The sequence below is a fragment of the Xiphophorus couchianus genome, chromosome 6, assembly GCF_001444195.1.
Source record: "Xiphophorus couchianus chromosome 6, X_couchianus-1.0, whole genome shotgun sequence".
NCBI classification, from domain to species: domain Eukaryota; kingdom Metazoa; phylum Chordata; class Actinopteri; order Cyprinodontiformes; family Poeciliidae; genus Xiphophorus; species Xiphophorus couchianus.
This window is the reverse complement of record NC_040233.1, coordinates 20,119,733-20,222,324: the sequence shown is the minus strand read 5'-3', so window position 1 is coordinate 20,222,324 and position 102,592 is coordinate 20,119,733. Positions and strand designations below refer to the sequence as shown.

At 39.3% G+C, this 102,592-nt stretch overlaps 7 protein-coding genes across 11 annotated transcripts; 4 read left to right on the top strand and 3 right to left on the bottom strand.

The window, feature by feature from the left end:
• Positions 1 to 4,841: 4,841 nt before the first annotated feature.
• Positions 4,842 to 38,430, top strand: skila (SKI-like proto-oncogene a). Its single transcript, XM_028020744.1, has 7 exons — positions 4,842 to 5,997; positions 27,264 to 27,359; positions 27,821 to 27,909; positions 29,574 to 29,716; positions 31,647 to 32,026; positions 33,038 to 33,268; positions 34,219 to 38,430. Exons 1-7 carry the CDS (start codon positions 4,876 to 4,878, stop codon positions 34,471 to 34,473), a joined length of 2,316 nt encoding a protein of 771 aa, XP_027876545.1. The 5' UTR covers positions 4,842 to 4,875; the 3' UTR covers positions 34,474 to 38,430.
• A 3,061-nt stretch (positions 38,431 to 41,491) lies between these two features.
• On the top strand, positions 41,492 to 57,287 carry nadkb (NAD kinase b). 3 transcript variants are annotated; one of them, XM_028020085.1, is made up of 12 exons: positions 41,492 to 41,609; positions 43,439 to 43,732; positions 43,816 to 43,899; positions 44,437 to 44,566; positions 46,223 to 46,331; positions 46,985 to 47,070; positions 48,044 to 48,146; positions 48,242 to 48,411; positions 55,320 to 55,419; positions 55,500 to 55,657; positions 56,366 to 56,448; positions 56,537 to 57,287. In XM_028020085.1, coding segments are annotated over exons 1-12 (1,479 nt in total). In that variant the 5' UTR covers positions 41,492 to 41,607; the 3' UTR covers positions 56,697 to 57,287. The 3 variants fall into 3 exon arrangements, with proteins under 3 accessions (XP_027875886.1, XP_027875887.1, XP_027875888.1); XM_028020086.1 differs by having other exon boundaries at positions 41,596 to 41,727; XM_028020087.1 differs by lacking the exon at positions 41,492 to 41,609 and adding an exon at positions 41,616 to 41,792.
• An 866-nt stretch (positions 57,288 to 58,153) lies between these two features.
• On the bottom strand, positions 58,154 to 70,974 carry sec62 (SEC62 homolog, preprotein translocation factor). The gene is made up of 8 exons (XM_028020088.1): positions 70,865 to 70,974; positions 66,264 to 66,372; positions 64,235 to 64,340; positions 63,861 to 64,050; positions 63,110 to 63,205; positions 62,975 to 63,035; positions 62,771 to 62,890; positions 58,154 to 61,134 (listed from the first exon to the last, which is right to left on the bottom strand). Exons 1-8 carry the CDS (start codon positions 70,898 to 70,900, stop codon positions 60,599 to 60,601), a joined length of 1,254 nt encoding a protein of 417 aa, XP_027875889.1. The 5' UTR covers positions 70,901 to 70,974; the 3' UTR covers positions 58,154 to 60,598.
• Positions 70,975 to 71,958: 984 nt separating this feature from the next.
• Positions 71,959 to 86,255, bottom strand: samd7 (sterile alpha motif domain containing 7). Of its 2 annotated transcripts, none has more exons than XM_028019764.1 (9): positions 86,118 to 86,255; positions 77,093 to 77,229; positions 76,800 to 76,923; positions 75,729 to 75,853; positions 75,555 to 75,636; positions 74,016 to 74,692; positions 73,815 to 73,930; positions 73,069 to 73,179; positions 71,959 to 72,540 (listed from the first exon to the last, which is right to left on the bottom strand). In XM_028019764.1, the coding sequence occupies exons 1-9, from the start codon at positions 86,129 to 86,131 to the stop codon at positions 72,304 to 72,306; spliced, it is 1,623 nt and encodes a 540-aa protein (XP_027875565.1). In that variant the 5' UTR covers positions 86,132 to 86,255; the 3' UTR covers positions 71,959 to 72,303. The 2 variants fall into 2 exon arrangements, with proteins under 2 accessions (XP_027875565.1, XP_027875566.1); XM_028019765.1 differs by lacking the exon at positions 86,118 to 86,255 and adding an exon at positions 81,840 to 82,052 and having other exon boundaries at positions 72,304 to 72,540.
• A 2,586-nt stretch (positions 86,256 to 88,841) lies between these two features.
• LOC114146967 (apolipoprotein D-like) lies at positions 88,842 to 89,873 on the top strand. Of its 2 annotated transcripts, XM_028021437.1 has the most exons (5): positions 88,842 to 88,861; positions 88,959 to 89,091; positions 89,166 to 89,287; positions 89,359 to 89,444; positions 89,552 to 89,873. In XM_028021437.1, exons 2-5 carry the CDS (start codon positions 88,972 to 88,974, stop codon positions 89,791 to 89,793), a joined length of 570 nt encoding a protein of 189 aa, XP_027877238.1. In that variant the 5' UTR covers positions 88,842 to 88,861; positions 88,959 to 88,971; the 3' UTR covers positions 89,794 to 89,873. The 2 variants fall into 2 exon arrangements, with proteins under 2 accessions (XP_027877238.1, XP_027877237.1); XM_028021436.1 differs by lacking the exon at positions 88,842 to 88,861 and having other exon boundaries at positions 88,869 to 89,091.
• A 1,684-nt stretch (positions 89,874 to 91,557) lies between these two features.
• On the bottom strand, positions 91,558 to 93,230 carry apoda.2 (apolipoprotein Da, duplicate 2). The gene is made up of 5 exons (XM_028021232.1): positions 93,109 to 93,230; positions 92,896 to 93,029; positions 92,152 to 92,273; positions 91,962 to 92,050; positions 91,558 to 91,885 (listed from the first exon to the last, which is right to left on the bottom strand). Exons 2-5 carry the CDS (start codon positions 93,013 to 93,015, stop codon positions 91,644 to 91,646), a joined length of 573 nt encoding a protein of 190 aa, XP_027877033.1. The 5' UTR covers positions 93,016 to 93,029; positions 93,109 to 93,230; the 3' UTR covers positions 91,558 to 91,643.
• Positions 93,231 to 98,336: 5,106 nt separating this feature from the next.
• apoda.1 (apolipoprotein Da, duplicate 1) lies at positions 98,337 to 101,297 on the top strand. The gene is made up of 5 exons (XM_028019504.1): positions 98,337 to 98,447; positions 98,558 to 98,695; positions 99,511 to 99,632; positions 99,733 to 99,818; positions 99,907 to 101,297. The coding sequence occupies exons 2-5, from the start codon at positions 98,579 to 98,581 to the stop codon at positions 100,140 to 100,142; spliced, it is 561 nt and encodes a 186-aa protein (XP_027875305.1). The 5' UTR covers positions 98,337 to 98,447; positions 98,558 to 98,578; the 3' UTR covers positions 100,143 to 101,297.
• Positions 101,298 to 102,592: the final 1,295 nt, after the last annotated feature.

The window sequence follows — 102,592 nt, the reverse complement described above, 5'->3', positions numbered from 1 at the left end:
TGAGATTAATTTACTCCCTGCAGAACATAGAGTGATGTTATTACAGGAAAATCAATGTCCCTCTTGTTGTTCTCTGGGGCAGCGGGGGGTGTATGCACATCTGCTCTCATAATACAACTGCTGACCTTGCTGTCAGAGAGCGAGGCATAGAGAGGTTGCAGCGAAAAGGTTGCGGCCGGCCGCTTTGTTTATCGAAGCTTTATCAAGCCGCTCGGACCTCTCGCAGACGTGTGACATCAGACTGCGGGTCAGCTGGCCGGCCTCAGCTGAGAAAACGCCGGAAAATGTCGACGGAGGATGATAACCTTCTGAGTTTACAGCGTTCATTCAGTCTCAAGAGTATAATGTTGTACTTAGCCACTCTTCTAAGAAAATTTCTGATATAATCACTAAAAAGGATTTCTGTCCTCTTTGAACACTAATTTTTATTAATTCCTTTCTTCTTTGAAATTTCAATATACCTCCTAGGTGACCTTTTGACCTCTTGTGGAGGACATGTCCATACGACGAGCGGGGGAGGGGGAGCTCTGGGACAGAAAGACTCCCTTTAACCTAGTGAGCGTGTCCTCTTTTGTCCTCTCGTTTTTCTGTGAACTCGATGGGAAGTCAACAAAACAGAGAGCAAATGCTAACCAAGGACATGCAGAGGGAGGAAAAGGTTTAACATCCTGTCAAAAAAATCATTTCTAATCTGTAAGATTTGTAGATTTTAGAACAAATAACATTTCATTTTGGCTTAATGTAAAACGATATCTGAAGTATATATAGTAGAAAAGCATGTTTTTGACACAGTTTATATTTTTGTATGATTGATACTCGTGTTTGATTTGTTTTATTTTCTTTTTCAGGGGACAATGCAAATTAATAAACATGAATAAGTCATGTAAATACGCCAGATTTATCCAAAGAGAAGCTTGTTCAAGCTTGAAGTCGGAAAATCAGTTGGATTATCAGCAATATAATTGAGTAATTAGAATAATAATTGTTATTATTAGCTGCAACACCAATATTACTACTACTATTAATAATAATAATCATTAGTGAGTAATCACAAGCAATACAACTATCTGACATTTAAACTACACATTTATGCTTAATGTGGTCATGTAATGCAAACCTTGAATCTATTATAATATATATAGAAAGAGAGGGGAATAGAATAGAATAGAAACAGCATTTATTCTATGAAATTCTAGTGTAACAGCAGTATCATGTATAAAGGTTCACATAAAAAAGTTCTTAAAGTGTTAAAAACAAGATGTAAAAATCAAGATTAACAGTGAGAAGAATAATAGTAATAATAAAAATATTCGGTACAAGGCTAAAAATACTGTGCGGTTATTACAAATAAAAATGAAAATTATATATATACATATATATATATAAACAAATGTTTGACAAATAAATAACACAACATAGTATTTAGGTTTTGAGTTGCTTTAAAAAATTTGAATTCCTATCTTTTAACCTAAATAGCTCAATGAAACTCTTTAGTTTCTGTTTTAAATGTTTTTGTTTGTGTGCCCTCGCCCCCTTTACAAAAGTTTCTGGAAGCGCCCCTGGTGCCTCTCCGCTCTGCTGGAGGGGGAAAACTCCAGCGTCTCAGACCGTGCTAGACAGACAGACAGACAGACAGACAGGAGGACAGACAGACGAGAGACACCCCCGCATAGTTTCCGTCAGCCGGGTGACGTCTCCGCCTCTCAGCCCGTGTGCAGTGTGACGTTACGGGGCTGTAGTGGAGCCTCTATCTGCATCTTGTTGACGGTCCGCCAGGCTTTTCCAGTACTGAGAAGACCCCGGAGTGGAGAGGACGACGCGGACGTCGTTCAGGCAAGTGATCGCTACTACGAATAATAGTAATAATAGTAATAATAATAATAATGATAATAGAAGAACATTGCGTTATTAAAACGGGTCGGTTAAAGCGGGGGTTGTTGAAGCGGAATACGGTTTGTGATTAACGGTTGGTTTTGGAGGGTGAAGCTAATCTCCTTTAGCCTCCCGTATCGCTCCCTATCAGGGAGGAGGTGAACATTACCGCTGGGTTATCCTGCTTATCGGTCACTATGCCGGGGTAGCTCGTCCTAGTAAGCGCCCCGGTGTGAGTCGGTCGAAGCGGACACCGTGGTGTGTGTCAGTCAGCCGGTGTGTGGACGGAGCCCGGTGGGTCAGTTTAATTTAGCCTGTCCGAGCTCCATGTAACTGAGAATAACCTGGACATTTACTCCTTCCCAATCAGTTTTCATTTCTGCTTATTTCTCTTTAAATAAGCCAACAGGCAATTTATTCGAGGATCTTCTTCTTCTTTTTAAATCTTTTGTGAGAACCTTTGGACATTTGTAGTTCACAGGTCCAAATGTGGAATATTCTTAGTCTTATTTCCGACCGCAGCGCCCGTCCGATAAACGCCGCGGTCGGAAACCCAACCGTGCCCTCAGCAGATCGGCGTGCGCCAGACCAGACTGTAGCGTAGACAGTGAATGTCATTATCAGCACTGTCTGCATACCAGAGCCGAGCCAGAGGAGAGCAGCTACAGACTGAGGAGGAGGGGGGAGAGCAGGGGCATTACGCGGTGTCCTTGCAGCAAAAATGATACTAGAAGTGGAGGGAGTGATATTAAGGAGATCAAGTTTACGGATTTTTGCGAGGCTTCTCAGACGGATGCACATGCTGTTGGAGTGAAGCTCTGCGGGCGATGCGCTTTCTGTAGTAAATTAATGGATCATAATGAACCAAGGCTGAAGTTAGTATCCGATTCGCAGCTTGAATAAAGGACTATTTCGCCGCATTAAACGAATCTGGTCAAGCTTGAACTTGAAAGGGGCGATTTTGAAAGGCGTCATGTTTAAAATATTATCCCTGATAAATGATTATGAAAATGCAGGCAGTCCTCAAAGGCCAATGTCCTGGATGGTTTAGATGTCACTTTGGTTCAAATTAAAGGTTCATAACCAGAGGACACCTTCCCCTAAGGACCGGAGCTGCGCACCCTTACTTTTATTCAACTAACAAAAAACAACCCAGAATTAGCTTCTATCACACTTTTTTTTTTTTTTTTAGTTTCAGTCAACACCTTAGGTGATGCCCGTCTTGAAAACAATAACACCCAGACAGCTCAAACCTGGATAGAATAAGCTAATGAGTTATTCTATAAAATACAGTTTGTGATTTCCAAAACTTCTATTTTGTTTGTTAAAGTGAAAATATCTGCAATTTGAAGTCATTTTTTGCTTCTTCAATGTTCATGATGGGGATAAACTTGAAAATAGTACCTAGATAGGTCAAATAGACAGAGATAATAGCCAAAGATAGGACAAAATTATGCTGCCTAATAACTAATAAAATACAGTTTTTGGTTTGCAAAACCTTTATTTTGTTTGGGAAAATATTTATACTTTTTACTTCTTCATTGCCTGGACAAAGCTGACCACATTGAAAAGCTAGGCAACAAAGAAGAAAACAAGCTTTAAAATGGTGCTTTTCCAATTTGGGTTTCATCAGGTTAATTTTACGCATTGTAATCGTCCTTCAGTCAAGTACCTACTTGAAAACTTTAGATCGGGCTCCAACTTCAGCGTCATCAAAGGAGTCCTGAGAAGGTGGCTCCTTGTAGCCCACAAATATTTCAGATTAAACCGCCCACACTCATCAACATGCATAGACTTGGAGAGGAAAAAAAAAAAAAAAGAAGAGGTATTTCCGTTTTCCAGAACGAATCAAACTCATAACCCGTGGGAAAATAATTAGTTGATCATTAAGTCATAGTGCCTTGTTTTCCGCTCTGTTGCTGCATTTTCTATCATTTCTGCATTTCAAATTGTGAACACCAGATTGTAATTATTTATCTTGATATAGCGGGACTTTTGACTCTTAAGAAAACTGCCAGCCTTGGTTAGTTGTACCACTTTTATCAGTTGTTTTTCACTGGTTTGGAAAGGACACTTTTCATTTGCAAAGTTATTTTTCACAAAAAAAAAGACAAGGTTGTAGAGGATTTCGCACTGTCGAGTCTTGGTAAACTAGTTTGTTAAAATTCTCACTTTGCGCTTGAGAATTTGGTTTGAAACCCTTTGGTTTGACTGATGTAAATTTTCTCCTGTGTTTGTGTGAAGTGGGTTAATGGCCATTTGGTTCAGTGGACCATGCTGGAAGCCTCTGACCTCTGCCGTCCAAAGCAGAGGCAGCATAAAACATTACACTCTTTGTGAACCTTTACTGCTCTGAAATAATTTTCAATTATCTTTTATGTCAGGAACAGGATAGTACCTTTGCATGAGTAAAAACTTCCTAAAATGTATATATATTGGCACCTACAAACTTAAAACTTTTATGTTAGAAAACAAAGTAGTGCCACCATGAGGTGAATATGTGGTTTTCAAATCCTTTTACAAATTAAAGTTTGAAGAGTGCAACTTCAGACTGAGGTAGAAGTTCATGTCTCTAAATATGCAGCCAGAGCTACAATGAAGTGGATTAGATCAAGTGTCGTAAAATGGTCCAGTCAAAGATTTGCAAAGTAATGACTGAGAGGGATTCAGTGTAAATACCTACAACCCTTTTAACATAATTTTTTACATCTCTTTACTTTGTTAGTGTATCACATTAAGTCCCTAATAAACTCCAGTGAAGTTTGTGTAAAGGATGTAAAGACGCTGCAATGTGTAGAGTCGTCTTTTCTAAACTACCTTCTTTGTTTTATTGTGTTTAGACAGCGGATCAGAACCTAGAGACCTTCCGGAACCATCATGCATGTGTGCAGCTACCAGAAGACTTTCTTTTAGTAAAGACTTGAGGGGGTAAAACGTACACCAGGAAAACAAGGAACAGACGACAGAAGTAAAAGCGAAGGACAATAATTCCCATACTCGGACATGGCCAGCACCCAGACCAGTTTGAAAACCCCTTTTAAAGACTTGACCTCATTTAAGGGCAACATGAAGAGGCTGTACAGGGAGCGCATGGAGGATGCGCCCATCAAGAAACGAGTGATGGCAGAGATCAATCTGAAGAGGCGTGGCTTGGACTCCCTCCCGAAACTTCCCAAGGTGAAGAAGGAGCTGATGGAAGATCTGGCCCACGAGGCTGAGATGGACACCGAGGCCCGCAGCGAACTGCACATTGTGGGCTCTGTGAAAGCCCTGGACCTGAGTCCTGGTCTCAAACACACGCTGGCCCAGTTCACCCTCAGCAGCCAGAGCTCCCTCGGTGGCCCAGCCGCGTTCTCGGCCCGAACGGGCCACGAGAGTTCCCCCGCGGGACTGCCGCCCCTGCCCTCCCCGCCTGTTCTGGGCGGAGGCCCTCTTCTGGTTCCCTGCGACAGCTCCACCGAACTCACCCACTCTCTGCTGGAAGGAGAATCCATCTCCTGCTTTGTGGTCGGTGGCGAGAAGCGGCTCTGCCTGCCTCAGGTGCTGAACTCGGTACTGCGGGACTTCTCGCTCCAGCAGATCAACACCGTGTGTGACGAGCTTTATGTCTACTGCTCCCGCTGTGATGCCGAGCAGCTGCACATCCTCAAGGTGCTGGGCATCCTGCCGTTCAACGCTCCGTCTTGCGGCCTCATCACGCTGACTGATGCGCAGCGGCTGTGCAACGCTCTGCTGCGTCCCGGTGCCGCCTTCCCCACTGACCCCAGCGGCAAACTGTTATCCCAGGGCCTGCTGAAGGAGAGCGAGGCCAGCTTCCAGGTGGAGCACCAGTGTCTGGGCAAGTGTCAGGGCCTCTTCGTGCCCCAGTTCTACACCCAACCCGAGGCCCCCTGCATCCAGTGCGTTGAGTGCCAGCTGCTCTTTTCGCCACAGAAGTTTGTCATGCATTCACACAAGTCACCTGATAAGAGGACCTGCCACTGGGGCTTTGATTCGGCCAAGTGGCCCTGCTACCTGCAGCTAGCCAGGAAGTACCAAGGGACTCCGGAGGAGCCCAGACTCAAGCAGCTGCTGGACGAGGTCAAAGAGAAGTTCCACTATCAGCTCAAGAGCTCCCTTGACAAAGTAAGTCAAGCATCGTTTGTGTTGTGTGTTATGTTAACTCTTCCTGTTATCTGCTAAAAATCTTGCTCTTTCATCTCACTCTGTCACAGCCTGAATGAGGCCAACTTGTCATTGAATAGTTTCCACATCAGTGTGCCTCATTGATTCTTGAAATAGCTAGCTTCCAGTCTTCTTCCATCAGTTGCACCTTCCACACTGAAGGGTGTGCTCGTTACTGCAACCTGGTTAGATGAGATCAGATTGCTGGTTGGATCTTAGAGTTTATGACCAATTGTTCAAGGTGAAAATTGTCATGCTCTGGTGGCTAATCTAATAATAAAAAAAATTATATTTTTTTGTGTTGGGAAGTATATGTGTTTTTTCCGCAGTGTGTCCTGTTTGCAGTCCCTACAGGAAGTTGTGATGTTGCGATCATGACTATTAAAGCAAATTCACTCATCTGCAAGTTTTGCTCTTACTTGCATTTTCACCATTCATCTTCTGCACATCTGACAAATCACCTTAACGTTTTCAGAATGCCCTTCTTTTCTGACCAATCACTGCAACTCTGCTGAATTTCGACCAATCCCCAAAAGCCACCCTTCTAATTTCATTTCCTGTTTCACAACATCTCTTGAAAGATTAACCTGGACGATAAAAGCATGTGTGTAACATTTACCCCTTTTTGTTTGGTTGTTTTGCCTCAAAAACCATTTTGAGATGTTCTGTAGGATTTATTGATTCTTCTTCTGCACTTTAGCAATTCCTCAGGACATAATTGTATTTTTATCAAAGGTGCTATTTCAAGAGTGTTCTTGAAAATGTGATTTGTACTTTAAATATGTTAAAATCCTGTCTTTTTTTGGGAGATTATGTGCCGCAATTTCAACTTTTAGGCCTCAATTACCCCCCCGCCCCCCAAAAACAAAACAAAAAAACTAACAAAACATGGCTGCCTCCTGGAGGGACTGTATATGTGGCTGATTTATTAGGCTGAAGCAGACTGCCTTATGGCCAGTGTTTTCTTAAACCAGTGTTGACCCAGAGTGTGTCTGAGTCCCGGGACAGGTGGTGACATCTGCTTCATCAGGTCTGATCAGACCTAAGTTAGTCCAGCTGGCTACAGCTGAGGAAGAAGTGCATCATTTGTCCCCTCAGGGGTCACCTGCAGGTCAGTGGGAATGGCGCTCAACAAAAGGTTCGGCGTAGGAGGTTCAGGGACGCCTGAATAGAAATGCTGCTCCAGTTTGCCTTCAGTAAATTGGAACCTCTTTTTCCATACGTGCCTTTGCAGTTAAAAAATAACATAATGCTCCCTAAACAAGCTTATTTTGAGATTTTTTTTTTTTTCCAATCTACATTTTTTGTCGGGAGTAAGTGTTTCTTAGAAAAAGGAAAATATCTGCACGCAAAAGCTATTTTTCAGAGTCCCTTCACCTGGAGGCTAACCTGAAATTGAAATTCCATCCATCCATCCATCTTCTTCCGCTTATCCGAGGTCGGGTCGCGGGGGTAGCAGCTTCAGAAGGGAGGCCCAGACTTCCCTCTCCCCAGCCACTTCTTCCAGCTCCTCCGGGGGAATCCCGAGGCGTTCCCAGGCCAGCCGAGAGACATAGTCCCTCCAGCGTGTCCTGGGTCTTCCCCGGGGCCTCCTCCCGGTGGGACGTGCCCGGAACACCTCACCAGGGAGGCGTCCAGGAGGCATCCTGACCAGAAATTGAAATTGCTTCATTGAATTTCTTCAGCTCATCTCTGAGGCTCTGAATTGCTTGATAGTTTTACTTATTTTCTCTCTTCTTGCTGCGGGTGGGGGGGAAAACACGTCAATATATGATCAAAGCCACAAGGCCAGCAAGTCTATAAAAAAGTCAACAGTCGCTGAGGGAAAAGCTGTAGATTTTCTCCCCCTGCCATGCAGTGGTTTATGTCTCCTGACCTGCCTTTGACCACAATGGGACCCCCCTCATTCCCTCTGCTTCACTCTTGTATTGTTTCTGGATGTTTTTGTCTGTTCGCTGTGGTTTGTTCACGCTTTGATGCACAAATGGAGATAATTTTTTCCCTTACAGTCAAAGCAAAACCAACAACCCTCACTAACACGGTTTGTCACCTTTCCTAACAAAGCAGCTGCTTATGTGCGCAGAGATGGACTCCAAAACAAACACACAAATGTTTGTGTTTTTGGGAAATAGACAAATGATTTCCCTCTTTCGTGTCTGGTTCACTTGGAGCGTGTGGATGTGGCGGAAACGCCGTCTGCTGTCTCGTCTCGCATCCTGACCGCATTCCTGTTCCGCCTCTTTCCCATCTCTCCGACTCGGAGGTTTATTCTCAGAGGTTGGAAAAAAAAGATGTTTTATTACCGCAACGGAAATGCACTCAGTGAACAACAATGGACCCGGGCGACACAAGCACCAAAGCATCTGTAATGTCATGTTGGATTATAAGTCCTAACATCTCGGTGTGCTTTTTTTATGTGTCAGACGCTGTCGCTCCATGTACGTGCTGGTGGGCGTGTGTGTGTGTGTGTGTGTGTGTGTAAAGAGTAGATAATTGGAGGCCAGTGTGACACATTTTTTGTCTCTCTGTCTCACACTTTGTCAGGCTCTCTGGAGCCTGCGTCTCACCACAGTTCGTGGTGCTGTCTCTTCTCCGAGGTGATTTCCACACTTTCTCTTTAACGTCAGTACTAGTGACGACGTTTTACCCCACTGTGCCCTTTTCAAACTTTAGTTTTATTAGAAACCTCCAGAATCACTTATAGGCTTTCTTGGTTCCTCTGCTTCTGTTGGGAAAATCCAACTTTCAATTTAAGTAAATTTATTAATTTATCAAAATCGTATGTGGTACCGTAACAATCTCTTTAAAAATAATTGTAAATTAAAAAAAAAAGTAGTTATGCATTAAAAATTGCTTTAAGTTGACAAGTTTTAGAGGCTCTTATTGGTAATCTTTGACATTCTGTATCCCTTTGATTATAAATAGGACATCAGACAGGCGCCCAGTTCTTCCAGCCACTAGGCTGGATGAGGAGCCATGTTTATCTTTCCCTCACACACAGCGAGCAGCACGGTAAACGAGGTAAAGAGTGGCCTCACCATAAGAAATATTAGATGCCTTGCTTTGGAGTAAAGCCATAAAAAAGCTGTTTCTATCCTACCACCACAAACGTAACTCTGTGTGGTTTGCTAAAGACTACTGGGATTTTAAATTAGCGTGCTTTGGTCAAATGAGATTATAGCTGAAGCGATAATTGGATTAAATGGATTAATCGTGATGAATCAGTTATTGAAATAATCGTCATCTAATCTCTTAATAGATTAATTAACTGGAGTGTACAGGCTAAAAGAATGATGTTTGCTGGAAGAACAACAGATTCAGAGCAGGAGTTAAACCCTGAACTTCGTAGGTGGCAGTTTTAGCTTCCTCTAGTTCAAATCTCCTATTAAGCAACTTTTGCTATTCCAATGATTACTCAAAAAATAGTCAACAGATTAGTCCTACACTCTAGAAAAAGCTGAGTTTTTCACATATTGCTGATAGAAATATTTTTTTAGATGGAGATGCATCCAGCTTGTGCTACAAGAATTCTATGTTATTGCCTTTCAGGCAATAACATCTCTATTTTATTAATAAATTAGTTGAATCATTTACTTAATTGCATTTTTAATATGTTTCTGATACTAAATATGTGCCAATTTTTGTGTGATTAATGGTACGATTAATTACTGAATTGATAGAATAATTGATTACTTAAATAAAATATTAGTTGCAGCAGTGTTTATTTTTTCTCATCTTTACTGGAGGTGCCAGTCCATGTATCCGTACTCAGGGAAGTAGGAAGTGACAAGGGGCCATGTTCCTGGAGAGATCCCGGCATGGAAGTCCTCCAGGAAGCAGGTGATTTTCGACATTAAAGGATGATGACACTCAACCCGCCTCCGCCCCTCCCCTCCTCTTGAGAGCGGATGTATGAGTGTTTATAAGGTCAATAGTTAGAGAACACGGTGACCCGGCAGCGTCCCGCTTCACTCAGTCACAATATGGCTCTTCCCCTCCCATTGCAGCACAATCTGCGTCTGCACATGTGCGTAAATGAGAGGAAGCGAGGAGGACATGTCGCTCAACCCCGAACATCCTCCAGACTCTTGGTGTCCAGCCGCCTCCACTCCACTGGCTGCGTGACTCATTTTTTCCACATCCCAGTGGATGTGAACAGAAGGCCAGCCATGCATGCATCCCTGCGTTCTGGTTCATGCCTCGAACATGAACCCCCTTTTCCCATGAGCCCTTATTGACACACTGCGTCAATGTGCACATTTACTAGCGAGACGAGCTGAGACGCACACGAGAGGAGATTTTTTTTTCTTCTCTCTTCAGTGGCTAGAAAGTCCCATATCCTGTTGGGAGTGTTTGGTTTAAGTAGGTGCATTTAAAAACTCCAGGACCTGTGCTCTGTAAATGGCGCCTTGTGCCTGGAGGAGGCCCGGCTGGCCTGTCTGCAGATCCCTACTGTGTAAATAAAATTTGCTTGACGGACGCCACGAACAGACAGCAACAGCAAGGCGAAGCCTTATTAAACAGATTATTTTGGTACTCCACAAACAATGGGCTCATTTTGCCCGCATGAGCCTGTGAAAGTGGCTTAGTCTCTACAGTCAGACATCAGGTGGCGTCATATTTTTTTTTATTCTTTCCTTTATTTGGTTTCCAAAGAAGACAGGAAGTAACAGAGCAAATTCAGATTTGAGGTTTGCTTTTTTTTTCCACCTTGCTGCATCGGTTTTAGCTAAGCAACGGGTAACAACAAAACCACAACAAAGATTTTGTTTCACTTTTTTTCCCCCTCTTAAAGTCCTTGCATTCAGTTTCATACCTGATACGGGAGGCGTATCTTTAAGGCGTCTGCGAGCTCAACCCCTGACATGTGTTGCTTATTTGCCCCGGCCTTGTTTTGCATCGTCTAGCTGGCCCAGAGTCAGAGGAGTCAGACGGAGGGAACAGCTTTCCCTCTGTCTGTCTCCCCCAGCCGGGCTGACACAGAGGCTGCGGCACAGACGGCAGACAGCTGCATCTCTCTCTCTGGCTTTCTCTGTTTGCTATTTGGAAACCAGTGACTTCATTACCACAGAGCAGCGCAGCTGTAGTCTCTGGCAGGCTCCTGGGCAGTCTGCTGCGTCTGCCTCTCTGTCATGCTCGTATCTAATTGGATTTTTGCAAACATGCTAATTAGGCGAGGGTCGCGTTGAGCTTCTCACAGTATGATAACCTTGACTAGAAATATCACAGTATTTGCACAAAAATTGAAAAATAAAACCAAGTTAATTTGACTTGCAGCGTGAAAAGCAGGGCTGTTCTCTAAAAAGCATAAGAATTAGCTTTTTATTGTAGCATAAACAAGATATTTGAGTTTGGTTTCAATAGTCAGGTTATGTGTTTGATTACCCAGCCTGGTGTTAGCAGCTTAACACAAGCCACTAATAGCTCACCACCTTTAGGTCAGAGTGACGGGTTGGCACATGTTATCACTGGTTGGGGCTAAGCAGGCTTCAGATTAGCTTGTTATGGTCATCCGTTGATTTCTGATTGAAAGGACTTTGAATCATTAAAACTTGTGAGGTTTAACTTTTTGCAATTATCAAAACCCCAGTTTTTTAAAAACACAAAGTGTCTTGACAGCCATAAACATGATGGTAACCATTCACCATGTCGTTGTTGCTACTTTTCCCTTCCCTTTAATCACAATTTTTCTTTGAGTTCATACTTTCAAAAGTTTTATCTTCCAACATTCGGTTTGCAATCCTTCGCTCATCTCCTTCCTCCCTGGTGCACATGGTATCTCTGAATGCCCCCAAAGACTCCAGTCGGCTAACAGTAACAAAATAAGCGGTCAAATGACCTGATAAGTCGATCATTACATAAGCAATAAGACCACTTGTGTGCGTCTGCGAGGCGGATGGGCGGAAAGGCCAGCAGTTATTGATCAGATCTGCAGCCTTGATGGATGTGACGAGATGCAGATGACACGAAACAGAGAAGGAAGAAGAGAGGAGGAGTGAAACGAGAACATTGGAGAGAATGTAGGGAGAAGGGAGGGAAAGAGTTGGGGAGGTTAAGTCACCGCAGGCCAGTTTAAATGTTATTCAGTCACAAACAACTCCTCACTGGCCTCGTCCATATCTATTCGGTTCTTACTGGGGGAGTTGGGGCCCAGCTCTCCTCTCCCCTCCAGTTGAAAATTAACCTCTGCAGGCCCTGAGCTGAATCTCCAATCTGTCCAGTAGCAGCCCTCCTGGGTGACCAATCACATGCACGCCACCTAACAGCAGGACACAGACCATTTTGGTGTTTCTCCTACTAAACACAGAGCTGCTGGTGTTGAACAGAGAAATCTATAATCTGAACCGACTGTAGTTTGCTGATGGTTGTTGTGTGTGACCATGCTGCCTGTTGCAAAGGACTGAGCGGGGCCCCTCGAGGTGGGAGGAGCCGCGCCGAGGGGCCCTCTGTTGTGTCACCAGCAGGTCAGTGACAGTATTACAGAGCTGTAAGCGTACTGCAGCTTGCTGGAGGAGTGCCAAAGTCATTATTTCTGAGTCTTTGTCTTAAATAGACAAGAATATTCTGGGGTTTTAGGTTTCACATGCTCAGGGGCCTCAGAACAGTTCAGGTCTTTACATGGTTTAGTCCAGGAGCCGCTCACAGTCTCTACATTATGGTAAAACATGGAGCATTGCTATACTGGTTGGTCATTTCATACCTCGGTCCGGTCACTGGAACCGGACAGTTTTTTGCTTGATCAACTAGTTGAAAGACAGAAAAATCCAATTGTTTTCTGACCAATGAACACAGGATAAGTACTACTTTTATATTCTTTAGAAAATATTAATAAAAAAACTGCTTCATTTATTATTTATATGCACCAATTGTCTTGGCTGAAACTACTCTTCAAGATTTGTATTTTTTTTGTTGATGTCAGAGCTTTTTCTCTAGGGGAATGTACCACACATAATCGAAGGAAAATGTACTGGAGGATTGATGATAGATGTTGTATTTTTGTATGCAGCAGAAAATGCACAAATTGCAAGAGAATCCTCAATTATGCATCAAAGTGCATGCTTTTTGTTGGAGCAGTTCTTAGTTTTGATGCATTTACTGAAGGGTAAAAAAGAATCTGAATGTTCTAATTCTTATTTCTGGCTGATTTGTTAAATCCTCACTTAAATCTATGTATCAAAGGCAGAATATGAATAAACAAATTAAGCAGATAACATTATTATAAAAGCAGTTAGTTCATGTAATGCATCTTTGTTTTAAACATTTTTCGGTGTGGTGTATTTACTGAAGATTACACCGTCAGAATCTTATACCAGCCCACGCTCACCCTGAAGTGGATTTACTTTTGAGCAGCAGAGACGGCTCTGTGTGTACTCAGGAGCCTCTACCAGGTCTGCCAACAGTCACACAGACTAAACAAACCTGCCAAGCCCCTCCCAGTCGTCCTTCAGGCTTTAAAAGTGGCCCAGACTGACGGCTTGTTTGCATGTTCGCCTGGCCCCGTCTCTCCCCTCCTCCCCTTGGGGCACCAGGCCAGTTTGCTGCTTCTAAGGAAAACCAGCCTGATAACGAGTGAAATCAGCAGCAGTTCCATGTAATGAGCTGCGAGTCCAAACAAGACTGATTGGTGGAGAAGAGATGCATCCGAGTGGCTCGCCTTGGTTGTTTTCCATGAGACCAGAGTGATGAGTCTCCGTATTAATTAATCTACGTGTTGATGAGAAGATTAGCCGTCCGCTGTCTGGTCTCCATGGGAGACAGCCATAGGAGCAGGTTGGTGTCCAGGCAGCGTGGGGAAATGTGCGTTTGCATTTGAAAGGCTCCTCCCCCTGGGAACGGTGATTAATGAAGACATAAACTGAGAAAACCAGAGACGAAGCTATCCACAGGAGAACCAACATATGCAGCTCACTCCAACTCCCTGTCGCTTATTTACCCCCCTCAAGCCCTCTATCTCCCAGACAAGCAGATAAACAGGATATCAAAGGCGTGTCATAAGTCCCTCTGGGCCGCCGCGCTGCACATCCACAACACATGAAGCCCAGCCACCACACAGATCAATTATGTATGTTGCAAACACGGGGAAACCAGGGGAAAAAAGAAGGGCCGCTCTATTAAAACGAATGCCCATCCATCCACTTTGCTGCTAATTTATCACCCCGTGCGGTACTGCCTGGCCATCTCAACATGGAAGTAATTCTGCTCGCAATGTTTGAGATTAGCCGGCCGCAGTCTTCCAGTCCAATGGCCACACATGTTTTAATAACCCACAGTGGCAGCCGAGTTAAGTGTTTCCATGATCTGTTGTTAGTTTCTCCCTCAAGTCTAGACGGCGAATGAAAACAGAAAGCCCAGCACAGCTCCAACCTGCTCAACTCGGTCTGCTTGGCCCCAGTTAGGCTCACCTTTGCTCCACTAACTGAATCTTCAAACACCTCCCAACTGTTTTCTTCCCGTTCCACTGTCAGCAGTCTCTTTACCCCCATAAATCCTGATCCCACAAGTAGCTCTGAGTGATTTTGCTCGAGGCGAAACTGTAAAGTTAGCAACCAGGAAGCATAAAGAAGCAAGGGACATTTTGCACTTCGGCCTGCTCCTCTATTACTTTCAATCCCTCCGTTGCCAAATGGTGTTTATCTCACTGTTAATCCCACCTGCATCGACATTGCTCTTGGGAATTATCCGTCTCACTGATATTTCTTCAGGATATACACTGTTTTCTTTTGCCTCATTTCCCTCTGGAGATTGTAGCAGCTCAATTAGTTGCTGTAAATAGAGGCTTGGTTCTGCTTCTCCCTCTAGATCAACTCTATAACTAAAAAGTTTCTGACCTCAATATGCAGCTATGAGCTGTGAATGGTAACAGCTTGTTTGAAACTAGCAGTGGTGGTTCTGCAGTTGTAGTGGTGACGATGTGCCAAAAAGTGTCACCGCAATGACAGTAAGTCTTATAAAGAGCAGTAGGGCTGAAACAATTAATCAGATTAATCATGACAAATCGATTATTGAAATAATCAACTAATCTCTTAAATTGATTAATCGTTACCTGAAGTTTACAGACTCATGAAAAGGCCATTTCTGTCCAATTACTAATTCGGTAATCCAAAAAATGATAAACAGATTAGCCCTACACTTCACTGATGAGTCAAGCAGAAAGGGCAGAGCTTTTTACATGAAAATACTTAAGTGGTTAAATGTGGTTAATCATCAGACTAATCAAGAGAATAATTGATTACTAAAATAATTCATTGTATTCATTGCATTCATTATTTGTTGCCTGTTCCTTCGCTGCAGCCTTGCTGCTGGAGAGACTTGGCTCTAAACAGGGTCTTATTACCCTTGACTTTATCCTTCGCAGAGCGCAGTTTGCCTTTTTTTTTTTTACAATCTGGCTACAGTTTAACCAGTTCCTGTGACATGTGTGCGTTGTAATGCCAGACATCTGATTTGTCATCGCTATCAAAATGAACTGGCTGAGACACATCCTGATCCCTGATGAGGCAGTCCGTGCTGTATTTCTTCGTAAGACTGACTCATGTTGAAGGGGATCTAGCAGTCAGTCTAACGATGCAGATTTTTTGGCAGGGTTGCCTTTTTTTCTTCCTTTTTTATTTGTCAGCTGCTCTGGCAGACAGCCATCCCCGCCTCGTTTTCTGTTCAGCAAGGCTGTGCACCTTATGGGAGACGGAACGTCCTTGTTACCGTGACGTTGGAACGCCATGATGACTCGCCAGTCGTCACGGTCTCGCAGGAACCCTTCAGAAGTCGCAGACCGCATCTCTTCCTAAAGGCAGTCAAGGGGTCAAACAAACAAATAGAGAATAAAATGCAGCCACCAGAAGATACTTCCTCCCCCCACATCTCCCACCGCCGTCCTGCAGCATGAGTCACGGCGCTCCATCCGTGCTGCGGTCTGCTCTCCACTCATCAGCGTCACGGTGGAGCCAGGACGAAGATTTATTACGCCGCAGGTCTCTCACTCAGTCAGTTTGATCTTCGCCCAGGTGCGTTCACTTAGTGCTCTGACTCAGGCCGTAACCAGGTTTTTCCAGAGGCGAAGGGGCTTCTCCTGCTCACTGTTGTGCCTTCCAGACCGCTAATGGAGGATCGACTCGACTGAGGGTGCTTCATTTTTCGATTAGATTGAGATTTCCTCTGAAGGAAAAAAAAAAGACTCTTTCAGAAATATTAATGTTTCTTGGAAAAAGAAATAGCTCATGTGTGAGTCTGAAGGAAAGACTGTTGAGCCCCAGAGATGTGTAGGCCGGAGCCAAGCTGTCCATTCAAGTAGCAGCAGTGGAGACTTCAAACAAGCGGCTACATGTAATATGAATGAGACCTGAGCTCCTTGCAGAACAGCCACCGTACCCAGAGCCAGTTTGAATTCAACAGCCTCTCTTTCCATGTGGCTCTCATAGATTTGACCCTGCGGGGCATTTTAGCCAGGTGAAAACGTCTCTTTGTAACACTGTGACTGTATCTTGGGTCTGGATCTCCTGAAGCTCTACAGTTTTATAACCTTCCCTCCTCCGACCTCATTGCTGGCTGTGACAGCTCGGACGTTAATGCAGCTTTCCACGCTTCAACAGAACGAAACCAAACTGAGGATTGATTGATTGATTGATTGATTGATTGATTGATTGATTGCTAGTAAAGAAGCACCTAAAATCTCAGTTTAGGATAGTTCTATTTACAGATTTATCTAGGACTGTCATGCTAACATATAAACAAAAATATTATCTTGAGACCATTTTCACGTAATGCAAAGGTAATGACATATTAATGCAAGTACACCTTCTCAAAGACCAATAAACTTTAATTTCTAATAAACATTTAACTGGAAGACATTTTAAATATCCAAAATAAATAAACAAAACACCCAAATCAACAAATAAAATAGAAAATAAACAAAATTGTCCTTCTAGTTGAGACAAATGCACCAGACCGTCATTCAGTCTTTGGTAAAAAGAGAGATACGAGAAAAACAAACCATCATGCAAATGGAAATTATCAAGCTTGTTTTAATTTATCGTGTGACTAATTGATTTATTGCTACAGACAGAGATGCACCAACTAGAATCTTGTTGTCAGCTTCTAGTTTTTGATTTTTATCAATATAGATGTTTAACCAGTTCAGTACTGTAACAAAGGTTTTTCATCCACAAACTTGACAACTGAAGCTGTTTTTACCATTTTATATTAGCAGTTAGCTTAGTTAAACTAAAACATTGATGAGATTTCTGAAAAGCTGCAAACATTTCCAAATCCACGATGTTTTGTTACAGACAGAGCTTAAAAGCACTGTCTATAACAATACTGTATTGTATTGACTCCTGTTCTCCCAACTCAGAAATGGAATTAGACCAGATGATACTTAGTAACCCTGAACAGGAGCACCTAGCTTACATACTTTAGATCAACATTAGATTATTTTTCTTCTTTTGCTCTTTCCTTTGGTTTGTTATTCTGTTTGTATTTCCTTTTAAATCATGTAAAGCCCTTTGTATTGCATTGTTGCTGAAAATGTGCTATATAAATAAAATTACCTTTATCTTTTACCTTTATTGAGCCTCCCTGTAAACTCCTCTGAGTCTTGCTCTCTCTTGCTCTCCCGCAGCCTGAACAAACTGCAATGTATTTTGGCATGTTCTAGTGAATTGCTTCTTACATCTTCCTTTCACTTCATTTTAAATAGTTCATTGACACTTTGAATATTCTTCTTTCAGTAACAGCTTCCACCCTGAAGACCTCTGTTAGTGCGACCTGGATACTCTTAGTATTTGTTCATTGATTGGAAAACGATTAGATGTTTGATTTTCCAACCAGTCAGTCACCAATTGGAGGAAATGAAGCTGAAAATTGTTGGATTTTGATCAGCGTCTGATTTCTCTGCACTGATTAAGCATTAATTAGTCCTTATTAGATGTGCACATAGTGATTTAAAACACGTTTAACAGCTGAGCAACTCTTTATTGCTGTGTAACTTTAGTTTTGCCTTGAAAACGGGTCAGGCTACGTCTCCATTTTGTGTTTTTCTCTTTCTGTAGTGATAGCAGTGCATTGCTGGCCTGCTGACAGCCTCTCTCAGCTTTCAGTCTGCTTAGCAACGCTCGTCCTCTCCACGGCTCTCTCACTCGCCTCTTGTCTCCAAGCGCTCCGAGTTGTTTCATCCGTTTCGAATAGTAAGCCAAGCTCCCTTGTGCAGAAAACCAGGCGACCGATTCAAACACGATTTGTTAAACCGGTACCCTGCCTTCTGACGAGCAAAAACTACAAGCAATTGTGGAGAATTTCTTCCTTTTTGGTTTGTAAAGACCTTGCAGTTCTCTCACAGACGCAGAAGCTGTGTGAACGGTGTCCCAGTTAGAGCTCAGATGATGAGTACAGTCATCGGCAGACAAGACAAGGGCCCACTGGCCTCATTCTGAGTCGATGTGTCCTCCTGGGAGCATGAAGTGTGTCTGCTCGTGTCTGTATTTGTTTGCTTGCAGTAAACTGCGTCATCCTCCTACATCACTGTTTGATGGAGCCATTGTTTGATAGGATGTCTGTTTACTCATCTGTGTGCACGCATCGCCGTCTCTGTCTCCGGGCCCGGCTTGCTAACGCAGGTGAGCCCTGACGGCTTTGGTAATTAATGATCTCTGCACAGGGGCGCCAAGGAGGGGAACGTGGCTCTCGCACATTTCTGCACATGAGCAGTGCAGTCTAAGACTATCCTCTATGCTGCATGGTTGATATTTCTTTAATGACTCAGATACAGTCATGTTCAATAAATTAGAATTTGCACTCAGATGAGGCGTGTTTGAAAATAACAACCTTTAGGCAGGTATTAAACATACTTTTCTGTATTTAGCGTATTTTTATGTAATATTTTAATTTTGAATGTCATATTTTCATTATCCGGAGGAGGAAAATAATCAAAATTAACAGAAATAAAGGTTTTCACATTTTCACCTGTGGAATTAAGCAACATAATATGTTTTACATAGTGATAAAGTTCCTGAAATAAATGGGTTTTTCAATAATATTCTAATTCATTGGATGGATACACTCTGATTTTTATGTTGAGTACAGATGTGACCCAGCTGATTTAATGCTAGTTCTTAGTTTATATCATCCTATACTTCCCTCCATGGTTTCTGTCACCCCTGGTAAAGATATATTTTAAAAAAGCATTTCTACACCACCACTTTGTCGACGTTCTTGAAATAAAACTTTAAAAATTCCTCCGAGATTATATAATTTCTTATTTTAAGGTTCATCAACGGGTGCTAATAATAGTGGAGGGTGAATAAAAGGGCCTGAGTAGAGAAACTATACTAATTATTTCTAATAATGCAACTAAAATATTTCAGTTATCAAAACTAACTTTGGACACCATTTCACAGCTGTGAATCATTCTTCCTTTCTTTCTGAGGCTATAACTGTATTATGAGGCAATATGTGCTGTCTGCATAGGACTATTAGTCACAGTTCTACAGACACATGATGAGAAGTGTGACATAATTCAGTTGTACTTTTTGCTTATGAAGCAATGTCTGCAGGGGATGTACATGGCCCACAATATCTTTGCGTACCGTTTCATCACTGTTCAGAACACAGAGACACAGAACGGGACAATACTGATAATTTTTTATGTGTCAAGTTTATGCTGAATTCTCTATTTAAAGCACTGTCGAACTGTTTTAACAAAATCTTGACTTTGTAATTAATTTTGCCTGAGTGTAGAAAGTATAGCTTCTTTTTTGGATCTGGATCTGGATCTCACTTCTCTAAATTTCTCAAGTTAACCAATTTTTCCCTGCAGATCTATAACTAAACTAAACTAAGAACTCACACAATAAACTATTGTTTTTAAACTTGCACTGGGTCATGAGCCCAGATGCCAAAATTAGAAATAAGCAAGAAAATATGATGTTTCTCCTTAAATTGGAAACAGTTTAAGGAGAAACGTAATAAATCCTTCACAAACAATCCGCTGTTTGTGAAGGATGCACAGTGTGAGGTCTGTCTGATGTACAACTATTTTTAGGGTAAAATGTTTGTTCTCAAATGTCTGTAAAGTTTCATAAAACATTTGGCAGGTCATATACTGAAAATGTAGAACTTTATTTCCTGTTGAATAAATGCATCAAAACCAATACTTGCCACCAATTTTAGTTTTTAAAAGTGTCATCCAGCAGCATGTACTTTAATTTGCTTGTTTTGAGGTTTTAAAACAATCGGATAAAGATTAGGGACGTATGTTTCCGGAAACATTAAAACTATTAAAAAAAAAGTGCTCACAAACAACAACAAACAAAAACTCTGTTTGAGTTTCTAAATTAAACTTGTGTACGCCATGTCACGGCACCAGGCGGATCGGGCGAACTATTAGCGCGTAGATTGATCATTTTCCAGCACAGACTTCCACGATTGTACCCCGCCGCTTTTAGCCGTCAAACCCTGATTGTGCAAATTGTAAAATGGCCGACTGGAACTCTGGCCCTGCAGGAAGGAGGAAAGGAAAGTAAAAGAGGGGAGGGAAAAAAACCACATGTTCCACCGTCTAGACGGAGGAGCCATGTGTTGCAAAAAAACCCGTCCTCACTGCCTGGAGCCAAAGCAAGTTGGGAATGTACCTGTCCTCGTCTGCCCTCTTTGTGAATGTGTGTGAGAGGAAAGCTTGTTCATGACTAACCCAGCTGATGCTTATCAGTGTGTTTGTCTGACTCTGATCTTTCACTTTACGTGTAGAAATAAAAGGTGGGACAGATGTGTGTGTCTGAGTGAAAGGACACAGAGAAAGACCGTTTGTTTCCTGGTTTGTCTTGGCTTTCTGCCTCAGTTTTTTTTTGTAATATTAATTTTTTTACTTCCAGTTTCTGTCACCACCTGTCAGAAAACTCCTTTTGTTTCTGCGCCTCTTATCTGTCTTTGCAAAGCTAAATAAAAAGAAAAACACGTTGAGCAATCCAGTCCCTTGCACGTACATCAAACAGAGACCACCATCAACGAATGACCTGCTTTACACATTCTTACAGGAATGAGCCAAGATCTGGTCTGCTTGTATAATTCTGCAGTACAAAAACAATCAGCAAACGGCAACAAAAAAACAAAAAGAAGAAGAAAAAAAGGAAAGTATATTGGTTTAATTGCCCCACTTTACTGCCCACTTCCCCTGTGGCTTTTTATCGATTTGGCTGCTGAAACAAAGTGTTTCTCCCAGTCTGTGGATAAATGGCTTATTGGATTAAGACCATCGTATTAAGGTCTCCGGTGTCCTCCTCGTGCGATTTGCCAGGTGGGACCCCTCCGGAGCAAACCATGCCCAGAATCTCGGGCTTAAAAGATCGCATCACCCTTCGGCACATCCTCTGTTTGTGTGTTCTGCGAGGTTCAAGCAGGAAGTAGATGTGTGTCTCTCCAGTTTGATCTTTGACACAGCTGATGACTGCAGCAGTACAGGATGTGGTTTAGAAACAGACAGACAGGGTGTGACTGAGTGTCTCAGTACTTGTGTGTTCCCCGCCCCCCCCGGCTGACTGTCTGAAGCAGATAGGAAAGGCACCCAAATAAAGGCTGTTTACTTCCTCTTCTCGGGGTAATGGCTGCCGCTTAAAAGTGGTCAGATGGGGGTTAAAGTGTCACGGTTTGGGTTTGTGGTGCCTTCTAAGAGTTTCAGTTTTAGTACCCCGACCGCTGATGTGTTGGTTTGACTAGAGATGAAAATGATTCTGTCTAGGTTTGAGGGATTTAAATTGCAAAAATAAAATGGTTATACTGGTTTGAGGATGAAAGGTCAGACCTAACCCTTATTGCACCCTTGATCAGGTTTGCCTCTCGGCTTGTCAAGACTTGTTGTGCTTGTCTGTGTGTTTTTACGTACTGTATATGGTTTTATTGTTTTACTGTAAGGTCAGTAGCCTGATTGCTGGTGGTAAAAGGAGGTTAATGAGGGCAGAAAATAGTTTCTTCTCTGGTTGTTTCTGCCTCTTTGTATAGGCAAGTATTCATGCCACTGAAGTTTTTCATATTTTGCACATTAAAGCAAACTTCAATATGTTTTTATTGAGATTTTATGTGATTAGACCAACACAAAGTAGCACATAATTGTGAGCTAGGAGGAAATTAAACAGTTTTTAATGCTTATTCATATAAAATACTCCAAAACCTCAAAATAAAATTATGTTACATTCGTAGACGTTATAAAACCACATCTCAAACTTTGGATGGGAGAACCTTAAAATTAATAGTCACAGATTCTCTCCTTCCAGTCGGATTGCGTTTGAGCGTTTTTGAAAAGAAGATTTGGCAAAAAAATTGAGCAAATCTTGTCTATTTGTAACCAATTCTTAAAAACATGCAGTTTTTTTTCCTTCCGCTTCAGATATGTGTTACTTTGTTTTGGTATGTCAAGGAAAATCCCAATAAAATACACTGAAGATTGTAGCTGTGGCATGATAAAATTAGAAAAGCTTTTGCATACCTATACATGGATGGTACTTTAAATGAGTTGGGAAACTTTCTCTCACATTACTGATGTCTGAAACGAATGCCTGTTTATTCTTCAACTATCATTTTAAATAATTTAAACAGCACATGCAGCACTTTGCTGATGCATGTTTGTTCATTATGCATGTAAGGAGACAGCACGCGTATTTATAGCCGAGGGTCAACTTTGAGCATGTCTGTTGCGTTTAGACGGCAGACATCTGGAGGCTCCGCGTGACTCCGAGGAGGAGAGCCTGACCTCTGACCCGGCTACGTCTCTGTGTTTTATCATGTCGGTCTGCGTTCATGGCACCTTCGCCTTTAACCGATGAACACGTTGCTAAGAATAGAATAATGACGGAGTAGAAACTCGTCCCTCTGCAGCAGATTTGAGGCTGGATTTGAGCCTTCACTTTCCTTTCTTAAATCCAAAATTCTTCATCTGGTGCAGAAATCAGCTGAAATAGATTAAAATGTTTGTGCACAAGCAGAACAATCACTCACTCAATCCTGTCCTTGTGGCAGAATTTCATTTCTATCTTTAAAACTGAGCTAGAAATAGTTTAAAAGACACAAAAATGCTCCTTTGATTTAAGATGCTTTTAGCAACAAAGTTCGGGTAGAAAAGGAAGAAGAGAAAAGCCCAGATGCTGTTAATGCTGCTGGTGGGAGTTAAATGTCTGCACAGATGTCATTCCGTGCAGAAAAATGAAGTGCTTTTACTCTGAGCACAGTGATGGAGAGTCATGGATGTGTGTAGTACCCTGGCATCTTATAGTGCTCCCAAAACAGCACTTTTTTTGTGTGCTACATCAGTGCATCTGCTGCAGAAATGTCACGTGCCGAAGCCCAACAGTCGGGAGACTGAACCGAGGCTTTGGAAGTGGGTCACTGTGGGGAGTTCACATGGCTGTTTGTGTCTAGAGCAGAGCGCTCAGCATCGCTGCGTGAGTGTAGCTGCAGCAGCAGGCAGACTGCTGGTGATTAGGAACAACAGGGCAGAGTTCAGTTGAGCGAGTGCGTGGAATGCTAATCCACATTGTCATAAGGCGAGCCACGGCCTGACAAAAGGACTGGAGACATCCGGGGGGTTAGAAGGGCTGTTTGTGAGCACGTCTGCCTGTGTGTGTGTTGGTCACAGGAGCGTCTCCAATGAGAGAGGTGCTTCATTAGTGGAGATTAAGACCAAGCAGCAGCCTGGTATCCGTGCTACTTAAGTAAGGTGGGGGGTTGAGGGAACGAGACGGGGGGAAGTGGTTGTTGATATGTGTGAACATTTGCACGCGGCCAGGTTCATTAAGGAGCAGAGAGCAGCAGTGATAATGAGCCTGGGTGTGTTTTCTTGTGTGGGTGGTGGGTGTAAAGCTGTCAGGTGCGCAGGAAATACTGAGAGACAAGCGACCAGTAGTGGAAAGGAATGAGCAAATGTAGAGAGCTGTGAATGTATGTTATGAAATCATCGAATTAATTTTAATGTAGATAAAGATAACAAGAGAATAAAAGTTGTCCAAGTAAATAATGGATTAATGGCGTTTCTTGAGTTCGGTTTTGCTAGCAGAGATCAGGCCTGTTTACTACCAGATCGGTGCAATCAATTAAATAGAACCTGTCCAACAACATGAAGTAGGCCAAAGGATCTCTGAAAGCAACAAGCCTTGACCCTGTCGAAAGAAATTCAATAACAGATGAGATCCATCATTGTGGAAATGGTTATAAAATCATTTTAAACACTTTTTTTGATGACTTGTAATAATTAATGCAACCATTAATTCAGGTCGGTGACAGGAAATTCTGAAGGAGAATGAGTAGCATCAGATTTTAGTAATTGTAGGATTTCTTTTTTGTCTGGCAAAAGACCACAAGTCGTTTCTCCCACTAGTATTTGTCTTGTGCGTTTGTTTTGGTTGTATTTACATACAATGCACTGCGCAGTAGTTTGTTTCCTGCTTTTGGAGCGGTCTTTGAGCTGCTTGGCATTCACATATGCATTCGAATCGCTGCAGAGTTCAATTAATCTGAACCAATATCTAGGTTTTTATGTGAACTAGAGTTCACTTTTTTTGGTCAGCGTTATATTGCGCATTCACACCTTCCTAAATGACCTAGACTTCCCAGGAAAACAAACTAGAATTTGATTTTTAAAAAGTGGACTAAACAAGATTTAGTTTAGGGTGTGAATGCACCGTAAACAGGCCTTTAACACTTAGAAGCCCCTGCAAATTCTGCAAAGACGAGTGGGTCAGAATTCCTCATTAGTGATGTGGAAGATTTGTCAGTTGTTGCCACAAAGGGTGAAAAAAAAAATCTTTTAACATTTTCTTTCTGGCAATGTTTGTCCTAAGCATGAAACCTAATCCCAAACAGCCCTGTCCTTCTAATTGGTCTGCACAGATATAGAGCAAAGTAGATAAGTGGTCTCAGTAATGGAGCTTCTTCTGTTGTGGGGGTCAAACAGATGAAAGACCCCTGAGAGACCTGAAGTTAATGTCTGTTCAGTTCAGTGCTCTCCATCTGTCTTCCCCTTCCACACACCACACACACACATACACACACCACACACGCAACCTTCACAGTGAAGGAAGCTGACGAGGAGAAGGCGCCACCACTGCAGTGTTTTTTTTCTTGTTTTTTTCTCCCAACTCATTCTTATTACTCAACCCTTCCCTCCATCTTTTCTCTGTCCCATCATCCCACCCTCTCTCTCCCCCTCCTTCACTCGCCCCCTCCTTTCAGCGCTGCAGTGCTTCCTTCTGAGCAGAAAAAAAAAAGAAGAAAAAAACCACCAACCAAATGCGCTCTGGAGTGGACGAGCCTCCTGCTTTCCACACTACACCTGGCTACACATCCAGCTCCATCCTCCATTTGCATGCTCGTTCAGTCATGGCCTTGTAAATAAGGGACAGTCCCCTGCTCAGCTGGCAGGATGGACCACACAAATTAGCACTAGGTAGAGCGTCTTCAATTTACAATGAAATAAAACAAGAGAAACGGCTTCCCTTTTTATGAGGCAGGGTTTGTGTTTGATAGATGTTGAACAAGGCTTGAGGTCCTGGGGGTGTGCATCAGGCAGTAAAAGATGATGTTTTCCAAATTGGATAAAAGTGATGAGAGAATTATTATGATGTCTAGAGGAATGCAGGCAGATGCTGGACTGCAGCTCGTATAACTGGGACTTGGGTGTCACATTCATTTGCACACATTCTTCTTAGCGTCTGTAATGCATCAGTGTGGAGGAAAATCCTTTACTCCAGCTGTTGAAAAGCTGTCTGCTCACCATAGATGGCTTTAAAAGGCAAGGGAGTCAATTATTGATGCTTTCTACAACCTTGTTTCATTTATTTTCTCCTCTTCTGGTCTTCATCCCCCCTCTGCGCCTGTCCCTACCTCACCAGAGCTTCTCTTTCCTCTGGTGCTATCCGCGCTACCTGCCGATTTGCTTCAAAGTGCATGAGCGCTGTGAGGCCACAGATAAGCATCAACTGTGTCAGTTCATGGGCTCTCGCTGAGCACGGCCCCGTGTTTGTTCAGAACACACACACAGAGCCAGAAAAGCAGAGACGGGAGCAGTGGTATTTAACGAACACATCTGCAGACGCTCTAATGTACATCTGTGCTTTGAAGCGAGAGCTTGACTCCAGCTGCGCTGCATTTCTGCACAGAAGCACCTGACAACAAGACATGTTGACTGTCGGCAAGGCGTTTCCTTGTGGTTTATTTATAGGCCTTCTCTTACTTTCCACAGTGTTGTATCACAGCGAGGCACAGACCAGTTAGAAACTCTCACAGTATGAAGTTTTTAGTGAAAACAATGGTTTTGTTGTAGTTACCATGAAACAATAATGCTCAATACTGTCTAGTTGGTTATATGTAAGAGAGAAAAGCAATTACCTGTTTTCCTACTGACATGGTATATAATTTATTTATAGTTATTTTGATTCATTTTGGCCAACCAATCAAATGTTTTGACCAAGATTCACCCAGAAACACTCTAGTCACTATGATGCCATCTCTGGCATCTCCTAAAACTAAAGGGATTTAAGTTGTAGAACAACCTGACTGATAATTTTAGCAGATTTGAAACTGCTACGTTAAAAAAAATTGGTATATCTTTGCACTGGTAACTGGCCCGTTGCTATTCTAGACCGATTTATCTTCCGGGAGGTGTAAAACTCTATTTGTGAGCTGACCTGTGAAGACACTGTTGCACTCATCAATGTGACTAAATATAAATGAGTGAGTGAGTTTCTCTAGATCTTGCTTGGACATTAGCAAGATGTCAGGATAACATCCTGGAAATGTTATTCAGGTGATAGAAGACCAACTTTGTAATTGTTTTTATGTGTCTTTGAAGGTTCAGGTCTGAGTTGATCACTACACCCTGAATTTTTGCCTGATCACTAGTTTCTAGCTGTAATAAGTGAAGCTGAGTGCTGATTAGATCGTTCCTCTTCATTAAGATAACTTTAGTTTTGTTTCTGTTCAGCTGAAGAAAGTTATGGCAGCTCCTCACATTGATTTGGTCAATGATTGAATGGGTTCATGTAATGTAAAGATGTGCATCATCTGCGTTTCAGAGTATTGACATCATGCTGCATTTATACCAATCACTTCCATGGATTCGTTGGACCGACTCTTTGTTTTCTGAGTATTCTGTTCGTCTCCATCCTTCCGTCTCTGTGGTTTTGGTATGTCTGGATGGTATTTGTGTGTTAACTCACCTGCCATCTCTCTCTCTCTCTCTTCATGTGTTTTAGAAGTCAGGAGAGGAAGAGGAGAGCCAGCTGAGGAAGTCCTCGGTGGAAATTTGCTCCGCTTCAGACAAGTTAGCCGACACAGAGCCTACGAGAAAGGTCAGTATCCACCCCTAAGGGTCTTGACCCTCACCTCTATCCCTTTTCACACCTTGCGTTCGCTAATTCGTAGTGGACGCAAGGTGCTCTGTTCTGTTGGACGAGACTCTTAATTCACTTCCCCCCCACACTCACTGAGTTAAAATGAAGGCTATTCAGTGGGACTATTTTCTCCTCTGATGTGCATCGTCTCAGCTGGTGCCTTATGGATAATCCCTAACTCACATCTCGCATGTATGTGTGCATATTGGACTATGGCTCCAATGAGAGCGATGTGCAGCATATTCCCATCTCACTTTGCTGTTTCACTGTTCATCCAGTCTGCACTAGTTTCCTACACACATCAGTAAACTGGTATAGAACATCTCTAACCATAGCAGTATGTTAGAAAGACTGTGTCTTGGTGGTTTTGTGTCATAGTTATGCTGTTCTTATCCTTTTTTTTCCTTTCTTTTCCACAGGGGAAACCATCCCCACCGGCTCTGATGTTCAACCGTCTTTTTACGGACATCAAGGAGGAGCCAGGACACCCCACCCTGGTCCATCCCAGGTACTGCACCTCACCTGCTGTGACGCAATCTGAAGTCTAAAAATTGCCCATTTTTGAACCGTTATGTCTCATATTGCTTAGTTCAGATACAATCGTATGTTTGTAGTAGACCTCTGCCATTTTACTCCAATAATACGGCCGTTCATCCATTGTTCTCTATTTCTTCTTTGCTGCTTCTTCTGCTATCCCTTCCCCAGTTGCTCCAGTCTGTTTAGTTCTAGCTCCATTTTAGGTAACACAGTAATCTCTCCCAGATTAAAGCCTGGAATTAAAGGGTTTACGGAGCCACTGCAGCGTCTGACTGCTTCCCGCGGAGGCTCTTGCAGACATCAGGCTAGACAAATTAGAGGATGGGAGGGAGAGATTAGAGCCACAATCACCTGGTGGCATCATGAGATTTCACGTTTACATGCACAGACCAGATTAGAGCACCAGTTCAGAGCCAGACGAGGTTCAATTTCGGTTGTCGCAGGGCTCCACTAGAGGGGCACGCGACTAATGCAAGCCTGATTGCATTATTCAATCAGGTCTCAGTTGTTTTAAGTGAAGGAGCTTCATATCCCCACGCAGGCAGACAGGCAGCGCCTCGTTCCCATCCAGAGGGAGAGCAGGAATGTCTTGGTTGGTGGAGTTTTGAACAGAGCCCAGCTGAGCTGTCAGGCTTAACCTAGTTCACTGCTCCAGCCTCGGTGCGCTCTGAAGCCGGGGCTGCTGGTGGGGGGAGGGGCTCGGAGCGCCACATAGATGAGTGTTGACTCAGTGACTTCAGAGCATCTCCAGGCAGTATTTGTCTCCCGGTTGTGTGCCACTACCTGGAAGTTTGTGATAAGCTGAAGGTCTGTTTAGGCTGAGATCCTGGCAACACACGATAAGGAATATCCATATTCCACACGGCGTTTTGTTTAGCTCCTGCTCTGAGATTTATCGCGCTGCTTTGAGCTAAAGGAGATAGCAAACAGAGATTGTTCTTTGTTTCAGACGTGTTTGTTGTAAAGGCCAACACAGCATTCTGGAGCCCATAACTCTTTGCTATTTATAGTTTTGGTGAAATCGCTGAAAGGAAACTAAACCACCTTTATGAGACCTAAAGCAGAAATGGGGGAAATTTTTGAACACATTACAGAGTCCTGAAAATACTCCTGATTCTTGGACCTTTTTTTTCTACATTTTGAAATCACAAACTTACATGTATTTTTACATTTTACATAATAGAACAACATGATTGCAAACTTTTGTTTTTACAAATAAAAATGTTAAAAGTGTGACATGTATGTGTTCACCCCATTTTACTTTAATGCCCCTAAAAAAAAGCATTTTGTCTTTTGAAGTCACCTCGGTAGTAAATAGCATCCATTATCAGTGTTAACTTCAATATGATATAATTCTACGTTTTTTTAAGGTCTGACATAGTTAAATGTTTTTAAATAAAACTTTTAAATTCACCAAAAAGGATTGTAAAACCTGTTAGTGGGACCATCATTCTGTGGGAATATTCCAGGTCTGCTGCTTTGTGTAATCCTGATAAAATCTTAGTTGTAGTTGTAGCATGTCACAGTTAGAAAAAGTTCAGTGTGTACAAAATCTGCGATTACACTGTAAACAAAAGTATTGTATCTTCATGCATTTAAATGCTTCATTTTTAACTCTTCACCTCTGTTTTCCAGTTACTACCTGTACACATACGATAAGATGGTGGCTCCCAACGTTTCTCTGAGGAGGGAGGCGGAGATGAGCCCCGACGTGTTCGGCGCGCTGCTCAAGCATCACTACAGCCGCAGGATACTGGGCCACGAAGAGCCACCAATGGGTCAGTAGGAAACACAGCGAACTGTGAACTTACCTGTGCAAAAATTCACTTTTTGTTTGAAAATATTTTACTGGGGATAAGAAGAATATCTACACACTTTATGTTGCTTTCTTCTGCAGAAACATGCTGAAATAAACCCAAGGTTTGCAAAAAAAATTAAATAAATGTTAGCGGTAAAATTAATGTAGTCAGAAATCTGAAAAATGCAGACTAATCAGAGTAAAATATTAATTAATGCCCAAAATAGTTGTAGTTTTAAACCTTTAAAACAATCATTTACTAATATTTAATTTTGAATGCAACCCTTTATTATATATGCTTTTTCTTCAAGGTAAAAATATAGTTATTGTGAGTAAAACTTTCATTTAGTAAAGTTAGGGGAAATTAAAGGTTGATTCTTTTTGTTGCTGCAATGAAAGATTAAAGTTTATTTTAAGCCTGTTTACACATCTCTATCACAGGTGTTTGTATGGAGGGTGTTTTAGTTGATAACGCCCCAACATTTCTTTTTAGATAAGAAAAAAATAACTTACAGATATGAAACTCATAAATAAATGTTGGATGAATGTACCATATGTTCAAATCTATAAGCAGTTGGCTCAAATGATAATTATGAAGCTAATAAGCTGATGAAAACTCTTAATGCAGAGTACATTTATTTTAATAGCACTTAGCAAATACAAGAGTGAAACACAGAAGGTTCATTAATATTAATTTGATCCAATTTAATGATAAATAATTTCCAAACGCAGCTTTTTTTTTACCTCATTAAATAAATCCTTCATATTTAATTAGAACTCCTTTTCTTGCTTATTGGACACAGTCTGATGTGTGTCTGCTATAAATACGTGACATCAATACAGCGAAGCAGCAGCTGTTTGCATGCAGCATAAGCATAAATGACAGGCGTATCAAGTTCACGCAGCTCACTCTGAGCTGACACATGCTCAGCAGCAACTTCCAGCACTGAAAGCTCTGCAGCCCGCTCCCATGTACAGAGTCACTCGTTGACCTTCGGATAACAGCACTGCGGGCTGCCGCACGTCTGACTCGCTGGTGACCTCCGCTTTCACGCCGTGCGTTCACATATACATAAAAAAAAGGATGAATCAGAGGAACGGTTTCAGTCTGTCGTTATTAATGCGCCGTCTGATTGCCAGCCTGCGTGTTTCTCTCTTTCCGCTTTCCAACCAATCTGTCCTCCTTCCCTCCGTTCTCCATCTCTCTGTCTCTCTCTGTTTTCCTGGCAGCCAGCAATGCAACCTCTCTGAGCCGACTCTCCGTCTGTTCCCGTACTTCTCTTCTTCCGTCCATCCATCCATCATTGTCTCTTCCCTCTCTGGCTCCCTTCATCTCTCAGTCTGCTGTCAAATCCTCCGCCCACTCCTCTCAGAGTGAGCTTTTCCTCCTTCCTCCCTGCCTTTTTCCAGACCAATCTGGATTTTCTCCTTTAAGACGCTGTAGAAAGTAGGCCGTGAACTGCCGTAGTGCAGCGTTTCCCTTCCTCTGCTGATTTGAATAGAGGATCTAATATTAGCTCTGTGGCTTTGAATCAATTTGAATAATGATTTGTGCCAGAGATTAGCATCTAGCCGAACGTTTCCCATGATGCACACACCTTAAAGACCACAGTCAGGGAAACAAGCCGGAGTTTAGAAAAACAAGGAGATGCAGCGGAGCATCTCACCTACACAGCTCACCTTTATTCCTGTTTCTGTGTCTGAGGGCAAACACAAACAGAAATTGTGGGCGAGTGTTTGGTTCCTCGGAAGAAGTGTGATGTTTTATGAGGTTGTGTGAGGGTGTTACTAAGCGGGCGCACACCAACACGACTTGTACTTCTTGTCTTTCAACCACTTCCTCTGCTTTTCTTTTTATCTTATCTTCTCCCTTCCCGTCCTCACTCTCTTCTCTTTCTTGCCTTCCTCAGATCTCCACGCGTCGCCTCCTGTCACGGCCGGCGCCGGGGAGGCCAAATCCCAGAGCGTGGCGGCTGCTGCCTTGGCCACTGAGCGGGAAAGCCAAACCCAGGCAGTTTCCATGGAGACGAGCAGCCCGTACTGCAAGAAAGCCACCCACATCCCCTCCCACACTCCTCCTCCGGCATCTCTTCCTCGGTCTGCGTCGATGCTATCGTCGGAAACGGAAGCAGCGTCTAAGGACATGAGCGCCGCTGACGCCGTGGCGACGGCGGCGGTGGGGGGTGTGGAGGACGACAAGGACAGGATTGTTGTGGAGATCATGCAGATGTACAGCAGGCAGCAGGAGAAGCTCAACTCCACCCTGCAGAAACAGCTGCAGCTGGAAATGGTGAGTTGGTGGATGGAAACAGAAACGAGCTGCAGATAAACCCAACTGGAACTGTTGTTGCCATCATTAAAGGCGTCGTTGACGTGGAGATGACACCAACCCAACCTCCACCCTGCCTTCTCTCCATCCAAACACTTGCATTAGGAAATATTTTTCTATTTATACCCACTAATTTCCCATTCTTTTTTTTTTTTTTTTTTTTACAAAATTTTACGTACATTGCAAAATTATTGATATTCCCTGAACTTTTTAAAGTTATAGCAATAAACTTCAATGTGTTTTCTAGGTATAGATTAGTGGTCTGAAACCTTTACATGTCCAGCTAAATAAAACTCATTCAGAGCCACAAATGTTACTTAACCTATTGTGAAGAGACAAATTTAAAATTCTAAAATAAAAATCTACTATAGGAAACTTGTGGTCACATTTAAAGAACCACCATTTTATTTCTGCTTTTAGATTTTAAAATAAAGACAAACATTTATATGAAGAGGATTGATACATTTTATTTTAAAGGAGGTTTGCGGAAAAGGATGTAAATAAAAAAAGTTTACAACACAATGATGAGAAAATCTAAATAATATTACTAGTAATTCTGTCATTTTGTTGTGGAAATTTAATGCAAGATTAATTCCAACAGCTAAAATCTGCACTAGATATAATTCTCCTAGAATGTAATTGTCACTAATGATTAACCTCTGAGGGTTACACAAAGCAGCTGCATTTACTCTGAGATGTCAGACTTGAATTATTTTGGCACATCAGAGTAAAAGTGGACAAAATAATCCCATTTTCTCTGCAGAAATGATTGAAAGCTATGTCCAAATACAAGTCATAGGTTACAAACACAGTTTTGGATTCTGTCAGGTTTTGGGCAGTGGTGGAAGCACAAAGTCTAACTTCCCTGAGGAGAAGCTGTATTGCAAAGTGTCTCTCCTGCAGGCTTAGTGTACGGGATCGTTATTATCACCGTTACTCAGATCGTTCTTGTCTTGGATTCTGTGCGTCCAGGAGCTGGAGGCGTTGCGTGGGGGCGAGGCGGCGAGGCTACAGGAGCTGAGCGCGGAGCAGCGGGAGCTCCGCAGCGAGCTGGAGGCGGTGCACAGCGAGCAGGCGCGGCGGCTCGGACAGGCCCGCCAGGAGCAGCTGGAGCTGGAGAGCCGTCTGGAGCAGCTCCGGCAGCAGGCCTGCGCCTGCGAACCCGGGGCCCAGCGGCAGCAGGAGGCCCACTACACCGCTCAGGTAGGAGCTCTAAATGCATCACCAGTTCTAAATAAGTCACACTGAATTACAGCAACATAAAACTTTGTTTTATGGGCCATTTTTACATTGAAAACCTTTTTTTTTGTATGTGAAACATGTTTCACTCTTTCTTCTGTAGATATGCCAGATATTGGAATTGTTTGTCCAGTAATATTTGAACTCTGAGTTTTGTGTAAGAATATAAAAACACACTTGGGAGACGTTGTTTGGGTTTCCAGGAGATTAAACCTGGAGACAGACTGAGTTATGTTGGCCTGAGCTCAGCGCCTCACCAACACAGCTTTTAACTCCACTTCTCAGCAGATTCTTGAAAAGCTCCCAACATTTTCTCCTCATCTTAGCTGCTCTAGAAAGAAATGAAGTCTGTGGACAGACATGCAGCATTAGTCTTGTTTACCACACAGAGATACTTTCTAAACAGAATTACATCACTCTCCATTTCTGAGCTGTGAAATATGAGCGCTAATGGTAAACAGTCCCAGTTGCTTCACCCTGAATATGAATGTGGCTTAACAGTGAAAGTGCAGCTAAAAGCTGGATATCTGCTATGTTATGTTACAGCTTTCTTATTATAAGGCTCTAAAGCCATTTTTTGTGGATGTTTTACCTCATTTGGTTTTAATTAAGTTCTGCAGAAGTCTTGAAAAAAAATAAAAGAAATGTGTATCATGTCTTTCCATTATTAATTTGATGTCTTTAATCAATTTGCATGCTGGATGTTGAGGGGATGAATCGGCTCTATTAGATACCTGTCACCTCCTTTTCTGTAACAGTGATTGATTTATTGGTTAGTTAGTTTTGTCTTCATACAATATATTTGAATTTGAAACCAGACCAAAAATGTTTGGTAACATTTTGTGTAAATGTTGAGTAGGGGGTTTTCTGCCGTGTTTGATCCTAACCCGACCTCTATCTCCGCCTCCTCCCAGTTGTCGGAGCTGCGGCAGAGGTTGGAGCGGGCCGAGGCCGACCGGCAGGAGCTGCAGGAGGAACTTCACCGGGAGCGGGAGGCACGGGAGAAGCTGGAGCACACCATCGCCCAGCTCAAGCAACAGATGGCCCAGTCTGGCATGATGGGAGGCAGTCCCTCTCCCCCTCTCACTCCCTCCACTGGACCCCTGAACGCCCACTCCCCACCCTGCTCCTCCTCCATGGCTGAGGCTCTTGTGGCCGACCTGAAGTAACGGCGACATTTTCTTCCCGTCACTTGCCAACTCTACAGACACAAACAATTCAGCCTGACCCTACGCAGGCTCCCCTTCTGATCCCCGTTTTTAAAAGATACAACATTACAAGATTTATGTTTTCTTTTTTTTGCATATATATATTCCCAGTTCTCTCTTTAAACAGTATTTAAAGACTTTTTGGGCATGTATGTTTGATTTAATTTATAGTTTTTAATAAACTAACAGCTGCTTTAGAGACAGGAAGTTCCATCACTATCCTTTCCCACTTGGATCATCGTCCTTCTTGCTCCCTGGTTCCTGGAGCTGAACACTCTGGATTTTGGACTCCACTGTTCCTCGCTGGTGACACTTTATGTTACTACCTGGCGTGGCCGCCGGTACCTACAGACTTTGTAAACATGAAGCTCAGATCCTCAACAATCAGCGAGTGGAGGAGTTTAAAATGACGTCTCTCTCTCTATACATATATATAAAAATATATATTTTCTTTTGGACTCCTTATAAACACAAATAAATATAATAATGTTAAGTCTTTATGGAGGAAAAAAGACCTTTACTGTACAAAAGCAGACATTTGTCATTCGCAGATGTTGTAGGACCTCATGAAAATATGCCAGTAATGACGCTGATGTTGAAGTGACTGAGTGTGACCTCTCCCCAAAACCCCTCTACACTTCTTGTACTTAGCTATGAAATACTACAGCCTGGAGGGAAGATTGGTTTCCTCTTCACTCAACCGGCCAGCTGCTGGTCCTCCTCGGTCTGGGCACGGGTCATTCAGACATCGAGCTATGATAGGTTTTTAAAACATTCCCTTTTCAAAACTGCTAAAATTTCTCCGTCATTTGGTTCCTATGGTTCAAATCCCTTCATGACACCAAAAAAAGTTGTAGAGTGATCAGAGTGAACAAAAACATTACCTCTCCACACTGGTAGCCAACTAACTGAAAGTAGGTTACAACTTTTCAACCGACTAGCCTGGGCTTTCCAAAAGGGCCAATCAGCGAACAGAAAGAGACGATGACGTTTTCTGCGCAGGTTTAGTAGTCTACCTTTACCTTTAGCTTCAGCAGGGGAGGAAGTGAACGGAGCCGTTCTGTCCACACTTTCAAATATTGAATCAACTTCTCTCTTTGCAGTGGAGGATGGTTGTTTGCTGTAAACAAGGTAATTTCCGGTAAGCGTCATGGCATCAAACTTTACGAATTGGGTACAATTTAAAACTTCAACATAATCTACCCCTCCAGCTAGCAATCGTTTGAAAATAACCAAAGGTCCAGACGCTGTGTACTGGTTTTTGGTTTTACAGAACTTGAAAAGTCATCCTCTGACTAATTAACTAGATATTTTTAAAGCTTTTTATTCACCAGTGAGTCTAAGAAGAGCAGAATGACAGCAGCTACTAACTTAGCAAGTGTTTAATTTAGATTTGTCCTCTAATCTATGCAATAAAACCAATATAACAGTAAATACATCTTATAAATGATAAAGCTTCACGGGAGTTTGCCAGTTTTCTGTTAAATATTGATAAAAAAATCCTCAAATCTCACCACACCCAACCAGGAAATTCGTTGAAACCGAGTAAATAAAACGAATTAAAGTTGCATTTCTCGTTTAATTTAACACTTTTTTTTTAAATGATAACTATTATTAAACCCTTCAACCTGAGGTATTTTTACTCACCCTTTATCACACTCTGATCTCACTCCGGCCCATGATGCAGTTTGAGCACAGATGTTGTTTTCTTTTCTTTCTTCGTTACCATGACGACGCATGAAAGAACCCGCAACGTGTCTGCACACGCTGGAGTGTGTCGGTGCGTCGCAGCCATCCGTGCGGAACGGTGGCCCCTGCGTTCCCAACAGACGGATCAAAGCTGCAGGCTGTCACGGCTCTCTGAGCCTCTCTCTTCGTCGTTAGACATTCTTGTCGTCTAAGAATGCGGGTCGCAGGTGAAAGCTGTCGGTTCGCTGGAGTTTCGGGTTCCGTTTGCACTTATTCACGAGCAGCGTGAAGCGGTGGACATTTAGCACCGAGGCTCGCTAATGGCAGGCTGGGTGGCCCCGACTTCGATGGAGCTTTCCCCCCCACTTGTTTGAAGCAGATGTCGGGGGACCCCTGTGGTGGATGACCCACATCCAGATCAGATGCCCGGGAGGAATCCCATCATGCCCAGGCTGAAGCGCTTTTTATCACCACTATAAAAAGATCCCTGTGAGCGTCTGTGCGAGTGCGTGCGTGTGTAAATAACTGTAACGGGATCGTCCTCGGTATATAAAAAAACAAAAGCAAAAAAAAAAAAAAAAAAAAACTGAGCTTCTTTTTTATGCATCTGCTATTAATGCAAATTGATAAGACATTCCACTGTGCTCCATCCTGTTCGATGCAGATTTTATTACACAGCCTCCCTTTACAGAGACGGACCGGAAGGAGCGGACAGAGAGCAGGCGGAACAAATGTACACTCTACTGTTGTTACATTGAAAACATTTATTAAGATGATGAAAGAAAAATGTTTAACATATAAACGGAAGATTTATATTCACTTTGTAAATAAGGTAGTCATTAATATATTAACTGTTCTTATATAAATGATCTATAAAAGGTTATATGATTTGGACCACAGCTGAGGCTCCACTGGGCCTAAATGTTTTGCTTTCGTTTATTTAAAAAAAGAAAAAGGACTCTTCTGGAGTGGATGTGGGGGAATGAAGTGCATGGTTTACTCAGACATCAACTATAAAACTAAAAAAAAAAAATACTTTGTTACACACTTTTACTCCACTTTCAGAACCGACGCTGTTGTTTTTATGGATTTTATCATGACAGATTTTTTTTTTTTTTTTTTTTTGCTTTTTGAACCTTCTCCCTTAATCTAAATCAGAAATTTGTTCAAGAAGACCTTTTGGAGAAAAAAACAAAAAGAAGAAAAAAAAAGTTTGCATGTTTTGCTGCCCTCCCAGTTTATGTCGCCAAGTTACAATCTGTTTATTGTTAGGAAAAAAAAAAGACTGAAGATTTCCCTCCTCAGATTTTTTAAAAAGGCTCATCTGCATGAATTATTGAACATGTGCAAAGTTTTATCTCCCTTGTGGTTGAGAGGCTGGCCAGGATATGAAGTCACAGTATGATCATAAAGATTGTAAACTGTAGAATAATTTGGTCTGACTATTTTTTTCCCCACATTGAAATCATGTATTAACCAATCAGATGCTAATCAGTATTACTTTTATTCTCCTGTTTGATTCTGCAGCAGAAAATTCACCCAAGATGTGGGTTTTTTTCTACTGTCAGAGGAGTTTGCATTGTAACCACAAGTGGGCGCTGTTTAGTCTTTTTAAGTGTGCATCTATTACTAACCAGTAGGACGGGAAAAACTCCATTTAAGATGACATGCCAGGCCTTTCTTTGGCTTCTTGCAGCGCTTTGAGAGCTTAGACGTGTTTTGTACAGTTGTGAATTTTGCCAAACTGATAAAAACGAAAAGAAGGAGCCTGGAAAATGACTGCAGAAGGCTCAGATTGACAGTCGAAGCTGGAATTTACGCAAAAATAAGCCTATATCTGTTGCTTTCCCATCAGTGCTGTTTGCAAACATGAAACGCAGTGTCTGTGTGTGTGACCATTGAATACTACGTTGCCAATACTACAGTGTGATGAGACTTTTGTTCTTGCATGAATTAGAGACACTGTTCTCCTACCTCATGTTGTGATATAAGATGTTTTTTTAAAGCAGAGGACACTGCATCTCTAACTGTTGAGCATCATTAATAAATGACATACCTGTAAATGCTTTTAGCCGATATCTCGGTTGTATTTAGTGGGTTTTTTTTTTTTTTTGTTTATTTCTGGATTTTCCCCCCTCTTTCTTCCCTGATTTCAGAACCTGTAAATAAATCCTGTATAGACGATGAACTTGGATCAAATTCAAGTAAAGTTCTGTAGTGTCAAAACAAGTGTTGTCTTTGGCTTCTTTCATTTTCATTTTAATCAAACAGGATGCCAGACCGGGTGTAGCTTGTATAGAGAAAAAAGCAGAGAAAACAATTGAAATAGAAAATAATTCAAATCGGAGAGTAGTAGAAGAAGAAAGTAAGTAAAAATGGTCAGCCTAGTGCAGCATAACTACACAGATAGTTCGAGAAAACCTAATTCCTTATATGTGTCAAACTCAAGGCCCTCCATAGCAGAGCCTTTTAAATTAGTTGTTTAAATATTATTTTATAAATCTAATCAAAGCAGTTTTTTTAATCTTTATACTATCAAATTACATTAATGTGAAAAGATGTTCTATATAATTTTATTTAAAGAGGTAGGTATCTATTTTGTAGGACAATTTTTCCATTTAAATTTAAGCATTCCTTCTGAAGTCCTGCGTTTTGTCTTGTGCATCCAGGCTAAATTTAACTAAAACCTCGTCTCACAGAAGCTGTCTGCAGAAACGCTGCCAAGCCCTGCAGTAGCTGCAAAGCCTGACAGACTGCACATAAAACAATCTCTACCAGGACGCTGCTGACAAGCAGAGCCAGGCAACGTTCAGGTCCAGGTATTCACTCCGGGAGAAGAAGTGGGGCCAAGAAAACCAGGAAAAATGTCATTGGAAAACATGTACTGAGTATGTTGAGCTGAACTTCCTTTAGGCTATAATGGGTTTTTTTTCTTGTTCAGTCGCTGCTTTTCTATTGCAAATGTGTGCAGACCTTTTTCAGTGTCCTGCTAATGTCAAAAATAACATTAAATAAGAAACACAATTAAAATCACGAGTTAATAAGTCTGTTTATGCGATACATCCTTAAAAAAACCATGCTACGCCACAGTCCTCCAATTACTTCCTGTCATATTCTTCTTCGTGATTTGCGCTTGTGTTAACATCCGGTTGTTGATCACATGACTCATGTGATGCGAAAAGAATAGTTTCCGTTGCAATTTTGTGAAATAAACTAAGATTCAGCCAAAACGAAAAAACAAAAACAACAAAAAAACACCACATCCTTTAACCGGAAACACATTTTTTGGAAATTGGCGCGTTTCCATTAAGCTAATTTGTTTTCAAAATGTCAAATTACGCAGTTATATGGCTAATGAAAGCACAGCTCCTGACAACCCAATGTAGAATGATGCTTCTTAAACTTAGCGCTATACTTTGAACATCATATAGCAAAAGGACTTGTGTTTCAGCAGCTCTCGTATCCTGGGAGCTGCATTCAATACAGTTTCCTTCACTGCCAACATTGTGGTTTGTGAAAAACACTTATTAGATAACAGTTTTATACATCTTGAACATACATCTTTCTGATTATTAAAAATTAAGGTAAGCTTTAGGTCACAGCTTAGCTTAAAGTATTAGAAGTTGAGTTTCTGATCATGAATATTTAAGAATGACCTAAGTTGGACTCCAAGCTAATACCTTGGGTCAAATCGAGACAATCTTAATGATAAGTTTTTATTAATTAGATAAATATAGGTTAACCATGCACTGGCTTCAGCCTATTGAGTGTCCTTTCTTCATATGTGTGTTTAAGTAGAAAACTCCATGTGTCTGGTTATTTTCAATGTTGTTAAGTATTTTGTAATTGTTAATACTTTTCCTATATATTATTTATTGCATGTCTATGGATGCTATTTGTTTGTTTGTTTTTCTTTATTGTTGAAAAATAATGTAATAAAATTAAATCCAACCCAGCATAAATCCAGAAACTCCTGTTTATCATTTAAGATTAAATAAGCGTTAACCTATAACCTGCAATACCCTTAATGGCCACTAGGTGCTGGTGGGTTGTTGAGTAGAAAACTAAGTTCATTAATTACAAGTCAGTAAAGTAAAGTCTACCTCTGCCAATGATGTTATAACGTAAAATAAGTAATATAATATATTAAATTGGCAGGAAACTCTTTCTGAATGTTTTTTATATATTTTTAATTTGTAAAATAGAGCTGATCAGACCTTTCTAGATGAAATACTTGCACTTTTTCAAACAAATAGCAAACTCACTACAGTGTGCCAGTGAACTTATAGCTATATCATGTGGTTTCCTTGCTATTTAAAATACCTCTAAGCTGACAGCAAAACCAGGCTGAAATCTGGCAACACACTCATCATTTTCCTCCAGGATCCCATTTAACCTTATTTATTTTTCTGACTAAAACGCAAAACTTAAACTCATGTGCAAACCAGTCACTCACTCAGAAACCATGACACATAGTCAATCACAAACATTTAAATGTAGTGGGAGTGTAGGGAAAAAATTAAGTGTATTTTTTTTAAAAAGGCCCCTGATAAGAATAGGTAATTTACTAATTTAAATAATATTTTTTGTATGTAGTTATTAGAAATGTACTTATTTTAAATCTCGATTGAATTTGCTTCAGCACTGTAGTAAATGTTTACAGCTGCTTGTTGAACACTAACAATTAATATCAAACAACAAGGGTTTCCTATTAGTTTTATCTTATTGAAACTTGAAATTTGAACTGCTAAAGTTACAAATAAAATGTTTTTCAGAAATACTTGGAAATGTGGATTTCCAGCATAAATTTTAAACCCTTTAGAGCTTTTAAGATGTCTTTTTAAAAAAATATCTATATATATACGTAGTGAGGAATAAATTATAACTACCACACATTATTCCCACTTCGAATGACTAAAATCAAACACATGCGTTACACATGATGAGAACATCACAGCTTGGCATTTTGTGGGAGTTTTGCCCTTTTCAAGCCTCAAACATTCAGCTTGGTGTGTTACTGACTGCTGACATGAGAGTAAACACCAGGGGAATATCAAAAGAAGATTGTTATTACATTTTATTTATGCATTACACTGAATCAAGTTAGTCATTGTGTGCAAAATACGAGTGATGCACTTGCTTTCCAATAATTACTCTGTTAGCTGTAGGTGTAACACAGTTAACCTTAACAAAACGGATCTACTCCTTTTTACAATCCGCTGCATTGCTATTTTTTATATTTTCTTTTCTTTTTTTGGCAAAAGAACATGCAGTATCTTCTGGTACTGATTCCAGTTTCTGTAACACTGCGTGTAGTTCTGAGCGTGGCCAGCTGGGGCAAACATGGCGCTGTAACGCGTAGTGGTCACCCGCAACAGCTTCCTGTGACGTCATATCGCTCCTGCTATGTAAATCTTTCTTTTTTTAATGTCTCTTCTTTAAATATACTGTCGTTATTTTCTGCATGCATCCTTGCCTGTCGTGTCCCCGGGTCGACATGAGCTTTGTTTAGTAGTCTGTGGAAAAGTAAGGCGTCACTTCGTTCAGTTTTGCTGCGTTTCCTGACGGCTAGCTAGCTGAGCTATTGCTAGGTAACGGTATCTGTCAGTGATTTGTGAGTGACAGCAGATAATCCGGGCGGTACAGTCATTACTGGAGCGCAGTACTTTACACAACAAGGTTGTCTGACTCAAACTGGGACAAAAGTAGCTCCAGTTTGTCCGGTTAGACTATAAATACACCTGTCTAGTATTTGGTCTGAAACGCCTACGTTGATAATAATACGTAAAATGATTGGTGTGTTGCTTCTTTTTCGATGAATGGGACGCATATTTCATGTTTGTCAGATTTCTCTCTTTTAGTTTTTATGCTCTTTTTGGTCACGCTTTAAGGTTAATTAAACTCATTTTAATAGGAAATGTAGAACGCAGATTTAAAATGTTCATTTCTTTTCTCAAGAGCAAAAATCTATCCAAACCCTCCCTATCCTAAGTAATAAAGTAGTTTCTCACTAAACCTAAAATCTGCTACCTGTTTTCTAACCGACCGTAGAGGAATATGGTGCACATATTTTTATTGCAGAATTGTTTTAATTAAACTCAAAAATACTTTATTTGGTCCAAAGGGAAATTAAATGTCTTCCTAACTCATAACTTCCAAGTATCTTCAAAGAGTTGTTGTGGAAGGTGATGGTGTGTGCAGAAGAATCTCCAGTAGCAGGCTGTCTTGCAACTCTTGCAAACTGCCTCTAACTGAAGACTGTTAATGTAGAGTTCAATACTGATTCAGCAGAAATGGTACTTCACAGTAACATGTCCTGGATGACACCATCAGGCGTCTGCAAGCACTGTTAACCCATTTCATTTGCTTTTGTTTGTTTTTACTTCAGATTTAATGAGCTGCAGAGCCGTCTGGTTGGCTAAATTACAAAAAAGTAATTTTTGGGAAGAATGAATTCCCAAAAAAGTCTTGGGGATACTATTTATATGTTTTTTGTTTTTTAGTTTGGTCCGCAGTGTTTTTAACCTTTATATATATATATTTGACCCTGTTTCTTTTTTGTTGTTGAGTCAGGGTTCATGATCTGATCTTATTGAAGGAAAGTGAGGTCTGCAGTGCTTTATATGTTGTTGAGGGTTCTTTGGGATAAATTAAGGCGAATATTTGGTAGAGTGGTCAAAAATTCTTTAGTGTTTTCTCTATTTGGTTATTAGTGGGTCTTACTGTAGTTCATTTAAGTCACAAAGACATAAAATGGTTTCATAACCCTTTCCAGACAGTTCATTAGGACCATTATACATAGGGAAAAAACAGAAGGAGTTAGTGTCTGCCAAAAAAGAGAAATTTTGAGAATAATCTCAGAAAATTTCTGGAAAAAACTTGGAAATTTTTGAGTTTGAAAAGTCAGTTGGAATAAAAAAATAATTAATTTTTAAATTAATCTTGAAACTTTTCTAGAAAAAAACGTTGAAATTTCTGCATTTTCTCACTCAGAAATTTCCCCCAAAAAATCTCTAGAAAATGTCTGAAATTAATCAGAAAAATTTTATGGAGTTTTATGGCAAAAATTTACACCCCCCCCCTTTTTTTTGTTTGCAATGCTCCTAATGTGGCGTTGCAGATATATGTCAATAAGCCTCTCATTATGTCATTATTATTTTTTCTGCATAGGACCTGGTGTCTGTAGCTTTTCTCCCTTAATCTTAATAGATTAAATAAAGCGCTCTTTGTTTTTCAGGATGGAGAACTCAGAGGCCGGTCTGTCATCGAGGTCTCTTCCAGCGTTGGACCGGAGCGTGTCGAGATCCTCCGGCTGTCCTGATCAGCAGCCGGACTCGACCAGGTCCTCAAAGCACAGGGACCAACCGTCCAGGTCACCTAGGAGACGGAGGGAGGGGAAGAGGTCACAGCAGCGGGGGGATGATCACGAGCACCGGCTGTGGGAGATGGAGCGGCGGAGGTTGCCAGGCCAACACGAGCACTTGGAGCCCGCCGGTTCATCGTGCGGCGCAGCGGAAAGCTCTCCTAAGAGGTCTGTGCTCCAGGTGGCTCAGTGTCTGCTGCTCCAAACATGAGGTGATGTTAACTCCTCCTTTTTTATCCTCTTCCTCACAGGAGAGCTCACTTTCTGCATGGACCGTATCCAGCCACTCACTTTGGACCCAAAGCCTGCATTCTCCCCAACCCAACTTCAGTCATGTAAGCATGAGGCTGCGAAATAAGCTGAACTTTGTGTACACTGACTGCTTGTTAGATCAATGGCACAGAGATGTTTGTGCAACTGAGTTAGATAAGAGAAAGTAAGAACGTGTTTGGCTCGTTTTAAAGCAGTCTGGTTAACTTTACTGTCAGCTGTTCTGAAATGATTTGGGTCTGAACACATACCGCTGGAATAATCATTACAATGCCTACTGTTTACCACACAAACAAGAGGAAAGACAAATGGTAAAAGGAGGAGAGGACATTTTTATTGTTGTATTTGGAATTTGACCTGGATCCTCTGCTGCAGCTAAGAGTCACAGCAGTTAATGAACGACTATACTTCTCAGAAATGTGGAATAATCTTTATTTTATTCAGAAAATATGGTATGTGTGGAACATTTGCTCTGGTAGTTAAAATTTTCCTCTTTGTATCTTGTTGCTGACAAAGGGTCATGGTGTTGCACTGTAGATTTCTGTGTTTGTTTCCTTGTGTGTGTGTGTGTGTGTGTGTAATATTTTTCCTATGTGTCCCAGGCACATCCAGGACCCGGTCAGTCAGAGGCTCACCTGGAACAAAGCTCCGGTCAACGTGCTCGTCATCAGGAAGATCAGGGACGAGAGTCTGGTCGAGCCTTTCAAAGAGCTCTGCAGGTTTCTAGTAGAAGTACGAGACGGATGTGTTGATCAAACACGCAGTGGTTAATTCAAGTACTGTGTAAACATGCAGAACTCTGAAGAGTAGTCACACACTTTGCACTTTTTCACCTCTTATTACGTTGCAATTACAGATTTTAATGTTTTTAATGGGGGATTTAATGCCATAGGCCAAATAGAGTGACATAATTGTGAATTGGAAGTAAAAAAAATGTAATGTGCTTTGCATTTTTATTTCTTTGTTTTTCTTCTATTTCACAATTATGCACCTCTTTGTGTTGGATTACCATAGGAGTCAGCAATATTTTCCATTCAAACAGCCACGTTTCACTCAGCTGCAACAAAATAAAACCTTCCTAAAACCACAAAAAATGATTTTCTAAATATATACTACATAAAATGTTTTATTTATGAAAGCTAACAAAAATTAAACTAAAATGTATTTCTATTTACAGATATTAAAACAAAATGAATCCTCTCTTACAAGAGGGAAAAAAACAATTTCCTATATGGAAAAAGAAGATTTTTTTTTTACTTTTAAAAGCTCGTTGTAGATATTGTTTGCAGATTTTGCATAAAAACATCTCAAATTACCATCTCTAATTGCATCCATAATCAAAAACATTTCGTTTTTGGTTTTGTAAGTGCCACAGTTGACTCCCGAGTTACCACATAAAGTCCAGCAAGAAACAAAATGCAGTGCATGCAGTAGTGTTTTCTGGTTTTGTATTCTATGTAAACCATACAGTTAAGTTTATGTCAGCTTGGTGTTTGCACATTAACATAACATTTCCAGTTAAAATCTGGTGCAATTTAATAAAAGAAGTAAATCTAAGATATATACTCAAACACCAGTATATGCTTTATAAAAAGACAGAATGGATTTCCTAAACCTTTACATGCATGTTGCATACATAACAAAGACACAACAAGTACTCCTGAAATGAGACAAGATACAGGAGCTTGTATTAAGTAAAAAAAATTAAAAATCCTTAAATTAGATTTGTTAAAAAGTGGTAGATCCACTGGCAGATTATTTCACTCATAATATGGTAAAAATGTTTTGTTAAGAGTGAAACTGCAACTTTTTTGTCAATATTAAGGAATTATTGACTTAAAACAAGCTCCTATATCTCTCAAATTTACTTGCAAGTTAGTTTTGTCTTATTTCAAGTGTACAAAGACATTTGCAGTAGAAACTAGACAAAATACTTCTTTGTGCACCATGGTGGGGTACTTTGTACAAGCTTTTTGAAGCGCCACCTTAATATTTGGAGGTGGTTACTTTATCGCTTTTTTGCTTTTTATTTTAATATCTGGACAGAATCTTCTGTTCATTCTTTGAGAAGAGTCCCTCTGCCAAGCGCAGAAGGTTAAACCTCTTCGCCTCCACTGAACATGAGTTCCTGCTGAGGAATTTGTGGTGCCAAAGAGCAGCAGGATCTAACCACCATCAATCCAGGAAATGTTTCAGACAAGCAGAGGAACGCTCCAGTCTGGTCTCCTGCAGCTGCGGCGCATTTTAACCACATGTTTCTAAAACCAGACGTTCAGAGCCGACCTGCAAGTCGACATGTTTGTATTTCATCCAAACACCACCACGCTGAGCCGCAAGCTAACAGTGTGCGATTCGGTGTTGTGGCTAAAGTGTGTACTTGTGCTTCAGGAGAAGCAGATGATGGTGTATGTGGAGCGCAGGGTAGCAGACGACGCCACGCTGTCGAAGGACGAGGCCTTCGGCTCCATCCGCAATCAGCTCTGCACCTTCAGAGAGGGTGAGACATCTGGGCGTCTCATAGCAAAGCCATGCAAGCTGTCTGTGACGCAACACTGCCATGCAAAAATATTCACTTCAAAGAGTTCTGCTGATTATATCTCTGTACAAATGTAAATATAAATGATGCTGTGACATTCAAATCAGAAAACTGTTATAATAATACTGCTCTTATTTAAATATTTTACAGAATTAGCACATTTAGAAGCACCACTAAATTAACTTTATGGATGTTTTGTCTCTTTGTTTGACCTGGATCTGACGCCAAATAAAACCGTGGCTCCTCTTTTTATTTAACGTTTTAAAAGCGAAACAAAGTTATCAAAGATCGGAAACTGATATTAACATTTTGCATCTGATTTGGGGAAAATATAGATCAGTACTGCACTCTACGTAGTGCAGTTTTTTTAAGGTGTCAAAACAAGAAAATAAATCATCTTTTTTCCCACTGCCTGACTGGAAGCCATTTTCACCATTGTGTTGTTTCGTGATTTGTGGGAGAATTTGAAATGTTCAAGTTTTTGGTCGGAAAAATTAATTGCTAATTTTTCCAACTTGGAGATTGAACGCAGTGAAGATGAGTTTGATGTCGTTCCCAAATCCAAAATTCAACATCACAATGACAAGTTTTATTTGTAATGTTTGTGACTTCAGGTTATGACGATATCTCTGACTGCATCGACCTGATCATTTGTCTGGGTGGCGATGGGACGCTGCTTTATGCCTCTTCTCTCTTTCAGGTATTGATACTTTGATCAAATGAGATGGATGCAAGATATTATCTGCATGTTCTTCTGTAAGAAAAACATGCAGTGTTGATGTATATTTATCTCATTAGTTGACAAGATTAATAATGTTAAACAAGATTAAGGAGCTTTTATCTCAGTTTTTGTGAATAAGAAAGTTTTTCTTCAGTCTGCTTAGATTTCTGGATTTAGTTTTTCATTTTTACCATAATTTTCCTTTAGCCTAAAATAACATTCAGGAGATGTTATTGCAAAAGCAAAGCAATCTGAAGAAAAGCCAAATAATTTGCAATGTAGGAGATCTTTTCAGAAACATAATTACTGAGTAATTATGCTATAAAATCACTTTTTCTACATTTTTCTCCTGATCAAATTACGTTTAGGAAACTTCTGTTGTTTAAAACTTAGTTTAGCACATCACAGAATCCACTAATTTTACTTTCTGTATTTTAACGATGTCTCTCAGGAGTTTTGCATGTTTCTTGTGCATCACTTATCACAGTGGTTCTCAAATGGGGGTACGCGTACCCCTGGGGGTACGTGGCGGTACTGCAGGGGGTACGTGAAGCTTTTCAAAATATCTTTAAAAAATCAGTAGGCTCCTCATAATAAGTCTTGGGAAAAATTATTTTGTAAAAAGTTCAATAAAATATAAATGTGTGTTCATGCACTGAATTTTATATTCAGTATTTACAGGGTATTTACAGCACTGTACCTCTTTTTTATTCCAAAAATGTTTTGCCCGTGTCAGGGGGTACTTGACTAAAAATATATTTTTAAGGGGGTACATCACTGAAAAAAGTTTGAGAACCACTGACTTATCATCACAGATGTGACAGAAGGGTTTTAGTTTAAAATATTTTCACAGCAACTGAATTTGAACAGATTTTGCTGATATTTTGTACTGCAGACTCTCTTGTTCAGAAAAGTTTTGACGCCAACAGATTTCCTGTTTCTTCCTCTCCAGGGCAGCGTCCCGCCAGTGATGGCGTTCCACCTCGGCTCGCTGGGTTTCCTGACGCCCTTCAAGTTTGAGTCGTACAGAACCGAAGTGGCCAAAGTGTTGGAAGGTAAAGCGAAACTATCCGTGAAACTTGTAAGCAATCCGTTCAATCAAGACGCACAAAATCTAAGGAGCTGGGTGTGTTGTGCTGTGGGGTCAAAGGCAACGCGGCCATCACTCTGCGCAGCCGTCTGAAGGTGAAGGTGGTGAAGGATATGCTTCAGAGGACGGGGCAGCAGCCGGAGAGCAGAGAGCCGCAGATGGAGCATAACGGCCTGCTTCCTCATGGACACACCAACAGCGAGGCTGGGAAGGTCACCCTGCAGCTGCAGGTGAGAGGTCGCTGTTTACATACTGAGCTTGTTTAATGCAATGTTTTTGTTTTATTTTTAATGAGAAAATTAGGATAACATCAATGTTTCTTGGATTCATATCTCAAAAAGGGAGAATAAATTGTTTTATTTTTAGATATATTGGCCCCAACATTGGTGTCGGCAGATATTAGTCACTTTTTAACATATCAGTATCAGTCTGGTAAATAAAAGCAGGCCGATATTAACAACCAATATTTGTTAATATCATCTTGTTACCATTTGTTTCTGACCATTTTCTTTCCACGGCAGAGAAATATATGTAATATTGGTAAATATTGGTTATTGGCCATAGCAGCAGTATTAAAATATAATTATTATTCTTATTTCTATTACTAAAACTTCATACAAGCTTTCTAAAAAAAATTAAGTAAAATACTTTTTTTTATGAGTTTACGAGTAGCTAATAAACTACGGTTGTTACTTTAGTAAATGATTATTTAGATGATTGATTATTTGAAAACATTTTTTTGGCACATTCTGCATATTTTTTATTTAAGCTTTATGATACAGACATTTTTTCTTCATTTAAATCCAAAATGTATACTTTGTAAATAGTTTTAGTTTAATTTCTGCTCTGAGTGTGTTGTTTTTTAACCAAATGACCTTTTTGAGACTGATTACTCCAGTTAACGATTAATCAATTACTAAATTAATTGACAAATATCTCAATAAGTGATTCATCACGATTAATCCGATTAATCGTTTCAGCGCTTCTGACATCCAGGCTAAAAGACAGGGATATTAATGTGTAATTGCAAACATGTAACTGTGTTCAATATTTTTCTCTTTATTAACAATTTCCATATAATTTAAATGGCTGTTTTTACCATCAACCCCATGATGGTTAAAACAGCCATGAAGTTGCAGTTTGTTGTTGGGATTAACCCACATTTGCAATACTCTTCTATTTATGTTCTATATTCATTATTTAGCATCTTAGTTACTAAGTTATTTATCAGGCTTGGGCACTAAAGATGGTGAAAGTCCATCCAACTGGCCAAATATTTTATCTTCAAGCAGAATCTGAATGTATTGGAGCTGTAACATAACAGCTTTGCCTTCTCTAATCTGATCTCTGGCTTGAAAAAGGAAGTATGGCGTATTTCTATTCAAAGGCACGTTTTGTACATGAGCCACCTGCTGTGGGAGTGAGTGTTTCCTCCACCCAAATTGATAAATCCGGGAATGAATGTCAGATGTTTGATTAAAAAGGCCCATTGTTATTCCTTGTAATTGTGAAAACGTATTCCTGATTTTTCCTCTTGTTTTTTCCTGTGCCTTCACTTGATCTGGACGAACCACATTCCTGAAGAGCCGTAGCTCCTTATTTCACAGGTGCTTTGTGTATTTATTTGTAATTACAATGACTCACCGACCACAGCTGCGAGCGGTCCTCCTCCTGTTGCTGTGTTGACCTTCACTCTCTCCACATTTTAAGTCTCTTTAACTGCTGGAACATCGTCCACGGATCGTCTGCAGCTTTTTGTGATTTATCTCAGACTGTAAGCTGATCTATCTCTGCTGCTGCCTAGCAACTAGCAAAACTTTTCCTCCTTATGTTGCTGACTCTTATGGCAACTTTTTCTAATTAAGGTTGCGTTCACACTGTAGCCTGAAGTGACTCAATTCCTTTCCTTTTGACGTAATGCGACCTGTATCTGACCTTTTCATGACAGTCTGAACAACTCAAGCCGGATTCCTTTCGAATGCGACCCAGGCCACAGGATATCTGAAACGTATCCGATTCAAATGTGATTTAACGTTCAGCTCACATTCATCCGACCTGAACGTCATTGATACTCGACAAACGTCACTCTGCGCCCTGATACACGCAGGCGGGAAGGAAAACAACAACCATAGCGGAGTGTAATGTGGATTAAGTTGTTACTGTACTGGCTCCGGTCGGACAACAACCTTAAAATCGTAAGTTATGCTCCGCAGTTAGCATCCATGTTTACTTCCGCTAACACTGAGCACTACTTCTTCTTCATGGCGTTTGGCAAAACACGCCAAACGCCATGTGTGTTTGGCGCGCCCTCTATGTGTGACGTTATGGCGCTCTCTACTGCGCATGGGGGACACTTTCAGTTCACACTGGAGATCACGTAAACAAGTCGCATATTTTGGAAGTGGGAACGACCACAGCAAAAAAACAGAAAATCCGATTTGACAAAAAAAATCGGAATTGGGTCACTTCAGGCTGCAGTGTGAACGTGGTTTTGATTTCAGAGTCACAAAATGTATTTTAGGCTGGATGATGTAAGCAACACCACAGGTAGTTTGAGTAAAAATGAAAGATTATAAAATAATATGTTAAAATACTGCATAGAATAAGTAAAATAAATGTCTAAAACCAACAAAACAAAAAGGTTTCTTACTTTGTTGCCTGACTCATAGTCCAACAGTGTGTAAATTTATAGTTTATTGTTATTATCTACACGCTTCTGATTTAAAATGGTATTACACAACATACTCCAATTACCTTGACAGGATGAAATTAATTATTAATCTATGACTCTGACCAATGCCGACTTGTTATATTCTCTATCTTTAAAGCTCAAAAGGGAAGAAACAGAACCACTATGCTGTTCTCTGTTTAGCCTTTCTGTTATCCGCTAAAAGTCTTGCTCTCATTCAGCCTGAAATGTCCTGACATGTTGCTAAAACAGCTTTTAAGATGGCTTTTCAGTCCTTTGTGTTTTCAATAACTTAACACTGAAAATCACTACATTTGAGCTGATCAGATGGAGATCTTCGGTTTGAGCTTCAGACCAATCTGTTCCCAGTCACTTGTCGTTTTCTCTGTGCATCTCTAACAATTGAGAGTTAATGTAGTGTTTGTGCAGCAGCCTACTTTATTGTCAAAGTTCTTTTTACTGCAGAATAAATGCAGAACATTTCTTTGAATCCAATAAAGTCTTGGTTTAGCTCCTCTGACCCTGCGGTTTCGTGACAAAGAGCTCATGCGACCACAGGCTGACGGAGCGAGCTGTTGGGATTTCAGTGTTAACCTCAGAAGCGTTCGTGTGCGCACAGAGAACATGTGTATGGGTCAGCGAGGGAACATCCACCCGGTCTCCATGATGACCGTCATAACAAAGCTCTCGCCGCACACACGGGAGAGAACGCTGGATGTTGTGAAGTTCTGTTGAGCCTGTTTCCATGGAGACAGTGGCGTCAAAAGCGGAGTCGTCACCAAATGGGTATTTAATGATTCCTGATGCTCTCAGTCTGGCACAGAGTGTAACTAAACAACACGCCTGACTGCACGCGCTCGCGCACCTGTCTGTGTTTTGTCAGTTTCTGCTCGGCTCCCTCCGCCCCGTCGCCTCGCTCCAGAGGGGTTTTTCTTACCTTTTTTTTTTGTTCTCATCAGTGAAGTACAGTGATAAATTGTTTTTACTGCTCTCTGAACCCCACTTATACCCTCACATTACATCACGTCTGCCGTCTCCAGCAGGCAGGATGTTTGAGTTGAGCTCTGCTGACGTCAGCACATCTGCCAGACATCACAGCTCAGCGGTGCAGAATGCCGTGTGATGGAGGTGCAGAGCGTGATTTGTTATGCGGTGGGTCCTCTGCTGGTTTCCCCCCGGGCTGTGGGACTGCAAGTCTCAGTCTGCTGGTGGAGGATTTGTTGTTTTTATTGACAGCACGAATTAAACGTAACGTCTGTGAGAGGGGATTACACTCCGCAGACTCCAGAGAACCAGGATGTGCATCAGTATCTAATTATTCATGCAGCTTTTGTTTTCAGTTTAATAAATGAAATTCATGTAGGTTTAGCTGGGTTGTTTTCCAGCTGTGACACAGATGTTGCATTTAGCAACATTTAAATGGCCCTTGTAACAGAGGGCCAAGAAAGTCTTTAGAAACCTGGGAAAGTACTGACTTTAATCATTTTCCCCCCCAGTCTGAATAAGTTTGATAAACGCAGCAAAAATACAAAATCTTACCAAGTATTTTCTTTTGTATACTTTCTAGTGCAAATGTATAGTTGAAATAAAAAAACAACAACTTAGAAGTAACTTTAAAACTTATTTTAAGTCAATAATTCCTTAATATTGATTAAAAAAAGAACTAGTTCTCCTAGCAGATTATTTTGGGGAAATGTCTTGTTGTAAGTAAAATAATCTACCAGTTGAACTAGTAGTTTGTTGTAATCAATATTAAAGACTTCTTGACTTAAAATAAGCTCCTACCTCTGGCTGAAAGGTTACTTGTAAGTTAGTTTTTTCTTAATTCAAGTGCACTGAGAAATTTGCACTAGAAACTAGACAAAAATACTTGATAAAATGTTGTGTTTTTGCAGTGGCATTAAAAAACATAGAAAACAGATTAAGATTTTGCTTCTTACTTCATGGAACAAGAGAACAAAATCACGTTTATTGTGGGATGATAATCAAAACGTAAGTTTTTGCTTCACTTTTTAATTCATTTTGCTTTAAGTGACACACATTTAAAGCAAAATGCGTGTGCATTTTAATGCGTGTGCACTTAAAGCACACGCGTGTGCATGTGGGCGCACACACGCCCACATGCACATGCCGACACGCACACGCCCACCCACTCGCACACACACACACATATGCACACGTTAAAAGATGCAAAAGATTTAGATTTACTGTTTTAATTTGGACTTTAGATGTTTTCCTTTCTGTTTTAAATTGGATCCACTGTTACTGAACTTGCTTTGAATTTTTGTTTGTTTTGGACTTTAGAAACGTTATTTACACTTTAGAATCTAATCCAGACTATTCTGGTTTTTATCTGACCCAGGTTTGGTAAATAAAAGACTATTTTAGTGCTGTGTTGTTTCTTAAATTGTGTGGCAAAAATAATACTAAAACTAATCTATTTTGTAATCAAATATAAATAATATAATAAAAACTGATTAAATGAGTCTGGAAAAGTAAGAGATAACTAAATAGTCATTTTCTTTTATCTCTCTAGAATATTTATTAGCATAACAAGCCTATTTTGTTCCAGTTTTACTCTGAGTCAAATTAATGAGCAAATTTAATAACGGTGAAATCAAACCATAAGCACCAGTTGAAATCAGCCCATCGACCTAATTTGCAGAGCGATTGCTAACAGATCATGTCTCATGACATGAGACATGATCTCATGTCTCATGTGTATGGGTCGGCGAGGGAACGTCCACCCGGTCTCCATGGTAAAAGGTTAGTAACCATCGCTAACCTTTTGTTAGCGATGGTTACCTCCAGAGAAAAGCATGCAGCATCATTGCTTTGTGTCAAAATGACCTCAGATGGGAGGAGATTGCAGTCAGGAATATTTATTGTGGAAGAACATCAAAAACTTAAATGTGAGGGTAAGAAGGGGTCAGTATGAGATCCACAGTGTTTACACAAACATTTTAAAAGAAAACGCATTACAAGGCCTGACTGATTGTATTTGAAACAGAAAAGTATCATTTACTTCTCTTAATGTGAAAAATTACATAGCTGATTTTTAAAGATATAATACTGTTAGACATTTATTAAATGCATAGAACTAGATCTGCAACTATCGATTATTTTAACAATTGATTAATCTGTTGATTATTCTGGTGATTAATCATATAAAAATCTTTGCATTTTGTGCTAATTTTTTATTTAACCACTTAAGCCTTTTTTGTATAATATTAGACGTACATTAAAAGATGTAAATAAACAAACGATTCAATTCATTTTTCAATTGAGAAAATAAACATTTTATTGCCTACATTACCAAAACAGCATTCCTTAGTGAATTAAAAGCTGGTCAAACTAAAACTATGCAATCGACAAAGGTGCTTTTAATCTTCTGGAAAAGTATGAAATGGTTCTTTTCTATTTTTATCTCTTTACAAGGAGATTTATTAGCACAACAAGCCTATTTTGTTCCAGTTTTGAGTCAAAACTGGAACAAATCTACTATATATATATGTATATATACTGCTCAAAAAAATAAAGGGAACACTCAAATAACACATCCTACATCTGAATGAAAGAAATATTCTCATTGAATACTTTGTTCTGTACAAAGTTCCATTTGCACAACAGCAGGTGAAATTGATTGTCAATCAGTGTTGCTTCCTACGTGGACAGTTTGATTTCACAGAAGTTTGATTTACTTGGAGTTATATTGTGTTGTTTAAGTGTTCCCTTTATTTTTTTGAGCAGTATATATATATATATACTGTATATATATGTAAAGAAAAAAGATATGCCCTGCTTATTAATAGTGGAAGAACAGATGGTGCTGTAGAAAACCTGGGACAAAATGCAGTTTAAAAAGAAATCCCAAAGTCAACGTCTTCGTTAACTTTGGGATATATATATATATCAATTATTGCTCTGAGTATGTTCTGTCAGCAATTAATTACTAAATTAGTTGATGATTATTTCAATAATCTGATTAATCCAGGGGTCTCAAACTCCAGTCCTCGAGGGCCGGTGCCCTGCAGTTTTTAGATGTGCCACAAGTACAAAACACTGGAATGAAATGGCTTAATTACCTCCTCCTTGTGTAGATCAGTTCTCCCAGCCTTGCTAATGACCTAATTATTCTATTCAGGTGTGGTGCAGCAGAGGCACATCTAAAAGTTGCAGGAAAGCGGCCCTCCAGGACTGGAGCTTGAGACCCCTGGATTAATCATTTCCTCTCTAGCGTCTATCAAACCATTGGTCTCTGAATATTAACACATTCTGGCTTCTGGCCTGTAGATGTCACTGCAGTAACATATTTAACTATAAACAGACTATTACACACACTGTACAAAATTAGCATTTTCATCAGTTTTTCTGCATATGTTTGTTAAACTTCCAGACTTAAAGGTTTTGTGGTGTTTGTGTTCCTAAAGTCCTTCTGATTTGACCCAGGTGTTAAATGAAGTGGTGGTGGATCGAGGGCCGTCTTCCTATCTGTCCAACGTTGATTTGTACCTCGATGGGCGGCTCATTACTTCAGTCCAGGGAGACGGTGAGACGAGAAAACACTTTTTTTTTCTTTTTGTTCAGCTTCATCTCAAAAGCAGAGTGAAAATGTCCCGTGTCCTCCAGGGGTGATCGTGTCCACGCCCACTGGCAGCACGGCGTACGCAGCTGCAGCAGGAGCCTCGATGATCCACCCAAACGTCCCCGCCATCATGGTCACACCCATCTGTCCACACTCCCTGTCCTTCAGGCCCATCGTGGTTCCTGCTGGAGTGGAGCTCATGGTGAGACTCTGTGTGAAGAAGCAAAGCAGAGCGAAAAGCAGGGCTTTTTATTTATGTACGTATGGAAAAAGGAGAGATTTGGGAGAAAGGTTTGTGCTATCAGATGGTATTCCATATTCCATTTATCTAAAGTTTTAATTTCATCCAGGGCCGGTACGCAACTATACCACTTAAAAATGGAGAACTCAGCAAAGAAACAGGGCATGAAGACAGAAACTCCAGCTCTGAACAGCGACAAATCAAGAGCTTACATGATTGGCAGATCAGCTGAAACACATAACATGAGAACATGTGGAGAAAACATAACAAAATGCAAGAGTAAACTAAGAAACTGAGTACGAAGGAACATATGGCAAGACCTTTCAAGCAATAATTAGTACAGAGGGCTGAACAGAATATGGCAAGACCTTATCAGAAGTAAAAAAAAAAACACAGTAGATCATGACAGGAAAAACAATAATGCAACAAAAAAATATGAAAATAGATCTAACAAAAATAACTAATATGGCAGAAACTATGAAGTATACAATCAAACCAAAAGCCAACAAACCCAAAACTCAACTGTCAGTTACTGAGCTATGGTTTGATACACAGGTGTATATAAAACATTACATGTTTTGGTCCCATATTTGTTTGACATTGAGACGAGCGCTGCCACATCTTTGTTTTTTCACTTCATCCATCTGTCTGTTTTTTGTTTGCCAACAGATCACTCTGTCCCCCGAAGCGAGGAACAACGTCTGGGTGTCGTTTGACGGCAGGAGGAGGCAGGAGATTCAGCATGGAGACTGGTACATTTTATACATTCCATCAACGCTCCTGGTCTGTTTCAGCTGCTCTCCTTACCCTCCTTCTGTTTTTTTTTTTTTCTCCTGACAGCATCAAGATCACCACGTCTTGTTACCCCGTGCCGTCCATCTGCTGCCATGACCTGGTGTACGACTGGTTCGAAAGCCTGGCGCAGTGCTTGCACTGGAACGTTCGCAAGAGGCAGGCCCGACTCGCTGACGTCTCAGACTCTTCGGACACGGAGAACTAAAAGAACGACGGCAGAGGAGATCAGGTTCGCTCCGAGATATGATCAGAAAGCACCAGACTGTGACAGAGGCAGATCAGTGTAACACTGCTGCACTGTACAGGCTGTTATAGTGAGTTTACCCCTGAGTCATAGTATCTTATTGTTTAATTTGTCGTTTTTATGAGAGCATGCAGACACCTAATGCAACATGAGCATTGAGGAGATCATAGCACTCCCCATACATAAAAAAACAGCATGCTATAGGAAAAACTTAGCATAAAAACAGCCTGAATAAATAAAACCTAAGTAGACTGAACTTCCTATTACATGTAAATTTGTACATATCGATGTCTAGTTTAAATGTATCTGTTATATTTATGTTCGTATACGTCAACAAGTTGAAAATATTACTAACGCTTACCTGAAGTTTGTGTTTGCCTGCAGCATCTAGAGCCGTCATTTTGTTTGCACTGTAGTTACGTTTGAAGCTAAAGCTGCACTCGGACTGTACAGGACTGCAGCACAGCTATGTGAATTTCATGTTTATGAAACTGACAAATAATGATGCAGAAAAAAAGCCATAATGTGAAAATAAAAAGCCTGACAACTGTTCTCTTTGTTAGCTTGATCTTTGCTTGCTAAGTCTTTAAAAGAAGGATGAAAGTTATTAGCAAAGCTATTTTGCAACCCTCTACAATGATTATGTAGCAAACCACAGAGTGCAGCATGTGATGATATATTTGTGTAATGTTTTATCACAATGATATGCACATTCTACATTTTCATAAATGGCAATATCACCAAAAACGTAAAATATTTTATATAGATTCATTACACAGTGAGTTATTCCTGTTACATTTTCTTGTTTCACAGCTAAACAAAATTCTGAATGTTTTTAAAGAAATATGCAAGACAGCTAGCTGTGTTTACATTTGTCTGGCTAATGGTGACTAATACCTGAAGAAACTGGCTGTTCACAGAAAGTTAAGTGGAAGGAAAATGTTTGCAAGAATAAGTAACGAAGATCCAGTTTTCTGTAGATTCAGAAACAGCTGGAGGCAGAAGTACCTGAACTGCCGCCACATAAATGCATCCACAGGTTACAGCTGTGGAAATTCAACTTCTGAACAGGAGTCATCAGAAATGATAAAAAACTGTGGTATTTGATATTCTCACTTTTCAGATTTTCTGGCTTGTCAGGACTTCAACAGAGAAGTACATGAATTTAAAGTTAAGTGGAAGTAAAAAGTAATCATAACTGAAAGCAAGAATAGAAACTCATTGAGTAAATATTTGTTATATTACTCATAAATAATGAAAATGAACAAAAATAAACTGATGAATGGATCTAAGTTTCACTTTCAAACTAAATTAAAAATAACATTTTCCAAGATATATTTGTATTACATCCTAAACAGAGTTTTGTTATAACTCTGACATTTTCCCCACAGAAACAGAAACTACACATATTCTCTTGATGCTTTCTAGGTTTTTATTGCAATGATAACATACAGATATAATCCAGACATCCAATTTCAGTAAATTACACTTCGATATCTTAGAAGACAGTCTTGAGAGTGATATCGACATGGTGGTAAAAAAAAGAAAAGACACCAGAGATAAAATGTGGAAGTTTTTTTTTTTTTTTTAAACATTTTTCGTTGAGTTTTCTCCGGAAATGTGCGACGAGAAGCAGCAGCAGCAGCAGCAGCATAGGGTAATACTACGATACACAACAGACCGATAGTTTGCAACAGTCAAGAATAGCTGGGAGAATCGTTTTGGTTTTGTGTGAAGAATCAGAGTTGAGCTGCTGGCATCGCCGCATACAGATGCACTTTTGCCCGTTTTAAAACAAAAAAAAAAGGAAAAATTATAAAAAAGGATGGAAACAGAATGATAAACAGGACGACATGCAAATTAGAAAATCAGAAAGCGGCACCTCGTTAGGACTACGTTAAGGAAAAAAAAACTAAACAGACTAGACAACATACAGAAAGCTCTGTTGATGTTAAACCTTTTAATCAGTTTGTGTTACAGGAAACTTCAGGTTTCTTTGTTAGAGGGAGAAAAATAGACCTGGTAACTCACAACCAACCACATCACACACTTTGACATAGCGGCAAATCTAATAAAAAATAATAATGGTAATAATGCTGCAATCCAATGATTCCCAGATTCTACCTTTTAAAAGTTATTCTCTATGATTTAGATAAAAACGATGACAGAACAAATGAAAAGAAGTTGTTTTATAGGTTTAGACTTTGAGTACTATATGCATATATCTGATACATTAATAGAATCCATATATAAATGATACATTTCTGTTTTATACTTAAATATAATCCTTGCTATGCCTAAAGAGAGCATCTAACCCAAAGAAAAGTGAAAGAACAGCTTGGACCTCAGTGACTGAACCTCAGCCAATCAGTGAGCGGATCTGGACTCAAAAAATAAGCCCACTGATTGGTTGTGCAAGTCTAGAAACGACTCCTATGGGTGAGTCTGGTGTGAACGCAGTTTTAACGGTTTCATTGAGACCAGAATCCTCTCTGTATACCTGCATGCTAACAACTTTGTGCTGTGCTTTTTGACACTGCAGTTACAAAATAAATGGTTTAATAAAACAGAACTGGAGTTTAATCGTGCATCACTTTAGTTATTTGGTGTGTTTGGCACTAGAGTTCACTTTAGATCTGGTTTTGATCCCAACTTTAGCTCTCAAAGAATTTATTTACCAGCAAATTCTGCAGTATTAACAAAATGTAAAAAAAATATTTAGCATGCCAGCTTTCTCCAGTAGCTTAAATGTACTTGTAAAGATAAATTACATAAAGAAATATTTTACACTGAGAGGGCAACTGCACTATGATGATTAAAAAAAAAAAAAAAAAAAAGAAAACAGGTGCATCTCAATCGATTAGAGTTACAAAGTATTTCAGTTCAAAAAGGGAAACTTAAGATTTATTACACGGTGAAATGTTTCAAAAGTTTATTTTTGTTCACATGGTGACTAAGACTTACAGCTAATGAAAAAAATGTAATAAAATAAAAAGGAACTGATTTGAATGAAATGAATTCATTGAAAGTTGAGTGGAAATAAAATGTAGCAAAAAAATGAGATGTGGAGAAGCAAGAATTAGTGCTTCAAGAGAAAGTTAAGTGGAAGAAAAAAGTACCCTGATGACAAAAACTGCACAAGCCACAAGGATAGAAGAAGGAAAAGGACTGGCCTGCTGATGTGGCTATTAGCTGTAAGATATAATCATCAAAATAAACAAGTACAATATCTGAACATGTGCAATGAATCTATGTAACACAGAAGTTTTCCTCTCTGAATTGAATTAGTGAATAAATTAATGAATTGAGATGAATCTGCAGAGACCCGCACTAATCTGCAAACCTGTAATCTGCCTCTGTGGTTTTGTGGATTTGGTCCGACTGGCTGAGCTCAGGATGAACAGCTGGCACAACGATCGTCCTTCTGCCTGAGGAATCTACCGGACTCACCAGATGACCGGTCAGGAAGTGCCAAACTTCCTGACCGGTCAAACACGACTTCCCACCATCATCCAGATCGGACCTCTTGTTCTCCAAATGATGCCCAGACCCTGGCAGGCGGTGTTTTGGACTGGTAGGTTCCTCAGGCAAACAGCAGTTTCATTTTAACATAAATAACATTTAATTGGAAAGGAATCATTTCCACTGTAAGGCTTCTTCTTCTTTTTTTTTTTTTTTTAAACATTTTTCCCATCATCATGGCCGTAAACTGTGAGCGATGTGTCTATCCCGGTTCTGTTTAGTGGAAGGAAGATCTCAACAACATGAGACGGAGCCTCTGTGCTGCCAGAGAGGCCGGACGAGCAGGTCCTGGGATCACAGCAGGGAGGGAGGGAGGAAACGAGAGTGATGGAACAGGAAGTTTATGTCTCAGCAGTCTGGACTTTACTCTCGCTACCCTCTTTCCTCTCGTGCGTCTCCTCGTCTTCCTCCTCTCCTTCTTCCTCGTTTTCTTCCTCCTCCTCCTCCTCTTCCTCCTCTGTGTGCTGCTCCAGCTCCTCCCTGGTGATCATTTCAAAGTCGTTTCCGTTGCTGTGCTGCGAGCCTTCGTCCTCCCGGCGGTCGCTGTCCGTATCCGAGTGGCGGTCTTCCGTTGCGTCTCCCTTCGCCTCTTTGCTCTCCTCGTCTTCGTCATCTTCCTCGTCGTCGGCGTCCTTCTTCTCGCTGTCCGACTTCTCCTCGCTGTCGGACTTCTGCGCCTTGAGGGAGGCGGCGCCGTCCTTCTCGTCAGTCTTATCGGAGCCCTTCTTGTCGCTGCTTCGCGGCCCTTTGTATTCGTGCGTGTAGAGCGGCCTGAACGAGTCGATGAAGCCCACGTCTGCGGTCAGGTTGGGCAGGAACCAGAAGTGATGGCGTCCGCCGGTCACCAGCCAGATAATCAGGAAGAGGATGCAGCGAGCTGAGGAGAGAAGGAACGACTGGATAGGTAGCCATTTTCTCACAGCGCACCATAAAACTTTGATAAATGTCGTTTTTTTCTTTTTTAAATAGCATGAGTACATTCTTTCTCAATATTCTTAATAAAAAAAGATCTGAAAAGTGTGGCATGCATTCATATTCCACCACCTTTACTAAATAAAGAATCAGTTGCGTAAACCTCCTTAGAGCAGGACGTCAAACTCATCGTCATTTTGGGGAGTATCAAGATTATAAATGTTGTCAAAGGGACAGTTGTGCCAGAATGTATCGATAAAACCCATTAACAAACTGTTAAAATGTTAATAAATACCTGTCTCTGCATTTAATATGTACTGCTTAAAATTAAACACTATTATTAATTAAAATTTGCACTTATGTATGACGGTAGATGTGATTTTTTTTGTTACTTGCCTCATCGATAACTTGGCATTAAGTAAGGCTGTAGTACAAGTAAGAAATACTGCCGCCTGCTGGTGGGAGTTAGCATCACTTAAATGGGTTAGGACATTTTTGAAGAACATTTACAAAGATGCATTAGTGTGAAAAAACTGCAGGGATCTGTTAAGTTTATGTGAAATTCCTCAACTGTGGAAAAACTGGATGGACTGATGGATGTAATGTGGCAGGAAAAAGATAAAAACTGATTTGATTTGATTTAGAAAATAACACTCAAGCAGCCAACTGTTAACTCTAAGGTTCTATTTATGGTAGCTACATAAATAGTCTGGAGGGCCACATAAAAAGCTGTGGTAGGTCGGATTTGGCCCCCGGGTCTTGAGTTTGACACGTTTTTTAGACGTTTATTGGAGTTTATTAGTAAACAAAACCAGGAGATCTATGGAGAGCCCATTAATTCAAATTTAAACAAATGAATACCATTATTAATAAATAATTAATAAATGCTATATCAACTAAATAAATGTTTCCATGGGGGAAAAAATATATATATATCGTTTTTTTGAATTTATTTCAAGATTTATTTAATGTTTGTATTTATTCACTTATTTCATAATTAATAATAATTCTGTCACTTTTGTTTTGTAAGCTACTTTACATATTTCAGATACTTTTATTTCTCTAACTCTGTTTTTATTCCAAGCTCTTTTTATTTCATATTCTTATATTCAAATAAGATATTTTTGGTGTAAATAAATAAATAATATATAAATCCCAAAATAAATATTGAAGTGCATAAATAAATCTTAAAATAAGTAAAAAATACATATTTTTTTACTTACTAATAGTTAATAATAGAATAATACTAACTAATAGTTAATAATAGAAATAATTAACTATTATTAACAAAATAAGCTCTTGATAATTTTTTTATCATAATTTTATTTTTATTTTATTGAGCTATTAATTTGTCTAATTACATATTTAGTAGTTATTTATTACAAACAGTATTTATTCTTTTAATTTGGAATGAAATGGTTCTCCATGAGGAACACACGAGAACAGTTAGCGATAAGGTTTTAGTTACATTTTAGTATTTAGTGCGTCTCAAGCTGTTTTTGAGTCAAACATCACATGAACGTATTTTTAAAACATTATTGTGACTGAATGGAGAAACACAGTGAAACTGTAACATATTTTACTTTAACAGTTCTACTCACCAACTGCTAGAAGCAGGATGCTGGCCACAAAGCAGCCAGCTGCAACACTCAGATAGTAAACTCCAACACGCATTTCTGCAGGCCACAGCGGGAACAGAGTGGCTGCAATCACTGCAATAACTGAGAAGAAGAAGAAGAAGAAGAAGAAAAAGGTGAGGCGATCCCTCCATTTGCAGTAACCTTTCGGTTCCAGGCCTGACTTACCGAGGATCAAACCCATCGCAAACGTTTTGAAATGAACCGGGTCGTAAATCCACACGTACACCTGCAGCAAAGAGACGTGTGTTACGTTTTTCACTCCCTGAAGGAACAACTTTTTAAAAATGCAGAGGTTCCCACCTCATTCCCATCCAGGAACAGTTGATCCTCATGAGGCTCCAGTTTAAACTTTTTCTTCACTTCTTTCTTCTTCTTTGGGGTTCCTGGGCTTTCATCCTAACGTTAACAAAAAATCTGTTTTATAATCACAACCCTCATTGTGGAGGTTTCTTTTTGAAATTAAAATAAATTGTAAGTCATAGTAACATAATTCTTAAATGGAAATTCTGTTTTAGACAAGTTATCAAAATTGTTTAAACTGAATCAAATATGATTCACACAAAGCTTCCGTACATCATGTTTTCTTTCGTTAAGAGCGAGAACTTTATGTAAGGAAATACTGATAAAACTGATACATTTTCATCACATCGCTCACTCCTAATTAGTTGTGGGGTTTGTAGTTTTTCCAGTCACAGATGCCACCGTGTCTTTCTTAGGGAAAATGCAGGATTGTAATAAATGATCCAACCTGCATATTTAGGACGTCACTAAATGTTTCTTTACAAAGCCGAAGAGGTAAAAAAGTTTTCCCCTCGAAGATTTAAAGTTTGAACTCACAGCTGGGTAAATATCCACTCACTGACTGTTTTGAGGTCGATCAGCTCAGAGTAAAGGTAACTGAGAACAAATATTATTTTGTGCCAGTGGATCTATAAGGGGAAGCGTTTGCTTTAGACAGACTCAAAATGATGCTTGGCTGTAAGTAATGAAGATGCAGCTGCAGAAAACCTATAATTACTGTCCATTTCTAGAGTTTTTCTAAGTCACTTACACTTTTCTCTTTCTTGGTTTCAGCAACTTCAGACTCTTTCTTCTTCTCTTTCTCCTTCTTCCCTTTTTTCTCCTCCTCTTTGCTGCTGTCACTTTTGATTTTCTCTTTCTCCTTCTCTTTCTTAGCATCTTTCTCTGGCTTCTTCTTCATCACCTTAAGAGCTCGGTGGAAGAATTGCTTCTTTAAGAGTCTGCAAACAAGCAGTATATTTACAGTAGTAAATATACGTGATATTTACTGCTTAAAGTCTTCCATTTTCAAAATAAAATAAACATATTTGTAAATGTAAAGAAACAGTGTAAGAAATTGTGGCTTTGGAAACTAAAAACTGCTAAACTCAGTGATCCACCCAGAAGTTGGAAGTGCTTACGGACCTGTTGCAGTAATCTACCACCGACTCTCTGGTGGTGAACAGCGCCTCTTCTCCCTTCTTGGCTTTGGCCCATTTGGAGTCCAGCAGGCAGTCCACGGCCTTGGAGGCTAAACGCAGAGAAACAGTAAATGTCACATCTGTAGGGCTGCAGCTAATGATTATTTCAGTTAATGATTAATCTATTGATTATTTTAATTTTAAAAATGGCCACATTCTGCAGATTTTTTTTACTTAAGTCTATTTTACACAGTAGCAGAAATACATTAAAAGATGCAAATAAACAATTTAATTTATGCTCAAAATAAGAAAATAAACATTTTATTGCCTAAAGTGCAGTAATAGCATTCCTTTAGTGATTGCTTGATTATTTGTTGCAAAACATAAATCTGCAGCTAGACAAATACTTCTAACATGTAAAAAGCTCAGCTCTTATTACTTTATTAATTAACATTAATACAGTTTAGGGTTGATCTGTTGATTATTTTGGGGATTAACAGATTAATAATTGCACAGTAAAAGCTGCTTAATATGGGATTTTTTTCGTTTACACAATTTGAACTAGATGAATCTAAACCTGCGCCACTTGAGGAGTTTTGAGTAGAACATATTTAAGTACAAAAGGGGGTTTTTTTTGCCTTAAATGCAAAATTTTTTTTGTATAGTTTGTCTTAATTACTGCTCTGAAAATGTTGTTCTTTCAGGAAATGATTTTTCTTTCAAATCTGATTACTAAATCAGTGGATAATTATCTCAATAATACATTCATGGTGATTAACAGTTTCAGCCCTAATACAGTGATGTTGATCAGACAGCTCAACATCAATCAGATTATCTGGAAAAAACCTTCATGTCAATTTAACAGATTCTTAATTGGATTTAGATCTGGACTTTGACTGTGCCATTTTAACGCATGAATTTGCTCTAAGTTACGCCGTTGAAGTTCTGGATAAATGTGTTTAAGGTTGCTGTTCCTCCTCCGTCTCCACGCTGGTGTCAGGTATCGTCTTTATCTCTTCTTGGCTTCAGTTAACAAACCTGCAGTGAGTTTATGAGTCTGGTCTGTGCAGACAGTTGCCTGCTGCCACAGACAATTAAACCCTGAACAATAACTGAGCTGGAAGGAATGGCTGCTATTATCACCTCACTGTCTTATGCTGCAACCAACTAGAGAACATCCTGATTTTATCCACGTTTGTCCACATTTAGATTGAAATACAGAACAAAGATTTATTAGCTGCACACTGAGATGAAACTATGAGCATACAAATCTATTTAAAACATATTTCTACTGGGATGAATCATTTATTCCCTGCTTTACTGGAGTTAAATATTTCTTTGTACATTTCTGAGCAGTAGGAGTGGGTGATACGGACTTACAGTTTTATCATAATATTTTGTAGCAACTATAAAACTGACAATAACGGCTACTTAGTACCTCTTTTTTAGATAACTGTATGACTGTGACTGTGTGTCACAGCAATTACAGCTCTTGAAAAATGTTCCTATTTGCAACCCGCTTCTTTTGGACACCAGTCACACAAACAAGTGTGATTTGTTTCATTAGACTGGACAGATTCACTTTATTTTCAAATGCATAAATATTTATTGATGGATTTATCTAACGAACATAAGAGAAAACAGTCAAACTATCAATCCAGACAGTAAAGACGGTTATGGGGACCTTTAAACATCACTAATTGGAATTTATTGACAACAATAAATTAAAATTCTTATTGTGATAAAAAATTTATAACAATAAATAGGATAAATGCTCACCCCTACTGCACCAAAAACTTTGATGTGAAGGTTTTTGGTGCAGATCTACATCTACAAATAAATGCCAACGGCAATGCTTCAGCATTCACAAGTTATTCTGGCAGCTTAATAGTTCACAGCATTTCTAAGAACTGGCAAATGGGATCAGCTGTGCCACAAAATACAGAAAATACAAACCCTGTGAGGCAGAAAAATGTCAAACAAAAACTACCAAGCATTATGTCTTCCTCATGTTTGTTAAGCTGAGCACTAACCAATGAAGTAGTCGACTCGGTGACCCATCATGTTGGTGGACTTGGTGGGGCAATTAAACCGAAGGTACTTGGCCACCGCCTTCTCCTCCTTGGTGGGCTCGCTCACCTCCTGCAGAGACAAACGGCACCAAGAGTCAGACACAATGATGTTTATTATGGTCCTATTATTAAAATAAAAGAAATCTCACTGGGTACAACTAGACAATGTATGAAACATAAAATTAACCTGCAAAAATTACAGTTAACATGAAATCTGGTATTTTAAAGAGAGATGGAAGAGTCCAACATCTTGCAGCATTACGATCAGAAATAAATCACACAAAACCTTTAATATAACCATAATAAAAATCAGTCGTATTTGTACTTCTTCCGAAAGAAAAAAGAAAATCTCCACAAATTTGGTCAGTATATTCATTAATGTAATGAATTGCTATGAGGAAACTAAAAAAAATGACAAGGCCAAAAGTATTACCCCTCCTATTACCCTAGCATGTTTTCCTCCTATGCTTTTTTTTCTATGCAAAATGTTGGAATTTGGAAGAATAATGTAAAGAAACTGGATAGATGGATAGCTGAAAGTTGGTCTAAAAACCTTTTGAAAGTTCTGGAGCGGCCCTCACAGAGCCCAGTTTTCTTATTAAAATTCAGAACATTAATGGAGATTTTGTTTAGGTTCTCTTGGAACCGTTTTTATTATGATCATTTCCGTGGAAATATTAAGAGTCTACCTGATTCCTGGTGAACAGACATTAGAAATCAATCAAAATGTTGGTGCACATCTGGAGGTCTGTATGAAATGCTGCCTGCGTGGCTGAACTGACTGCCTACAACCAAACATTTACGCATCTATTCATTTTTAGACCTGTTCTGCACCAGTATATAAAGTTTCTAACAGCTTATTACTCATCTCCCATGAGATGGTAAGTGATGAGGGAAAACCAGCATCTTCTAACATCCGTTGAGAGAAAATAAAACACCTGCTTTGCTAATTCTGCATTGCTGTGTCATAAGTTTGTTCTTAAGCAAATGTAATTTTTTGAGATGGAAAGGGAAATTGGCTGCATAGTGTTGCTGAGATTACTTTGGGTGCTAATGGTGCAAGAAGAAAACTAAAAGTTGCCATTTTTAATTTGAGGTCAGAGAAAGTGCGAAGGTCTGAGAAGCTACCTAAAAGAAAACAGTATTTAGAAACATCTGTATTTCAATTCAGCTGTGAGAGAGACAGACTTTCAGTAGCTAACAGGAAGGATAAACAAAGCAGGAAAGTTCCTCTTTTTTCCTATAAAGCTAGAAACATCCATGTGGCATGGAGGAGTTGGAAATGTTGGAAACTAATAGAAGATGCAGAAGACACTTTAAATGTTACATCCAATAACATTTTATCTTTTGTATCTAATTTATCTTTTTTTCAGACATATTGTTTTCTCTACACACAGTGTGACATTTGTTAAGCTCCTAAAATAAATAATACTTGACAAATGCTGATCTTACATCTTCATTATGATTTCCCTTCACAAGGTAATCTGTACAAATTGGTATTGAAGGTTCAATTTGTTCATCTCTGTAATTTTCAGAAACCAGTTTTTTGATCAACAGACAAGAAGTTGTAAATACTAAACATAAAAATATGATTTATTATAAAAATCTGACAGTAATTAGTCAACGCAGCAATTTCTGACTACTGGGGTTGCATGATTTCTCTCGTTTCCGTCATCACAGCGTCCGCAATGTTCCCCTTTAGGATCTTGGTCATTAATATATACTAACTAGGGACATTGAAAGTCCGTCTAAATGAACAAATGTTATTGGAAAACATTTTTTTAATGAATGACAATTAAAATAGTAGAGGAGTCAACCAAATATCACATCCAAATAATCCTTTTCAATTGCAATTCCACACATATTGATGATGTAGCGACAACAGCAACACAATATACTGGCCTCCTACGACACACACTCCTCATTCAACATCTGTGTCGTCTGTTCTGCTGGTAGCAGCGCTGAGCAACATGGCAGCGAAGGCAAAAAAAAAAGGCAGAATCAATCTAGAGATTCTGTGCTGCTTCGTTCAGTCCAGCTGGCTTTGATCCCCACCAGGAGGAACAACCGCGCTTATAAACACCCCTTTGTTTGGAGAAGTAGCCAACTGAGACAGATCAGTTGCACCTGGCAGGAATAGGGAATCTCTTTGTTGGTTGTGTGACCGAGGACCTACCTGGGTTGATCACAGGAGAATAAGCTCCTCTCAAATAAGCAGGTCTGAATGATACAGCTGTTCTAAGGAAATGCTGATTCAACGTCATAGTCGCTTTGTGGTCTCAGTCTGCACATTTACAATGTTAACTGCATGCTCAGTGCTGCATTATAGTTATTATGGAGTACCACACTGTAACCTACAGTGCTTTCCTAAGTTTTTATGACATTTTTCACATCGTACCTTACAACCCCATCCTTTAATCCAGTGTTTTTCAACCCTTGTCCTCAAGTCACACTGCCCTGCATGTTTTAGGAATTCCCCTGCTTCAGCACACATGATTTCAATTGATGGCTGATTTAGCAGGGTTTTGCTGAATTGAAATCATATGAATGTGGCGTGTTGAAGCAGAGGAACATATAAAACATGCAGGTCATCGTGCCTTGAGGACAAGCAGAGTTGGGAAACGCTGCTTAATTATATTGTATTGGGATCTTTTGTGATAGACCAACAAAGTAGTAGTTAAGTGGAAGGAAAACAATACATGGTTTTTACAACAGTTCAGCGTGGCCAGAAAGTTTATTTTTCCTCTTTTACTGTAATACCTCTAAATAAAATCTACCACATTTAGGTGTGACCTAGTTAGTAAAGAAAGCCCACCTGTATTTAAAGCAACCTCAGTATTAGTCCAGCCATTCTGTGAAGTTTCTTAGAGAATATTAGTAAACAAAAAGCATCATAAAAACCAAGAGGATGGTTCTTGCTAAAGAAAGCCAAAAATAATTTAATTTTACAATAACCAAAGTGACATTTAGTAATATATTATATATGAATGTACTTTAAATCTAACTTGTGTCTGAGCACGTGGAATACAATGATGTTTTCGCTTTGTACTTATTTTAAATCCCTAATCAATTCTAGAGTACTTGTTTTAATTTACCTATTGAAATAAGTAATGCACCTTATTTAAATAATGTTCATTTTAGACATGGTTTCAACATGTGGCTCGTAGAAAACATGTACTGTAAGGAATGTTTTTTAATTATAAAGACAATAATAACGGGTGTTTTGTGCAGTTTTTCTTTTGTGTTTTTGTGCAATATCTGCACCGAATATCTACAATGGAAGCACAGCAATGACACAAGGCGTTTAAAACAGCAATAATTTTACTTTTTTTTTTTTTAGTTTCAAAATAAGCTGTTTATATTATTAAGTGGGTTGCCTATTATATTTTTGATATTCATGAGGAAGGCTCAGTCAAATGGCCTTATTTTGCTAAATATGTTTTTTTTTCCCTTTGGAAAAGTTAGACAATTCGCTTTATTGAAGAAAAAATTAAAACTTCTTGTTTAATTTAATTCCCTTTCGAAATAAAAGATACACTTAATTTGGTGCATGTTAATAAATGCATTTTTTGATGCGGCAGACAAATTTTAAGTGAATCGAGAAGACAGACAATCCCTGGTCTATCACATCTAATCCCAAAGTGATTTCAGTGTGTGTAGTTCAGGTTGTAAAAATACTTTTCTAAGACACTAAAGGCTCATTTTAATTGCTACAAAGGTATGAATCACCTTGAAACAAATGGATAAAAATAAAATCCAAACAGCATAGTTATGCATGTAGTTATGTTTGTTTGAGGCAAGATTCCTTTGATCGCAGTTAATTACTGAGGTAAATACAAACATTGTATTAGAGATCAACCTAAACATTTACAAGCTGCCAGGCATCCATCTTGTTTTCTAGGTTAGCATTGAGAAGAACGAATTCTGGGAATTTTCTAGCAATATTTCATCTTCGTCCTATTTTTTTTTATTTACTATAATTCAAATGAATAGAAGTGAACTGCACGTTGTATTCTAGTGAGGACGAAGTTATTGAAGCCTGTAGGTACTCTGTCCATATACTCTTTAAGTTTTTGTCTTCAAGGTGCTCAAAGAGGGTCTACAATTCATCTTCATGGACCTATAAAGAAACGTATTGTGTCAGCTCACTAATTAAATTGCCCCACGTTATGTCAACAGTGCTTAGAGCTGACGCAGCTTAGCCAGAAAACATTTATAACCACTTCAGCCTCCATGAGGATGAAAACCGACTGCAAGGATGAGCAAGACAGAAAGCGGAGAAACGTCTCTCAATGGCGGGGGAAACACGTACGAGTGCTACAGGTCGCACACTAGAAAAAGCGTAGTAAAAACTGATATTTATTTTCGGTGCCCTGCTAATGATAGCAACCGTTAGCCACTTACAGCTTCAATTGCTCTCAGTTATTTAACGACTCTTGCGTCATAAAATGCTGCCGTTAGGGGTAAAATTTGACAGCTAGCCGTACAAACCGACCCCGAATTTTATTTGCAGTGTACCAACCGGCGGAAGCAACATTTCATCACGAATGAAGTGATGTTACCTGGATCCGCTTCTTGTGCCTCCTGCGCTCCGCCATGATCCTCTCCAACTCAGCTACCCAGTGTGTAAAGTCTCGCGAGACTCATCGGCAGCGAGAAAACAGAGTTTTGCATTCACAACTCTTAGCTCCCGTAAAGTAACGATGGGATATATTACCTTTAGTTTTACCTTTAGTTTTAATGGTCAAAGTTAAGCGATTTCAATTAATTTTGGTCCGCTCAGTAAATTGCAAAATAAGACATTGAAGTACGAGTTCATTTTTTGATTTGTTTAAAATGAGGGTGAGGAGAAATTATACTTTTTATGTTTACATGTTTAAAATATGTTCCGTGCATATTGTAGTATTTATTTTTTCATAAGAAACAAGACATTCCACATTAAAAATAATTTGTTAATTAATCGAATTATTTTTTAAATTATTATTTTAGTATAGATTTACAAAATGTGAAACGCAAGTGCTGTATTTCCGCCTCTGGGTGACGCTGTTTCTTTTGCCATTTTGACTTCTCTCCAATGGGAATATTACAGGAGATTACAGCAGATTCGTTTGGATGGGACTAATTGCAGTGATGCATGTAACATTGTGTGTGAGATGTGATTCTGCTGTATGCATTAAATACTTTATCTTGACACACACATATATAGAGAGAGAGATTCTACTGCATATTAATTTGTAGAAAAAAACGTTATTTTTAATCAAATAAATGCAAAAAAGTATCAAACAGTAGATGCAAAATAAAAAAATAAGCCGTTATTATATTGTTGTTTCCCACACTGAAAAAACACAAAACCTTTCCAAGTATTTTTGTCTATTTTCTTGTGCAAATATCAAAGTATGCTTGAAATCAGACAAAACTAACCCAAAAGTAAATTTTAAGCAATACATAATGGTTTCTTTTAAGTAAATAATTCTTGAATATTGATTTTTTTTTTTAAAGTACTGGTTTCACAGGCAGATTTTTATAACAAAATATTTTCTTATGAAAATATCTGCCAGTGTAGCTTGTTCTTTTTTGTCAATATTCAGGAATTATTGACTTCAAAGAAGCTACCATATCTTGCTGAAAAGTTACATGTAAGTTAGTTTTATCTTATTTTAATTTTGCTAAGATATTTGTGCTTGAAAATAGACCAAAAATACTTTTTTGGATAGATTTGGTTTAATTTCAATTGTTTTTAGCTCAGCTGAATAAACAAAGAGAATCAGCAGCTTAGAAAATAATTAAAACCTACAATCAGAAACTATAATGCATAAAATTGAAAGAGAAGAATATTGTATCGCTTCATAACGCAAATATATATAGTTTTTTACTATGTACATGTATGGGCATATTGAACAGAAAATACCATTGTTAACACTAACTCATGATGTAAACAAAAGAACAGTTCTTTGGGCCTGAACCTGGTTCAGTTCATATTTGTCCCTGGTGTCTGCAGAGATCAGGCCATTTCACTGCTGGCTGAAGGAGGGGAACTGTTTTCCGCCTCATGAAGATGTTCAGTGGGTTTGATGACCTCTGGGTCTCTCGGGCTCGCCACCATATCCTCGCTGTTGCAATTGACAGGGGAGCCCATTTCTGGTGAGCGGTCCCCTGGCTTTTCGGAGGCGGCCTGCAGAGCGGCTCCGGAGAGAGGCAGGTTCAGCATGTACATCATGCTGCCCATTCTTCTGGAGACCTGCAGACATGCAAGCAAAGTAGATGTAGGTTAGATACAGAAAGCTGCCTAGGATGATGGCAATAATCAGCTTAACTTTTCCTCATTTTCTAAGTTTAAGGTTCTGCTGTTCTGGTTTAGAGACAAGTACTCCATCAAAATGGGTTGAACATTTTTAAACCAAGATTTCATTCGTTACTGTAGTGAGAAATGAGATTTTTTTTATGTTCCTTAAAATCCTCCTCAGTGTGTGTAGTAACTAGGTGAGCCTGTATTTATGTCACTGTTCCAATTATTTTAAACTAACATTTTTGCCTTACCTGTAGATATGGCTATATTTAAATGAACAGCTACTTTTTTATAGCCATTTCTTGACTTAATTTCTTGGTTTGTATGTTTTTGTGTTCTTTTACAGGAAATTTTTGTATTCATGGGTCTAGTTTAGTTTTTGTTGTTTATTATCTATAGTTATGTAGATGACAATGTAATTTATGTGGCAAAAAATCGCCAGTTTTTTAAACACTGAATTTTAACTTCAGGTCTGTGTACCTGTGATCGTATTTTCAGAGCCGGTCCTAGTTTGAGCCCTAGCGTGTCCAGGAGGTGCTCCTCTGAAAGAAGCGGCAGTGTTTCTCCATCAATCATGTGGTCCTTAAACGTCTGGAGAAATAATTTCAGAAGAATTAAAGCTGCAGTTTGTAACATTTATAGAAAACATGTTTTTACATATTTGCTGAAACTGTCACTTTGTCGTGACAGTGTAACATGAGACAGATCTGTGAAAAGATCAGGCTCCTCTGCTTTCCCGTTGTGGTCCTGATATCATCTACAGGACCACAGAAGGAGGGTCTTAGTGTGGTCAATCACTTTAGTGTACACACTGCTCACACCCTCCCCTTGCTTTCTGCTACACATCTGATTCACTACAGCGCAGTCTGCCATGAATGCTCAAGCTAGTTTATATGGCCACCAAACAGTTTTTCTGGAATGGCAAGTTGTTTCTCCGTCATTAGCTCATTGAGCAGCATACACAAGGTTGATTGACAGCACTAAGACCTTCCTCCTGGCTCTGATTGGTTGTTTTTGGTTGCATTTCTTCAGATGGCAATGTCATCTGAAGAATAGCACTGGGAGGAGATGGAAAAGCTTGAGTTTTTCACAGATTACTTGTTTCACACGACACAATGAGAGTTTTAGCAAATATGTGAAAAACATAATTTTGTAATAGTACAGCTCTATAGCACAAAGAAAAGAAACAGAGAGGAAACATGATAGAGATGGTTCTCATGACTAACCTGAGCGTATTCTGAACATGTTGGTATACTGCTGATGAAGTTGTAGACGTCATTCACCGTCCACTTCCTTATGTCCTCTGGTACTTCCTCGCCGTTCAGAAAGAGATTTGGTGGACCTGGAAAGCAGAAGGGACAGGTTAATTAAATCATCTCATACTTTTAAATGAAGCTGTAATTCTCATACTGCTTTTACAGACTCACCAGTTGGAAGGAAGCCATTTCCTGGGACAGGAAAGACGTAAGGCATCCCTGTGAGAGCTGCGCCAGTGGAAGGGTAAATGAATTTTTCCTGGAAAGCAGAACACTGACCGGGTATTTCTTTATCATTGGAAGCCCCGTTAGTCATATCTGAACAACCGTCCTGGGCTGCGGCGCAGGTTTTACGCAGCCCGGCCTCTCCCTCTTTGTAGCTCTTCCTGCTTCCTGTGGCCAGCTCAGAGTCTGTTTTCGTCTGGTGGTGTGTTTTACTCGTGCCACACTCTTCTCCCACATCCCCCTTCACTTCCAGCTCTTTCTCCTCTCCAGATGTTGCCTCTGGACTCTGCTCTACACTTTTGTCTTCAGTTTGGCCCTTCAGGTTGGCCGCCTGGTTCTCCGTGCTCTTGTGGACGGCGGGCCTCCGCCCAGCCCTCCGCCCTCTCTCCCTGTGCAGCGAGCTGATGGGGGGGTAGGGGCTGGCCGACATGAGTATGCTGTTGGAGTGCAGCTCATCCAGGGAAGGACGGTGGACGAAGACGTCGTGGCCGTCCGGCATGCGCTGGCGGCCTCTGAAGAGCATGGGGTTGGAATGGTACGACATAGGATTCTCCATCCCCATCAGCCCTTTTTGGTGAGCGTTCTCCAGCTCCTTCTGGTGCAGGATGGCATTCATCTCCATCCTGAAGGTAAGTTAGCACAAACATTTGGTGGAAATGTAGGAACAAACTTTCTGTCGCTGAGAGAATTTAGCAGGATGTGATCCCCCTACACAAAATCATTCTGAATGTATTTGATTGAGTCTGAAGTGCTAATATCTTATTACACTTGAAATAATACAGAACTAACTTACAAGTAACTTTTCAGCAAGATATCAGAGGTTGTTTTAACTCAATAATTCCTCAATATTGATGGAAAAGCTCTAGTACCACTGTCACATTATTTCACTTCGAACATGGGAAGAATGTCTTATTGTAAGTGAAATAATCTGCCAGTGAAACTAAATCTGATCTGGTTTCTACTGCAGATATTTTGGTACACTTGAGATAAGACAAACCAAAGTAGCTTTTCAGCATGGTTGACAAGCTGTCTTTAAATCAATAACTCCTTAATTAATATTGATTAAAAAAGTACTAGTTATAAGTGAAAGAATTTGCTAGTGGAACAAAACATTTTAACTTGTAATAAGGGGAAAATGTCTTGGTCCACTGAAAGATTGTTTAACTTATAACAATATGACATAATTATTTACAAGCTCCTATTTCTAGATGAAAAGTTAGTTGTAAGTCTGTTTTGTCTTATTTCAAGTGTAATAAGATACCAAAAATAATTGGCAAGATGTTGTGTTTCTGCATTATTGTACTTTTTATATGAATATTAAGGAATCATTTACTTAAAACAGGCTTTTATATCTTGCTAAAATGTTAATGGTAAGTTATTTGTCTTATTTCAAGTGTACTAAGATATTTGCACTAACTAGACCAAAACACAGTTGATAAGATTTTGAATTTTCGCAGTGTGGTGATGATGTCCTGCATGCTCTACCTTGCTATGTGTTGCTTGTGTATGAGCTCCTGTCGCCGGGCAACCGTTTCCATTGGTTCCGAGGGCAGGAAGCCGTAGCCAGCTGAAAAGGAGGAAGATGGGAAAAATGGAGAACATCCTGTTAAATCCTAACACCAAAGGTTGAAATCCTCTCAGGTGGGAGTCTGCGCTCACCTGGTCCAGGGAAGGTTCTGCCAGGTAGGACGTTGGCGTGAGGCGGAAGAGGTGGGCCGAGGTGAGGCCCCATGTGCATCTGCCTTGCGTCGGATGTTACCATCTCTGTGGGAGGAACCAACTCCCTGATGAGGTCAAAGGATGAGATGTCAGGCAGCTCACTACAACTTGTAGTGGAACAACTTGTTGAAAAATCAAACTAGTTGAAAATCTAATTTTTCCAGCTCCAGTCAGTTCCATAGTGCTGGAAAATCCTTTAAGTTGTTTTAATTTTAACCTGTTTTCAGGTTTCAGAGGTGCTTAAAATTATGCTAATAGGTCACTCCCACTTTTTTACCCTCTAAACCAGAAGTTCACACATTTTCCAGCTTCTGACCCACAAAATAAAATTGTAGGAGGGTCAAGAGCCTCGACTCTTAACAAAATCAGTGTAAACAGCCAATATACATTTAGCTTTTATTTAATTTCAAATCCTGTTTTTCATCTTTTGCAACATTTCTAAAATGTATGTGCTTTCTCATTGTCATTTTTAGTACTTAGTTTAATTTCTTAAAAGGACTTCAAGGCCTCAGACTTACATATTCATGAACTGGACCTCAGTAAAGCTTTTTTTGTCATTGAAAAAAATTTATCTCTCCATTGTTGATCATTTTTGGAAAGGACTCTTGACATTCTTGTGGCTTATTTTACATTTCCATGTTGAATTTTGTTGCTTATTTTTAACTTTTTTGCATGATCTATTTTGGATTGTTACAGTCCAAAGAGCAATTTCTGCCCTCAGTCCAAATAACTAGATTTAGTTTAGTGCATCCAAAGACAAATATAGCATCATATTTTATAAATATCTGATGTAGGATAACTTTTCTATTTATTCTAAATTCAAAATTCAATTAATCCGCATCCTTCATCTGATGGATAAAATTATTTTTCATTAGATATTTAAATGACAAAACTGTTAAATTGAAAATTTTGTACTATTAAAATGTACTAAGATAGATATTTCCGAGAAGTTTAAAATGTCTGCTTAAAACTCTTGGGTGCAGGAAGACTTAATTGAATTCAGACACAGACCTCTCCATAAATCGAGGTTCGAACTGTGCCGGGACCCCCTGCAGCCTCTGCTGGCCCTGAGCGAGGATCTGCGGCGCCATGGCCATCTGGTTCCTCATTATCAGCTCCTGTCTTTGCCTCAGTTCTACAAGAGCAGAGAAAATAGCAGCACAGGCCATTCAGATCAGTCTGACAGGACAGGAAACTGTAACATGCTCTGACTGTAAATGCTCCACAGCTTCCAGGCTCTATCTGCCAAATTCACCACATATTGAGTCTAAAAGCTGGATTTGGATGAAGAGCTGGATCCTCACCTCCAGCTGACATGCCGTTGACCAGCCGGTACCAGTGCTTCTCATCCAGAGTCCCTTGTTCGCCCAGGGCCGTCATCTTCCTCAGCTGCTCCCGGGGGGTCATCACAAACACACCACCTTCAACCGCCACAGGAATCCTGCTCATAAACAGAATTTAACAGGATTTTCTCAGATATTAGGCTTAATATAATGTGATTTGCTGCTTAACATATGAAGTTGAACTCATTAGTAATTATTTTAAAATGTTTTGAGTTTGGATTTTATTGAGTACATTTTCCTTGCTTGGATTTCCCAATCGCTTAACTTGTAGTATCTTCTTTTTGTCGCTAGAGGGCAGCAGATATCTTTTTTTTAAAGGGGGCATGCATCGAAATTAATAGAAACTTAGAGAATCATTTAATACTTTATTGAATAATAATTTCTAATGTTTGTTATCAAAATGAATAAAAAGTAACATTTAATAACAATGAAAGCAAATATCTGAATCGTGTTTGCTGCAGTTACTAAGTTCTGCGACATAATTTTCAGCCTGAACATGAAACCTTGACTTCTCTGATCTTTTCTGAAAATAAACAAGCAACCTCAGTGTTATTTATGTTTCAAAAACTGTATATATATATATATATATATATATATATATATATATATATATACATGCACGTTTCCTTACATTAAATTTGATCTTTTCTAGAGCTCCCCTTGGAGATGTCATCCACCACATTAACCTCTCACCCTTAATCTCACCTTTCAAACACAGCTAATAACAATCTTAAATCCACCTTGGCTGTAACCTTCATCACAAAATTAATCTGTAGATCCAAATCCTCTCCCTGTGCAAAGGCCAGCAAATTTGCTCTTTTGCTGATGATTTTGTCTTCTTTTTCTATCCTTGTAAGGACATTTAGTCGCGATTCAAGTCTAGCACACACTGAGACAAGCATTAATTTGCAGCTTGGAAAAAATAAATTAGCCTCCCTGTATTGCCCAAATCCCATTACAAAATATGATACTGTAAATGACTCAGTAATCCAGTTCTGCTAATTAAGGGACAACCTGCAGCTGCAAACATGAATGTCTCTGGCCACCCCTTTAAATGAATCCTCTTAGGTTGATTAAAGTTGGCCATGATTTATGTTTTTCAGTGTTAACTGTGCACTTTTATTTTGATGTCCAGTTCCTTCCAGACAAATGCTGCCATGAAAAAATGCCTCAAGGCATCATGCGTTATCCACAGTCCCTCAAGTTCCCTCTGAAAGCCATGTAATCTGAGGGCTGTAATCCCTCTGTTAGTCCTGCAACAGTCTGCTGCCTACATCTGCTGACCTTCCTGGCCAGTCCCACTCCCCCATCCCCACCTTCCCAGGCCCCTGCAACCCCCAGGATCCTATTAGCTAAGTCCTGGCTATACAGCACTTTAAAGGGATGTGTTAGAGGTAATCCGCACGTTTAGAGTTTTACCCTTAGCAAACCTTGCCAGTAAGCATCCCGGACAATACACCTCTAAGTGCTAAGCCTATTAGTCTCCATTAGCTCCCAGGATGTCCCAAAAACACCTTGGGGATAAATCTGGGGAAGCAATCGGTTTATGTGGAGCTATGTGGCGCGAACACATGCCACATCTAGCGCCTTCCTTATCCGTGTCACAACTACTAACATCAGCAAATCAATGGAAAGGATTTAAAAAAAAAATGTATTTCTAAAACAGGTGTGGAAACTGAAATCCCCAAGGTTTACACACACAGTATTTAAGATTTGTGAAATGTGTAGCTTCATCTGAGTAAAGAAAGTCTACAAAAATCTAAATTTCTAATGGTGAAAAGTTGTTCAGTTTGTTTTGAATAGAAAAAAAGCTATAAAAGACTTTATGTTTCCTGTTTCCACACTCTGACCACCTGAGCTAACCTACCAAACGTAACAATGAGTTTTCAATAACTTTAAGAAAAACGTACATGATCTTGAAAAGTGCTCATATTCTAATGTTTTTCAAAATCAACATGTGCAAAGGTATATTTTCCAGCCTTTTTTTTATGTTGAAGTGTTGATTTTATTTTCCAGCCTTTTTTAATGTTGATTTTATTTTCCAGTCTTTTTTATTTTGAAGTGTTGATTTTCTGAAAGACTTTGTTTCAATTGGCCAGTATGGGCATTGAACCCATGACCAGTGATGGCATAGTTACTTTGAAAGAGTAACTTTAATCGGATTACTGATTATTCCTTGAAAAAGTAACTTTATTTAGATTACTGATTACTTGATTTGGAAAGTAACTAAGTTACATTAAAAGTAACTTCTTTAGTTACTTTCAGAAGCTGCTAACAACAACGTTCCGCCACCTGTGAAAATTACATTGAGCTTTTCCAAAACTTAATTGCAAGTTTTTTTTAATAATAGTAACATCAACAATGTGCCTCCACTTATATAGATGAACTGAAGGGTGAGATTGTTTAATGGTTACAACAGTACAAAAAAACCAACAGTGCACAGCGCTCCTTCTGCCGCTCCACAATTCAGATGTCCTGCACAGATTTGTGACACTTATCTTAATATTAATAATTATAATGGCATTTAGTTGCACAACTTTACGGACATGTTCATTCGTGGCTGTTTTCACGTTTATTGCGCTGTTCGTATTAGTCTCGATGTTTGCAGTTTTCTGGAGCGCAACGCGAAGCTCGACGTCATTCACAGATAATATATTAACTTAACATTAACAAAGACACAGCGGGACGGATCATCTGGAAAATGATGGACAGGGAGAGTCTGACTAAAACTAACTGGATGTCAGACAAATTCTGGGGTTTATGTCTCTGCTTATTTCCAAGCCCAAAAAGCGCAACCCGCGACTCATTAAATCTGCAAGCGACTTTAGAAAAAACAAGCCCAAAGCTGCTTATAATAATCGAACTTGGCGAGCGAAACTCAAAATACTTCCTGTTTTTCCAGCAACAAAACGCGCATCTCCCCCTTCCCTCCATTGTTTATGTTTCTGTCGCTGCTGATAACTGTCGCATAGAAACGGCGGTTACTAGAGGAAATAAAATTTAATTACAAAATAAAATAGTAACGCAAAGTAATTTCGATAAGTAACTGTAGTCTGACTACTGGATTTGAAATAGCAACGTGTTAGATTACTCTTTAATGAAAAAAGTGGTCCAACGTTTGTAGCATTGCTAACATCACTGGTTGTAGAGCCACAAACTACTTTTGGAACTAAAAGGTTAATGTTGGCTGAAAATGAATCCTCTGAAATGACTACAGCAATGCTGCATAAGATTAATAAACATATTTTCTTCATTTTACTTTGACTGAGCAATTTTTTTGGTCAAAGTTTAAATGTTGAACTAGTGCTAGCATAGATTGGCGCTAAAAAAAGCTGATGTTAACATAAGAGAATAACTGCTGCATAAAATCAAAGCTAATTTTTGATCATTCCTAATACTTAATTTTTATATTGACCTTATGAACAATCCTTTGGTCAACATGTAAATGCTAATGCTAGCTGTATTCATTGGTAGTTAATAAAGCTAGCATTAGCTTTAGTGATCAAGTGATTTTTCTAGTACTGACTGTCCCTATTAACTTTATGAGCAAATCTTTGGGTTAAAAGAGTAAATGTTGAACATATGTAACCTTACGTAGTAAAAAAAAGATTAATTTTATCCTAAGAGAACAAAACTGTTCCGGCACAATAACCCAAATATGTGTAAAAGAACCAACCCAGCAATTGTAGCTACAGTAAAACACAAGCATAAGCTTCAGAAAATTAATTATTATAAAAGCAAAAGCTAAGAGAGGAAGCAAAGTTCAATGAGAGTTGTTTTATTGGCATTTTTTCATCAATTTTCCTCTCTATACTTTTAAAAAATTGGATATACTGACTGAAATGCAAACACAATACATTACAGGCAAAACACAAGCTCCAACATGCAGCATATCGCTGTTTGAATTCTCCAGTGAACCTTTGAACTTCAGCTCACCTCCTCAGCTCACTTTCCTTAGGTAAGCAAATCTTACATGCACATTTTAAGCATCTTGTAGTTTTGTGCGAGTGAAACTGTCACGAAAGGTGAGCTGCATAGAAAAATAAAACAACCACCTCTGCCGTATTTCCTTCAGCGAGCAGAGGCCACACCACAGCTGCCAAATCCGGGGATTGGACTCCTCGGATTTGCAGTTGCCTGGTTAATCTCATTACAAGAATGAATTAAAGAGAAAAATTGCTGACAACTTAGATGGAGTCCTGAGGAGGTCATATCAGACAAGACAGAAGCGATGTCTAGTCCTTCCTAATCCCCCAACACACACAGGTTGGAGCCATGCACATTCTGGCAGTTGCATGAAGCTGATTGCATTTCTTGAGACTTTTGTGCATCGTGAATATCATCGTCAGAAACAATTTCCCATAATAAAATGCTAGCTTAACCTGTTTGATTTCTTTTTCCTTCAGATTATTACTGACGCCATGTGAAGAAGCTGAACTAATTACTGTATTTGATTAACTGAGGCTTTTTAGTACTTATTAGTAGAATAATTACAACAGTATTAGTTGGTGTATAAAGCTTCTTGCTGATGCAATCTCGCTTCTCACATGGAATTTTAACAAAAAGAAAAAAATACATTTCTTGTTAGGTGCTTGGTAAATTTTTATCAACCCATAAGGTTATGTTTATGTAGCATATGTTGCAGTAAAAGAGTAAAAAAAACTGAAAGAAAACCTGTGCAATAAAAAAAACATTTTTAATGACTTACCTTTACCTTGGCAGAGCTTGCAGGTGTTGTTGCTGCAATTCAGGTGAAAAGAAAAAACAAAAATACGACCTGAACGTAATTTCAAACCGATTAGAGCTTGTCTCTCCTCTGTCTCTCCTTCAGCATCCAACTGGGCAGCGGAGTGAGCACAATCTGCTGCCAGCAAAGTGCCTTAACTAAGAGAGACCTTTTAAATACCGATTCATTTCATCTCCATTAGCTGGCCTTATCTCCTGCGGTAAGCCCTCCCTGTCCTGACATCACTATGATCTCCCATCCAACCACCCGCTGCACCTTGCAACTGATGTGTAATTACTGAAGCTGCACTGGTCCCTAAGGATGGAGTGCTAAACCTCTTTCAACGTTTACCTCACTAATCCCGTGTTAGCACTTTAGGCCACAGTTAAGACACCTAAATGCTTAGCTTCCTTTTCCAGTGGCAAAATGGCCAGCCCCCTCCTTCGCTGCTTAGTGGCACCATGCAGAGAAACTGAACGCTGCTGTTTGTAGACTGCAACAGCTCCACTGATCAGTCTTGTAATCTCTGTTTTTTTTTAATTTTTTACACATGTCTAGTTTGGGTGTCAGGAGTATTGTGCTCCCCAGGGTGCAAAAGAGCTGACCCAAACATGCTTGGTGGTAATTTGGCAGAAATCCGACTGAATGTTGGCTGGATCATCCTCTCAGACCTCCTAATCTGACAGTTTGTGCTAACCAAGCTTAAAGAAGGGGTCTGCACTTTGAATGATGTTTTCTTTAATGCCTAGTGAGGAGCTAGTTGTTCACAGTTGGTGGGCAGCAAAGAAAATTAGCCAAACAACAGAAACAATATGGAGGGTGGGATAGAGGGTGCAACATGGGGTTGAATCTGAATCCCCTCTGTTCAATCTGCAGGCAATGGAGCCTCCTTTAAGAATGAATGCACTATTTGATCAAAAGTTATATTATTGTTATTGGTACAACAATGTTGTACAAATAGATTTTCAATTATTTTAAGCTTCCAGAACATATTTCAGAATACTTTAAATCAAACATCTAATTACCGGGAGGTGTGTAGCATCAGGAAATTACTGTAGAACCTGTCTGACAACATGAAGTAGGGTGCAATATCTCAATGGAACGTATTATTCTCAACCAGAAAAAATCCTAAATTAGGATTTTTATGCAATCAGCATCAGAATTAAGCAACCCTGTTGGGTTTTCCAGCTCAGCAATACACAAATTCAAAGCACACCAACAAATCCACCTATTAATGAGTCAAAAATTAATGTTGACTTCTCAAAGTCCAGACCCAAATCTGCTTGATCAAAAGGTTGTTTATATTTAAAAACCCTCCAATTTGGCTGAATTGAACAATTCTGCAGAGAAGAGTTGCACAAAATTCCTCTACAATGACATAAAACACTCAAAGACTTTATTATGTTTGTTGTCAATTACTTCCTCATACAAGACCAGACTGATTTGGAAAGTTTATTCCCTCAAAAAAATAAAATCCTAATGAGGAAACAGCACTTTGTATTTACTCTGGTCAGATCTTAAAATTAGCTTTATGATCTGAAAATGCTTTATTAGCTACAACTTATTTAGTACTTTTGGTGTAAAGTGGTGTTTGCTTTGGAATTGGCATAAAAACAATGAATAATTTGTTTTACCCTTATGTCTTTATTAATGTGCCAGACTTTTTGTAACTTTAGGCTTTTGGAATAAAGCCCAAGTAATTTATCTCTGTACTTTCAATCAGTGAAATTGACTGTTTTAAAAAGTTTTTGTTTTGCTAAAAAAAATAATAAGACAATAAACCACATAAGGCAGATCTATTAATCATCACAGCACTAAATTCAACGGTATAATCTGATGTTTAACAAAGAAAAAATTCAAAATCAGATTTTTAAGAAAAATAAACTCATTTACATTTCTTCAGTTAAATGTACAACAAGTTATAAAGATTACAATGGTATCTTAGCAACAACAGTTTAATCCCCAAAGAGCAACGTGGTGATAAATGATTGACTCAAAAGATGACGAGTTTCTTTGATTTCATGTTTTGGGTCTGTTAAGAATACCTAAATTATTTCTTTTTGCTAACTGGAATAAGGAGAAATATTCTTTTAGATAATTTTTTTTATTAACTTCTTCAATTATAGAAGCTTACATGATCTAAGATTATTATGATTTCAAACAATTTAGGAAAGCCTAAATGATGATGATGTCATGACTTTGTAAGCTTCGATAGGTTAATCAACCTTCAAGTTAGATGGAGCCACATATAATTTTTATAATTTGCACTGCTTCTCTTTATAACATTATGGAAAAATCAGTGATTACTAAATAAAGAACCAGATTGTAATTTGCAAATGCACTCTGAAAAAAAAGAATAAACTTTTGGAGTCATGTTCCTTAATTTGATAAAAGCCATAAATGAAGTGTTTGGAAAAAGGACAATGTTTATGTTTGGAATAAAAAGTGGAAAATTTACAAGCCTGAAGACACCATCCCAACTGGGAAGCATGGCAGTGGCAGCATCATGGTATGGTGAGGTTTTCTGCAACTGGTTCCCCCACCTTCTTCAAATCAGACAAAAATGATGTCAAACATTTGTGCAGCTAAAATGTTTTGTTTGTGCCTCTATCATTTTAAAGATATTAAGAAATGTTTCCAGAGGTCATGAAAGGTCAACCAACCCCCCCGCCTCCCACCTTCTTCAAATCAGACAAAAATTATGTCAATAAACTTGTCTGAGTTTGTGTAGCAAAATTTTTTGTTTGTGCTGCTTTGGCTTTGCAAATATTAATGAAAGTTTAAAGATCAAAAGTTCAACCAACTCCCCAACTTTTACAAAATAAAATGACATTTAAAATGTCATTAATATCTTCAAGGCCAAAGTAGCTCAAACAAAAACATTTTGCAGCACAAATGTAGTTAAGTGGATTTGATTTTGTCCGATTTGAAGAAGGTGTGGGGGCTGGTTGACCTTTCATGACCTCTGGAAACATTTCTTTATCATTTTAAAATTATAGCGGCACAAACGAAAACTTTTTCTGCACAAACGTTTGACTCCATTTCTGATTTGAAGAAGATACAGGCACAATTCACAAAATAAATAGCATCATAAAAAAAGTGGCTACAAAATTTCTCATGGACAGCAAAGTCAATATTTTGGAGTGGCTGTCAGTTTCTGAAGTTCTGGCATTTTGCTTTCTTGGACCCCAGAAATAGTGAGATGATCATAAAATATGGAATATAGGTGAAAGAAGAAGATACAAGCAAGCAACTAGTTGAGTTTACTCAGTAATGCTGCTGGGCCATTGAGGCAGGGGGAAGGGCTCCATCTTCTGGGGAGACTCTAGTCTTGGCAGGTGTCACCAGTAGGACAACCAAAGGCAGATTTTAAATTTGCTGGAGGAACTAGTTATCCATCCTGGAATAAAAACATCCAGGAGGAAGAAGTCAGTGCTTCCCTGTTCGATTTATTACCTTTAAGGTTTTGGGATTTCTGGGGTCTTTCCAAGTACTCTGGGTTCCTCCTAGTCTGAAAACATGCTGTTAGGTTAATTGGTTCATCTGAGATGCCCTTGTGTGTGGATACATGGTTGTCTGTCCCTTGTGTGTGTGTGTGTGTGTGTGTGTGTGTGTGTGTGTGTGTATCTCTGTGTTGCCCTGGCGACCTGTCTTTGCTCTTTAATCTCTCTCAAAGTTTTGAGATCAAACTATTTTTAACAATAACCAGGTGCATACACAAAGATTTAATTTGCTAATCCCACACTAAACCATTTAGGACAGAGGTGGTCCAGTCCAGCTATCCTCCATCACATTCGTTTCTGTGTTTCTGCTATACTGTTATATTTGAGATATACTTATTTAATTCAATTATTTGACATACATTCTAAATTTCATTGTGCTTTCATTCTTGCACAATGACAATAAAAGGAATTCTACTTCCGATTAGTTAAATGAACTGTTACCAGACTCCTGCAGAGCGGATTCAATCATTTGATTCAGGCGTGTTTGAAGCAGGGATGCATCTAAAAGTTGAGGAAAGTAGCATTTTATGATTAGACTTAGCCATCTCTGATTTACAATAAGTCTTTAACGTCGCTGTGGAGGAATCTTGGCCTAATTTTCTCTGCAGAATTGTGTTAACAGAACCATATTGGAACGTTTTTCTTCCAGCATGAATGACCTGTTTGCCACAGTATGTCTAAATCAGATTCAAGACTTTGACTAGGCAATTTCATTTTGTTTCTCATAAGTAAACCTTTGGGTAAATGTGACTCTCACCTTGGCATTCCCATTTTTAGCCCAGTCTCTGTTATGGATTGTGGTAGAAAAGGACTCAAATGTAGAACAAACTGTGTTAGAAGAGGAGTGCTTTAACAAAAGGAGAAAACTTACAATAAAAAGAAACTACTGGATGTTGAGTAGCATTGATAAAAGGAAACCAGTGAGCTGCTTTTATACCGAGGCAATGACAGCGAGTCTGATTAGTCAATCAGGTTAAATGTGGTACAGCTGTGGGAGAAACTGCAGTAATTAACTGAAAAACTCCACATTTCATTTTGTAAATATGAAGCTGTGATAACACAATTTTGGAGGAAACTGAAATGTATGTTTTCATCACCTGTAAGATGTATTCACCAAAATTACCAGAGCTTCACTGCAAAAACACAAAATCTTGCCAAGTATTTTTATCTAGTTTCTAGTGTTCTAGTTTATAAATCACTGAACGGCTTAGCACCATAATACATTAAAGATCTGCTGTTGTCATAGCAACCTTCCAGACCTCTCAGGTCTTCTGGTTCTGGACTGCTCTGCATCCCCAGAACCAGAACCAAACGAGTAGAAGCAACATTCAGCTTCTATGCACCACAAATCTGGAACAAACTTCCAGAAAACTGTAAAACAGCCGAAACACTGACTTCCTTTAAATCTCGACTAAAAACCCACCTGTTTAGAGTTGTATTTGAAACGTAATCAATTACAAATATAAAGATGGAACTTGACTTAATGCAGGGGTCTCAAACTCCAGTCCTCAAGGGCCGCTGTCCTGCAGTTTTTAGATGTGCCACAGGTACAAAACACTGGAATGAAATGACTTAATTACCTCCTCCTTGTGTAGATCAGTTTTCCAGAGCCTTAATGACCTAATTATTCTGTTCAGGTGTGGTGCAGCAAAGGCACATCTAAAAGTTGCAGGACTGCGGCCCTCGAGGACTGGAGTTTGAGACCCCTGACTTAATGTAATGTTTTGATTGTTGATTCAACGTTCCATAACTTTGTGTTTTTGTGTTTGTTATGATGTAAAGCACCATGAAATGCCTTGATGCCAAAATGTGCTGTACAAATAAAATTTGATTGATTGATTGATAGTGCAAATATTTTAGTATTCTTAAATACGACAAAACTAACTCAAAAGTAACTTATCAGTAATTTATAGGAGCTTGTTTTAAGTAAATAATTCCTTAATATTGATAACACAGTACTAGTTCCTTTGGCAGATTATTTCTCCCATAACATGAAAATATTATCATAAGTGATTTTATCTACCAATGAAAAATACTTTTTCATCTATACTAAAGAATGATTTCGTTTAAACAACCTCATATACCTTGCTTCAAAGTTACTTGTAAGTTAGTTTTGACATATTTTAAGTGTAATAAATATTTGCACTAGAAACTAGACTAAAAATAAATAATAAAGTGTAAATGTTTGAACTCTTGCTGTGTGTAAAACATCTACATGATATATGAGTTTTACTTTTTGAGCTGAATTATTAAAATACATCAACTTTATCATAACATAATTTACTGAGATGCGCCTGAATGTGGGCGTTCAGAAGTCAAGTGGATTTTTACTGAAAAAGCAGAGCGGAAACTACAAATAACAGACTTAGGAATTAGGAGAACAGGGGCTTTAGGACATCTAAACCGCTAATTTAAGAATCTCTCAGGTGTAAGCTTTTTATAAGGGATTCCTGTCCGTGTTGTTTGCACCCAGCATTATGGAGTCACGGTGAGGCGAAGGGATCAGAGCCGGTTTAACCTCAACAAAAAGCTACAGCTATAAATTCTCTTGGGTAAGAGGAGACAACGTCCATCTTCTAACTACAGCAACAGTCCGTTGTCCGGATGAACTGCATTTTCTGCCTCTGTCACATGATGACCTGTTCCTGAGCTGTAATCCCTCTAATTTCAAAGCCTTGTGTTTTTCACACCTTAAGGGGGAAATCTTGTTTGGGTCATGATTATTGTGATATCATGGCAGCCGGGTAGTTTTCTTTTTACATATCAGTAAATCACAAAACCCATGCAGCTAAATATTTGGCTAAAACTGTAAGAATAATACATGAAAAAACAAAAAAGCATGTAACCTGTAACTATGCTTTCAAATGCTTTTAATATAACAAAATGATATAAAAAAACTATTTGGTTCTGTTGTTGGACTGCAGAGCTTTTTCTGTGACAGACTGCTGTGTCCGAGGTGCACAAAGTAGCCTTGTAGGAGATCCTTCCTCCCAGCAGCTGCTTGACTCTGTAAAACAACTAAAACGTATCTTGTTGCCATTTAATTTAGCTTTTTTTTTGGTAATTCTTATTCTAATTGGACATGAAAGATTTGCCAGTATGAAAACAGTTCAGGTTCAGGTTAATCTGCCTGCTCATATTAAATGCACTTAGATAAATGTATATTTTTATTGGACAAAAACAAGAAAAAAAGAGGAAAAAATTAACGAAGGTAATAAAAGGCCTGTAAAAACTACTACATAATACACCGCTGTCACACAGGGAGCCTCAGAGATAATTTTTGTAATCTATACAGTTACCTAAAGTATTGAAAACATATTTGTTCAGCAGCCAAGGTCTGTTTGGTGACAATCCGTCTATCTTGACATGAACAGGTGCCAAAAATCTCACAGCTTTATAAAACAAAAACGTGACATGCAGGTCAGATCTGGGGTCAGCAGTCGACCTCCACTATAAATACAGCAGCACAACGCTGAACGTCACAACTACCCCGTAGAACAGGTAGAAAACAACAGGGATCTACTCCAGGATTTTACTCTGGCAATTCTCCTTTTGTGTAAATTTAGGTAAAATTCAGAATCTTTTCTACTTCTTTAAGGTTTTGTAGAAAGATGAAGTTCCTCCAGATGTTTTCCTTCACTCTGCTGTCCGTTCTGGCGGCCAACTCTCAGGTCATCATGCCTGGCAGATGCCCCAGCGCTGCTGTTCAGCAGAAGTTTGATGCTGCAAGGGTGAGAAGTCCTTTAGATGAAGCAGCAGAACAGGATGTGGCTTTTTGTTGACTGTGAACCTGCTTGTTTTGCAGTATCTTGGTAAATGGTATGAAATCCAGAGGATGTCCCACACGTTCCAGAGCGGCCAGTGCAGCACCGCCACCTACAGCCTGCAGAGTCCTGGAGTTGTCGGAGTCGTCAACAGGGAGCTGCTGTGAGATTTACTCACTGTCACTTGATCAGATGTATTTATAAACACCGATTTAAGATTTTATTTGATTTCAGTGCAAATGGGACCATTGATGTAATCACCGGCACCGCCAAACCCGACCCCACTGAGCCTGCCAAGCTGCTGGTCTACTTCTTCGAGGGTACAGACCCTCGTTTGGTTTCCACGCTCATTTTAATCTAGTTGTGTGTTTAATCCAGCTGCGGTGGAGGTTTACTCACAGCCTGCTGTGTCTCTTTGCTCCTCCAGACTCTCCTCCTGCTCCTTACTGGGTCCTGTCCACAGACTACGACAACTACGCTCTGGTCTACAGCTGCACCGACCTCAGCGTGCTCCACGCCGACTTCGTGTGGATCCTGAGCAGGCAGCCCACTCTGGCCGACCAGACGCTGGAGGAGCTGCACGGCGTCCTGCGGTCCATCGGAGTCAGTGTGGACGAGCTGCTGGTCACCAACCAGGACGCAGATTACTGTAGCGCCATGAACCAGTAGAATGAGATTGTGGCGTTTGTATTGATGCAGAATCTTTATTTGAGCTTAATTTAATAAACTTGTATGTCCAAAACAAACAATGTGGTTTCAGTGGTGTTCTACATTTTTTGAGGCTTATGTTTTTTAATTGAAAATGTCGCTTCAGTAAATAAAAGGTTAACTACAATTAATGTTGAGCTTTGCCAACTAAAAATCATACATGGCCACGTTTTGTATTTACTCTGGTTATTTTTCCCTGACATTGAAAAATATCTGAGGTATTATTTTCACCAAAAACAGAAAAAAAATTGTAAGGTTGCAAATACTTTTCACAGAACTGCATATTAAACTCTGTGTGGATAAAACAGATGATGAATCAAAATCTTTAGATGCAGTTCTTCTTTACAAAGCTATTAAATGAATCATTAATGACTGAAACTTCTGTGTAACACAACAGAAATATTTCTATAGCATTCTGGATAAAGTTTGACTACTTTTATCTGCAAAAATGTATTTTCTATTAAATAAACTTTGTGCAATATGTAGTCATTTGTTCCATGGAGGTTTTATGAACAAGCTCCCCTATTTTATTAAAATGTGCCTGAAGGAAATTTGACTCCAAGATGCTGTGATGGTTAAACAACCCCGCCACAGGGTAATGAAATGCCTGTTTAAAGATTTTCTCATAATATTGAGCATCAGATGAATTTTGTCATCTTATGAAGCGACAGGATTTTCTTTATTTGAATTAATTGATTCTAAAACGTATGTAAGACAGTTTTTAAGCACTGACCTTAAACTCTACTGCCATCAAAGAAATAAAAAATAAATCTAAGTGGCTGTTAGTTATTTAGTTTTTAAATCAATGTCAGGTGAAAACTGGCTATACATTTTTATTTACAAATTAAGTTTTTTTTCCCTATTCCTCTGCAACCACTTATGTTTTGCCATCCCAATGAAGGATTAAAGTTGTTTTAATTAATGCTTGTATTTTCATAATAATGGTATTTATTGGTCATGGTCATTCATCTATGGTCATGAGCTTTGGGTCATGACCGAAAGAACGAGATCGCGGATACAAGCGGCCGAAATGGGTTTTCTCCGTAGGGTGGCTGGGCTCTCCCTTAGAGATAGGGTGAGAAGTTCAGTCATCCGGGAGGGACTCAGAGTAGAGCCGCTGCTCCTTCACATCGAGAGGAGCCAGTTGAGGTGGCTTGGGCATCTGGTCAGGATGCCTCCTGGACGCCTCCCTGGTGAGGTGTTCTGGGCACATCCCACCGGGAGGAGGCCCCGAGGAAGACCCAGGACACGCTGGAGGGACTATGTCTCTCGGCTGGCCTGGGAACGCCTCGGGATTCCCCCGGAAGAGCTAGAAGAAGTGGCCGGGGAGAGGGAAGTCTGGGCCTCCCTTCTGAAGCTGCTACCCCCGCGACCCGACCTCGGATAAGCGGAGGAAGATGGATGGATGGATGGATGGTATTTATTGTTTTATATTTATTGACAGAATTCACATATTTTGCATTTTAACTTTTTGTCATTATTTAGCCTTTTACTTGTTTTTAGCAAGATACATTTTCCGTAACTTTTAAAAAAATAGGCAATTATTTACAGCAATGTTAATTAATATATATTTTCCCTGCCAAATAAATCAATATAACTTAAAGATATAAAAATAAGCTTTAAATGTAACTTTTACAGTTTAAACTGAGAGTTAAATGCAACCATTGAACCAAAATGATGAATAAAAAAATACCTTTTTTGGAATATCAGAAATTTTATTTCCACAAAATAAAATACAACCACGTAGAAGACGCATTTCTTTAAACAAGATGATGCTCCTCATAGGGACGCTTTTTTAACACGACTCCGTCTCACTGGTTCATGGGACTGCAGTAAGTCTCGTCCTGAACGGTGGCGGCCATCTTGTCCACGCTGACACCGATGGAGGACAAGATGCTGAGCAGATCCTCAGTGGTCTCTTTGGGCAGAGTGGGCTTCCTGCTCAGGATCCAGGACAGCTCCATGTGGAACAGGCCGTATTCTGTGCAGCCGTAGATCAGCGTGTAGCTGTCGTAGTCGGTGGACAGAACCCAGTACGGACCGGGAGGAACGTCTAGAGCCAAAACAGCAGCAGGAGAATTTTAAAGATCTTGAATAAATAGACTCATTTCTGAAGGAAAATTGCTTACCGTCGGAGAAGGAAACCTCCAGCTTGGCCGGCTCAGCAGGGTCCTTCACTTTAGCCGTGCCAAGAGCAGAGCTGATGGTTCCATTGTCACTGCAGGTTAATAATAAACAAATCAGTTCTGTTCATGATTAAAGGCTGCAGGACTTTGTTTGACTGATTATGTTCAAAAACAAGCAGGACGTTTTACTCACAGCAGCTCTCTGTTGAAGACGCCAACGACTCCGGGACTCTTCAGGCTGTAGTCGGCGGTGGCACATTGACCTTTCTGGAACGTTGTTGGCAGCTTCCGGATCTCAAACCATTTACCAAGATACTGAAGAGGAACCACAGTTATTAAACCTCAAACACAAAGAAAACAGCAGCTTAGTTACGAAACAGGACTTTTGAGTTTGTCTCACATCATCAGAGTGGCGTAGTAACTACTTACGTTTACTGGAGTACGTTTTTGGGAAATAATTACTTTTTATTAGTCAGTATATTTGACTTTTATTTCAGTAATTTTAATTTGAAGTATCGCTACTATTAGTTGAGTAAAACTTCTGGATTCTCTTCCCACTGAATAAAGGGCAAACATTTTAACCAACAATTCACCAGATAAACACACTTATTAGTCTCATAATTTTTTTATTTTTTAAAGAAGCTGATTTAGAAAAATATTTCTTTTGCCTTATTTTATAATTATTTTCACTTTGATCTATAAAATACTAGAATTTCTGCATAAATTTATATTTTGGTCAATCTGATGATGTCATTTTTAAATATTAAATGATTGATCAGTTACTCAGTACTTGAGTCGCCTTTTTACCAAATACTTTTTTATTTCATTTTTTGGCTACTTTCTACTATTACTTGAGAATGAATATGTTAAAATAGTGCTGCTCTTAGTCGAATACAATTTTTGGCTACTTTATCAGATTAGATAAAATTTTGCTCACCCTGGCAGCATCAAAGTTGGCCTGGACTGCAGGATTTGGACATTTTCCAGACCTGAGAAGCTGGTCGCTGCCTCCAGCAGCAAGCAGCATAGTCAAAGTAAGAATCTGCACAGCGTTCATCTTGTCACCTCAGTCTGCAAAGAGTAAAACAGAAAACAGCAGCTGAAAGACGAGTCAAAATCCAGCTGCTTTAGGAAGGTGTCGACTGCTCACCTGTGTGAAACCAGCAGGAGTGACCACATCCCGTTACTGGAGGCTTTTAAAGACCCAAACGACTCCAGTCTTCAGCCCCTCCTTGTTGTTTGATGAAGTGAGAACTGGCACCTATTCAAATGAAACAGACTCTCACCAAAGATATTCACCTCCACAAAGTTTGGTTACATCATTAGTCTGGTACATGGTGAACTTATCTGGACTCGAGTAGCTTTAGACATTTATTTAAGAAAAACATAAATTTGACTGTAATTCTAATTTCTACAAAGGCTGCAAAATCTTGCAAGCAGGCTCACATTTTAAGAAATGTTTTTTATTTAAATTTGACTGCCTGTTTGCATCATAATCTGAAATAAAGTTAGAATGGTTCTTGTTATAAAAGTAAAATCTCCAATGTGAAAATATATTTCAACTTTCAACCATTTTACAGACGAGGGGAAGATTTGTTTTGCCTGACATGAGATTAAGCTTTAAAAAGCATGTTGATGAAATGAAATATTAATCCATAACCAAAAAACACAACAATGATTTTATTCCATTGTTATCTTTTAATTTTCTGTGGTTTCTTGAAAATTATGGAAAAGACTTTCTCCTGACAAGGTTTATAACCAGTCCCCTAAATTATGGAGTTTTAACTTCATTTAGTCTAAATTAAAATAACTTTACAGATGACTGAAAGTTGATAAAACCTTAAGTAAAAATGGTTTGACTTTCAAGCATTTCATCCAAAAACAAAAACATAGAAACCTGCAGGTCTGGGTTGCTCAGAAAACAAAATAAAATGAACAAAATAGTTACATCAGAGCATATAGCAGTTTTTGTTTGTAAAATCTACAAAATACTGTTAATCTGTTCTTCTCTGCTCTTATTGCATCAGATTAGGACTATATCTGCAAATTAACATGACTGTTTCTATAATAGTTGATTAAAATGTTAAAATTTTTGAGGATTTGTGGATGAAACTGGAAAGAAACTTCATTCTAGAATAAAAGGGAGACAAATATTTCTGCTAAAAATCAATGCTGCTTAGTTAGGCTACAAGAGGAAACTGGTAAGTTTTAAAATGATTATAAAATCTTCCAGCTGTATGCGCAACACATTTATTGAACTCACCAACCTTCACCTGAATCTGACCTTCTGCTTTAAAAACATCCAGACCCAAAAGGCTTTTTGTGTTGGTGGAAAATTACATACAATATACGTTTTAACCATAAAGTGAAATGCATTTCAGTTAATGGACAACGAACGAGACGTTACACAACCGACTGACCTGCTTCAAGGTAAATAAACTTAGATAACACAAATCTTCTGAGGTTAGGTTTGTTAAATAATTTACTCTTGTTGAATATATCATAATCTAAAACTAACAAAATGTCTTCTGAAGAATTATATTCATTTTGTCTCAAATAAAGAAAGCCAGTTGTGTCAGTAGAATAGCTAAACAATTGCAATGCACAAGTTTCAGCCTTTTATCGTTGCTTTTTCAACTAAAGGAAAAAAAATTAAATTAAAAATAAAACTAGACAACAAACCCAACCCTCCTTTGCATCTCAGCTCCCCAAAGTCAACCCCCCCAATAAAACCAAACAAAAAAACCCCTCCGGTATCTATACCCATATTCATAACCAAAGCAACAGATCTGAATGACAGGCATAATCAGTTGGCCAAAACCTCCCTAAATGTTAATTTTAATTCAGAAGTTTGCCTGTTTCTTTTGTTTTGGCTGAAAAATGTCTTAGGTATCTTCTAGAAGCATCTTAGAATAGGTTGCTGGGATTTCGGCCCATTCCCGCTGGCAGAACTGGTGTAACTGGTCCTTGTTTATGTCTTTGCTCCCACACTCTTTTACACTCATACCTAGAATTGCAGATAAATCCAAACACGGATCTCGATGTCTTGAGTCATATTCAGTTTGTAACTTCCTGATTTTCACATAATGTTTTTTCCTCATGGTGCCATCTTAGTTTGTGATGCGCAGCAAAAAGAATCTGATGCTGCAGCTCCTGTACAACAGAGGAGACGGTGTTTGCAGCCTTGCAAGCTTTCCTCCTAAAAATGCAGCTATAGTACTTCTATAAACTCTGCTTTAGCATTCTATTGATTTTATTGTCTTTCTTTTATTTTGTCCTTTCCATCTTTTTATTGTTTATTGATTTGATCTGTACAGCACTTTGTCGCAGCTGTTGCTGTTTTAAAGTGCTTTATAAATTAAACAGTAATAGTTTATGAGTAGGGGAATAGTTCAACCACAAATCCTTTACAGATTCAACTATAAACTCGCCATATCCAGTCACTATTGCAGTTTCCTGTCTTACAGATTTAAACACATTTCTCCTTGGGATGTTCTTTAAATAACCATCAGAGCGGTCGGTTCAGTTCAGGTGGCAGATCGTCCTCGAGGTTTTGATCTCAGTCATCCCTCAGCAGCAGCAGGAAACATTCTCAAGCTCTTGTGCACCTGTGTTGCTGCTCACTTTCAGGGTTTTCCGTCCTCCCTTTGTGGTAATGTACAGCTTGTATATGTGCACAGCTGCAGGGGCATCAGCAGCAAGGCTGCATTTGCTCTGGCACGTGAGTCTTTACCGCAGCCGTTACACAACCTTTTCTTTTAGGTGTGGAGCTGAAATGTGAACCAGCAACAATTTGCTGAACACAAATCTGCTTTTTGTTTGGTCAATAAAACAAGCTTTTATGCCTTAAAGGCTAGAAGATAAAAGATAAAATTCTGTCATTTTTAAACTTTGAAAACTTTCTTTTTGGATGAAAAAAGAAACAAGTGCCTGGTAATGAAAACTCAATATGAGGATATTGTTTAATTTCCAGAAAGGTCCGCTGATTTCACATTGCTCAAGCATATTAAAGCTCCTCTGCTGCCCTCTAGTGGAGAAAGACACAGAGCCAACTCTCATATCTTACAATCTAAAGGTAAAATATGTTCTGTTGTATGATTAATTCAACAAAACAGCCAACCTGATATTAGTATTTCGAACAAGAAACTATTTCAGTAAGTCAGTGCTCCTTTCCTCTCCAAGTCAAAACAACAGATCACCTTTGCAGTGACATATTGTTGCCTTCACAAATCACAAGATCCTAGGTCCAGAGGGTTTCCCTAAGTATGCTTCTGGATGAAGGTCACAGGAAACTTATAATTGCCTCCTGGCGTATTGAACTCTTAAACTGGAGTACCTGGAGAGAACCCACTCATGCACCAGGCGAACAACTCCATGCAGGGATTCAAACATATTAACGTTTTGCTGAAACATAATTGAAACAACCCTGCAATTTTATAATTTGTGAAACCTCACGGGACAGAATACCAGCACAAAAAAGAAAATCCAAATACACAACCTTGTGATGAGATTAAAAGTGACCAAAACTCTCCTCAGGATCCACTTTTGCATGCTGCATCTTTAATACATTTCTCAGCTCTTTGATATTTCCTCATTATCCTGCAGCCCATTTGGCTGTGCGCTCGCTTCTTTCCTTGATCTTCTGACCAGTCGAGCTCATTGCCTCCATCCTGGCAGAAAGCAGCCACTGCTGCTTTAACGGGGCTTTGATGTGTCTGGCTGCAGCTAACAAGTCATTCCTGCCTAAAATACAGGCTGGATATATTAGCTGGAAATTGAGCCTTTTGATCTTTTTTTCTTCTTTAGTTTAATCTTGTTTGTTGTCGGAGGGTTTTGTCTGGAAGCAGACAGTATTTAATAGATTTCTGCATGTAAATCACTGTGTTAATTTTAGAGTCTTTGTGTTATCAAACAGCAACAGGACCTTCCAGATAATAAAATGTCAGGTTACCGACTCAGGTTCTAGCAAACACTTCTCATTTTTATGGTATTTAAAGTTTCCTGTGAAATTATTTAAAGTTTTTAACCTTGTCTTTGTATGTCCTTGCTGCACAAAATCCATTCCTTTCAAAAAATAGCGAGAGGATTAAAATATTCATATTCCTTGAACTTTTCCACATGATGTTGTCTTGAAACCACAAACTTCGGTATTTATGGTATAACAGTAAGAGTATAAAATTATTATTTATAGTGATTTATAGCTTATCAGGACTTTATATTGTAAAATGAAAAGAAAACAAGGCAGCATTTTTAAAATCTTCATAAAAAAAAAAAAAAAAAAAGATATCTGAAAAGTGCGGTGTGCATTTAAATTTAACTCGTCCTATCATACCAGACCAAAATTGAACAGTCTGGCCCACATACAAAACTCTTTACTTCCCCTTGAACATTTTATCGCCAGGACAAAGTATGGTGGTGGCAGCAGCATCCTCTGGTGTGCTTTTCTTCAGTAGGGAAAGGGAATCAGGTCAAATTGAAATCCGAGAGATTAAGCCAAATAAACCTGGAAGAAAACCATTTAGCCTGGGGAGCAGGTTCATTTTCCAGCAAGACAAAACAATAAATCCCTTTGGAGATTAATATATTCTTTAATTGAATTTAGGTCAATTTAAAAGATTTCCATTAAAAATCTAATGGTGCGTTCACACCAAATGCGTTTTGAGCGTCAGGTGCGTCTGGTTTGGACCGTTTGGAGCGTTTTGACGCGTCAAGAGCGTCCAACGCATCCAACAAATAGCCCAGCAACGGAAAACAACAGCTACAGCAATTTTGAAGAATCTGACGCGCCCTCGACTTGCCTCCACATAGACTTTGAATGTAAACCAGACGCATGAAACGCTACATGTAGAGCAAAATGTCAAGCGCTTGCATTCAAAGTGCACAGGCGCCGAACTTGAAGCGTTGGGTGCATTTTTGACCCGCGTAAACTGTCTTGGGAAGGCAGAGCATTTTCAGTCAGAGGCATTTTCATCTTCAGTGCAGTACAGACTGCTGCAGAAAATTCCAGCAGCCATTATGATGTTCAATAACTCTTTGAAGAATCTAAATTAATGAGTTACAACAACCCTTCATTTCCCTTTGGGATTAATAAAGTATTTTTGAATTTGAATATACCTCACCTTGAACATGGAAAAGAAATCTTTGAAATAACTGAAAGAAACCTTGTCACGTAATGGGGGTATGCACACTTCTGACTGTAGATAAATCAGTGGAAAAACTGAAAAATTAGAATAAAAAAAGCACAAGTTCCCATTGCAGCCCACCTCAAGCAGCAGAACCTTCTGATAACTTTGTGACATTCCAGCCGGAGCGTCACCCATGACTCTGATTTGGTAATAACCGACTTTGTGCCAGTAATAAAACTGGAGAAAGACAAAGAATCTCATTGATTTCAGAGATGAGCAAAAGCTTTGTGGAGAACAACATCTCTGAGTCAAACCCTGAAGTCTCTGAGGAGAGAACACGGATCCACAAAGAAGAACAGAACCGGTAAGATAAATGTACTTTCTCTGACTAATTTAAACACTCCTTTGTTTTTAAAATGTGTAATATTTGTAGAATGGAACTGAATAACAGCAGCTTTTGTTGCTTTTCTGCAGGTGACGCAGCCTGCTCTTACCATGAGGGTGTTTCTGGCTTCAATTTTTGTGCTTCTAATCCCCATCATTTGGGCTCAGGTTCCCCACTGGGGTCCGTGTCCAGAACCAGAAGTCCAGCCCGCCTTCATCCTTAAACAGGTAACAGAGGATTCCTAGCATGAGTCCAAATTGACTTTGATTGACCCGATTACAAAAGTTTCAACAGCAGTCAAGTCTCACAATTTAAGTTGCTTTTTCCTTTTCTTTTTCTTACCAAACATTAGAAATAAACAGCATTAAAATATTGCAAAACTCTATCCTGGTGTCTTTAAAAATAATTTTACAATAGAGCAAATATTAGTGGCGTTAATATTTTTAAAACCTTTTTGAAAAATATTTTTAAAACCTTTTTGAAAAAGTGAATTTAAAACATTTGTGAAAATCTACTTGCTGTCTAAACTGAGAAATTATTATTACATGTTAAAATTTTACAAGTAGTGCTTCACATTACAAAATGCCAGGAATGCATTTATCTGGAATTGTTAAAAATAACAAAATCTCACTGTGGTAAATTAAAATGACATTAAATAAGATGGAATACATTGAACAATGAATATGCAGTATTTCAAAATCAAAAATAGTTCATGCATTTCTCCTATTTTAACACAAAAAAGCAACATCTTATCATTTTATCTGTTCTCAAACAGTGAACAAACTACTATTTAACTGAAATGGAACATAAAGTGATGCTTAAGTGCAGACTCACTAAGATATTCTCTAGCATATTGTCCTTGAGGGAAAAAAACCTGAGAGTGCAGGATACTTAATGACTTTCCACTGCCGATACAGAGCGGGCCTGAAAGGTAACCTGTCGCATGTTTCTGTAAACCCATTACAGTATGTAGATTTATTCATAGTCTCCTCTCACGCCGCTCTAAATTGCCTCTGAACCCGTGTGTCCCTGGCCCTCGCAGTTCATGGGGAGATGGTTTGAAATTGCCAAGCTGCCGGCCCAGTTTGAGAAGGGCCGCTGCATCGAGACCAATTTCACTCTGACGACAGACAACTCTATTCGAGTGGTCAGCTCGGAAATACTGTGAGTCACTGCGAGCGGGAACCTTGTGGAAATGTGTCAGGAGGTGCTTGTTGGCACCGTTTAGCGCTGCGTAAAAACTCTGTGTGTGTTTGTGTGTCAGAAAAGGAGAGGTGAGGAAAATCGTGGGGACCGGAGTGATAGAGGATCCAAAGAATCCAGCTAAACTGGGAATAACCTACTCCTACGGTCAGCGGGAATACACCGGAGTAAAAATGACCACCTCTTGTTTATGTTCTGACCTTTGACTTTTACTCTCTGCGTCTATTCAATGTAGTCCTCCCCTACTCCCCTTACTGGATCCTGTCCACTGACTACGTGAACTTTGCCCTGGTGTACTCCTGCACAGACGTCCTCAGGCTCTTCCATGTGGACTTCGCCTGGATCCTGGGCCGCACCCGGAGCCTGCCGGACGCCACCGTGGAGAAGGCCAGGGAGACCTTCGCCACCAACAACATCGACGTGACCCGAATGATCCCCAGCAGGCAGCAGGGATGTGACAAAACTCTCTGAGGCTGCGGCGGAAAAGCAACACAAGATGGCGCCGTTGCTGGTGGAAGAAGAGAAACGATTGCAGGTTTTTTTTTTTCTCCCCACTCTTTATTCATTACAACTGCAATAAAATAATAAAACTTCTCTGTAGAAGTAGAGTAATCTCAGCTGTTTGCTTGCTGATTAAAGTACATAATCTGATATGAGAAAGCTTTATGTCTATCTGAAAAATATTTGCTAAAACATTTAGTCTTTTTTAATCAAACATCTATTAGACAAGCCTCAGTGGACTAGATTAATTTTATTAGCAGGAAACAGCAGGTTTTTTTTCCAGTGAAAACACAAGATACTGATTGATCTATTAGTCTCTCAAACTGCAAACATGAAGGATCTCATTAGTCCTATTAGGTTCAGGAAAACATGTGATCTCTGTTGATTTTTTGACAAATTAACGTGAAGCATTTTTCTGGGATTATTCACATCAACTAGATGCCAGTTTTGTTTTTGATGACTGATATAAAACCTTTGTGGAATATGTATTAAACTGCAGAATATAATCTATGGATGCCTGAACAATAAAATGTGCTACTTGGAACAGTCTTCAATTAAACAATTTGCATAAGAGAATAAAAATGTTTTGAAAGTAAAAACTGTTTCAAAACAGTTAATATTTTATTAAATATTGAATCTCAGAATTTAAAAAAAATTGCTGTAATTTTGTTGCCATTAACAATGTACTGATTTTTTATTTTATTTTTTCATTATTCACTTTTAAAACAATGTGTTCATGCAACCATTTACTGTCTCAATTACTTTTTGTTTGTAGCCAAAAACTCATCAGATTCCTGTTGGCTTTTAACTTTAAAGCAAAAAAAAAAAAAAGACTTTATATTGAAAAATAATTTATAGTTAAGGTCAAGATTATTCACACCTCTTGCAGATTTTGGTTTAAATTATTTTTTTAAACTTTAATCAACAGTCTTACTGGAAGTAAAGTAAATGTTTTTTTTCTTTGATGCTCTTTTGATGTTGTTTTATTTTCTTTTGAGACACACAAGCACCATAAATAAACATTTTTGGTTGAATGAAAGTCATTTAAAAATGAAATCTGCAGTAATTTTGAGTTTATCTGTACCTGAGCTTGCAGACAAAGTAAATAACCTTGTTTTAAAAACAGTGTTTGTGATTTTTACGACATTCAGCACAAAAATAAAAAGAAATAATAGGCATAAAAAGTTTACTTATAATAGGTATTCAAGTTTAATAGATGATGAAGTTAAATTATTGATCCACATTTACAGATCTTTGTGTAGAGAGGAAAAATATATCTGACTAAAATACAGCATTTTTCTTCAGTGCAGTGACTTGTGCACCTGTCTTTCTAACACTTTTGCTGTCTAGATTGCACAAACAAAACAGGACACAGTTGTTTTTTGCTTTATGTTTGCATACATTTCTGCTATATTGTTGTGGCAGTTTTCATTGTTCAGCATAATAAGGAGGGGGAGCTGTCAGAGGCCACGCAGGTGGCGAAGAGCTGCGATGAATGATGCTCTCCAGGATGCATCCTGGTGGGTTTTCAGCAGCGGTGTGCAGAGTGTTCTCTCTCTCACACACACACACACCCACACACACACACACCAGCATAAACATCCATAGTTCCCTTCAATAACAACTCAATGACTCAACCTACAGAGGCTTCGTAGAGGCACACAATTATACATGAAACTGTAGATTTAATTAGATGAAACTTACAGATCACGCTTGCTCACTAAATCTGAACAGCTCTGTGGGCTTTCCACAGTGAGCAGGCTTGGGCTGAGTGGGAGTAAAACCTGGGTCATAGGGTACACAGCTCAGATGTGGCACTTACCCCCATAGAGAAGAATGTAAACTCCTCAGATATACAAAGAGGAGCTCTGCCAGCTTAAATACTGCAAAGAGAAGACAGGAAATCCTCTTAAACAATGTCAGGCTGCTAAAGCAAGCAGATACCAGGACAGAAATATTAAAATAAGTTTATAAAAACTGGAATGTTTTAGCTTCAGTATATTTTACATAATAGGTTAACAGTAGGTTGTGCATAATTGTGAATTAAAAAGTAAATTAGCCATGGTTTCAAAACATAAAACCAGCTCCTCTGAAAATAAATAACTTGTGAAAAAAAGTCCTGGATGGATAAATCTGTGGTTGATGATTCTTGATTATAAAGTAGTTCATCAGATAATTTAAGTGTTAATCAGGAGCCAAATTGCAGAAAGTTCATTAGGAGCTGCTGCACAGAATAACAAGCTGTATACTGATTGAATGAGGAGCAGAGATTAGCAGCAGGAAGAGTTAATGATGGTCTAATAAAAGTGAGGGGCAGCGTTTTCTTCTAGTCTGTTGTTTCAACGCTGTTTTCTAAATGTGTTTTTTAGTTGTATTACCAGTAAAGAGCAGACTGGCTTTCCTTTTGTTCCTGTAAGATG

Excerpts from the sequence above, each read along its gene's own strand:
- skila (XM_028020744.1), top strand. The coding sequence starts at position 4,876 with ATGGCCAGCACCCAGACCAGTTTGAAAACCCCTTTTAAAGACTTGACC. Across the intron at positions 27,910-29,573 it reads CCCACCCTGGTCCATCCCAG|TTACTACCTGTACACATACG; the intron begins GTACTGCACCTC and ends TCTGTTTTCCAG. Across the intron at positions 29,717-31,646 it reads CCACGAAGAGCCACCAATGG|ATCTCCACGCGTCGCCTCCT; the intron begins GTCAGTAGGAAA and ends TGCCTTCCTCAG.
- nadkb (XM_028020085.1), top strand. Across the intron at positions 43,900-44,436 it reads CCCAACCCAACTTCAGTCAT|GCACATCCAGGACCCGGTCA; the intron begins GTAAGCATGAGG and ends TATGTGTCCCAG. Across the intron at positions 56,449-56,536 it reads GAGATTCAGCATGGAGACTG|CATCAAGATCACCACGTCTT; the intron begins GTACATTTTATA and ends TTCTCCTGACAG.
- sec62 (XM_028020088.1), bottom strand. The coding sequence starts at position 70,900 with ATGGCGGAGCGCAGGAGGCACAAGAAGCGGATCCAG. Across the intron at positions 64,341-66,263 it reads CCGAGTCGACTACTTCATTG|CCTCCAAGGCCGTGGACTGC; the intron begins GTTAGTGCTCAG and ends CTCTGCGTTTAG. Across the intron at positions 63,036-63,109 it reads TGTTCCTGGATGGGAATGAG|GTGTACGTGTGGATTTACGA; the intron begins GTGGGAACCTCT and ends TCTTTGCTGCAG.
- samd7 (XM_028019764.1), bottom strand. Across the intron at positions 76,924-77,092 it reads CAACGGCATGTCAGCTGGAG|AACTGAGGCAAAGACAGGAG; the intron begins GTGAGGATCCAG and ends CTGCTCTTGTAG. Across the intron at positions 73,931-74,015 it reads AAATGGCTTCCTTCCAACTG|GTCCACCAAATCTCTTTCTG; the intron begins GTGAGTCTGTAA and ends TCTGCTTTCCAG.
- LOC114146967 (XM_028021437.1), top strand. The coding sequence starts at position 88,972 with ATGAAGTTCCTCCAGATGTTTTCCTTCACTCTGCTGTCCGTTCTGGCG. Across the intron at positions 89,092-89,165 it reads AGAAGTTTGATGCTGCAAGG|TATCTTGGTAAATGGTATGA; the intron begins GTGAGAAGTCCT and ends CTTGTTTTGCAG. Across the intron at positions 89,288-89,358 it reads GTCGTCAACAGGGAGCTGCT|TGCAAATGGGACCATTGATG; the intron begins GTGAGATTTACT and ends ATTTGATTTCAG.
- apoda.2 (XM_028021232.1), bottom strand. The coding sequence starts at position 93,015 with ATGAACGCTGTGCAGATTCTTACTTTGACTATGCTGCTTGCTGCTGGA. Across the intron at positions 92,274-92,895 it reads CCAACTTTGATGCTGCCAGG|TATCTTGGTAAATGGTTTGA; the intron begins GTGAGCAAAATT and ends GTTCCTCTTCAG. Across the intron at positions 92,051-92,151 it reads GTCTTCAACAGAGAGCTGCT|TGACAATGGAACCATCAGCT; the intron begins GTGAGTAAAACG and ends ATTAACCTGCAG.
- apoda.1 (XM_028019504.1), top strand. The coding sequence starts at position 98,579 with ATGAGGGTGTTTCTGGCTTCAATTTTTGTGCTTCTAATCCCCATCATT. Across the intron at positions 98,696-99,510 it reads CCGCCTTCATCCTTAAACAG|TTCATGGGGAGATGGTTTGA; the intron begins GTAACAGAGGAT and ends TGGCCCTCGCAG. Across the intron at positions 99,819-99,906 it reads GGGAATAACCTACTCCTACG|TCCTCCCCTACTCCCCTTAC; the intron begins GTCAGCGGGAAT and ends TATTCAATGTAG.